This window comes from Pelodiscus sinensis, chromosome 1 (assembly GCF_052426305.1).
Source record: "Pelodiscus sinensis isolate ZL-2025 chromosome 1, ASM5242630v1, whole genome shotgun sequence".
In the NCBI taxonomy this organism is placed as follows: Eukaryota; Metazoa; Chordata; order Testudines; family Trionychidae; genus Pelodiscus; species Pelodiscus sinensis.
Window position 1 is genome coordinate 303,969,197 of NC_143052.1, and position 144,179 is coordinate 304,113,375.

The 144,179-nt window shown below is 45.2% G+C and overlaps 2 protein-coding genes and 1 long non-coding RNA gene across 3 annotated transcripts; 1 reads left to right on the forward strand and 2 right to left on the reverse strand.

Moving 5' to 3' along the window:
- Positions 1-34,894: 34,894 nt before the first annotated feature.
- LOC149525789 (macrophage metalloelastase-like) lies at positions 34,895-40,070 on the forward strand. Its single transcript, XM_089777582.1, has 5 exons — positions 34,895-35,384; positions 36,940-37,161; positions 37,263-37,413; positions 39,314-39,439; positions 39,886-40,070. The coding sequence occupies exons 1-5, from the start codon at positions 35,277-35,279 to the stop codon at positions 40,068-40,070; spliced, it is 792 nt and encodes a 263-aa protein (XP_089633708.1). The 5' UTR covers positions 34,895-35,276.
- A 7,276-nt stretch (positions 40,071-47,346) lies between these two features.
- Positions 47,347-64,456, reverse strand: LOC149525790 (uncharacterized). Its single transcript, XR_016348531.1, has 4 exons — positions 64,105-64,456; positions 63,846-63,896; positions 59,988-60,053; positions 47,347-57,892 (listed from the first exon to the last, which is right to left on the reverse strand). It is a non-coding gene; the product is annotated as an uncharacterized LOC149525790 (long non-coding RNA).
- Positions 64,457-68,898: 4,442 nt separating this feature from the next.
- Positions 68,899-105,656, reverse strand: LOC142824844 (maestro heat-like repeat-containing protein family member 2B). Its single transcript, XM_089777619.1, has 23 exons — positions 105,123-105,656; positions 104,362-104,431; positions 104,134-104,247; positions 103,284-103,357; positions 102,443-102,565; positions 99,852-99,996; positions 99,348-99,388; positions 98,882-99,023; positions 95,748-95,800; positions 86,774-86,893; positions 86,392-86,514; positions 85,080-85,232; positions 83,443-83,565; positions 82,949-83,028; positions 82,426-82,489; positions 82,117-82,212; positions 81,163-81,267; positions 76,335-76,458; positions 74,834-74,943; positions 72,605-72,757; positions 71,272-71,426; positions 69,572-69,734; positions 68,899-69,128 (listed from the first exon to the last, which is right to left on the reverse strand). The coding sequence occupies exons 2-23, from the start codon at positions 104,402-104,404 to the stop codon at positions 68,928-68,930; spliced, it is 2,505 nt and encodes an 834-aa protein (XP_089633745.1). The 5' UTR covers positions 104,405-104,431; positions 105,123-105,656; the 3' UTR covers positions 68,899-68,927.
- Positions 105,657-144,179: the final 38,523 nt, after the last annotated feature.

Below are 144,179 nucleotides of genomic sequence, written 5' to 3' on the forward strand. Positions count from 1 at the left end.
TGATTCCACAGCCTGCATACTCACTCAAGTAACCCCTTGTCTTCATTTGTGTAAAACTTGCTATGCCCTCCACAATCACCCCAGCTAGCAGCACTTCAGAAGAAGCTGAGCAATTCACAAATTTTTTAATCAGAATAAGGGCCCTGCACTGCCCCCTTATCTAATTTTGTTTATTATTGTTGTTATTATTATGATGATTATTGTTATTGTTGTTGTTATTATTATTAGCATCTTGCCCTTTTTTATCCACTCCAGGCAGAATTTGTAAATACAATTATAAAATACCCAACTCCTGCAGTAAATCTTCTGCAGCTTTTAGGGAAAATTAGCTCAGGAGTTAGCTCTACATTGACAGTAGCACACTTGAAGGTCTCTTTTATGGGGTCCATCAAAGTTGAAATTCACAGATGATACTAAATATGGAGGAGTTGTAGGTATGAGTTGTGACAGAGAAATAATAAAGAGGGGCACAGAGAAATTAGAAACCTGAGCAGAACAAGACTGATTTCAGAGAACTGCAAACTAGCGCACCTAGAGAGGGGGTCAATATAACTGACATAATGAGAGGGAGAAAAGTGGGAAACAACAAGTGACCTGGAGTGACAGTGAAAAAAAAAGACAGCCATCTGGGCTGGGTTTGTTACATACAGGAATCTTGTCATAAAGCAGGAAGTTTCTCATTGTTCATCTGAGGTGTGACTGCTTCTGGCTTATTTCACTTTTTTGGCACCACATTCCCCAGAAAAGATCAACAGCTTGGAAGTAATTCAGGAGAAAATTTTAAAAAGTGCAGGGAGGCCAGCAGAACTGACTTTTAAATAGAGACCTGCAACTTCTATGGGATCTGACCTCATGCATCAGGGTGAGGTTGGGTGGGTGTAGGGGAGCCTGCCTTGACAGTAAATGGCCATGTCTCCCTTTAACACGTGCGGATCTCTAACAAGCAAAACCCAGGCCTGTCTCAAGTCTGGTGAACATAAACATGCAGGCAAGGTCATGGGAGAAGCTGTGAGAGGAAGGAATGTTTTGCATAACAATGCAGATGAAGCGTGGTACCTGAGACCATGTCAAGAACACATGGCAAGCAATCTTGTACAGGTACTTCTGTTTCTGATAACCACAAATTACAGATGCAGCCATACAACTGTCAACTATGCACATAGCAGCAACATCCTGAGTGACAAGATGTACTCCAGATAGGGTATTGGGCATGTTACATATCCTACACAATACGTAATCAATTGGTAAGTATTATTAGAACAACCAAGTCTCGCTTTGCTATAAAATGGGCTTAGTAAGAACAATCAGTGGGAGGGAATGAGCAGGATTGACCCACAGATACTGCTGGTGGAAACCCAGTCACTAGGAGCTTTTAAAATTGGTTTGGCCCCAAAAAAAGAAAAAGGCACTGCTGGGAAATTGGATGATCCAACAAGCCTTTCACATCTGTCTCCTGTGAGTCTATAACTCTGAATTCAGGCAGCTGAAGGTGTGAACTGCCTGCTAAGGCCATAAAGCACTTTGGAATGTTCAAAGCCAATGGTTGGCTACACATTCCAGTGGTTGTGCTTTTAAAGGATGCAGCTGCAAACTGCTATCACTGCTCTAGTGGGGAGAGGCTCTGCCTCTTTCCATTCATTTTTAAATGTAAGGAGGATTTTCAATTGAAAATCATAATTGATAACTTATGAATACATGAGCCCCACACTATTCAAGCGAGTCAGAAATGAACTGCTTGTCTTGGCTTCCTGGTACTTGAAACTAAAATGCCTTCTGTGTTGACCCTTAATAGAGAAATGGACTTTGCTGGATGCGAGTATTAATAAAGGAAAAAGGGGTTTGGATTATTTAAGAACCCTTCAAAGCTATATCCCAATCATATGTCATTATAATTAAGAAGTGTTGTCTTGGATTTAGAGCAGAGAGTCAGTTCACATGGGTTTTATTCACCATTCTTCTACTAACTCACTATGTGGTGTTGAGCAAGTTATTTAATTCCCCATGACACAGCCCATCAGTAAATAGGGAAGTTTATCACTCTCCCAAAGGTGCTGTAAAACCTAATTCATGAGTAAGTAGGTAAGTGCTTTGAGGTTTTTGGATGAAGATGCTAAAGGAGGACAAAATACTGCTATAAGAGATTATAGATACCCCTACAGTGCACTTTTATAATATACAGCCCATGTACTCCAGTGTGTACAAAAGGACAGTGCTCCTCTGAGTGTCTCTTTATTATATCATCCTGACCTGTAACAGAATTTTGCATGATGAGTTTTGCATGAAGACAGAAGGGTAAATACTGATTACACTGAAGGTGGGCTGAGCCAAGTTCTGTATTGAATTACTTCCATGAAGTCAAACAGAATTTGGAGTGGAAACATGGAAAACAGATGTGATTTGATGAAACTGCCCTACCTCATCCTGCTGAAGTTTTTCTAGCAGAACAGTCACAACGACAGCCAGTTTGGTCTCAGCAATCTTGACAATCTGAAGGGCAATAGTGGCCTTATCTTGATTGTCCGTATGGTCCAGGAGTAAAACAACCTCGCTGTAAACAACTGAAATTAAAGGAAAGGATTCTGCTGGTTATCATTGATATTGGGATTCGGTGCTTGTGTCTTTAATTCACTATCTAGTAAAGACTCTGTAGGAGACCAGACATGGTGATAAGTGGACCTGGGAGTCATGCAAATCCTTTTCTTCCCTCATGGTGACCATGTCTGTTTGCAGAACTATTGTGGGGGGACGGATTATAATAAGGAAAAGCTGCTCCTTTTAAATAAGATCCCCACATAAAATCATCTTTTCCACCTTTACTATTAATTTAGGCATTTTGCTAGCACACAGAATAATTTATAGCCAAGATTTTTAAAACTGGGTGCCTAAACTAAAACTCCTAAATCCATATTAACACGCCTACATCCTGATTCAGCAACTTAATCACATGCCTAACTCTATGCCAACAAATAAATCTAAAGTTAAACACGTGCATGCTGAAGTGTTTTGCTAAGCCAGGGTGTCATTTCCAAAAGTGCTGAGCACCCAGAATTACCTATGGATAGTGCAAAGAACTTCTAGGGGTTCAGTATCTCTTGAAAATCAAGCCACTTTTTAAAGACCCCACTGTATGAATTTAGAAGTCAAACTTTATGCACTCTGTTTTGAAAAAAAGGCTTCAGTTTTATTTTATGGTAATTTAAATACTTGCAGAGAAGACACACGGACTAGGTATTTGTCCAGTTGCCTCTAGAGACCCTAAAAGATTTTCCCCCAATGCACAACATAAGAACATAAGAACGGCCGTACTGGGTCAGACCAAAGGTCCATCTAGCCCAGTATCCTGTCTGCTGTGTTGACATACCCTTCAAGAGTGACAATTTTTAGTCCAAGACAAGTTTTGGTTTCAGCATAGGGTTGCTAGGTGAAACGTAATGGTTTGTGACATACAGAAGATTAAAGTACATGATCTAATGACCTACCACCCTTAAACTCTATGAAACTGTGAAATAGTTGATGTATTAATAAAATCAGGATTTTATCTCCTATGTGTGTCTCAGCAGAAATTCTCCTGGGAGACTTAATATTTAACAAGAAATATGAAATGCCATATTTATCTGTCTCCATTGTAACAGCATTCCAAGGCATGGAGGAGGAATTGATCAGAATTTACCCTTCCCATGAAAGATTGCTCAAGATTAGGCGATTACCCATCCTTACCCTTCGATTCCAACACCCAGATGCAGATGGAATCAGAACTGTAACTTACATTGCCCATACAGTTGCAATAGTAATGGTGTAGGATTAAGAGCACTAGTGTTGCTAAGAAACGCTTGGTTATCCTCCATTTAATATGCTAGCTATCCACTTAATATCTTAAGTAGACAGCAGGTACATCTAGACTGCAGAGTTTGTCCAGGATACCAGAGATATCCCAGAAAAGCTCTGCCACGTCCAAGGAATGCGTCTGCTTTTCCAAAAAAATATTGGAAAAGCAGACATGTTTTTTCAGCATCTTTGTAAACCTCGTTCTACGAGGAAGAAGGGATGTTCTGAAAGAGGCTTTTTTTCTGACATTTGGCCCAGTGTAGATGGGCCAACTGTCAGAAAAGCCTCTTTCAGAAGAAAAGTGATCCAACTTTGTAGTCTAGACACAGTCAGCTAGAAGAGAAGTCCTTCTGTGTTTTCTCTTCTAATTTCTCCCATCTCTGATGCTTTGCACCACCAGATTTTGGCTCCAAGGATGCAGAAGCCATAAAATAAGGACCCATATTAAACATAAAACAACTGGAGAAAGGAAAGAAGACCTTCCCCATAACATCCAAGAGTGACACAGGTTGTCAGGAAAGTTTCCAGGTTCAGAGGCTGTAGGCCAGTCCTTCAACTCAAGTCAATTAAAAGGGAAGTCAGCAGAGGCTCACTGGATTTACAGCAGCTAATGATCTGGTCATATAAATGGAGAATATTACACGTTTCTATGCACCCATGCTCTTGAATGTGTATGTGTGGATACAGGTTGGATATAAAAAATACAATAGTGACCCTTACCTCTATCAATTACCTCCTGTTCACTCACAAATGTATTCATGGTTTAGTCTTTCCTCAACACCTTCTCTCAATCCTTTCTCCAACTAGCTCCAGTACTGAGAGATAGATGGCCTCTCAGTCTGTCAACCAGAACTTCCAGTTGAAATTACACAAGCACTATTGTGACATCCTTGTGACCAAAGCAAATTCCATAAACTGTTGATGACCAGGTAGGCACACAGGGACTCTGTCACTGTGCTGGAGAGAACTATGGTTAAGATGACCTGTCACCTGTCCATGACTTTTACTAAAAATGGCCCTAAATAAATTTTAGGTGCTGAGGATAGGCAGCGCTCCAGCAGACTCCACTGCTCTGAGAGCAGGCTGGGGTGCCACTACTACTTCCACTCCAGGTGGGGGAACTGCCCAGGGTACCCTGACTGCTCTCCAACCAATGCTCCAGCACAGCATCTGGCCCCAGGGATGCCCTGAGATGTACCACGCCAACTACTGTGGAAATCACAAAGGTCCCAGAAAGTCCCAGAATCCATGATTTCTGTGACAGAAATGTAGCCGTGTTAGTCTCGTGTAGCTGAAACAAAAACCAGGACTATGTAGAACTTTAAAGACTAACAAGATGGTTTATTAGGTGATGAGCTTTCTTGGGCCAGACCCATTTCCTCAGATCAAATAGTGGAAGAAAATTGGCACAACCATATATACCAAAGGATACAATCAAAAAAATGAACACATGAAATTTGATTTGTCCTTTTCATATGTGTACATTTTTTTGATTGTATCCTTTGGTATATATGGTTGTGTCAATTTTCTTCCACTCTTTGATCTGAGGAAGTGGGTCTGGCCCACGGAAGCTCATCACCTAATAGACCATCTTGTTAGTCTTTAAAGTGCTACATAGTCCTGTTTTTTGTTTCATGATTTCTGTGACCTCCATGAATGATTCACAGCCTTATTCATAATCACTTTCACCCAAATAGGCCTCTACCTACAGGTTCACAACCATCTCCTCCCTGTTGGTCAGAATCAATTCTTAAATGCCTATGCCCTGGGTTACTTCCTTCAGTTTCTGAAACAAAGCATTGTCCCCATGACATTCCAAGAACTTATTGGATAGTTTGTGTTTTCCCATATTACTTTTCCCACTGATGTCTAGGTAGGTAAAGTCCCTCATTACTATTAGGGCCTGTGTTCTGGATATTTGTTTTATTTGTTCTAGAAATGCCTCATCTCCCTCCTCCACCTGGTTTGGATGTGTTTTCCCCACTTCGTCTTTACCCAGAGACTTTCAGCTGGTCTGCCTCTTGCCTCTTTCTGGAACTCAGAACAAGTGTACAAGACAACACCACCTCCCTTTTATTCCTACATGCTCTTCCTGAACAAGATGTACCCCTCTATGCCAATACTGCACTTATGAGATTTATCCCATCAAGTATCTGAGATGCCACTTAAGCTCAGTTATGACTCGTCTATTAGTACTCCCAATTCTGACTGCTTAGTCCTGTTATTCCTTGAATTTGTGAGTAGACGTCTAAAGCAGTGATACTCAAAATGGTCCATGAAACCACTTTGAGAAAACTGCTAACTGGCAACTGGTGTGTTTATTTACTGGTGCCGCAGCCACAAAGCCTCGTGGCTCCCATTGGATCCGATTTGCTGTTTGCAGCCAAAGGGAGCCATGGGAAGCAGCAGCCACAGCTCCTTTTGCTATGACTGGCTAACCAGAGCCAAAGGGACCTGCAAGGCTCCGTGGCCTCACTGCTGGTAAATAAACACACCGGCGCGGCCGGTTAGCAACTTTCTCAAAGTGGTTTCACGGATCACTTTGAGAAACACTGATCTAAGGTATTGATCAAATTCCCCCCAGGGATTTCCCTCTTGTTGCTCCTGTAATTCTACTCTAATTTTCCATATCTGATTCTCCCCAAAGAACTAGTCCTCTATTAAAGATACCTTTTGAACCTAGTTGCCTTTTGTCACCTGCCCCTACTCAACTTAGTTTAAAGCCCTTCTAATAAGATTGGTGAGTCACTGCATTAAGATGTCCTTCCCTTTTGTGGTCAGATCCACCCCATCTCTTCCCAGCAAACCTCCTTCCTGCAACAGTATGCCATGACTGAGGAAGTCAAAACCTCCCATCCATCCATCCATCCATATCACACTATTGTGTGGACATGCTTACCATTTAGTGTAAAGAGCAGAAAAAACACTCAGTGCAGGAAACAAGGAGACTCAAACTGAAGCTGTCAAGTTCACATGCTTCCATTTTCAGTAACTGATCCATCTGGATCTCTCAAGTTAGTGGGGATGTCCAAGGCAGAAAAATATTTCTGTAGATCAGCATGTGATTATTTGCATTGCGGTACTGCCTCATAGTCCCAGTCATAGGCCAGAATCTCATTGCCTTAGGACCTGTACAAACTCAGAATAAGATGGTCCTTAACTGTCATTAAGTAATATTTATTCACAGCACAACAGAGAAGATAATTAAGCAAGAAGATAAGCCTACTTTGACCAGGTACCAACATGAAACTAGTGTAATACTACTACATATTTAGGAAACTTTCTCCCTGATTCAGGGTCTGTCGTGGCTAAGCCCCAGTTCCATACCATTGTGCAAACTGGGGTCTTATACAACTGCGCTAGATAGAAAGTGTACAGCAGTACAGTTCAAGAGTACTCCATATTTAATACATGCACAGGAGGCCACTTCCTCAAGAAGCTAAGAGCATGGTCAGCACAGAGAGACTTCCTGTCTCTGCTAGTTTTACGCATCCCTCACTGTCTACACCTGCTCCATAAGTTCAGGCCTTTCAAAAACACCGCATCATGTACAGGTAACTGTAACAATGCTTGTTCGTTGTATCTGTTCACATGAGGGCAAGGCATCCAATATCAGTCCACTATGGGTGGATCAGCAATAGGAATAATGTTTGTGCATGTGACAAAGAACCCCAGGACCACAGAACAGATTAAGGACACCAATGTGTGTGGCAAAGTCATCACAAACACCGTGCAGACGTCAGGGAGCTCATAAGTTAGCATATAACCTTAATTCAGATCTTGGTGCAATAGTATATCCTCAAAAGGAAACTTTCCTTATTAATTGGTTGTATTTTACTTATCAGTTGGTTGTATTTTACAAGATAAAAAGCTGAATCGTTGGTTGAATGTTAGTTTATTTGCCCCAGGGCCAGATTTTTACAAAAACAAGTCATGTGCACATACACAACTAAGAGTTCTGCAGCAACGCACACTGTCCTGCAGCAATTAGTAGTGGGATCCTGCCCTTAGCAAGTCCTGGGCTTACAATTCACAGGCTTATCTCACTAATGAGTATCAATTGATCAGCCTGTACTGAATATGGCTTGACAATTTGCCATCACTCAAAACACATTACAATCAGAGAGGATGATAAATATACCATTTATTCACCATTATGTACAAAGTCCAACATGTCCAAGGAGGCAAGAAAACAAAACTGGTGAATACAGAAAAAACATTACAGCCTCTCTCCGAGTTACAGACCAAACACTTGGCTGTAACTCGATCAGTTTGTAACTTGGACCCCATTGAGTTACACGTGACCGCGCTGTTTGTAAGCGTGGGTCACATTCGTAACTCAGGGACCGCCTTTACGACTGCTCCATGGGAGCTTTGGTCGTAAGTGCGAACGGTCGTAACTCGACCATTCGCAACTCGGGGAGCAGCTGTACTGCAAAAAATAGACTGATAGCAAGAAGCTTTTGTACAATGTGCAGTAAGATGCACACCTTAATCCCACTCAGTGTTTGACTGACTCTAATTCAACCTAAGTTTTGTCAGAGTAGGGTATGAGGCCCAGATCCTCAAAGGTATTTAGACTAATTTCCATTGAAACCAATGGGAGCCAGGAACCTCAATACCTGGGAGGATCTGAGCAAGGATGGCAGAATTTGATGCAACAACAATATGCATTTCTAGAGAGATTTTCTTTTTTAAATAATTTTACTAACTCTCTGATTCAAATATAAGCCATTATTAGCAAATAATTATATTTTTTCTATCCCTATTAGAGCACAGACAAATAGGAGAGTGGAAATAACATGATTTATTTAAAAGATTTTAACCAGGTTCTTTCATGGAAAAAAATTAAAGATCCAGCACTGTACAGATCACTCTACTGAGATGTGAGCCAAATGACTTAAAGCAGAATTCCAATCTTACTTCTCTTTTTTGAAAGTTTTCTCACAAACTCCTCAAAATATCTGCCTCTACCTAGTGGTGTGGGTTTGCATAACTTTTGTTCTTTATATTCCCTGTTGTAGAAATACATCAAATTATACTCCGCATGATTCTATGATTCTATCTGTAGGGACAGGGACAGGGACAGGGACAGGGATAATCCTGGGAAGAGGCTCTTTTTTCCTTCACTACTCTATAGAGGTTCTTATACTGCTTGTTGTCAGCAAGACATGAGAAGTCATTCTTCCGCTCTACTCTGCGCTGGTTAGGCCTCAGTTGGAGTATTGTGTCCAGTTCTGGGCACCATATTTCAAGAAAGATGTGGAGAAACTGGAGAGGGTCCAGAGAAGAGCAACAAGAATGATTAAGCAATGGGCTTAAACTGCAGCAAGGGAGATTTAGGTTGGACATTAGGAAAAAGTTCCTAACTATCAGGGTAGTCAAACACTAGGGCTGTGTCTAGAATGCATCCTTTTTCCGTAAAAGGGATGCAAATTAGACACATCACAATTGCAAATGAAGTGGGGATTTAAATCCCCCCCACTTCATTTGCATAAACATGGCTGCCGCTTTTTTCCGGCTCGGAGCTTTGCCGGAAAAAAGTGCCAGTCTAGATGCGGATCTTTCGGAAAATAAAGCCTTTTCCAAAAGATCCGTTATACCTCTTAAAAAAAGGAATAAGGGATCTTTCGGAAAAGGCTTTATTTTCCGAAAGATCCCCGTCTAGACTGGCGCTTTTTCCGGCACAGCTCCGAGCCAGAAAAAAGCGGCAGCCATGTTTATGCAAATGAAGCAGGGGGGATTTAAATCCCCGCTTCATTTGCAATTGCGATGTGTCTAATTTGCATCCCTTTTACGGAAAAAGGATGCAGTCTAGACACAGCCTGGAAGAAATTGCCCAGGGAGGTTGTGGAATCCCCATCTCTGGAGATATATAATAGTAGGTTAAATGAATGTCTATCAGGGATGGTCTAGACAGTATTTGGTCTTTCCATGAGGGTAGGGGCCTGGATTCGATGACCTCTCAAGGTCCCTTCATCCATAAACATTTTTACAGACAAAGGGAACGTGATGCAATTGACCTGACCTTGGGATCCCCTCCCGGAGGCCCTATGGTCCGACCATACCCTGCCTAGAGAGACAATAGAAAAGTCCTCCAGGCAGACTGGAGTGGCTGTGGGAGAAGCAACCAATCAGGGCCAGGAAAGTCCTATAAAAGCAGCTGAAAGACCAGTATCAGTCAGTGTCTCTGGAGGCCACAAGGTATGCAGAACCAGGAGACAGGCTGCCTGAGAGAGTGGCAGCACTGCAGACAGCTCCTTGTGAAGAGCTATTGGCGAGTGCTGGACTGTGATGGGACTTTGAAAGAAAGCCAGCCCTGAGGTAAGGGCAAAAATGCTGTATTTTGGTGGGGTAGCTCTGGGGACACCACTCTCTTTGAGTGGGGAACAAACTTGAAAGGACATAAGAGAGCTACCCAAGATAGGCGCCGATTAGATGTGTACCCTGGAAGGGGTTTTGATGAGCACACACAATGAGTGAGACTCGGCCAGAGACTGTGTCACCGAAGTCAGACAAGAGAGTGCAGGCACATGTGCTTAGCCAGAAGGGGTACTCAAGAGAGGTGAATGCTGCTCTGTTACAGAGAGCAGTCCAATATGCACATAAGGGGTGTGGCGCTCCCTGCCTCCGAGCTACCCAAAGTGTGTGGTGCTCCAGCAGCAATTTATAGGGTCTTGGGCTCTGGCTGCTGCTGCATTAGCAGCAGCCCTTATTGGAAAACTTGAGAGCCCCAAGCCCTCTCTATCCCTTCCCCCAAATCCCACTCCTGCTTCACCCCACTGGGTACTGAGACTAGGGCCAGGACACTCTGCTTCCCGGCCACCACCATAGTGAAGTAGAGCAACCCAGCTGGGAGATGGTGGAGCACAGTAGGCTGTTGGTTGTTCCAGTTCCCACCACTGTGGTGTGTGCTTAGGGGCATGACCCCCTCTGACCGCCCTGTGCTAGATTTCCCCAGATAATTCCCTGGGCACCATGGGTCCCATCCATCAGATGGTTGAGACATCCACTGTGGGGCCTGGACAGCTCGCATGGGCCAATACAAACTGCCTCCTGTGTTGCATCATTTAATGAAGCATCTCTTGTAAACAGGCAAGACTAGGAAGAGCTGACAATTACGCTTACCATTGTTCCCAACTGGATGGACTGGACGCCATTCACAGCGATGGTGTCCCATCCCTCTGCTCAGGAAAGATGATAACCCTAAGCTGACTCAATGCAATGGTAGCCACGTCAGCTGACAGAACAGTAGCACAAACGAGTGGCAGGGGAAACTCAGAACAATATTTTTTTTTAAAAAAAGAGAAAATTGAAAGTTTCAGCAACAAGACAAAAAACAGGAGAAAATGACTCAAGTGGAGAATTAGGTGGGAGTGAGGGAGTGAGGGTCCGTCTACACTACAGCGCTAATTCGAACTAACTTAGTTCGAATTAGTTAATTCGAACTAAGGTAATTCGAACTAACACATCTAGAACTAAAAACTAGTTTGAATTAGCGTTTTGCAAATTCGAACTAGCATGTCCATATTGAGTGGACCCTGAACAGGGCTTCAGGATGGCCGGAAGCAGTGCCGGCAGGGCATCAGAGGAGGACTTAGAGCATGGAGCTGCTGTCTCAGGCTAGCCGAGGGCTGCGCTTAAAGGGACCCGACCCCCACCCCGGACAGACAGTTCTCAGGGGTGCCCTGCTTGAAAACCAGTCCTGGCTTGGAGTGCCCGGAGTGCCCACACTGGGCACATCACACCACTCGGCCATCAGACCGGCTGCACTTGCCGCAGGCTACCATCTGGGGAGAGGGAGCAATTGGGGGGCTGCAGGAGAGCTTCCACCCCCAGAAGTCCGCAGAGCCAGCCCAGTCCTCCCCATCGGGGGCTCGTACCCCATTCCTCCCTCACCTCCTTCCACTTACCCCTCCCTAGCCCCCCTTCCTGATGTACAAAATAAAGATAACGTTTCTTCCAACATGGACTCCGTCTTTATTGAACAAAACTGGGGGAGACTGGGAAAAGGAGGTGGGAGAGGGGAAGAGAAAGGCTGGGAGAGGGGAGGGCAAGTAACATGATCAGGGGTTGGGAACAGGACCCAGATGAAGAAAGGCTACAGAGACTGGGACTGTTCAGCTTAGAAAAGAGCAGATGGAGCGGGGACAGGATAGAGGTCTCTAAAAGCAGGGGTTGGGTGGAGAGGATGCATTCAGAAAAGTTCTTCCTGAGTTCCCCTAAAGAAGGACTAGAGGACACCAAAGGAAAGGAATGGGTAGCAGGCTTGAAACTCGTAAGAGAAAGTTGTTGTTCTTGACAAAGCAAAGAGTTAACCTGTGGAACTCCTTGCTGCAGGAGGCTGTGACGGCTACAACTAGAACAGAGTTTAAAGGGAAGTGAGTTCAAGTCATGGAGGTTGGGTCCATGCAGTAGTCTTAGCCAGGGGGTAGGAGTGGTGTCCCTGCCCAAAGTTTGTGGAAGACTGGAGAGGGATGGAACGAGACAAATGGCTTGGTCACTGTCTTCGGTCCATCCCCTCCAGGGTCCCTAGGGTTGGCCGCTGTCGGCAGACAGGCTACTGGGCTAGATGGACCTTTGGTCTGACCCAGGACGGCCATTGTAAGCTCAGGGCTCAGGGTCGGGGGTCTCAGTGGACCCCCTTGATTATCATGCACACCTGCTTCTGGGTGGCCAGGCTGGCAGCTCTCCTGCCCTAGCTGGCCACTTTCCTGTGCCTAGTGGGGAGATCGTGGACGAGATCCACGATGTCCGCACTAGCCCAGGAAGGTGCCCGCCTCTTGCGGTCCAGGGCAAGCTCCCGGGAGCCGCCAGCCTGGTCCCGGGAAGAGGGGGTGGGCTGGGGGACATCGGGTGGGTGGCTCTGTGCCATGCCAGGTACAGGGTCTTCCAGCTGGGTGCTGGCAGGCTTGCACCTGGCACGGGCACTGTAGCCAGCCTGTGCCCCTTTAAAGGGTCCGGGGCCGGGAGGGGGGCATAGAGTTTCCCTGATGTTCGCCAGAGTGGCCACCAGGGAAAGCTGGGGAGGGCTAGCCTCCCACTAGTTCGAATTAAGGGGCTACACAGCCCTTAATTCGAACTAGTAAGTTCGAACTAGGCTTAATCCTCGTAAAATGAGGTTTTCCTAGTTCGAACTAAGCGCTCCGCTAGTTCGATTCAAATTCGAACTAGCGGAGCGCTAGTGTAGCGGCTATGAATGTTAGTTCGAACTAACATTGTAGTGTAGACATACCCTGAGGGAGTCTTTCTTAGTATACCTGCGGGGCAGGAAACCCTATTCAGACCTAAAGGGCAGACACCAAGTCTAAGGGCCTTATCCCCAGAACCTCAGAGGCATTTAGGCTCTTAGGGTATGTCTGCACTGCAGTGTTTTTCCAGAATAACTGCCGTTAGTCCAGAAAAAAAGACTTGCGTCCATACTGCTATTGCATTCTTTTGACAAAAAGTTGAAAGAACGGAGGGGTTCTTTCACGAGGAAGACGTCTTTGTCTGAAAGAGCAGAAGAGGGAGTTCTTTTGAAAGAAGAGGCCTCCAGGAAATAGCACAGGTGCCCTGGTGGCCACCCCGTCCAAACTAATCAGAACTCTATAGTCCCTGTCTCCGGCCAGCTGTTAAAGCTGCAGGCACCTGGGACAACACTTGTGGCAGGGGGCTGGCCCAGAGAGCTCAGCCAGAGGCCAAAGAGGTTTGTGCCATTGTGGTCCGGGGCAGAGATCCTGGCCTTCCTGTAGGTGTGGGGTGAGCAGGAGACCCTGCAGGATCTCGGCTCCCAGCGGCACAACGCCGACATATACGGTCGGATGGCCGAGGCTCTGGCCACAAGAGGCCACCACTTCCAGAACCTCATACAAGTATGGAGCAAAGTGAAGGAGCTCTGCCAGCGCTATGCGAGGGCAAGGGAGCACAGCTCTCTCTCTAGGGCAGGACCCCACTCCTAGCCCTACTACGCTGAGCTCCACTACATCCTGGGGGGTGGTTCAGCCCCTTCCTCACCCCTGGTGGTGGACTTGAGGCTGGAGACGCTCATCTTTGCCAACCCAGGGCTCCCAGGCCAGGAGGAGGAGGAATCCGACGACGAGCTGGAGGAGGAGGAGGAGACGGCCAGCACAGTCACCCTCACCCTCAAGCCCGTACCCCAGGGCCCGGATGTCTTAAACGCATTCTCTGAGCACGGGGAGGAATCATCAGGTGAGTGCTCTGTTTTTCACACACACAGGGCAGGGAAGGCGGGCGCAGAGGGGATGGGATGCAATCATCGCTTGGTCATCTTGGCCTGGATATTGTGCTACGCTCCGTGCACGTGGAACTACATGCAGTGCCAGTCTGCAACATGCAGCCCCAGGAGGCAGCCCCAAAGCACCTCCAGGGAGGGCTGGCCCGAGCCCTTTGGCACCCTGGGCCCAGGCATGCGGCGCCACCCCCAGGCGCAGGGTGCATGTGTGGGCCCGCCCCCCAGGGTGCTCGGCGCATGCACGAGCTGGTCACGGCCATTGGCGCGCAGCCCGGGGCCTGCCCCCAGGGTGCACAGTACATGCGCTGCCCAGCCTGGCCCGGCCAGCGCTGCTGGCACGCACGCCGGGCCGTGCAGGGCCCCGCAGCCATGGGTGGAAGGGTGCTGTTGGCCAGTGTCGCGGGGCCGGCGCTGCGGGATCCGGGCACGTGGCTCCTAATGGCAGCTGTAAGGGACGCCATGCACCCCTTACAGCTGCCATCAGGCGCCCCTCATCGGTTGGCGCCTTGGGCAGCTGCCCGGCTCACCCATGTCTCCATCTGGCCCTGTCCCCAGGGTCCTGTTCACGGGCTCTGGGGAGGCCACACACACATCTGACCCCTGGGGGAGATGGGGAGATGCCCTCCCACCACTAACCACTGCTGGAAGCAGGCTGGGGACAAGGGCACACACATGGCTGCACACAGACTTAGGAGTGCCGCACACGACGCACGGGAATGCCTGCATACTTGAGGCACCACCCACTTCCACAGACAGCGCTGGCAGGTGTGCGTGCAGCCCCCATGGAAGAGCAGACTGCTCCAGGCCCCTCTCCTGCCCATGGCATCCCACTGTGGCCGACCACTTCCCTTGCCCTGCCTGTCTGTGGGATGAGGATGGGGGGGAGCAAGAAGCATGGTCCCCTGGGCACCTCAGGGCCTCTGTGAGGCAGGGCCGATGTCCAGGCCACACATAGCCTTGCTCCAGGAACATTCCTGCCCTCTAGCCTGAGGACTCTTGTTCTCAGCTCACAGAGGAGGGCACAGACTCAGGGACAGTGTCTGCATGGATGACTGACCGCCTCTTCCTCTTTATTCTCCACAGCCGGACTAGCGTCACTAATGGGCGATCTCCTCCAGCTGAGGCAGCCGCCTGACCCTGGGGGAGCCACAAGTGCAGGAGGGTCCAGGGGGACCTGATGAGGCAGCACATGGTCATCCTCCAAGGCATGCAACAGATCCTGGCCCAGAAGGACCAGGAGGATGCTCAGGGGCTGTGTCTACATTTGCAACATTTTGCGCAAAAACTTGCCGCCTGTCTATACTGGCCGCGAGTTCTTGCGCAAGAACTATGATGGCCATCGGAGCTTTCTTGCGCAAAAGAGCGTCTACACCGGCACGGATGCTTTTGCGCAAAAGCACATCTCTTGCACAAAAGTACATGCCAGTGTAGACGCTCTCTTGCACAAATACTTTAACGCAAAAACTCTTGCGTTAAAAGTATTTGTGCAAAATCTTGCCAATGTAGATGTAGACAGGGTGTGTCTAGACTACAGGGTTCTTTCAAAAAAAGTGGCCTTTTTTTGAAAAATCTTCCTCTGCATCTAAACTGCTGCCATGTTCTTTTGAAAGTAAATCGAAAGACCATGGCTGGTTTTTTAACTATGGAAAAACCTCGTTTTACGAGGAATAACGCCTTTTTTCAAAAGTGCTCTTTCAAAAAAAGGCATTATGTATTGCAAACTGTGCTTTTTCGAAAGAGAGCATCCAGACTGTCTCGGTGCTCTCTTTTGAAAAAGTGGCTTGCTTTTTCAAAAGTACCGGTTGTAGTCTAGATGCTCTTTCGAAAGAGGCTTGCAGTCTAGATGGGACCCAAATATGGGCTCAGATGGTGCAGCAGAGCCAAAACATGTGTGCTACCATATATGAAATGATGGCACACCCAGCAACTGTCCCTGTCCCTGTCCCTGTCCCTGGACTCCCTCAGAGACCTGATGGGCAGAATCCCCTGGGATGCTAACATGAAGGGGAAAGGAGTCCAGGACAGCTGGCAGTATTTTAAAGAAGCCTTATTGAAGGCACAGAAAGTAACCATCCCGACACGTAGCAAGAGAGGCAAACATGGAAGGAGACCGGATTGGCTTACAGGGGAGATCCTTGGTAAACTTAAGCCCAAAAAGGAAGCTTACAAAAAGTGGAAACTTGGACAAATGACCAGGGAGAGCTATAAATGTATAGCTCAAGAATGCCGGGGGGTTATCAGGAAGGCGAAAGCGGAAATGGAATTTCGATTGGCTAAGGATGTGAAGGATAACAAGAAAGGTTTCTACAGGCATGTTAATAATAAGAAAGTGATCAGACAGGGTGTGCGGCCTCTACTGGATGAAGGAGGTAACCTAGTGACAGATGATGTGGGGAAAGCTGAAGTACTCAATGCTTTCTTTGCCTCTGTATTCACGGACAAGGTGGGCTCCTGGACTAATGCGCTAAATGACACAAGATGGGATGAAGATGGACAGCCCTTGGTGGGTAAAGAACAGGTTAGGAACTATTTAGAAAAGCTAAACGTACACAAATCCATGGGTCCAGACTTAATGCATCCGAGGGTACCGAAGGAGTTGGCAAATGTCATTGAGGAGCCTTTGGCCATTATCTTTGAAAAGTCGTGGAGGTTGGGAGAAATCCCGGATGATTGGAAAAAGGCAAATGTAGTGCCCATCTTCAAAAAAGGGAAGAAGGACGATCCAGGGAACTATAGGCCGGTCAGTCTTACCTCGGTTCCTGGAAAAATCATGGAAGGGATCGTTAAGGAATCCATTTGGAGATACTTGGAAGAGAGGAAACTGATTAGGAATAGTCAGCATGGATTCACAAAGGGCAAGTCATGCCTGACCAATCTGATTAGCTTCTATGATGAGGTAACTGGCTCTGTGGACGTGGGAAAGTCAGTGGATGTGATATACTTGACTTTAGCAAGGCTTTTGATACCGTCTCCCACAATATTCTTGCCAGCAAGTTAAGGGAATGTGGATTGGATAAATGAACGGTAAGATGGATAGAAAGATGGCTAGAAGGCCGGGCTCAGCGGGTAGTGATCAATGGCTCAATGTCAGGATGGTGGTTGGTTTCTAGCGGAGTGCCCCAAGGTTTGGTTCTAGGACCGGTTTTTTTCAATATCTTTATTAATGACCTGGATGAGGGGATGGATTGCACCCTCAGCAAGTTTGCAGATGATACTAAACTAGCGGGAGAAGTAGATACGCTTGAGGGCAGAGAGAGGGTCCAGAGTGACTTAAACAAATTGGAGGATTGGGCCACAAGAAATCTGATGAGGTTCAACAAGACGGAAGAATCCAAAGCATAGTTACAAGCTGGGGACCAACCAGTTAAGTAGTAGTTCTGCAGAAAAGGACCTGGGGGTTACAGTGGATAAGAAGCTGGATATGAGTCAACAGTGTTCCCTTGTAGCCAAAAAGGCTAATGGCATATTAGGTTGCAATAAGAGGAGCATTGCCAGCAGATCCAGAGATGTCATTATTCCCCTTTATTCGGCTTTGGTGAGGCCACATCTGGAGTATTGTGTCCAATTCTGGGCCCCCCACTACAAAAAGGATGTGGACGCATTGGAGAGAGTCCAGCAGAGGGCAACCAAAATGATTAGGGGGCTGGAGCATATGACTTATGAGGAGAGGATGAGGGAGTTGGGTCAGTTTAGTCTGCAGAAGATAGGAGTGAGGGGGGATTTGATAGCAGCCTTCAACTTCCTGAAGGGAGGTTCCAAAGAGGCTGGAGAGAGGCTGTTCTCAGTAGTGACAGATGGCAGAACAAGGAGCAATGGTCTCAAGCTGTGGTGGGAGAGGTCCAGGTTGGATATTAGGAAAAACTATTTCACTAGGAGGGCAGTGAAGCCTGGAAGGGTATGTCTACACTAGAACGTTAATTCGAACTAAGCTAATTCGAACTAACGGATCTAGACTAAAAAACTAGTTCGAATTAGCATTTTGCTAATTCGAACTAGCATGTCCACATTAAGTGGACCCTGAAGCAGGCTTAAGGATGGCCGGAAGCAGTGCTGGCAGGGCATCAGAGGAGGAATTAGAGTGTGGAGATTCTTTCTCAGGCTAGCCGAGGGCTGTGCTTAAAGGGTCCCTACCCCCACCCCGGACAGACAGTTCTCAGGAGTGCCCCGCTTGCAGAGCAGTCCTGGCTTGGATTGCGTGGACTACTGTCAGCCGACGGTCAGGGCAGTGAGTCCCTTATGACCGGCTGAAGTTCTTTTTAAATTGTGCTTGGTTCTGTTACAGCAACTGAAGGAGTCAGGTTAAAGCTTAAACAGTTACTATTTTATTGTTACAGAGTAAACTTAGTTGTTAAATGCTACTACTGTGTTACAGATAACACAGACACTACAAAGGACAGGACAGAAATTACACTAATAAGTCACTTACAGGTACCATGAAACCCTTTGGTTCTCTGAGCTCTTATTAAATGCATGCAAAATAGACACATAGCAGGTATATATTCTCACCCCTGCGTTCCAGACTTGGCATGGCCAGCGTCTTTCTCTCAATCCCTCGGGAAGAAGTAGGGCGAGGTTGGGCGTCCCACAGACCTCGGGAGACAATCAATACCTGCCAGCAGGTATAGATGATTGGAGCTCAAATGGGGTGGGCTGCTGAACCTCTTTTATACCCCTTGAGTCATGAAGGCTTCTTCCTAGGCTCAAGTGGCCAATTAGGAAAAATGGCTTTGAATGCCAAGTTTCCCACGAAGGGTGCAAAGCATAATTTACACCTGGGAAAATGCAGACAATGGGCACCTCTGGTATGTGATGGGCAAAGATTCCTCTCCTGGGACAGTGCAGGCGTGTCAATTACTGGTACTAGCCATCAGGGCGACGGGAGGTCCCGGGTCGTCAGCTAGCCCATTTACTGTCTGGTTTCTGTTTATGGTAGAGTCAGGGACAGGCAGCACACCTGCGTTCCCAGGGCATCAAAGGCTGACTGCCTTGCTCTTGCTCTCTGGGGGGGGGGGGGGAAACAAGATGGGGTTTGTGGAAAAACAAGATGGGGTTTGTGTCTCGCTACATTCCACCCCCTTGACACGCCTCACTATGTCCCAGAACGCAAAGATGGCGGTGATGCCAGCACCCTTTGCCCTCCTTGGAGGAAGCTAAAATCGCCCTATCAGCAGGGTCTGATCAGATAATTTGGATCAAGGGATTGATTAGGATCGCTTCCCAACGCCATATACCAGATTTGTGCAGAGGAGGTAGCAGTGTACACAAAATGCCTAACAATACATAGTCCTAGGTGTTGGGCTAGACAATCTAGCCATGAGGCTTTACATTTTTAGTTACAGCATGTCTTATCCCATACCGTTTGTTGCCACTTCCCTTGCCTCCCCCCTTAACCTCCCCCCAGAGTTATTTAGAGGATTGCGGTAGTCGCTGTCATCGAACCATACATCGGAAGATGTCACTTTGTTTCACCAGTCATTTGGGCTGAGAGGGACAAACTCGATTCCCAGTCCAGTAGAGGAGTCAAGTAAGGTGTTCTGGTACAGCAGTAGCAGTTGGGATGAGGAAGAAGACCATGGCGAGTTGGAGTGCCATGTCTCATTTCAATAGTCTGTAACTAACAACAGTGGTTGCAAGCGCTACAACAGCAAGCGGTGTATATATATATACAAAAGTTCATGGTGGTTTCCCGGATCCACACCAGCATTGGGAGGGATCCATCCCACTGGAGCACTGTTCAGGGTCATTGCCTCAGTTTCCTGTGATAAAACATAAGGTTCGCCAGTCTTGGATACAATCCAAGCCTCAGTAATGGTTATTGGTGTTAGCCCAGCATCTGCAGTGGTCCAGACTCCTTTTCCCTTGTAGGAGTGCAGTAAATGGGTTTGTGTTCCCAAACTGGGGTGTTGGGACCAGGGCTATTAAGTGGTTTAGTCCCATGACTGTAAACAACCCTGTTGCCACTGGGGTTGAGTAAGCAAAACCAATTCCTGAAACAATTTTTACTCCAGTTAAAACATACTCCCACCCTTGCTTACTGCTGGGCGGTGGACCAATATACTCTACTTGCCAGGTTGCCCATAGCATTTTTCCATCTCTTAGCCTGGCAAATCATTGCCTTTCTGTTATATGTTTTTGAGTTCAGCACATAGGGTGCAAGCTTGTACCAGATTTCTGGCTTGTTTGTGGGTGATAGGCCACCCCCTGGCATGTGCCTGCCGCACCAGCTTATCGCTCTCTGTGTGTCCCAAGGTTTCATGTAGCCAAATGTACAGGCGTTCCCAATCCACCTGGACAGCAAAAATTTGTACTGCTGCATCTGCTAGGTTATTTAGCTGTGCAGCTAGAGTATTATTCTTTTGGACACATGACTTATGCTTAAGGCATGTGGGGTTGCATGCTGGTATATCCATTTCCAATATTCCAATCTCCAAACAGGTTTTCCTATTTCCCAGTTATTATTCTTCCAATTAGTTATCCACTGGGTGGCTCCAGTCCATACAGCATAGGAGTTAATGTAGATGGTACTGGCCCCTGCCTCACAAGCTAATTGATTGCTGCCAGCTCTGCAAGCTGAGCTGTTCCTTCTATGTTTGTGGACAGGGGTGCAGTGGATGTGTCTGCTGAAACAGCAACAGCCTTCCCTGTCCACTTTCCTTTGAAATAGCCAGGCAGCCTGTATTCACATATAATGTTGAATTTAAAAGCAAGCCAAAAGTGTTATCAACTCAGCCTTGAAAGAGACAGTTAAGTTTTAAAGCTTGAGTTTTTAAACTAATAAGTTGGTTTCTAGAAAGTTAAATGTCCTTAAAAGTTGAATGCCCAACACAAGCACTAACTAATTTGTGCCTTGTCTGTTTGCAATTTTAAGCAAGAGGACATTATCCAAAACAAAATAAAACTAGTTCATTTGAAACCCACAAAATAGGGTTACAATATATAGAGCTCATTCTTTATGCAGTTAACCAATTAAGTTTCAGTAGAATCCTTAATTTTCCTTTGCAGATTTAACAAAGGTGTCCATAGACAAAATGTTTACATTTGATTGTTTCTTTGCCTACATGATTTGCACAGTGCTTAAGGAAGAGGCTGCAAAGAAACAAGGTGTCATTTTAAAACAAGATTTCCCTTTACATATTACAACCACCACTTAGTTCCTTCCACACTCCCATGGAGTCCACCTTTATCTTCACATTCCCTCAAATCACTTGCTTTGTCCTTTCAAAGAAAATGTTTCTCATTCCTAGTAACTTTCCAATGTTTGCTCTACTTTCCTTATTCCTTCAACTATGCCCATAGGGCTCCAAACTTTTTGCTTTCCCCTTCTTATGGTCCATCCTAATTCCTGCTAAATGACTTTTTACAATGACACATGTTTGTCTACTATTAATTTGGTAAGGAGGGTGAGCTTGTTTACTAAGCCTCATACCTCCTGGTCCTTTTCTTAAACATATTCCTGAGGGAAGAAAAAAAAATAAATCTGAGAGTTGCTTTAACTCTCAGCACCCATCCTTAAGGGAATCTAGCTCTGTCTGGGTACTGAGGGACATGCATTTCTACCTCTCCACTTCTGCAGCAGAGGGTTTTACATTTTTGCAGTTTTTACTCATTCTATAGTGTACATGGCATGTTACAGGAAAGTGTGCAATCTTTGTTTACAACACTACTTAGCCACATTCAACTTTGCATAGAGTGTAACTCTTTCTTTATGCTTACAGTTTTTTTGTACCTTCATTAAACAACTTGGACTAAAATGGTCTTACTGAAAATAAACCAAACCAATTTGTTTTAAACCTACAAACAAACAAGATTACTGGACCTTAAAACTTCATTTATTTACACTATATATATCTACACAGAGTTACACATACATTCTCTCTGAACCTTTCTTACACTACTTCTACATAGCTGTACAACAATTACATTCCCTTTTTATTCATTGGGGTAGTTCAGTTCCAATAGAACCCTCTCCCTTTAGAGTTCTTTTAGCAGTCTCTCTAATCAAATGTTCAGATTTGAGTCAAATTTGCCTGGGTTATTTACAGACATTCCTTTGGAAAAAGGGCCCATTTTTCCTTCAGAATGACTGTAAAGAAACCACAGTTTTCTATCTACACCATTTTAGCATTTGCACAACTGCTCAATTCTCTCCATTCTCTGCAGAGTTTAAATTCTCAGTTTCTCTTTTCTTAAAACACTTTCTTATCTCTAAAATAAAAACTGGCCTTGTTTCAGATATTACACTTGTAAGTATGTTTAAGGATTTAGATTTCCAGTACTTACAGCCTTTTTCTCAGTTCTCCACAAGGCTTTCAATCTTATCTGTTACCTGCCTGCTTGTCTGGGCCTGATCCTGTTTTCCTTTTCTGCCTGCTTGCCTGGGCCTGATCCTGTTTTCCATTTCTGCCTGCTTGTCTGGGCCTGATCCTGTTTTTCTTGCTAAATGGAAAGTGGCTCCTTTCCACAGACTCAGGCTTTGTCCCATTCTTTAGCTTGCAGGCAGTTCTATACTTACAGAAGTGCACCCACAACTCCTCAGGATTTCCCCAATCCTCTTCTAACATTTCTCTATCCAATTTTGGGTTGCCCCAACCACCCTGGGCAAACCCTTTCTCTATACCACTAAAATCCATGTCTATCATGACAGGCTTCATGTTGCTGTATGTGAACCAGTAGCACAATCCTGCCGACTACGCCAATTCTGTCAGCCGACGATCAGGGCAGTGAGTCCCTTATGACCGGCTGAAGTTCTTTTTAAATTGTGCTTGGTTCTGTTACAGCAACTGAAGGAGTCAGGTTAAAGCTTAAACAGTTACTATTTTATTGTTACAGGGTAAACTTAGTTGTTAAATGCTACTACTGTGTTACAGATAACACAGACACTACAAAGGACAGGACAGAAATTACACTAATAAGTCACTTACAGGTACCATGAAACCCTTTGGTTCTCTGAGCTCTTATTAAATGCATGCAAAATAGACACATAGCAGGTATATATTCTCACCCCTGCGTTCCAGACTTGGCATGGCCAGCGTCTTTCTCTCAATCCCTCGGGAAGAAGTAGGGCGAGGTTGGGCGTCCCACAGACCTCGGGAGACAATCAATACCTGCCAGCAGGTATAGATGATTGGAGCTCAAATGGGGTGGGCTGCTGAACCTCTTTTATACCCCTTGGGTCATGAAGGCTTCTTCCTAGGCTCAAGTGGCCAATTAGGAAAAATGGCTTTGAATGCCAAGTTTCCCACGAAGGGTGCAAAGCATAATTTACACCTGGGAAAATGCAGACAATGGGCACCTCTGGAATGTGATGGGCGAAGATTCCTCTCCTGGGACAGTGCAGGTGTGTCAATTACTGGTACTAGCCATCAGGGCGACGGGAGGTCCCGGGTCGTCAGCTAGCCCATTTACTGTCTGGTTTCTGTTTATGGTAGAGTCAGGGACAGGCAGCACACCTGCGTTCCCAGGGCATCAAAGCCTGACTGCCTTTCTCTTGCTCTCTGGGGGGGGGGGGGGGAACAAGATGGGGTTTGTGGAAAAACAAGATGGGGTTTGTGTCTGGCTACAACTACCCACACTGAGCACATCACAGCACTCGGCCATCAGACCGGCTGCACTTGCCGCAGGCTGCCATCTGGGGAGAGGGAGCAATTGGGGGGCCTCAGGAGAGCTTCCACCCCCAGAAGCCCGCAGAGCCAGCCCAGTCCTCCCCATCGGGGGCTCGTGCCCCATTCCTCCCTCACCTCCTTCCAGTTACCCCTCCCTAGCCCCTCTTCTTGATGTACAAAATAAAGGACACGTGTCTTCCAAAATGGAATCTGTCTTTATTGAACAAAAGTGGGGGAGACCAGGAAAAGGAGGTGGGAGAGGGGAAGAGAGAGGGTGGGAGAGTGGAGGGCAACTACAATGATTAAGGGTTTGGAAAAGTCCCATATGAAGAGAGGCTAAAGAGACTGGAACTTTTCAGCTTAGAAAAGAGGAGAGGGAGGGGGGACAGAATAGAGGTCTCTAAAAGCAGGAGTGATGTGGAGAGGGTGCATACAGAAAAGTTCTTCATTAGTTCCCATACTAGAAGGACTAGAGGACACCAAAGGAAAGGAATGGGTAGCAGGCTTCAAACTAGTAACTCAAAGTTGTTTTTCACAAAGCAAAGAGTCAACCTGTGGAACTCCTTGCTGCAGGAGGCTCTGAAGGCTAGAACTAGAACAGAGTTTAAAGAGAAGTGAGATAAAGTGATGGAGGTTGGGTCCATGGAGTGGTATTAGCCAGGGGGTAGGAGTGGTGTCCCTGCCCCAAGTTTGTGGAAGGCTGGAGATGGATGGCAGGAGAAAAATGGCTTGGTCATTGTTTCGGTCCATCTCCTCCAGGGTCCCTAGTGTTGGCCACTGTCGGCAGACAGGCTATTGGGCTAGATGGACCTTTGGTCTGATCTAGTACGGCCATTGTGGGCTCAGGGTCAGGGGTCTCAGTGGACCACCTTGATTTTCATGCACACCTGCTCCTGGGTGGCCAGGCTGGCAGCTCTCGTGCCCTAGACGGCCACTGTCCTGTGCCTAGTGCGGAGATCGTGGACGAGGTCCACGATGTCCGCACTAGCCCAGGCAGGTGCCCGCCTCTTGCGGTCCCGGGCAAGCTCCCGGGAGCCGCCAGCCTGGTCCTGGGAAGAGGGGGAGGGCTGGGGGGCTCGATCCGTGCCAGGTGCAGGGTCTGCTAGCTGGGTGCTGGCAGGCTTGCACCTGGCACGGGCACCGTAGCCAGCCCATACCCCTTTAAAGAGTCCGGGGCCGGGAGGGGGGCAGACAAGTTTCCCTGGTGTTGGCCAGAGTGGCCAGCAGGGAAAGCTGGGGAGGGCTAGCCTCCCACTATTTCGAATTAAGGGGATACACAGCCCTTAATTGGAACTAGCTAGTTCGAGCTAGGCTTAATCCTCGTAAAATGAGGGTTTCCTAGTTCGAACTAAGCGCTCCGCTAGTTCGATTTAAATTCGAACTAACGGAGCGCTAGTGTAGCGCCTATGAAAGTTAGTTCAAACTAACGTCCGTTAGTTTGAACTAACTTTGTAGTGTAGACATACCCTTAGAGTTCTTTGACGAGGTTAACAAACATGCGGGCAAGGGGGATCCAGTAGATATAGTATACTTGGATTTTCAGAAAGCCTTTGACAAGGTCCCTCACCAAAGGCTCTTGTGTAAATTACAAGGCCATGGGATAAGAGGGAAGGTCCTTTCTTGGATTGCAAACTAGTTAAAAGACAGGAAACAAAGGGTAGGAATAAATGGTAAATTTTCAGATTGGAGAGGGGTATCTAGTGGTGTACCCCAAGGGTCAGTCCTGGGACCAATCCTTTTCAACTTATTCATAAATGGTCTGGAGAAAGGGGTAAGGAGTGAGGTAGTAAAGTTTGCAGATGATACAAAACTTTCTAGGATAGTCAAGACAGAAGCAGACTGTGAAGGACTCCAAGAAGATCTCACCAAACTGAGTGATTGGGCAACAAAATGGCAAATGAAATGTAATGTGGATAAGTGTAAAGTAATGCACATTGGGAAAAATAACCCCAACTATACGTACAGTATGATGGGGGCTAATTTGGCTACGACAAAGAAAGCCTTTCTTGATCGGTACAGGTATGCCTCGTGAAACCAGGTTTACCTGTGCCCATCAAGAAAGGCTTCTTTGTCGGCGCGGCGCGTCTAGACTGCCCCGATCTGCCGACAAACAGCTGATCGGCAGAGCGGGGCAGCCATTTAAATTTAAATGAAGCCGCGATTATTTTAATCGTGGCTTCATTTCCCTCTGCCGATCTGGCTAATCTACATGCCTCCGTCAACAGAGGCATGTAGTCTAGACACACCCTATGATATATGGTTTTGTCTGCCGGATTGCTTTTGCCCACAGAAACAGAAGCCACAAAGGACATTAGAATGTATACCTCTTCCCAGCAACCCACATTCCACCCATGTTGAAGATAAAGAACTTTGCCCTATGAGACCCAAGATACCATCATTCATTTGCCTGAGGCAGAGATGAGGAAAGAAAAATCTCCCATAGCCAATATGAAGACACAGAGGGTATGTCTAGACTACATGGCTGTTTGGCGGCACAGCATGGTAGTCTGGACACTCCGCGGTTGACAATGGAAGCCTTTGTCGACCACTCCCGTAAACCTCATTCCACGAGGCATAATGGAGCGGTCGACAAAGGCTTCCATTGTCGATTGCGGAGCGTCCAGACTACTGTGCTGTGCAACCAAACAGCTGATGGGCACAGCACGGCAGCCATTTTGATGTAAATGAAGCAGCGATTATTTAAATTGCTGCCTCATTTTCCTATTTCTAGTAAACTCATCAACATGGCTCCGTCGACGAAGACATGTAGTCAAGACATACCCAGACTCTGAACACGCTGGTGTTATTATGGAGTAATTATGTGAACTGTGTGGCATGGCTCCAGGTGTATAGTTTACTGAGATAACTGACATTACAATCTGACCCAAATGTGTTAATTTTTGTAACTGATTCCACAGAAAGACCAACTATTGAAACGTCCCTTTCATTGACGTCTTTTCCATTAAAATTAGAACTGTTCATAGAACGATAGCTTCACAATTGTGAATTATAGCCCAGTTCATTGTTATGTAGCCAAAGAAACATCCCTGTTACTGAAGTGTTGCTGGAAGTGGTTTAATTGCAAGTGTAGACAAGATCTGTATTCTTGTGTGTATGTTAATTAATTCTGTTAGCATCCAATTAAACATTCGGGTTTATTTTCAGCTCACTTCCATTGTTGCTTAAGCTGATTCTCTAGCAATCTTAAAACATCATGTAGGAGAGGTACCCTATAATATCTATTATTTGTGTTACTCTAGTGCCTAGAAACCAGTCACCCTGCAGGACTCCACTCTGCTACGTGTAATACACAAAGATTGAGCTTGCCCCAAAGACCTTACCACATAAAAGGAAAGTTATAGAAGAACTCCCTTGTTGTTATGGCAATTAGCCATTTTGGTTGTATATGGATGCTTCTGCTCTGATTTTCTGAAATTTCATCTCCTTTTTTTTGTGACTACTTGATTTCTTTAGGGCCTGATAGTGTGGCCCTTGGCCATGCTCGTGAGCAGTTACATACTCAGTACCATTGAAGTTAGTCAGACAGTCATGAATTACTGATAGAAATAGCCGTGTTAGTCTGGTGTAGCTGAAGCAAAATACAGGACTATGTAGCACTTTAAAGACTAACAAGATGGTTTATTAGATGATGAGCTTTCGTGGGCCAGACCCACTTTTTTTTTTTTTTTTTTTAATCTGAGGAAGTGTGTCTGGCCCACGAAAGCTCATCATCTAATAAACCATCTTGTTAGTCTTTAAAGTGCTACATAGTCCTGAGTATGAATTACTGTTTACTGTTATAGGGGCAAGTTGCACAACTACTCCCCAACTACAGTAGTTTAAAACTATGGCTCTAGGTAGTATTCCCTGGCCTACCCTTATAGAGAACAATGTGCCATCCAGAACTTCAGTGAAGAGAAGAGTCACTCTGAGTCGAGTTCATTTGGAGGGTTTTCTTCTTCATGCTCCTCTGCTCTCTCGAGAAATTCGGGAGTGAGATCTAGGAATCTTTCATTGGATGCTGATCAAATTAATGAAGCCGAATTTAGTTTTAGCTCCTCAATTTTCTAAAAATAAAAGCCCCATAGAATTTTTCAGAATAAATTTCACAACATGGTTGCCAATCAGGATAGTAGGATTAAAAGAATCAATTAAAATGGTGTAACCAGATCTCCGAATGAAAAATCCTGCAGCCACATACTAAAAGTTCCATAGCACTCTCAATATTCACCTTAGCAAGCCACACACTTTGTCTCTTAATAGACAAGCCCATATCCTCTAGGGTAGGAGTTAGGCCCCTACAGAACTTTCAGGCTTTGGGCCTCTGTGGCTGATTCTGACTATTCCGTATTTGCCAGAGTCTGTCATTTATTTTTGCATTATTATTAATGGTATTGCGGTCATGCCTACAGCCCCAGCCTTAGCCCCCACTGTACTAAGCACTGTATAAACACAGAATCAAAAGGATGCTCATGACCCAAATAACATACTGTCTTTATTTTAGACGAACAGATTTATTTGGACATATGTTTTCGTGGGCAAAAACACACATCTGATGAAGTGGGTCTTTGCCCACGAAAGTGTATGCCCAAATAAATGTTAGTTTGTGAGGTGCCACAAGATTCCTTGTTGTTTCTGCAGATACAGACTAACATAGTTACCCCTCTGAATCTTTATTTTGTAATTTATTTTTAATTACATTGGTGAAATTCCTAATGTGACTCTATAAAGACTAAGAAAATGCTTGCAACTTTTAAAATATGCCAGTTACTTGCTGTTTGATGCACAAAGCTATTTTTAAAAAATTCCAGTATGTAATAGGTACTTTCCAGGCAGAAAAGAAAGAATCATCCCTGCTCCAAACAGCTAACAGTCTAAGCTTAGGTTATTGGACAAATAGACATTGAATTATAGGTTCTTTACCATTCCTGCCAATCCTTTTTTGTGTGGCTATTCTTTCTGCTTCCAAATCAAATTTAATACAACAAAAATTGCTTTCCAGAAAAAAAAAATCTTATATAACGCTGGTATGGGTCGGTCACCATGAAATAAAGAGATTAGATGTCTATGTAGATCAGGGTCTTGCCTTGATCTGGCCCCAAGACTCAGGGTTCCCATCTTCCTTTTTTTTTTTTTTTTTTTTTGCTTCTCTCTTGTGTGTAGTTCCCAGCTGGCTTTTCTGTGGGTCAATGGCCCCAACCCAACTGTAGATGATCAAGGAAGTACAAAATGAAATAGATAAAATATTAGGTCTAGGTATAACGTAGGTAACATTTTCAGGAATGTACATCCTGTTGTGGTTTATTGCTTAATTTGATTATTGCAAAAAGATACTGCTGTATTTAGGCATTTTGTTTTATAGACAAAACTCACTTGCACTGCCATACCTCCATTAACAACAAATGACTGCAAATACGATAAGAAGATTGTGAATCCATAGGGTGAAAGACATTCTGCCCTATTGCTTAATTAGTGAGGGCTCAAGTGTTTCTCCAGTGTCATAGTAACAGGAGTGGTCTCAGAGAAGATTTTGGGGCCTTATTGCAATAGAATGTGCAGAAAGAGGATTTAGGGGAGGCTAGAGGATTTAGGGGAGAAGGTGGCCTCCTTACTAGCCCCCAAACTAGGCAAAGGACAAGCACACTGGCCCATATTCTCAAGATATTTAGGCACCTAATTCCCATTGAAATCCAAGGGGAGTTTGGCACTTAAATATCTTACACAAGCAGGGATAGTGTCTCCAAGCCTTCTTGAGGGAAGGTGACTACTAAACACCTTTCTAGAAGATGAGGCATGTAATGTAGTAAATAATGATGGTGAGAGACCAGCATTGCACAACATCTTGGCTGCATCTAGACTGGAAAGTTTTTCCACAAAACCATGTGCTTTTATGCAAAAACTTGCCAGCTGTCTACACTGGCCGCTTGATTTTGCGCAAAAGCACTGACGTCCTACAGTCCGAAATCAGTGCTTCTTGCACAAATGCTTTGATGTTCCCATTTGGGCAAAAGCCCTTTTCCGGAAATGTTTTTGCGCAAAAGGGCCAGTGTAGACAGCTAAAAACTGTTTTGAGCAATAAAGCCCCGATGGTAAAAATGGCGATCGGGGCTTTCTTGCACAAATCCGCATCTAGATTGGTATGGATGCTTTTCCTCAAAAAGTGCTTTTGTGGAAAAGCGTCCGTGCCAATCTAGACGCTCTTTTCCACAAATGCTTTTAACGGAAAAACTTTTCCGTTAAAAGCATTTGCGGAAAATCATGCCAGTCTAGACGTAGCCCTTCAGCAAAGGGTTCAAATCAGTCTTGAGCTTAATTTAGTTAGAGCACAATGACACTCTCTGGTTCTGCTGGCAAAACAGACTATAAAGTTGACACCCTGTTACTTGTCACCTACAGAATCGAACAACAGTAGAACCTCAGAGTTACGGGCACAGTCTGGGAATGGAGATTATAACTGAAATATTCGTACTACTGAACAAAACAATATGGTTGTTCTTTCAAAAATGTACAACTGAGCACAGACAAGTATAACTTTGAAAATTTACTAGACAGAAGAAAAATGCTGCTTTTAATCATCTTAATGCACATGAACAAGCACAGAAACAATTTCCTTACCTTCTCATTTTCTTTAATTTCCCCCCTTTATTGTTTTAGTCCTAAACATTTTTCATGGTACTAGACTGTATTTTTTGGGGGGGGGGGTGGTTTTTTGGGTGTTTTTTTTGTCCCTTCTGCTGCCTGATTGAACAGTTTCAGTTCCAAATGAGGTCTGGGGTTTGACTGGTAAGTTTGTAATTCTGGTGTTTGTAACTCTGAGGTTCTACTGTATTTCTAATTGTTAGATAGCTAGAAATGGGCATATCTGCTGAAAGAATGTGAGTTTGAGAAGACAGCTGTCCTTTCCCTCCCTGAGAATCCTTTGGTGTACAGTGAAAGTCAGTGTTAAGTTAATTTTTTTTCCCCAACATTACTATGAGGTGGTTTACACTAGAATATTAGACCAGTTTAACTACTTCAGACAGAGGTGTGAAGAATCCACACTTCTGAGTGGAGTGAGGTGACAGAACTAGCTACTGCCTCATGGGAGGGCGGATCACCTACTTTGGCACGGTAATCCCTTTGGTTGGCATAAGTAGTATCTACACTTACCTGCTACAACGGGTCTCCTGCAGTGGTGCCACTATAGTTTAAATGTAGACAAACGATTTAAAAGTGCCTCCACACTCATCTGTTCTGTCAATCTGTCCAGTCAAAGCAATAGTCACTTCCTTACTTCCCAAAATACATTTTTACCATCTTTAACACCAGGTACCACTGCAAAACCAATGCAGATATGGGAGAGTCTAATGTGGCTGCCCTGGCTCATCCACTTCTAATGGAGCAGTTAATTAAGTTTCCTGTGCATGTGCTTAGCTTTTCCTTCCCAGCTCCAATAAAGACAATGAGCTTCTGTGGGTGTAACTGAACACACATATTGAAAACAATGGTATTGAATAAGTGTAGCAGAGTTATCATCAGACCTGCAAAGTCTTTATTACTGGAGACAATGAGCAAACTAGAAAGAACATAACCTGAGTTCCTATTCCAGGATAGAATTTGTATGGATGGCAATTAGGAAACAATATATGTACTCATAATTGGCATAAAACCGACATGAAAAACTTTTATTATTAACAACAGCATCCCAGTAATGCCTAGAGACCCCAGATAAGATCAGAGACTCATTCAAATAGGAATTGTGCAAGTATGGAAACTACACCTCGCCTGAGGAACTTTCAATCTAAATAGATCAGCGGAAGTGAGGGAGAAAAGAAGCAATCTGATCCCTATTTTACAAATGAGGAACTGAGGCAGAGTCATTTAAGTAACTTAGTCTAGGTCACACAGGAACTTTGTAGCAAACCCAGGCATCAAACCCGGAAGGCCAGGAACAATGATTTAACCACATGCTCAGACTTCTTAGGTAGATTCACCATACTGAAAAAATGACCCCTCCCACGTCATTTATTTTAAACATAGATTTTGTTCAGTTCCATAAAATCTATGTGGGTTCTTGAAAGTCATGAGCTTCCAAAGGCTACTTCTACACTGTTCGTTTTTTGCAGAAAAGGAAATGCAAGTGAAGTGCTCATTAGCAAATCTTGCACTCTCATTTGCACATTCTCTTCCGATCCTTTTTGTGGAAGAGGTTTTTGAAAAAAAAACAAAAAACCCCACAGTGAATAGGAATAAGGGTTCTTGCGCAAAAGGTTTTTTTTTTTTCCAAAAAATGTCCCCATTTACACTGCATTTTTTCCATAAAAACCTCTTCCGCATATGCAAATGAGAGCGTAAGATTTGCTAATGCACACTTCATTTGCATTTCCACTTCTGCAAAAAACGAATAGTGTAGACGTAGCCAAAAGGAAGCTTAAAAACCTGTTAAAAAGGGAAGAATCCTACGCACTGGGGTTATAATAGTGGAGATGTTTGCAACAAAGGGAGACAGTTTACATAGAAGCTGAAGTTAACCTATGGAATTCACTCTTGCAAGAAATAAGTCTGATCACAGACTTCTCCCCACTTGCAGCAAGAAATGCAAACTCATTTATTTGACTGAGCTGCTTGTGACAGATGCAATAATCACAAACAACAAAAAACCCATAAGCCAACTAAACATTTTCTCCTAAAAAAAAGAAAGAAACATTTTGCATACCGTGATAAGGATTAGAAAAACAAACAGAGTAATGAATAAGTGGCACCCAGTGTGAAGTTAATGCATGGGAAATCTTGTGGGGGTTGCCTCTGCTGAAATAAACTTGGTTAAGAATAGTTAGAGAGCACAAAAGCAAAAGTGAGTAAAAAAATTAACAGAATAAGTTCTTCATTTCAGCCTATGGAGGAAGTTCTGAAAATGAAGTAGTGCAGCTTCATTTGGCACCTAGTGTGTATAAGACCTGCTCCAAAGCTTACTGAAGACAATGGAAGTTTTTCTGTTTACTTCAGTGAACTTTGGAGCAGGCCTATAAAATGGATGAGCCTCATTTCAGGAAAGATCATAAGCATTCAATGAGTCTACTCTACCATTACTTAATTGTACGGGGTCCTAACTTACCACTTACCAGGCCCAAATATGGAAGGAAGACCAAACTGAAGGACACAAAAATATTATTCATGTAGAACACTTAAAATGTTGTGAGATTACTGTAATCAGCTCTACATCTAATCTCCCTCTTATGACTCTGCATTTGTAATCTTCGTCATCTCCAGCAATAAAAGTGGAAGGACAGAAAATTTGCCATTTGATGGGTATAAAGGCGAGATTGGAAGGTGAATGACAATTTGGCTCCATGTAAAACTTCCAGCAGGCTCAGAATGTAGGAGCAGACTCTGAATATAATCTTCATAAATGGTCAATTTTTCATAAATAAAAATGTGAACTGTAGCTTTTCCTGGTGAATTTTATAAATGCAGATATGAAAAATATATTTGTCAGACTGAATACTCAGACAGCATAGCAAAAAGGATTGAATGTCTTAGCTATCAAAAGTCTTGTAATAACAGATGTACAGTATAATAAAGTTCACAAGTGGGCTAACAGAAACGTTTCTCATGATTTCATGACTTTTTATGGTAATTCTTTCTTCTGAGCATCAGCCAATACACTCGAGTCACTCTTGAACTCTTCATTAAGGACAGGGTCAAGTGTTGCCTAAAATACATGTATTCAGAACTTGTCTCAGTTCTCTCATCCAACACAATGACCAGTGAATATTCAACAGTGAATCACTAGATTCTACTTCACTTTTTCACATAACTGAAGAAGATTAAAAACACTGAATGACAAAATATAGAATGTATTGTATCAGAAATTATACATAGTTCCTAGTTCAATGGGGAAATGCTGATAGGCACTTTTGCCTACAGCACTAAAATTCCCTGCTCAGTCAGTGGGACTATTCAACAAGCATTGTTTCTCATAGAATGATTACTTACCAGCATAAAGACCCTAGGTATGAAGCTTTAGATGGCAAGGTCATGAGCTTTTTTAATATAGTATTAAGATGCTTCATTGTGTGGAAAATAAATATTACAAAATAAATATCACAGAACAGCTTTTAGTCTAACATGCTATCGCTTTCAATAACTTTCATCTCCGAGGTTGAAATTTCCCAATTTGGGGCCAGACTTTCTACTGCCCTAGGTTTCCATTAAGTACAGCAGAGTGAGGGGTGCTAGTGAGCTGGTTGTGGCTCCCTGATTCTCTGGTTCAGCTTTGGCCCTTGCCCCTGTAAGAGAATCCTAGATGCTGCTCTAATTAGTGTGGGCTAGTCATGGGCTTCATTGACCTTGGAATTTTTCTGATTTGTATGAGGAACAAGATCATTTCCCTGAATGACATTTCCTCAGAATGACAGAGCACAACGTGGCTTACATCTGTCTTTTAAGTATCACCCATTTTCAGCTGTGCCAAAGCACAGCTCAGCCACAGGCATCTTTGTATTAGCTTCAGTCAGAATACAATGGGGCCCTAGGGGCCCTCTTCTGCAGTTAAATACACGCTTAACTTTATGCATGTGAGTAGTTCCATGGTGAAATACAACAGATACCTCTTACGCAGTCACAGTGCCGGATACTGCTGGGAGGAGGGCTATTTCTCCTTGTGCTGCAGCTTAGCTCCATTGTCACTAAGCTGTGCACCCAAAATGCAACAGTACGCTGATATTCGGCTGAAGTACCCTATGAAATAAATTCATCCATTGCTTGCTGTAGCATTCCATGGAGCGCAAATGAGGCCTGCTGCTCACTGAAATCCACCATAACTGAGTATGGCTCCTTACTCTTCCGTAGAAGCATCTGGGATTTTTTTCCACATAGGATAATTCTAGCTCCTTTATTTTATACTAAATAATCCTTTTTAAAGACTGATTCATCAGAGCTCATCAGATTTGAGGTCAAAAAACTTTAAGGGACTCCATAATCTTTCCACATATAGAAGTGGCCAGATTCAGAGCTTAGTTAAATCTGGACAAACCTTACTAGCATCACTAAATTTCCTCTGGATTTTCAGAATTTGTACTAGAATGCTTAAATAGAAACTTTCACACGGGCAGGTATTACAAAGCATGTAGTTTTCAGTGATTTCGCTCGCACGGCACTTACACTTATGTAGTCACGTCCTCTGCAGTCAATCAACACATGTAGACTAGATATCAAGCCAGAAGTGTGCTGCAATGTGCATTAATGGCACCAAGGTAATGTTGGAAAGCTGAGATTGGTCAGCAAGCAAATGTGTTGCCTGAGGTTAAGAAAACTAACATCCCTCTGCCCCTGTGGTTTTTGCACCTGAATCATATGAAAGGGAGATAAAGAGAGTTGACTGCCTGTTCTGTCAGTGTGACATCAGCTGTGCTGTCATCAAAAAGTTAATGTTTCTTCATTTACATTTTGGAATAAAGACACCTTAAAAGCATTACAGCAAATAACAAAACCACAGAGGAAGCCTAAAAATGACTCATGAAACCTGTTACCACACACACACACCAGTCCAGGCCTATATAAGCTTTATAGCTGTGACCATCAGACACAGAAGACCTCAGATTTTCCTTTTTCAGCAGTGACCATCTGATAACACCATGAAATACATCCTTCTCTGCATTGCACCGTTCTTGCCTGGAATTCTTGGTCTCCCAGGTTCGCTTAAACCAGAGCCATGGAACTCCAACAACCAGAAGCGTATAGAGGTATGTCATGAATGGGCTATCTGTCAGGCTGTTCAACTAACCCGCAAATATACTGCTTTTCCATTGTAAGTCTACATCTTATATTTCTTTCCAGAGAGCAGGTGACATTGTATTTTATTTCAGTGGTATGTAGTTGTTACAAGTCAGTTGACAAAAAATAGAAGGTATAAAGTAAAATTTTGAAAGCCCCCTATGTGAAATTGCAAAAGTGAATTAGGACCAGGTATTAAAGATATAAAATTACCCAAAGATGAGAGAGAGAGCGAGAGAGAGAGAGAGATCATGGCTATTTTTAGTAAAAGTCAGGAAAAGCTTCCATCAATTTTTCTTTTTTGCCCATGTCCTCTCTGTGACTTTTACAAAAATGTCCATGAAAAAATCTTATCCTTAATATTATTTATAAATGACAGGGTGGTATGATTCTCATGACCACTAAGGGTCTTTTATAATACCAGATGGGTAATATAAAGGGACTTTACAATGAATGTAAATTTACACCCATTTTAAGATCCCTTTACACTACCAAAATGGTGTACAAAAGGCACTGGTGTAAATGAGAAGTAGGAGCCTAAGTTCTTAGGCCTGAAAAGGTCCAGGCATAAGCAATTACTCAAATCCAGAACTAACTAACCCTTGCACAACACTCTTTTGTGTATTTCATAAAAGACAGAATAGAGCACTGCAGCATTTTGATATGAAGTAAGATTAAGTACAGAGTTCTCAAAGGAGAAAGGTAGTGACAATTTTAACACAAATCCACATTGTTATTTTAGAATCATAGAATACTACAACTGGAAGGGACCCCGAGAGGTCATTGAGTCCAGTCCCCTGCCCTCACGGCAGGGCCCAGTACCATCTAGACCATCCCTGAGAGATGTCTATCTAACCTGCTCTTAAATATCTCCAGAGATGGAGATTCCACAACCTCCCTAGGCAATTTATTCCAGTGTTTAACCACCCTGACAGTTAGGAAGTTTTCCTAATGTCTAACCTAAACTTTCCTTGCTGCAGTTTAAGCCCATTGTGTCTTCTCCTAGGCTACGTCTACACTGGCCCCTTTTCCGAAAGGGGCATGGTAATTTCAGAGATCGTAATAGGGAAATCCGCGGGGGATTTAAATATCCCCCGCGGCATTTAAATCAAAATGTCTGCCGCTTTTTTCCGGCTTTTAGAAAAGCCGGAAAAGAGCGTCTACACTGGCCCCGATCCTCCGGAAAAAGCGCCCTTTTCCGGAGGATCTTATTCCTACTTCGAAGTAGGAATATTTAAATCCCCCGTGGATTTCCCTATTACGATCTCAAAAATTACCATGCCCCTACCGGAAAAGGGGCCAATGTAGACGAGCCCCTAGTGTTCATTTATATTGGAAAAGTGGTCTCATATCTGTCTGAACTGTTTCCCTTTTATGACAGAGTACTGTGATTTTCTAGGGATCTAGTAATTGAAGTATAGTCAAGGATCTGGATCTTATACTTGCCGACAAATTGATTCTTTAAGGTATAAGAGAACACAACTGGAGATGAACCCTGAATCTAAAGTTTCTTTTTATTTTCAGGATTATCTGCACAGGTTCTTTCCATCTATTAATAAAGTAGGTGGTTGGGACTTAGAAGAGAAAATTAAAGAGATGCAGAAATTTTTCCACCTGACTGTAACAGGAAAATTAAATTCACAAACAGAAGAAATGATGGCACGGCCAAGGTGTGGAGTCCCCGATGTATTAGATTACAGCACATTTCCAGGAACTCCAAGATGGAGGAAGAATGTATTGACTTACAGCTTGGTTATATGCCACTTTTGTGCATTTTGTTTTGTTTTAATGCTGGCATATTATTCCATGCCTTAAATGACAATAATTTCTTTTCTTTTGCTGCTGAAAGGATTCTGAATTATACACCTGATCTGCCTCGTTCTATGGTGGTGAAAGCGATCAAAAAGGCATTTCAGGTGTGGAGTGATGTGACTCCACTGAGATTTCAAAACGTTGCCAGGGGAGAAGCGGATATCCTAATTCGTTTTGCACATGGTGGTGAGGCTACTGCTATGTTTTTAAGAATCCATGAATTACATTTATTTAAAGTTGAAGCTATACTTTAAAAGCTTACATGTTTTCATACCCAAAGGCTGAAGAGAGAACAATTATTTTCATTCTGAGTTCATCCGATCTTTATCATGTCCTGCAGTTTTATATTTGTGTATCAGTTTAACTAATCAACCATCACAAAATCCCTTGGAAGTTCAAACTGTAAAATGAGGAAAATAGTGTCAACGTATATGTGATTGTAAAAGTACTCCTCTGCTAAGATCATTATTCCTATATATGAGCAAACAAGGAGTCTTCACACTTGTGAACGGTTTAAACACCTTGGTCATATGCCTCAAAACATTTTTTTTGCCTCATTAGAGACAAACACAAATACAACAGAGCTTCTTTCCACTGTAGTCCAACGCAAGGGGGACTATTTTGGATTACAGTTTTATTTTAGGCTTCTAAGAAGTCTGAAAGGGGGAGAATGTGTGTGTATACGCACACATGCACATACTTTAGTTCCTCTCTCACTACAACTACAGGGCACCCCTCTTTCACAAAAGCCTATGCAACTGAAGCACCGATTAGCATATTGTCATGCTTCATTTGCATAATTCATTAGTGGCCATTTTTGCGCAAGAGTCTTTGTGCAAAAAAGAGCCATCTACACAGCTCCTTTTTGCACAAAAACACACTCTTGCGCAAGAGCTATTCTTTCTGAAAAAATTGAGAAGAATGGCTCTTGTGAAAGAGGGTGTTTTTGCCCAAAAAGGAGCTGTGTAGAGGGCTACTTTTTGTGCAAAAGCCTCTTGTGCAAAAATGTCCCCTGATTAATTATGCAAATGAAGCAGGGAAATATGCTAATCTGCACTTTGTTTGCATAGGCTTTTGTGCTAAAGAGATGCAGTGTAGACATACAAGTGTTAGTCCTCCTCTTAAGTGCTGTTTACACTAGATTTTTATTTTGATAAAGCTATGTCCCTCGGTCGGTCGGCTGTGTGAAAAATCCTGACCCTTGAGAGTCATCTATACTAGCCAGTGTAGACTAGTGCTAGGTCAAGAGGAGACTTCTCCCATTGACCTAGCTACCCCTTCTTGGGGAGGTGATGTACCTCCACCAAGGAGAGAACTCCTATTACTGTGGGCGCTACTTATGCTGAAGTGCTACAGTGGTGCAGCTGTAGCATTCTGAGTGTAGCCAAACCCTTAAAGATTCATTCCCAAACATCCAATAGTACAATAATGTTGTAGGCAGAAGAGGAGAGTCAACCTTTTCCATCCAACCTCCACTCCAGCTGAAGATCCAGACACCTCAGCCACTCTTACGGGAGATTCTAACAGAAGACACATTAAATTAGTTTACCAAATGAGAGGCTCAGTTTTTCAAAGCAGTGGTTCCCTAAAATCATTCACTTGAAGTAGCACAGGTAGTGCAGGTAGCATAATCTATCCTTATTATTGCCCAATGCTCTCAATTCTAGGACCTTGCCTTCAGATGCTTATAACTTTGCAAAACTTAAGCCAGACATTTTCTCACTTGGTTTCAGCCTCAGGCTGAAATTTTGGAAAGTTTCAGAGAAGATGATTCAGCCATTACTGAGAAAATGCCCTCCATAAGACAGAAGTCCATGGGAAAAAATAGTTTGCAATCATGGAATTAAAAACCGTACCATAATGTGCACACACATGGGAGCTGAGTTCATTGAACAGGCAATCTTAAGTGTGACATTTCCTACCTTTTGAATGTTTGACTTTGCAACCTTAACATTATTTTAGTCTCATTTTAATATATTAATATCTACAATGAATAAAAGCAAATTCTAAACTTCAAGATATGTAACTGTGTTTAAAATGAATCATTGTGTTAATTGATGACATATTAATTTCCTTTCCTATGCAGCACACGGCGACCAATCTCCCTTTGATGGAAGGGGAGGAGTACTGGCTCATGCCTTTGCACCAAGCCCAGGGATAGGAGGAGATGCTCATTTTGATGAAGCTGAGAAATGGTCACAAAATCATATAGGTAAAGTATTTCCTGTGCCCGTCGCAACAAATTCAGCATTTTCTTCCTATAACTGTTTGTCCCTCTCTCTTATATATAATGTAACATACTTACCTTTGCCTGCCAGAGCATATATATAAGGTCTGTATTCTGTGGAGCTCAAATCACTTTACAAAAGTGGGAGAGCAATATTATCCTGGTGTTTTTGTAAGTTAGACACAACTTTAAGTGATTGTCAAAAGTGATCTCCATTAACAAAAGGAGAGTCAGGAATAGATTGCAGGTTTCCTGACTTCCCATTCATGGCCTCTGAAAAATTCTTACTAAAACATGGGAGAGCAGATAAACTTAAATTAAACCTATAGGATTTCATCACAATGAAAAGATGTGAATTCTTCTGCTTGTGATTCTCCGTTCCATTGTATGTTAACAATTCTTTTCCTCTTTTTATTATATGAAAACTTTAGGAACAAATTTGTTCCTTGTTGCTGCTCATGAATTTGGCCATTCTTTGGGACTGGGTCATTCAAATGTTCAAGGTGCTCTGACGTACCCTATTTATCGCTACTTGGATCCAAACACCTTCGTCCTTCCAGATGACGACAGACAAGGAATTCAGCGATTATATGGTAATTTCAGTGTCAGATGTTAATTTTGATATAAAAAAATACCAAAAAGGGACAGATTTTGTCATACTTTAAGTACCTTACTCAGACAGCCAAACTGATTTGAATGGTCTACTCTCTGAGCAAGGTACTACTCAGTGAGAGTACCTAAACTTAGATCAAGCCAACATGATATACTTTATCCCTTCCGCCTATTCTTTCTGGAGTCTAAGAGCAAGCTGTCCATATCGCAAAACCACCTAATGGAGTTATAGACCGGGACTGACAAAGGGTCCCCTACACACCAGTGCTTTGCAGAAATCAATGATGGCATGCTGCTAACCTAACTGCCAGTGAGTAGTACCTTGCTCTACCAAAGAGGATATTGAAAGCAGTATGGCTGCTTGCTGAATGTGAGATTGTGCAATGTGGCTGTGTCTAGACTGGCCAGTTTTTCCGCAAAAACAGCTGCTTTTGCGGAAAAACTTGCTAGCTGTCTACACTGGCTGCTTGAATTTCTGCAAGAACACTGACGATCTCATGTAAGATTGTCATTGTTCTTGCGGAAATACTATGCTGCTCCAGTTTGGGCAAAAGCCCTCTTGCGCAAATCATTTGCGCAAGAGGGCCAGTGTAGACAGCACAGTACTGTTTTGCACAAAAAAGCCCTGATGGCTAAAATGGCGATCGGGGCTTTTTTGCGCAAAAGCGCGTCTAGATTGGCACAGATGCTTTTCCGCAAAAAGTGCTTTTGCGGAAAAGCGTCCATGCCAATCTAGATGCTCTTTTCTGAAAATGCTTTTAACAGAAAACTTTTCCATTAAAAGCATTTCCGGAAATCATGCCAGTCTAGACGTAGCCTGTAAGTATGGCAGAATCTGGCCCTCACATCACTGTTCTCGGAGTCAGGACCTACTCATTCTAAGTTACAGTGGCAAAACTATGCTCTAAAACTATGGCACTTGTGTGTGAACATTTGCTTCCATCAGACACTTCACAAAGGGACAGCAATCATGGTACATATTTCTCTGAATTTTGTCTCAAACAAATACCTTATTATTTCCGTATTTCTATTCCACAGGCAGAAAAAGAGAAAACTTCTAAAGAACCATGGTGTTTTTAAAGAGAATGAAGAAGTCAGCAAGTGTACTTTTCTTTCACACCAGAAATGTTTCATTTTATTTCTTTAAATGGCAAATGTTTGAAGATCAATTTCTGCTCCTATACATTTAGGCTACGTCTAGACAGCAGTTCTATTTTGGGATATCAAAAGTATCCACAAATAGCTATTTCGCATCTTTAAATGCACCCATTACTTCGGAATATATTCCGGTGTCCCTGTAGCCCTCGTTCCATGAAGGTTAAGGGACTTGCTGGAATAGCGCTTTATTCTGAAATTTCAAAATAATCTATTTCAAAATTAGATTGAAATAAGATATGCAATTTGCGTAGCTCAAATTGCGTAGCTTATTTTGACCTACGGGTGCAGTGGAGATGCACCTTTACTGAGATTTGAAAACCTCTTTAAATGTATTCAGTAGTTTCTATGAAAATAAAAATTCTCCCAGCACTATTCTGCCATCCTACATTCCTGTCTGTCAAACGCTGGTGGTTTGCATTTCACTGGGGGCTCGGTGACTACTATATGGTCAATGCATGCAGGACAAAAATTGTCAGGTGGGTGCTTGAAGTGCATCTAACATCACGACTTAGGCTCTCTGTTCCCAGCCCATTCCCTTCTCCTCCTTACTGCATATACATACCCAGACTCTGAGTACCCTCCACAAGGCCCAGAGAAAGCATGTAAGGCAGTGAGTGGTTCACAAAGTGTGGTCTGCAACCATCTTGCAGGTAAGCTGCAGGCTCTGGGTTCACACACCCCTATACTGGGGAGCCTACACTGGTGCTCCAGCTCTGCAGCTCCCCTCTTGGGGGAGGATCCTCATGGGCCAGATCTAGCTCATGGGGACAGGAAGCAGCTCCATGCACTCCCACTCCTCCTCCTCTGAGCAGGGGGATTGGCAGTCCAAGAAACTGTTCACCTGAAAGCTTTCCCTGCTGCTTCCATTGGCCAGATTCATGGTGCCTGAGAGCGACAGGAGGTACAGAGCCAGGTAAGTGTCGTCCCCTCCGCCCCACCTTCATATCCAAACTTCACACTCCCATTCCCGTCAGGCACCATTACTTTTTACCCTGCAAGGTAAAGTAAGGGCTGGCAGAGCCTTGAGAAGATTGGATGGGTGGCTCACGGACTGGTGGTGTTATCGAGTTAACATCAAGTCAACTCAGGGATGGTCTAGACAGTATGTGGACTGAAAGTAGGAGAAGTAGCAATCAGCTTAATCTGCAGCAAGGGAGATTTAGGTTCAATATTAGGAGAAACTTTCTAAGTAACTATAAAAACAGTTAAGCTACGGAGTAGGCTTCAAAGGGAGGTTCTGGAATCTCCATCACTGGAGGTTTTTAAGAACCAGTTAGACAAAAGTGTGTAGGAATACTTGGTCCTGCCTCAGCACAGGGAGCTGGACTAGGGGGTCTTTCTAGGTCACTTCCACCCTGCATTTCTATGATTCTCTGTAGAGCTTAACTGGTGATCATCACAGCAAAACTGACCCTCCAGCCTTCACCCAGCTCCCGTCCAACGTGAATTATTAACAAATGAGCTGGTCCCTGATATAGAGAAGTCATAAGACCAGTGAGCCTAGCAGCCCTGTCAGTGATATCTCAGGACAGCCATTCCCTCATAGAACAGTGGGGGAAGCTAGGGGATCCAATCGTTCCTCCCTGATAAAGGTCTGCAAAGCACAAACAGGGACTTAGCTTAAAAAAGCAGAGATGCCTTCCCTCAATCACTATTACAGGCACCTATCCTAAGTCTGTAAGTAAACACATGGGCTACGTCTACATTGGCCCCTTTTCTGGAAGGGGCATGTTAATTTCAGAGGTCGTAATAGGGAAATCCGAGGGGGATTTAAATATCCCCCGCGGCATTTAAATAAAAATGTCCGCTGCTTTTTTCCAGCTTTTAGAAAAGACGGAAAAGAGCGTCTACACTGGCCCCGATCCTCCGGAAAAAGCACCCTTTTTTGAATAAGTAGGAATAAGATCCTCCGGAAAAGGGTGCTTTTTCCGGAGGATCGGGGCCAGTGTAGACGCTCTTTTCCGGCTTTTCTAAAAGCCGGAAAAAAGCGGCGGACATTTTTATTTAAATGCCGCGGGGGATATTTAAATCCCCCGCGGATTTCCCTATTACGACCTCTGAAATTAACATGCCCCTTCCGGAAAAGGGGCCAATGTAGACGAGCCCATGCAGTTCTCAGATAGCCTTCTGACCCAGAAAGAGGCTAGACAAGAGGGAGGGTAACACACCTGAACAGTCAATGCCACTTACAGCCCAGAATTCATCAGCAACACTGAATTCCCAGAAAGACAAAGTGAAGATGATAAAAAAAACCAGACCCCATATCACTAGCTATAGGGTTTAGATCTAGCTTGGTGTGTATCACAGAAGAGTGGTTAGAGACCCCCAAGAGGCACTGGACTGAGGGTCTTCTACCATCTTAGTGGAGAAAGGGCAAGGGAGAAACCCTGCATACTGGTTACTTACAGTGGATCTTCTGGAAACCTCAACTTCTCTGAGGGTATGTCTTCGCAGCAAAGTTATTTTGAAAAAACAGCCATTATTTCAAAATAACTTCACTAGCATCTACACAGCCAAACTGCTATTTTGAAATTCATTTGAAATAGCGGAGCACTTATTCCAAATTTGGTAAACCTCATTCCATGAGGAATAAAGCCAAATTCAAAATAGCTATTTCATAATAAGTGCTGTGTAGACACATCGAAATAGGGGGCCTCCAGCCTTCCCAGGGTGCCCTGGTGGCCACTCCAGTCTCAACCAAGATCACTCCTCTCCTTCCTCCCTCCCCGGAGCCTTTAGGGGTTGACTCTGGCCACAGTGTCTGTGCCAGTTCCAAGCCTGCCAGGCCAGAGCCAGCAGTCACTACCCCTGACCCAGTGGCCCCAAAACATGAGCCAGCAAAGACTGGCAGCCAGCCCTCCACCACTCGCCAGGAGCAGTCTGCCAGCTCCCAGGAGCCTGACAGGGGCTGGAGAAGGCGGGCGCCTTCCTGGTCCAGGGTGGAGATCATGGACCTTATTCAGGTTTGGGGGGATTGCCCCCAATGTCCATGATCTCTGCACTAGAGAGAGGAATGCGGCCATCAATGGCAGGATAGCTGCCAGCCTGGCCCTAAAGGCCACATGTGAACCCAGGAGCAAGTTTGCATGAAAATCAAGTTGGTCTGGAGAGCCCCCCCAACCCTGAGCCTTGACCTTCTCCTCCCCTTTCTTCCTCCCCCCAAGTTTTCCCCCTTCCCTCTCCCCCCCTCTCTTCTCCCCTCTCCCGCCTCCTTTCCCCAGTCTCACCAGAGTTTCATTCTCCCCCCTCTCCCCCGGGGTTTTGTTAAATAAAGATAGTTTGTGTTCATGAAAATACGTGTATTTTATTTGACATCAGGAAGGGGGCAGAGGGAGAGGTAAGTGGAAGGACGTGAGGGAGGAATGAGGCACAAGCCCCCAGTGGAGCAGACCAGAGAGGCTCTGAGGGCTCCTCAGGATGGAAGCTCTCCCGCAGGGCCTCCTGGATACTGACAGCCCCCTGATGGACCTCTCAGATGGCAGCCTGCAGAAAGTTCAGACAGGTCCGCAGCAACGCGTCCACGAAAAGCACCAGAGTGCCCAGGGGCAGCTCTGGCTTCATGTCGCAGAGTGCTGTGATGTCCTGAGTGAAGGCAACCAGAGCACACAGAGACAAAATGGTTTCCTGTCCCTCATGGAGGTAGGCAAGCAAGCAGGGAAACCTGAGAACTGGCTGTCCAGGGGGGTGCCTTTAAGCATAGGCCTCAGACAGCCTCAGGCAGCAGCCACACAAAGTAACTCCTGACCTGATGCCCTGCCGGACCTGGTTCTGTCCGGCCTTAAATGCGATTCACCGTACACTCAGTGTGGACGCGCTATTTCGAAATAGCAAAACGCTATTTCAAAATGCATTTTGTGTGTAGACGCGCTATTTCGAAATAGCAAAACGCTATTTCAAAATGCATTTTGTGTGTAGACGCGCTATTTCGAAATAAGATAGTTTGAAATAATGCTGTAGTGTAGACATACTCTGAAAGAAGAAATCAGGCCCCTGAGTAATTGAAACAGATACTTCAAAGAGTTTAATTGGAAACATGTGCACAGTAAATACAAACACTATATTATTTACAGGGGAGGGTTATTTACAGGTGACTGTTTGTGAGACACAGCATGGCCAGCACCTGAGAAATAAACTTAAAGAGTCATCAGCATTTGTACAATGCCCCTTAATAAATATAATAATATGGGTTGGGATTAAGCTGCTGGATATGGAATGGAAAACAATCTCCAAAACAGGAAACACCACAAGATTAGGGGAACTCCTATTACCTAATATAGTGAATTATCAGAAAGTGTCAGTTCAACAGGGGGTCTCCATTGATCCCCTTCCCATATTCAGCCATCACAGGAAGATTCTCTCCCCACTGAGAACCACAGACAATGATATCCCAGACCCCCTCAGCCTTTTACCCTCCTTTGCTAACTGTTGTCTGGTGACTCCTCATAGGCCCAGAACCCAGGAGGGCAAGAGTAAAGTGCTGAGAGAGACTAGAAACCTAACTATTCAGGAAACTTTTTCTATAAGGTGGAGGATCATAGCCTCTAAATTTGGTGGACGAATGATATGTGCACAGTAAATACAAACACTATATTATTTACAGGGGAGGGTTATTTACAGGTGACTGTTTGTGAGACACAGCATGGCCAGCACCTGAGAAATAAACTTAAAGAGTCATCAGCATTTGTACAATGCCCCTTAATAAATATAATAACATGGGTTGGGATTAAGCTGCTGGATATGGAATGGAAAACAATCTCCAAAACAGGAAACACCACAAGATTAGGGGAACTCCTATTACCTAATATAGTGAATTATCAGAAAGTGTCAATTCAACAGGGGAAAACACTGATCCCCTTCCCATATTCAGCCATCACAGGAAGATTCTCTCCCCATTGAGAACCACAGACAATGATATCCCAGACCCCCTCAGCCTTTTACCCTCCTTTGCTAACTGTTGTCTGGTGACTCCTCATAGGCCCAGAACCCAGGAGGGCAAGAGTAAAGTGCTGAGAGAGACTAGAAACCTAACTATTCAGGAAACTTTTTCTATGAGGTGGAGGATCATAGCCTCTAAATTTGGAGGACGAATGATATCTGCTGAGTACCTTCTTTGAAGGGCAGAGTGTTCTGAACTCCCAATAACATCAGAGGGAGTTTGAGGACACTCAGCAACTTATGGGACTGGACAATACAAGCACAGTTAAAGGCCCTGGATATCTAAAGGAAATCACCAAAATCCACAGTTAGATGCTTAAATGCCAATTAAAGCCACCCTTAGTGAATTCCCCCGGCATGTGTAATCCCCTAAGTAGTATAAGGGCCCTACCATCAATCAAACGTTAGCCCTGCCCCCTGCCCCCGGAAGTCCCGCCCCCTGACCGCCAGAATTCCCTTCTCCCCTGTCACCGGAAGTCCGGCCACTGGATGGTAGTACATCCGGGTCAAGAGGGACAGCTGACCGGGTGTCATGTGACCCCCGTTAGGCCCGTCCCCTGTCACCGGAAGTCCCGCCCTTTGGGGTAATTCATCCGGGGTCAAGAGGGGCAGGTGACCGGAAGTAAGGAGTGTCATGTGACCCCTCTAAGGACTCGCCCCGCCTCCCTCAACCAATCAGGAAGGGGTTTTCCCCTGTAGGACCGCCCCGCGAACCGCTTTAACCAAGCGGGGGGGCAGTTCTGGGACCCGATGACCCGCCCAGCAGTGGGTCGTGTGACCCCTCTAAGAACTTGTCCCGCCTCCCTCTACCAATCAGGAGGGGGTTTTTCCCTGTAGGACCGCCCCGCGAACCCCTTTGACCAAACGGGGGGCAGTTTTGGGACCGGATGACCCGCCCAGCAGTGGGTTGTGTGACCCCTCTAAGAACTCGCCCCACCTCCCTCTACCAATCAGGAGGGGTTTTTTCCCTGTAGGACCGCCCCACGAATCGCTTTGACCAATCCGGGGAGTGCAGTTCCGGGACCCGTTGACCAGACCTGAGGCGGGTCGTGTGACCCCTCTAAGAGCTTCCCGTGACACCCTTTGCCAATCAGAGCATAGCACTTCCCCGTAAGTTCTAGCGCCACACAAAAGAGGCCATCTTGTTCCAAGAGCGCGTGTTTCAGAGAGCGTGCAAACGCTGAGCGGAAACATGGCTTCTTTCACCAACTTTGTTGTGGTGCCGAGAAGAAAGCGCTACATCAGCGACAGTTCCGAGGAGGAAGGAGAAGTTGAAGGGAGCCCTTTGGCCCAGCCGCTGATGGATACACCAATATCTGACGCCGAAACCCAACCGCTCACGATGCAGCCAGACAAGCTAGATGGCCTGGAGGAAGAAGGTGCCCATGGCTCTCAGGAGTCGGACAAGACGCTTGGAAAAGAAGCCAAATAGGTAAATGAAAGATCGAAGTTGGGGCATCATGGGGTTAGGAAACCGGGATTTTGTAAACTTTAAAAAAAAAATGACCAGAGCGTCTTACATTATTTCTTTCTGGCAATCTTTTGACAGCTTGACGATGCCTTTCTAGCTGACCGTCAGACCCGGGACAGCATTGCATCGGACGAGGAAGACGAACCGGGCCCACCTTGTTTTTGCTCAACACTGATACAAAGCATTGAAGAGAACGCCAAGGATGACGGCCATGAAGAATTCAGGAGGTGGCTGTGCATTGACCTAGTTGAGCCAGTGCCACATCATAAGCGTAAAAAAGTTATGCGCTCTATTGTACGCGTTGGTGTTTATACCGTCCTTAGTCACTGTCTTAGGGAAAAGCTTTTTGAGGATTGTGAGGGTTGTGTCATAAATGCGCCAGCCCAGCAGTACCATGACTGTTTGACTTGGACTCCAGAGGGTATAAACTGCAAGCTCCGGGGCCTATGTGCTGAACTGTGTTTGGAAAGCTTATTAAATACTGTTATTGCCGTAGGTCCGTGGTCCCCAACACGGTGCCCGCGGGCGCCATGGCGCCCGCAGGGGCATTTGCATGCACCTGCCAGGTGCTTGGGGTTGACCTGGCCCTGGGTACATAGCGTGTGGCGCTTGCGCGGGGGGGGGCGCGCTGGCCCCGGGCGCGCGGTGCTTGAGGGTGGGGGTGCCGGCCCCGGGCGCGCGGTGCTTGGCGGAGATGAGCATTATTATGGGGTTCTGGATGTGAAAAAGTTGTTCGGAGCGAAAAATTATTGTGAGTTTTGCCACACAGTGTACAGTCATGACCACTCTTGCAGGTATTGTTGCCGCCTCTGCTTGAGCGGAACGTGCTCAGACAGCGTGGGCGTGCCGCTGCGGTGTCCTAGCTGTAGACTATTTTGTCGAGCCAAAGAGTGCTTAGTCAGACACATAGACTGCGCATCGAAAAAACAAGTTGAATGCCTGTCTAAAACTTTGTGTGATGTGTGTCAGTCTTACATGGACAAGCGGCACCGCTGTAAAGGGCGACGCTGTAAGCAGTGTAAGGGCTTGCTTGTTGGCAACATTGACAATCATTTCTGTTTTATGGACAGCCTTAGAAAGCCCGAAGCCTCAGAAAAGTATATTTTTTATGATTTCGAATGCACGCAGGAGACGGGGTTGCACACTCCCAATTACATTTTTGCTCTGGCCCTAAAGCCAGAAAAATCCTGGGAATTTAAGGGTAGCAAGTGTCTTTCTATGTTCATTAAGACCTTTATTGGCAAAGAGTTCCGTGACTACACATTCATAGCGCACAATTCCAAAGGTTACGATGCGTACTTTGTCGTGAGACAGCTACTGAAGGAAAAGATGTGCCTAGAGCTGATCACTCAGGGTAGTAAACTAATGTGTGTGAAAGTTAAGGCCCTGGACATTCGTTTTATAGACTCTTTAAACTTCTTGCCCATGAAGCTTAGCAAGCTACTGCAGGCGATGGGGTTTGAAGGGTGCAAAGGGTATTTTCCACATTTTTTTCACACCAAAATTACGTGGGGCCTATGCCTGGTGTGGGACACTATGGTGTAGACAGTATGATGCCCAGGGAAAAAGCAGAGTTTCTCGACTGGTATCGGGACCACAGCTATGAGACGTTTGACTTGCAGAAAGAGCTCGCGTATTACTGTCAACAGGATGTTAACATTTTGAGACAGGCTTGTATTCTATATAGAAAAGAGATTATGAACATGACAGAGATGGGGGATGTAGCAGAGAGAGGCCCTGGTAAATTCACTGAGATAAACCTGTATATCGATCCTTTCCAGTACATCACGCTGGCCTCCATCTGCATGGCGATGTACAGGTTTATGCTTTTGGAGCCTAACACGGTAGCTGTTCTCCCTCCAGACAATTACCACCGGCAGAAAAAGAGATATTCGACCCCATCTATTCAGTGGCTGCTGTATACCTCTTACAAAGAAAATATACAAATACGGCATGCTTTACAGGGTGGGGCACTACAGGTAGGCCCCTACTTTTTAGACGGTTATGCCAATGTTGACGGGGTACGCACGGCCTTTGAGTTTAACGGGTGTTTTTTCCATGGCTGTGTCACCTGTTATTGTGAAAAAGCACAAAACCCTATGACAGGGACAACTTTTGGGTTTCTTTATTACAAGACGCAGCTTAAGACTGACTATCTAAAACGACTTGGTTTTGTAGTGAGGACTCTCTGGGAGCACGAGTGGGAGGTGATGAAAGAAACAGACAGGGAGCTTGCAGGCTTTTTAAACCGAGCCCAGTTACCCCAGCCTCTCAGGCCTAGGGATGCTCTTTTCGGGGGGAGGACAAACGCTATCCGCCTATATTACAAGCCTAACCCCGGGGAAGAAATCCACTATTATGATTTTACCCTTTCGTAAACAAAACCAAAGAATACCCTATTGGACACCCCGATATAGTTTATGACAACTTTGGACCCCTTGCAAATTATTTTGGAATTGCAAAAGTTAAGGTGTACCCCCCGCGAGGCCTCTTTTTCCCATTGTTACCTGTCAGAGTGGGTGGCAAGCTTATGTTCCCGCTATGCCAAACATGTGCGGAAACCGAGCAGCGGGAGACGTGCACCCATACTGATGAGGAGAGAGCTATCCTGGGGACATGGTGCACGGTGGAATTGACTGTGGCCATAGCAAAGGGGTATACAGTGGCTAAAATCTGTGAAATCTGGCATTTCAGTGACAAATCTGACAAACTCTTGTCAGAGTATATCAAATTACACCTCCGTCAGGAACAAGAGGCTTCAGGGTATCCCGGCTGGTGCACAGACGAACAAAAACAAAATAAGTACGTTAACGATTTTTACCAAAAAGAAGGCGTGCGTTTACGCCAACACGAGATCAGGTCGAACCCAGCTAAACGCCAAATTGCTAAACTGTTTTTAAATTCTCTGTGGGGTAAATTCGGCCAAAGAACAAACCTACCCAACACCAGCATCGTAAGAGACCCTGATGAACTCTTTCGGTACCTGTTTTCCCCCAATTACGAGGTTTCATCCTGCGAGTTTATCGACAATGAAACAGCATGCGTGTCTTGGAAGCACGCAAAAGACCGGTACTCTGTCTCTGGCAATACCAATGTTTTCATAGCCTGTTTCACCACCGCTTATGCCCACTTAGAATTATACAGTCTCCTAGATGGGTTGCAAGAGCGGTGCCTATACCATGACACTGACTCAGTGATATTTGTGAAAAGGGAAGGTGACTGGAATCCCCCTCTGGGGGATTATTTAGGGGACCTCACGAGCGAGATCCCGTCAGATCAACACATCACTGAGTTTGTGTCAGCAGGCCCGAAAACCTACGGGTATAAGCTGTCGGGAGGAAAGGCCTGTATGAAAGTCAAAGGAATTACCCTAAACGTAGCAAACTGTGAAAAGATCAACTTTGACAGTTTGAAAGATCTAGTCCTGGACTATTGCACGGGTCTGCAAGAAAACACCTCAAAAAAGATAGAGGTGCAACAGCCCTCGATTGTAAGAAACAAAAATCAGTGGCAAATAGAGACAAAAACCCTTAAAAAACACAAAGGTGTTTATAACAAGAGGGTCCTAGGAGAAGGGTTTAAAACCCGGCCCTTCGGCTTTTGAAAAATGGATACGAGGTGGAAACACCCCTTTTCTGCAATTCTCGCAGGGCCTAGCAACTGTGGGAAAAGTTACTTTATAAAAAACGTATTGGATAATGCCAAACACACACTGTCTGTTATGCCTGAGAATATTTTGTGGTGTTACAGTTGTTGGCAACCTCTGTATAAAGAACTGCTCTGTAAATATCCCTTTACTAATTTTGTGGAGGGTCTGCCTAATGCTTTTGACGATGACCATTTGTTTCCTACTAATAAAGTGAATCTGATTATCGTGGATGATCTGATGAACTCTGCTTGTGAAAGCGATGAAATTGAGAAAGCCTTTACCAAGTACGTGCACCACAGGAAATTGAGCATTATGTATATCGTTCAGAACGTATTTTGTCAGGGGAAAAAGAGCCGTACGATTAACCTAAACACTAAGTACATGGTTCTGTTCAAAAACCCCAGGGATAAACTGCAAATCGCTACGCTTGCTCGGCAAATTTACCCCGGCAAGGCTCAATTCTTTCTAGAAGCTTTTGAGGATGCTACCAAAAGACCTTATGGCTACCTGGTGGTGGATTTAAATGCGTCCACGCCAGAAGCTTATAGACTAAGAACTGGTCTTTTCCCTCCAGACTGGCCGGTGGCTTCTACTTTGAAAAGAACAACCGCCGGGTATAAAAAGAGATGATTTATCGGCAGACCCTTTTTAACAGCTGGGGGTTGCCGACCGAAAACATGTCTAGCTGCGTGAAGAGAAACCTGGCTCTTTTAAAATTACTTAGCAAATCACCCCCGCAGCAAAGGAAGGCTATACTGTGTTCGGCCTCTGACGATTTAGTAGCGGCCATCTCAGAACTAGCACTCAATACCTTAAAAGGAAACGTGCCTTTGACGCAGAATCAAGTGAGCGTGCTGAAAAAGAAACGCACGCTTATAAAAACATTGTCTAATAAAAGGGTCTCGCTTAAAAGAAAGAAGCATCTGGTGAAGCAGTCTGGGGGGTTTATCGGCCCTTTGTTAAGTTTTGCTGTCCCTCTGATAACGGGGCTTTTGAATAACCGATAATGGAGTATGCAGAAAAAATGTACCTGGTGCCCAGCCATCAGCTGGAGCAATTAAGGGCTCCCCCTCCAGTGGAGGAAAATATCAGAACAACTGCAACTCGCTTACTGGATGCTGAAATGAAGTCTGTTCTTCAAAGGACTGACTTAGCCGAATACGAAAAGGCTAAACTCTACAGCGCTGTGCTTCAGAGATACCTAACGTACGTGAAGCAAAGTGATGCAGATAAAAGGAAAATAAGTCTGTTTCTACCAGAACAGAGTGACACCGCCAAACCTCCAGAAACAGAAAACACCTCAGACTCTGTGGTTCAGGAGGTGTTGGATAACGTGAATAAGCGTTATAAGAAAAACGCCTCAGTGTTGCTAAATAAGCTGGGCCAGGATAAAACTATCGCTTCCTGGAATGATAAAGGTGCATTTGTGTACAAAGGCTCGGTGGTGAATGGTTCTAACATGCTTGACTTAGTCAGAGCCGTCACCCAGACGCGTTCTGTCCCTAGCAGACATGTACCTAAAGGATGGGATGTGTTTATCAATGCCATGGCAGAACTAAACGTTCCATCTTCCATCATGGGCAGTGCAGACAACAGAGTTCTTTTGGAACGCCTGAAGGCCTCAGCCACTGACGCTGGGATGGATCGAGAAACACCAACTCCTTTTTTGCCTTCTAAAAAACAAAAATTGGCTAAACTGTCTGACTGGCTCAGTGTGTGAAGTTTGTCATGTTCTAAAAATAATTTTTGAACTTGATCACATTTTGCTTTAAATAAAACACTTCTCTATATATAGAATATCTATTTAATATATATATATTATGTCTAGGTATTTTTTCTGAATTGTTCATTGTTTTTAAGAAGAAAAATTAAGAAAAACAACCATCAGTTGCCTTTAAACACCTCACCTGGGGTGCTTTACTGCGTGTCAATTTAATTTTCACATCCACCCCGTTCAACAAAAGTTTTTCTTGAAAAAACAGGTCGCTGTGTAGATGACCCAACAACTCCATTGTCCTGCTCTGGGACGTCAGCCTTGCACACCTCACAAATCCTAGATTCTCACCATCCAGCTGTTTTTTCGTGTTGTCCAGGAGTGTCTTTGTAAAACAGTCAGGCGGAAAATTGCTTACTAGGCGGTCTCCCAATGTAACATCCAATTGACTGAAAATAGAGGCCACTGGGTAATTCACCAGGCCTACCGCGGCATCCCTGGGGAGTGCAGTCCCATCGCCTTTTACTATCTTGCAACAAAGGTAGAGTAGGATGTTGTTTAAATCCATATAATCTATGCCATTCCCTGCTATAAAAAAGTCGATGGGGGCAGTTTCTGTCACGGCTGACAGAGGCGGCACCTCGATGTAGATGCTTTTCTCAATGCTGGTCTGAGTAGGGGCTATCTGAAACAAGTCTAGTTCAGATTTGGTGCACTCTTCCGACCCGCAGTGAACGAAAGCCATGTTGACTAAAATATATCTCTTTTACCAGGTACAGAGCGTGTCCTCTTTCTCCCTGGCTTCCTCTTGGACTTTTGCTTATGGCCTGTCCTGCGTGTCAAGGCTCTTCTTTTAAAGGGTTTCGGGGGTCCTGTGCGTCGCGGATATGACGCATTTCTCTTTCTCTTCCTCCTTTTAATATACATCAGCCCTGACCCTTCCTGTTTAGCCGGATTCCCCACCTTCTCCAAGACAGCCTGGGAAACGTGGCCTACCACATCTCTGGCTATGTTTTGAGCGGCTGTTTTTATGTGGGGTTTAATAATCTCTAGCCCTCTTCGCAAAAGCGGTACAGCTTTTCAAAAAAGGCTACGGAATATACCGCCCACGCCGGCCCCGTACATCACAGGGGCTCCATGATATCCAGGAAGGGCATATCCAGCCTGGGCTTTGTAATAGTTGCTGTAGACTTTGGAGTCACCGTAATTTTTTACGATCGCCATAATAGTGTTTTGCTTTTTAGAAACCTCGCTCTTTCCGGGAACGCAGGTGCAGCTTCACAATCACCTTGCCAAAGCAAAATGAAACGCATCTGTTTTGATCCGTCTTTATTTCAATGGTGATGGTGTCGATGTGGTGTTGACTGATGGGTACGTAATGAGGCTTATCGTAGGTGATGGTAACAAACTCATTGTTATTTCCTCTGACAGGGACGCAGCGTAACAGGGGGACAGAAAAGTCCCCCACAAACTGGTGTTCTACAATATCCGTGTATAGATACAAGGAGTTGAAACCCCCTGTGATGTCTGCTGAGAAGGGACTCTTCTGGACACTGTGCCCGGGGGCCAAACCCAGAATGTTAGCTAGCTCCCCGAGGGTAGAAAACGTAGCAGTAGCATCGGTGGATTTAAGTCTACATTTTCTACTCACAGGGTCATAATTCATGATAACATCAGGCGGTCCAGAATGACGTGCCACAATGCTATTCATATGTTCCAATAATTCGGGTATAGTTGAGTAATAACCTCGCCGTAGGATATAACTCCATGGTTTATCTCCAAAGGTGATTTGGAAAGGGGTGTCCTCAGTAATGTTGTTCCAGCTGTTTGGATATTGTATTTCCGCTAACCCCACTTCCTAGGCCCCCGGGAGATCCAACGACTTTATTAGCTGTATTGTAAAGGCCGAGCTGGTGTTTTGGGGAAAAACCCCAGAGCTGGCGTTGCTGGGCAGAGTGATGTAGAAGCCCCCGTCCTCCATTTCTCTCCTTGCAGGTGGGATTGTTTTTATTCTCGCTTAAACGTTACAGAGTTGAGAAGCTTCTACCCAACTGTTAAATTTGTTGGGCCACCCCAGCCATTTCACCAATAGCTGCTTTTTTCTTCCTTTCCCTTTCTCTGCTAGAACTTTTTCAATCCTGTAAATCCTGTCTTGTTTGGGGTTCACCTTTTGTAATTCTTCAGGGTAAAACGACCCCGTCACTGTCTCACCCTCGTAATCTTTTAATCGGTAGACAGGTCTCTCACCCCTGGTTAAGGCTTCATCCACTATGAATATCTCATCGGTAAATGTTTGTTCATAACCATTTTTAAAGGCACCTTTGGTTTTAGAGAGTCTCACGTGGTCCCCTTTTCTAAAAGGAACAACAGCCTGTTTTATTTTAACATCATCTCCATAAACAGTTTTCCAGACCTTCAGAGAATTTGCGGGGTTCACATCAGCAGGTCTGGTCCGTATAGTTCTGTGAAAGCTCCAGCTGTAACTCTTTATAAACTCAGATAATATGTCAATGTAGCGAAAGGTATTGTGGGCTGTAAAATATCTCCACATCCTAGATTTTAAAGTTCTGTTAAATCGCTCCACAACCCCCGCTTTGACTTCATTGTTAGGAACAAAATGGTGGACACCATGCCGCTTTAACAATCCACTTAAAGGTTTGTTTAAAAATTCTTTTCCCCGATCCGTTTGTAATTTTTGAGGCACGCGACCTTCGCTGAAAATAGCTTTAAAGGCCTTGGCTACCTCCTTGCCCGTCTTGTCCTTTAGGCCTAAGGCCCAGGCATATTTTGATAAAATGTCTATCACTGTTAAAATATACTTAAAACTGCTGTTGCGTTTGGAGAACCCGTGCATATCCACCAAATCTGCTTGCCATTGTGCATCCATGTCTGAGACAATGGTCTTGTCTCTTTTAAAATGTATTTGAGCAGGCTTGTGCAAAGAGTAAGCGTCTTGGTCCGAAAGCCATGATGTTACCTGTCTTCTGTTCAAAGTTTTACTGTGCTTTTTGACTGCTTGAAACAGAGGGTTCACCCCACCAAAGCTGCCAGCTTCCCTGGGGGTGTAATATATTTTCTCTAACAGAGCAATCTGCGTAGACATGACTGTTATTTGTGTTAGTAAAAGATGCTGTAAGTATGGAAGGAACACATTCACACCAGCACATTTCATACAAGTTTTATTAAGCATCTGGATTAACACACCCTTTTACAGCCATCTGCAAATGGGCACCATGACACCCCCACCACTATCGCTATTAGGGAGTCCGAGTTAATTCATTCTTGCACGTTTGTTCTCGAGATCCATGTGTCAGATATGAGCAAAAAAAGCGGGCACAAGATAGATTTACTCCCACAGGATTACCGATGTGCAATTTCTCAAAGGTTTCTAGAAAGTCATCGTCGACCTGGCAAGAGATTGTCAAAAAAGAGAATAAGCTACAGCTGCTGGTTTTTAGATTCACAAAACACCCATGATGCCCCCCACCTCGATTTTTTCATTTACCTGTTTGACTTCTTTTCCGTTCACCTTGTCCGACTCCTGGGAGAGATGGGCAGCATCCTCCACAGGGACAGATAACGAGAGGCCGTCTAGCTCGTCAGGCTGCCGTGGGAGGAGTTGGGTTTCGGGATCAGATTCTGGTGTATCCAATAGCAGAGGGGGCAAAGGGCCCCTTTTCGCCTCTCCCTCGTCCTCGGAACTGTTGCTGATGTGGCACTTTCTTCTCATGTGGTGGAAGGCCCTCGTCACCAAAACAAACTCCAAACTTCTGGTGGGGGTGGTGAAGGAGTCCATGTTTCCGCTCAGCGTTTGCACACTCTCTGAAACATGCGCTCTTGGAACAAGATGGCCTCTTTTGTGTGGCGCTAGAACTTATGGGGAAGTGCTATGCTCTGATTGACAGAGGGTGTCACGGGAAGCTCTTAGAGGGGTCACACGACCAGCTTCTGGTCTGGTCAACGGGTCCCGGAACTGCACCCCCCGAATGGTCAAAGCGATTTGTGGGGCGGTCCTACAGGGAAAAAAACCCTCCTGATTGGTAGAGGGAGGCAGGGTGAGTTCTTAGAGGGGTCACACAACCCACTGCTGGGCGGGTCATCCGGTCCCAGAACTGCCCCCTGATTGGTCAAAGCAGTTCACGAGGCGGTCCTACAGGGAAAAACCCCCTCCTGATTGGTGGAGGGAGGCGGGGCGAGTTCTTAGAGGGATCACACGACCCACTTCTGGGCGGGTCATCCGGTCCCGGAACTTCCCCCCGATTGGTCAAAGCGGTTCGCGGGGCGGTCCTACGGGGAAAGCCCTTCCTGATTGGTAGAGGGAGGCGGGGCAAGTCCTTAGAGGGGTCACATGACACCCCTTACTTCCGGTCACCTGCCCCTCTTGACCCCGGATGTATTACCCCCAAGGGCGGGACTTCCGGTGACAGGGGACGGGCCTAACGGGGGTCACATGACATCCTTTTTTTGCTTCCGGTCACCTGTCCCTCTCGACCCGGATGTACTACCCTCCAGGGGCGGGACTGCCGGTGACAAGGGAGAAGGAACTTCCGGGGAGTCGGGGGGGGGGGGACTTCCAGGGTCAGGTGGCGGGGCTAATGTTTGATTGATGGTAGGGCCCTTATACTACTCTCCTACCCCATAGCAGAGCTGGCCGCATACCACCAATGTCTAGCTTCCCACCGAAGTATATGAGGTGCAAGCTGGAAACAAGCTGGCACAGACAGAGCACATTGTCCTCCAGCAATCCCTCTCTTGTTCCCATTCAAGGTAGCAGGAGCTCTTTGATCTAGTTGTCTGTGCTTCATTCCCCGAGCACTCATCCAGGTCAGATGTCTCTTAGGACCTGAGTTGCCACCAGCTGGACAATGGGACTTGGGTCATTCTGTAGGACCTGGAGAGCTGGAATTACAGAGAATATGACTCACTTTTCATATAGTCACCTATGCCTGCAGTAGCTGGAGATTTAGTACCAGTGAGTACCAAGCTACAGAAGCTCTCTGTCCAAACAAAGCTTTAGGTTCCTCCATTGGGATCCTTCCAAGCTCCAAACTGAGATGGAGGAGGGGGGAGAGGGGAGACCCTGACCCTACCAGAAACTCATCCAATTGGAAGGTGCTCCATTGACTCAATAGCTTCTGCTTTTAAGTTATTTTACATCTCCTGACAGAAATAAATCTGATGGTGTGGAGTTTGGGGTAGCAAAAAGTGGCTCCCAGGGAGCCGATGGAGCCCAAAGAGTGGATCACACAGGTTGGGAAGAGGCATTGCCAGGATAGCCAGGAGATGCACTGACTTATATCACACTGGCTGCAGTTTCCTCCAGGTACGTCTACACCGCAAAGTTAATTCAAAATAACAGCTGTTATTTTGAATTAACTTTAATAGCATCTATACATGCAAACCGCTATTTCGAAATTAATTCGAAATAGCAGAGCGCTTAATTCAAATTTGGTAAACCTCATTCTACGAGGAGTAACACCAAATTTGAAATAGCTATTTCAAATTAAGTGCTGTGTAGACAATTAATTCAAAATAGGGGGCCTCCAGCCCTTCCCAGGGAGCCCTGGTGGCCACTCTGGGCACAACCAGGAAAACTTGCTCTCCTCTCCCTCTGGCCCCAGAGCCATTAAAGGGATAGACCCTGGCCCGTGCCAGATCCAAGCCTACCAGCCAAGAGCCAGCAGTGGCCACCGGGGCCCCTGAGCCAGTAGCCACAAAACGTGAGCCAGCAAGGCACTGGCAGCCAACCCTCCACTGCTCCTCAGGAGCAGTCTGCCAGCACCCAGGAGCCTGACAGGGGCTGGAGAAGGCGGGTGCCTTCCTGGTCCAGGGTGGAGATCATGGACCTTATTCAGGTTTGGGAGGGATGCCCCAGCATCCATGATCTCCGCACTAGACAGAGGAACACGGCCGTCAATGGCAGGATAGCTGCCAGCCTGGCCACCAAAGGCCACATGCGAACCCAGGAGCAGGTTTGCATGACAATCAAGTTGGTGCGGTGAGACCCCCAACCTTGGGCCCTGATCTTCCCTTCTCCTTTCTTCCCTTTGCTTCTCCCTTCCAACTTCCTCCTCCCAGGTTTCACCCTCCCCTCTCCCACCCACTCTATTCCTCTCTCCCACCTCCTTTTCCCAGTCTCCCCAGAGGTTCACCCTGTTGTTCAATAAACCCAGTTTCTATTTTTGAACATACATGTCTTTTATTTGACATCAGGAAGGGAGGCTAGGGAGGAGTAAGTAGATGGACGTGAGGGAGGAATGGGGCACGAGCCCCCGGTGGGGAGGACCGGGGTGGTTCTGAGGGCTCCTCGGGGTGGACACTCTCCTGCAGGGCCTCCTGGATCCTGACAGCCCCCCGATGGACTCCCCGGACGGTAGCCTGCAGCAAGTGCAGCTGGGCTGATGGCAACAACCCTACGAGACGCACCGGTGTGCCCAGGGGCAGCTCTGGCTCCATGTGGCCGAGTGCTGTGGTGTCCCGAGTGCAGGCACTCAGGGCACTCCAAGACAGGACTGCTTTGTTGTCCCTCATCGGGGTAGACAAGCGAGCGGGGAACCCTGAGAACTGTCTGTTCGGGGTGGGGGTAGGGTCCCGTGAAGCACGGAGCTCAGTTAGCCTGAGGCAGCAGCCCCACACACTATGTCCTAACCTGATGCCCTGCCAGCACTGGTTCCGGCCAGCCTGAACTTCGGTTCAGGGTCCACTCAGTGTGGACGCGCTATTTCAAAATAACAAAATGCTATTTTGAAATAGGTTTTGTGTATAGATGCATAATTCGAATTAGCTTAATTCAAATGAACAATTTCGAATTAAGTTAACTTGAATTAACGCTGTAGTGTAGACGTACCTCTTTCAGAGCAGACTAAAGCTGAATCTGTCCTTTGATGTGTGGCTGATGCACTTCACACCTGTGGTATCAGTTACTGCTTGCTTGTCAGCTAAATTTCTTTATAACTCACTAATGAATAGGATTTCACCTGTATTTGTTACTTACAGGTCAACAGATGTTCCATGTCCAGCCATTTCATATTTTTGGTGTCCGTATGTTCCAGGATGATGCCTAAATAAGCAGTGTAAAATAAACATCAATAAAAAACCTTCTCTTGTTAAGTGCAAGGTGATAACATTGGCCCTTTGGCTTCTATTGTGGGTCTAAGGTGAGCTGTAGGCAAGAACATACTAGAAAAGTTTAGCGTCCACACTGAAGAGAATAAGAGAAAAAAATTAAGAATGTTTACATAAAACCTCATTTGCTTTAAACAATCTATGTTCCTCTTGCCACTGCTGTCAGTTATTGGAGATATACTAGGATAGTGTATTAATCTAGTGGTGTGAACAAAGGGGCTGGGGCCAGGAATAAGTGCGTACTAAGCAAGGATCTCACCTGGATAAATTAATTAGGCCACAATGCTTGCCTGGCTTGCATGGGTGTGCTAAGGAAAGGATGGCACAGGGCCAAAGGGGAGGAATCTAGTGCTTCCTGGGCAAGGCAATCAGGAACCTGCAACAGCAGGCACTGTGTGGCGGTGGCCTGCCTACCTCCCAGTGATGAAGCACCAGTAAGGAACAGTGAACAACACTGAGCTTAGGTCTATAGTTTGAGTCCACACTAACTCTGACTACTAAAAATAGAGTGCAGGTAAGATGACAGAAGCAGTCGGAGGAGCTAGCCACCTTGAGAACAGACTTTTGGGTTTGGATGGGATCTTCCTTGGAATAGTTAACCCCTCCTGCTACTCCTGCCACAGCTACTCTATTTTTAGCACACTAGTTTGATCGGAGAATAAACATACCCTACGTGACAGTGTGCCAGCCTCTGCTACTAAATGACTGCGCCATCTCAAAGCATTCTATTGCAAATTACAAATTCCTCCTAACACCACACTGGAGAAGTAGGAGAACATTAACATCTCCATTTATGCATGAGAAGTCACAGCACGGAGAGATTAATAGTAGCTCAGTGCTGCACACAGGGACTTTTTCTGTCTACCTCAAAGGGAATACCAAAAGGGACACGGCACACTTTCTCTCACCAGCTAACTTGGCTGCAACATTGGCATGATTTTGCGCAAAAGCAGCTGCCTGTCTACACTGGCGGGGAGTTCTTGCGCAAGAACACTGACATTCTAATGTATAAAATCAGTGCTTCTTGCTCAAAAACTATGATGCTCCCGCTCAGGAAAAAGCCCTCCTGTGCAACTGTTCTTGCGCAAGAGGGCAGTGTAGACAGGCCACATTAATTTCTTGTGCAAGAAAGCCCAATGGCTAAAATGGCCATCGGAGCTTTCTTGCGCAAGAGAGCGTCTACACTGGCACGGATGATTTTGCACAAAAGCGCCTCTTAGCGCAACAGCACATGCCAGTGTAGACGCTCTCTTGTGCAAATATTCTAACGCAAAAACTCTTGCGTTAAAAGTATGGGTATGTCTACACTACAAAGTTAATTCGAACTAACAGCCGTTAGTTCAAATTAACTTTAATAGCGGCTATACATATAAACTGCTAGTTCGAATTTCAATCGAACTAGCGTAGCGCTTAATTCGAACTAGGTAAACCTCATTCTACGAGGACTAACGCCTCGTTCGAATTAGGTAGTTCAAATTAAGGGCTGTGTAGCCACTAAATTCAAACTAGTGGGAGGCTAACCTTAATCGGGTTGCCCTGATGGCCACTCTGGGCCAAGCCAGGGAAACTTTTCTGCCCCTCTCCTAGCCCCAGAGCCCTTAAAGGGGCACGGTCTGGCTACAGTGCCTGTGCCAGTTGCAAGCCTGCCAGCACCCAGCCAGCAGACCCTGCACCTGGCATGGCATGAGCCAGCCACCCGCTGCCACCCAGCCCTCCGCCTCTTCCCAGGACCAGGCTGGCGGCTCCTAGGAGCCTGCCCAGGGCCACAAGAGGCAGGTGCCCACCTGGTCTAGTGCGGAGATCGTGGACATTATCGAGGTTTGGGGGGGAGGCCTCCAGCGTCCATGACCTCCACACTAGGCACAGGAATGCAGCCGTCTAGGGCAGGATAGCTGCAGCCTGGCCACCAAAGGCCACATCCAAAACCAGGAGCAGGTTTGCATGAAAATCAAGTTGTTCCAGTGAGACCCCCGACCCTGAGCCCTGCGCTTAGAACATAAGAACATAAGAATGGCCGTACTGAGTCAGACCAAAGGTCCATCTAGTCCAGTAGCCTGTCTGCCGACAGCGGCCAACACCAGGTACCCCAGAGGGGATGGACCGAAGACAATGACCAAGCGATTTGTCTCGTGCCATCCATCTTCAGCCTTCCACAAACAGAGTCCAGGGACACCATTCCTACCCCCTGGCTAATAGCACTCCACGGAACCAACCTCCATGAATTTATCTAACTTCTCTTTAAACTCTGTTATAGTTCTAGGCTTCACAGCCTCCTGTGGCAAGGAGTTCCACAGGTTGACTATAAGAAGAACTTTGTGTGAAGAAGAACTTTCTTTTATTAGTTTTAAACCTGATGTCCATTCATTTCATTTGGTGTCCTCTAGTCCTTATATTATGGGAACTAATGAAGAACTTTTCTTTATGCACCCTCTCCATACCACTCATGATTTTAAAGACCTCTATCATATCACCCCTCAGTCTCCTCTTTTCTAAGCTGAAAAGTCCCAGTCTCTTTAGCCTCTCTTCATATGGGACCTGTTCCAAACCCCTAATCATTGTACTTGCCCTTTTCTGAACCCTTTCCAAGGCCATATCTTTTTTGAGGTGAGAAGACCACATCTGTACACAGTTCTGAAGATATGGCGTACCATAGTTTTATACTTCCCCTCCTCCTTCTTCCCCTGGCTTCCCCCTTCCAGCTCCCTCCTCCCAGGTTTCCACCTCCCCTCTCCCACCCTCTTTCTTCCCCTCTCCCACCTCCTTTTCCCAGTCCCCCAGAGGTTAACTCACCCCTCCCGCGTCCCCAGTTTTGTTAAATAAAGAGAGTTTCTATTTTTGAACACGTGTCCTTTATTTTTTACATCAGGAAGAGGGGGCTCGGGAAGGGTAAGTGGAAGGAGGTGAGGGAGGAATGGGGCACGAGCCCCCGATGGGGAGGACTGGGGTGGCTCTGCGGGCTCCTCGGGGTGGAAGCTTTCCTGTAGGGCCTCCTGGATCCTGACAGCCCCCTGATTGACCTCCCCCGGATGGCAGCCTGCGGCAAGTGCAGCCGGGCTGATGGTCGAGTGCTGTAATGTGCCGAGTGTGGGCATTCAGGGCACTCCAAGACAGGACTGCTTTGTTGTCCCCATCGAGTTAGACAAGCAAGCGGGGAATCCTGAGAACTGTCTGTCCGGGGTGGGGGTCGGGTCCTTTTAAGCACAGCCCTCGGCTAGCCTGAGGAAGCAGCTCCAAACCTTAAGTCCTAACCTGATGCCCTGACGGCACTGGTTCTGGCCAGCCTTAACTTCGGTTCAGGGTCCACTCAATGTGGACATGCTATTTCGAATTAGCAAAATGCTAATTCGAATTAGTTTTTAGGTCTAGATGCACTCATTCAAATTAGCTTATTTTGAATTAACTAATTCGAATTAAGTTAATTTGAATTAGTGCTGTAGGTTAGACATAACTTATTTGCGCAAAATCTTGCCAATGTAGACGTAGCCTATCTATATCTTTCTCACTCTCTCTTAACCAGCAATTAGAATAGGCAGCTAGGCCAGGCTAGTATAGGCCCCAAAAATAACAAAGAGAAAATGATTAAGAAAGGTGTAATGAAGTTCCTTGTGAGATTTCCTTACAAAGGACACATTCTACTATCTAAAATGAATTCCTATGAACTGAACTGTACAACTCCTCAGAGAAAGGTAAACAACAGATAACAGCCTAATGGTGGAACTGCTCATACCTGAGGCTCTGTATGATCTCCACTGTTATTAGTCCAGATCTTTGCAGAACACTGGAAGACAAAAGGAACCACTTATGGGGCAGACTGTGCACTTCAAAAGCTTAGCTGCTATGACCATACAACTATAAAACGTACGCATGGAAGCTCTGTGTTTCTCACCCAGGACACCCCGCACAAAGCTATACCTGAAAGTTCCCTGTCAGTCACTCTATTTGTTGCCGATCCCTGAGGATGAAATGCTGTCTCCTAGATCTCTTACCTCACCAGCAAACACACCCCCTCGTGGTGAGTCTGCGGATTTTCAAGAAGCATCCAAGTTCTCTGCTTCCAGAGTGTTCTTATCAGCTTCTCATTCACAGCCTTGAAAAGCACAGCCTCTAATGCTTCAATAGAAAGCCTGGGGGAAAAGAGGCACAGAACTGTAGTAACCAATAGAAAGGCACAGCCTAAGCAGTCAGGAAACCCCAGTTACTTGTCAGGGCTGTTGTTCATTGACAGTTCATCCATTGACAGTATCCTGGGGACCACTGTTTTTGGAAGGACTTAATCCCAGGAGGTATTTCAGTCTCATACATCTCATATTACTAGTGTTGCTATGGACAACATTTTGCAGTCACTTTCTCCTATCTGCAAGGCGTATGGGCACTAGCACAGTACAGTAATATGGAAAAAATTCACAATCAGACCCCAAAAGCTGGGACACAGAGAGATTAGTGATCACTAATGGATATTTTGGGGCCTTATCTCCAGCGAGATGTGACAGGGTGCTGAGAGCTTGTACTTGGGGTCAGCACTCTGGTAACTACTACTACTAATTAGCTTCCCCAGAGAAAGCCTAATTGGATAGAAATGTACCTGATTGCCTGGCTAGAGTGGGGCTATAGAATCAACAAACCTATTATCCCATTAATAAGGAATCTGCCTAAAGGGACACACAGAGGAGTGTTTGAGGGAAACAGAGAGCAAAAGAGACAAATGCTAGGAGAGCCTTTCAAAGGGAGTTCTCTGAATGGAAACACTTTCCCTCCATCTGGAGGAGGGACTAGAAAGCTGAGATATAATGTAACGGTGCTATGCATGGACAGGTGGATTAAAACACTGGAAATAGTCTACACATCGGTAGGTACAGACAAGAAAGTCTCAACACGGGCTGTGTTCACGGAACACCTGTGTTTGTGGAAGACCTTCCCACCCTGTCCCAGCTGGGGGGGCTCATCCAGGATTTCCTTTTATCTATGCAAACTGAGAACGTGGCTGAGAAGATGTAGAAGTCTGGGTACTGGAGAGAACACTGCAAAAGGGTTCTAGAGCAGCAAAGAGAGGTGTAGGACATGGGTTCTCAACCTCTCTTTCTGAGGTCCCCTCCAATATGGTCCCTTCCAGTTCTAGGAGATAGGCAATCTCCATTAATTTAATTTAATACTCCACAGCCCGGTTCCAAGCCTCTGTCATGCTAGGCACTGGGGCTTAGGACTTCCAGCTCCAGTCTGTAACCCCACAGGACATTGGGGCTCAGGATTTACTGCAAGGTGCTGGGCCTCAATGCTCCAGCCCATCTGGGCTCAGAGCTTCAGCTTTCTGCCCTGAGATGCCGCTAGTCTAATGCCAGCCCTGCTTCTTAGCCCTTGAAATAAACCCAGTTGAAAATTGCAGGAGTAGAAGGCCCTGCAGACCTTCCAACAATCCCACCATGCAGAAAACCAGTCCTTGTTTGCCTGCTAGGCTTAGCAGCAAAAGAACCAGCAGGAATTTATATGGGAACAAGCCCAGGGATGGCAACGACTCCTCCGAAGTTTGGAGAGTTTATGACAGGAAATGGAAACCAGCCACAGAAGGTAGCGTTCTGCAAAGTGGGGCCTGAAAATAACCCTGATGTAGTTTTGGCTACCCTTAAAAGAGCAGCAGGTGGACCTGCGAGACACAGAGCAATGTGTGCCCTTCAACTGACACCACACAGCAGTGCGGATGGGAGGAGCTGCTGGTGCAGGACACTGGTTCCCAGGCATGACAGGGCCATGCGCCTCTCTGTTGGTCACAATGGCTCTTGGGAGCAGAGCCCTGTGGATGTGCAGAACCCAATGTCTATCTGCAGATCTCCGTGTCCAGGGGTAGATGTTTGTATTCGCGCAGGGCTCTAACCATTTTTTGCCTGTATTCTAACTCATTATCACTGACATCTCTGTTCTTTGATAATATACCAGTTCTTGTTTTCCCTATAAATACATCTAAGTGTTGTATGTTTTCCAGAGCTGAGTTCTAAAGTATAAGTGTAAGCAGGGGCTGAACTACTGCTTGCAATCAGCCAGTGAAAAGGAGAGACTACACCACATTTTGGGGGTGGGCATGCTCACTCAAATTGTTTAGCCCTGTAAGATAATTAACTGTTGATATGTAAATACAGGCCTGTATGATAATTAACTGCTTCATGCTGGGATGGGGAAGGAATCTGGGGTGTGGTTATATAAATCCAATTCAGCCAGGGCTCATGGAGGACTGGTTGTCAGAATGGAATGTGATGTATTGTAACTAATTTGGCTGTTGTGGGGTCACAAACCATGCTACCCCTAAATGTAGGAACTGTAAAATATGACACCAGTGCTTGCAGGAGAGACACCATCATTGTAAGGGGTCTCAGATAAACAAGCCTCCCCCTTCCAGAGCTGAGTGAACTGAGTTGGGGACAAAGGGCTTGAGCCAGCCTGCTTCATGCCTGCCAGGTGTCAGCTGTAAGGCTGGTTCAACCTGTCTCTCCCCCCCCCGCCCCCCGCCTTCTAAGGGTAGACCTAAAGCAGACTCCATTAGGAGTCTTTTTGTTATTCCAGTGGAAGCTAGAAACTTTTTGCCAGCCTAGGTGGTAGCTAAAGAGTTGAAATCACTAAGAGCTGAAGTCACTGGTTTGGCCTGGAGCCAGACCAATTGCGGTCAGCAGAGGGGCTGGTGGGAGAGACCAGAGGGTGGCCAGCAGGGCAGCTGGAGAGGAGCAGTGGCAGGCAGCCAGCAGAGCGGCTGGTGGAGCAGCAGACCACAAGAGCAGCACGAAGGTGGCATGGCCTCAGGCTCAATGGGTGGAGTCATCAGGGTGATGTGTCTGGGACTGTACTGACAGAGCTGTAAGTGGGACGTTTGAAGTGGGGTATGGAGAAAGTTTGGGTAAGTGAATGGGACCCTTAAATTGTTGGACTAGTGAGCCTGAGGGGCAAAGGACATTGCTCAATCCATTTGAGCTGGGATGGTTACTCGTGGGTTGGTTATGAACTCTGGCTGTGGTATTTTCCCAAGCTAATGCCATGTGACCTCTCTCTCTCTCTTTCATTAAAAGTTTCTTTTCTACACTCAGACTCTGTGCTTGCAAGTGGGGAAGCATTGCCTCTCAGAGGCGTCCAGAGGTGTGTGAATTTCCCAAGCTACTGAGTGGGGGCTCAAGACTGTTGTGTGTGAGATGGATGAAAAGGGAGTGTGTTTGTGTGTGTGTGGGGGGGGGGTTATTTGTTGTGTGCTGAGCTTGTGTTTCTCTGTTTGGTTTAGTTTGGTGTCTGTCTGTGTCTGTCTGTCTGTCTGTCTGTTTGTCTGTCTGTTTGTTTGTTTGTTTGTTTGAAGGAGCTTCTAAAAGGTTTGAAATCTAGAAGCCTATGTTAATTGGCTGAGCCTCAGTCGGGGGAGGGGCTACCAGAGCTATATAAGCCTGTGAGTCCGCGAACAGGGAGCTTGGAGAGGGACTTTGGAGTGGGAGTTTAGAGGGCACTAGTGACTTCTGATCTTCTTTAAACCTAACTTTTATAATAATCTATATTCCAGAGATTTAATAAGCCCAGTTTTTACTTAAATTTATTCATAAAAAAATGGAGACAGAAGCCCAGCAGCAGAGTGGAGGCTATCCTGTTTATTACGTCGAGTGTAACATGTATGATTACCTGCCCTGTGGGCGAATGGCGTATGTGTGCACCTGTTGCAAGGAGCTCCTGGCCCTCAGAGACCGAGTTCAGGCTTTGGAGGCCAGGGTGGCTGAACTGGAGGAGCTAACAGAGGTAGAGAGCTATGTTGATGAGACTTTCCAGGACACTGTAGTACTGTCCCACCTCCAGTCTGAGAGTCCCAGTGCTCTTAAGGAGGATGAAAGTCTCAAGGGAACAGAGAATTTAATGGGAGCAGAGGGAAACCATCCCGTAGTTGGGACCCTCCTTCCCGAGGATGTTGCGGTATCCTCTCGCACCAACGATACCTCTGAGGGGGAGGGAATGCCAGATGTTAGGAAGAGGCAGGTGTTAGTAGTGAGTGATTCGATCGTTAGAAACATAGATAGTTGGGTTTGTGATGACCGGGAGAACTGTATGGTCACTTGACTGCCTGGTGCAAAGGTTGCGGATCTCTCGAGGTATCTAGATAGACTTATGTCTAGTGCTGGGGAGGAGCCGGTGGTCGTGGTACATGTAGGTATCAATGACATAGGGAAGGGTAGGAGAGATGTCCTGGAGGCCAAATTTAGGTTGCTAGGAAAGAGACTGAAATCCAGGACCTCTATGGTGGCATTCTTGGAAATGCTTCCAGTTCCACGCGCAGGACCAGGTAGGCAGGCAAAGCTTCAGAGTCTCAATGCGTGGATGAGACGATGGTGTAGGGAAGAGGGGTTTGGATTTATCAGGAACTGGGGACACTTTTGGGAGAGGGGGAGCCTATACAGGAAGGATGGGCTCCACCTAAACCAGGGTGGAACCAGACTACTGGCACTAAACATTAAAAGGCCGTAGAGCAGTTTTTAAACTAAGAGATGGGGGAACGCTGATTGGTGCGGAGATGCACGTACATCGCAGGGAGACTTCTCTTAGAGGAGAATCCATTGATAGAGATTCTCTAAGCTGTAGTCAGAAAGAGAGGACAAAGAGACTGAGGCCTGAGGAGGCCTAGATAGTAGTGTTTGTGTTGCCAGAGGTTGGTGGTTTCAGGGAACTGACCTATAGCAAGCACAAACAAGATTTTCTCATATTAAAAGCAGGTGATGGTAAGGTGCCTCATAACCCTGAGAACTACTGGGGAGTGTCACACAAATGGACTGAGATTCTCTTTGTTTTGCTCCCTTTCTTCTAATTACCTGCAAGGGTTGCCCTCACATAGTTGTTGTCCTTTTCTGAATAACCTCCTTCGGCTGCTCATCCTGGGCAAAGGCATCTTTTGTCCTAGAGTTTGGCTGATCTGCTGCAGGAGAACAGTAAACAACTCCGGGAACAGCTCCTGCACAGTTTTGCTCAGCTGCAATGCTGACACCACTTCAAAGATGGCACATGTTGCCTGAAAGGAGAGCATGGTAAAAGAAGAGGTCTCTTCCTAACACTATCACACTCTCTCCCCTTCTGATACCTGCTGGACTAAATTCTCACTCCTGTCACTAACTTGATGAATGACCGAGAGCAATTCACTCCATGTGTGCCTTAGCGTCCCATAGCTGTAAAAATGTGTACGACCTATCAAAGCATGTTGTGAGTTGTACAAAACATCTGCAAAGCACTGTAAGAAATCTGATTCAAAGACTTTCTAATTGCCAGATAGTATTAAGTGAATCAGCCACATGCTCTAAATCTGTCATCTGTTGTTCCACAGAAAGCACAGCTGGAATCCAGGAAACAGTACTTCAGAAAAGAAGTGCCCATATGACAATATTATACCACTCATCTAGCTTTCCATCAGCATGTTTGTCACAAGGCAGAGAAATACATGTCTGTCGTCTAACTTACTATGAGAGGTTCAGCAGCTGCTAAATGCAGGTCGGTTTCTGTCTCTGAGGTCATCCTTCCTTCTTGACTTGTTGGAGTCTTTATTTTTTCTATTAGGACCTTCAGGACTTGAGGGGCGAGCAAGGGATCTGTCCCCAGAGATCTCCACAGCTCAGTGGTGTCACTGCAATTTAACATAAGTTATATGTGACCCCTGGAGACTTTTGTGGCTCTGACTATATGCATCATATTCAAGTAAAGAACAAATTTTCTCCTTGACTATGATCAGGGCTCACCAACCGCGCTGTCCGGCGATCTGTGCATGCACAGATCGTTCTGCGCATGCACAGGTCGCCCGAACCTGGCTCTTCCAGGTTACAATCTACACGCCATGGGTGAGTAGATTGTATTATTTGTCAAGCCCTCCCTATGATGAGCAAGTTCAGAGTGCTGTCCTCCTTATATGGTCCTCATGTTTTACATATTGAGTTTCTAGTTACAGAACTAAGTTAAGTTACATTTCAGGTTACATTTCTACAGTGCATGACTGTTTTGGGATCCTGGAGGTATCCTGAAATAGCTACCCCACATTTACACAAGCAGCCCGTTATTTTGAAATATTTTTCAAAATAATGGGCACACTATTTTGCCATCCCAATAAACTTTGTTGCATGAGGGATAAGGGATGGCTTGAAATAGCACATTATTTCGACATTTGGTGCTGTGTAGAAGCGCCACATTTCAAAATAGGCTATGCAAAATATGATACGCAATTTGCGGAGTGCAAATTGTGCATCTTATTTCAAGTTTAGGGTGCTGTATAGACACAACCCTAGTCTTACTGCACCATAACCATTAATGCTAGACTTCAGAAGGAAAGGACACAGAGCTCTAATCACAGTTCCTGTTTTCCTACTTCTCAGTAGATATGGAATCATGAGCATATGATGCCCAAAGATCAGGGCCTGGGAGACAAGTTGAAGAAAGAAAAATGATCTTCCTACTAACTGGATGTACAACTATGAGAACAAATATTTGTGGCTAGCCCATGACCTCTTCACAAATGGCATTCCCTGGCCTCTATTTGCCAGAATGGGCATGTTCTGTTCACTCCCTATGGGGCACCTGGCATTGGCCACTGTCTGAAGACAGGATCCTGGGCTAGATGGACATTTGGTCTGACCCACTACAGCCGTTCTTATGTTCTTAGATTCCAGCACTGATGACTGATAATTCAGCTAGGGATGTTTGAATGAAATGATAGATATGCTTACCGCCCTGTCTTTAAGTACCAAGAATGACAACTCCATTCCAGCAGCCATGCCCTTGCTGATACCAAAAGCCTGGTGCCCTATCCTTGCTAATCAGCCAGGAATTTGGATTTGAAGCTTTCATGCTACCAGAAAATGAACAGTCACTGGCAATTTCCAGGGTGATGTTAGTTCAGGGGTCTGGAGAGGCAAAAATCCACTCCAGTGATGCCAGTAAAGGGAAGTCTTTAGGATGCCAAAGCAACTATTAATTAATGGAAACAGAATGACACTTAATTTCTCCCTGCACCCACCTTGACATGGTCTTGGACCTTTCTGCAGAAAGACCCAAGCTATTAACCTTTAGGAATGATCTCAAACTGTCTGTGGCTTAAATGAAGCCTTACATCTTCCAGTGAAGCCGTGGGATCCATGGTTACCAAAATGAACACTGTAAGGAGCAGTATATACCTGTCCATCGGCAGATGTTTGATGAGGAGGCTGAAGATCACTGCCTCTAGGTGATGGTGAGCAAGAATGGACACTGACTCCACCAGGAACTGCCTCAAGCTACCCTGCTCGATGGTAGGCATATGTATATATATTATACTCAGGATATCTGGCACCTGGACAGAATAAAACCAGAAAAAATGTCCTTTTTCCATTCTCTCCATTCATTCTGCAGAACCAAAACGTTTATTTAGTCGTTTAGCAATTTGCTGTTCTTGTAGAAAATCCTCCCTTCAAAAAACAAGTATTTAGACATGGCTGCATAGATTTAACCCACAAAAATTATACATATCACTGCCCATACCTGGCTGTAACACCGGGTTAAAACATGCTGAGGCCCTAAGCTATGTCAAGTTAAAGAGGCCTCACTGCATTTCCAAAACAACATGTATTATTCTAACAGAAATGACAATGAAAATAGAAATAATAAAGTTATCTATCTATCTATCTATCTATCTATCTGTACATAGGCAAAGAGGCAAGTAAAAACTAGCAATTTTGGGGTATTTTTAGAGACCCCTCATTATCAGAGGCCCTAAGATGTAGTTCACTTAGCTTGTCTCTTGGGGCCGGATATTCTCTTTTTGCATTTTACTCGGAGTCTAATTTTTCCAAGCCTTTCATGGCTGGAAACTGTGACAACAAGATAGACAAATAATCAAGCATCTTCCTTTTCACTTGGGGTACGGCTACACTAGCTTGTTAGTTCGAGCTAGGTAGGGTAATGAGGGCAAGCAGAGTTGCAAATGAAGCCCAGGATTTAAATATCCCGGGCTTCATTTGCATGTTCCCGGGTGCTGCCATTTTAAAACCCCCTTAATCCGAACACAGTGCCTGCGGCTACACAAGGCATGGAGTAGGTAGTTCTAATTAAAGATCCTAATTCCATGAGGGGTAACGGTAGTTCGAATTAGGATCTTTAATTTGAACTACCTAGTCCATGCCGCATGTAGCCGCGGGCACGGAGTTCGGACTAAGGGGGATTTAAAAATGGTGGCGCCAGGGAACATGCAAAGGAAGCCCGGGATATTTAAATCTCGGGCTTCATTTGCAACTCCGCTTGCCCTCATTACCCTACCCAGCTCGAACTAACGAGCTAGTGCAGATGTATCGTTAGATTATCTCTGTCTTCTGCTGTTGATTCCCTCATTGCCTGACTCAGGATAGGAACACAGATGGAATTACCTTCCAATCCCAGGGGGAGAAACAGCAAGACTTGTATTCACTGCAAATGATGGCAAAGACCTGAAAGCCTGCAGGTTAGCCAGAAAAACCTCTCCAGCTTCTATTTTACCTCATCCAGCATGGCACTTCCACACTCCTTCAGGATGATTTTCATCCACAGACCGGCTGCTGTGGCACAGGAGGGGCTAGCAGACAGCATACCATCCAGTATGGCCTCAATAAAATCTGTGGCTTGGTCAGAGGGAAAGTACTTACTAACCACCTGTGGACAGATCAAAAACAGGAAAGATTGCAATGATAGTCGGCTCCAGTACTTTTAAGAAAGGAGGCCTAAGAGCTGTATAGGAAAATAATGTATTCATCAGCAAATTGCTAATTGGGCTCATATCTGGCAAGGCAGTTGCAATTAAAATTTTCTCTGTAATCTTTCTAGCTACCACATCTCTATTCTACACTAATAATATCAGGTTAGATCTTAGGTTATACAGTTAGCACAACATTGTATGGGACAAACAGGATGTAAATTTCCAGTTTATATTCTATGATGTACATGACATCTTTTCACAAAATATAAAAATATGCAAAGAGATGCATGCACACAAATATAGGTTCAGGTAAACACACAAGGTGACAAGACTGGTTTCTCAGCTTGATGTCCCGCTCACATATTTTCCCCCTGGATGGATGGATGGATGTGCGCGCGCACATGCATGGGCATGTTCATGCAACTGTCTGGAATCTGTTTTTTACATGGCATTCATAGCATATATCTATGAAAAGCATGTTACTGATTACCCACGAATGCCTCACTCCCATAGCTCGCTCCAAGTGTGGAAAGACATCACAAAAGCATAAAACAATCATAGAATCATAGAATACTAGGACTGGAAGGGACCTTGAGAGGTCATCGAGTCCAATCCCCTGCCCTCATGGCAGGACCAAATACTGTCTAGACCATCCCTGATAGACATTTATCTAACCTACTCCTAAATATCTCCAGAGATGGAGATTCCACAACCTCCCTGGGCAATTTATTCCAGTGTTTGACTACCCTGACAATTAGGAACTTTTTCCTAATGTCCAATCTAAATCTCCCTTGCTGCAGTTTAAGCCCATTGCTTCTTGTTCTATCCCCATAGGCCAAGATGAACAAGTTTTCTCCCTCCTCCTTATGGCACCCTTTTAGATATCTGAAAACTGCTATCCCCCTCGATCTTCTCTTTTCTAAACTAAACAAACCTAATTCCTTCAGCCTTCCCTCATAGGTCATGTTCTCTAGACCTTTAATCATTCTCGTTGCTCTTCTCTGGACCCTCTCCAATTTCTCCACATCTTTCTTGAAATGCGGTGCTCAGAACTGAACACAATACTCCAATTGAGGCCTAACCAGTGCAGAGTAGAGCGGAAGAATGACTTCTCATGTCTTGCTCACAACACCCCTGTTAATGCATCCCAGAATCATGTTTGCTTTCTTTGCAATGGCATCACACTGCTGACTCATATTCAACTTGTGGTCCACTATAACCCCTAGATCTCTTTCTGCCGTACTCCTTCCCAGACAGTCGCTTCCCATTCTGTATTTATGAAACTGATTGTTCCTTCCTAAGTGGAGAACTTGGCATTTGTCTTAAACTTCATCCTATTTACCTCAGACCATTTCTCCAATTTGTCCAAGTCATTTTGAATTATGACCCTATCCTGCAGATTAGTCGCAACCCCTCCCAGCTTGGTATCGTCTGCAAACTTAATAAGCGTACTTTCTATACCAATATCTAAATCGTTGATGAAGATATTGAACAAAGCCAGTCCCAAAACAGACCCCTGTGGAACCCCACTTGTTATGCCTTTCCAGCAGGATTGTGAACCATTAATAACTACTCTCTGAGTATGGTTATCCAGCCAGTTATGCACCCACCTTATAGTAGCCCCATCTAAGTTGTATTTACCTAGTTTATTGATAAGAATATCATGCGAGACTGTATCAAATGCCTTACTAAAGTCTAGGTATAGCACATCCACCACTTCTCCCTTATCCACAAGACTCGTTATCCTATCAAAGAAAACTATCAGATTGGTTTGACATGATTTGTTCTTTACAAATCCAGGCTGGCTGTTCCCTATCACCTTGCCACTTTCCAAGTGTTTACAGACGATTTCCTTAATTACTTGCTCCATTATCTTCCCAGGCACAGAAGTTAAACTAACTGGTCTGTAGTTTCCTGGGTTGTTCTTATTTCCCTTTTTATAGATGGGCACTATATTTGCCCTTTTCCAGTCCTCTGGACAAGGGAAAATGAATGGTGCACAACCATTAGGACAGTCACCTAGTGTCTGTTACCTTAGCCATTTTGCAAGAGGTTTGAAACAGAGCCTCAGGGTCTGGAGTTGTTAGTGCCTCACGGAGACATCTCAGCTCCTCGTCTGCTGATCCCAGGTTTGTGCACTGACCTAGGATAGAGAAAAGGAGAAAAAGTATGGCAACATTTAATAAAACTGAACCTCTGATCCATAGATAATCATACAGGAGGATCTATGGGGTATGTTATTACCAGCTGTGTGTGAAATTTTGGCCCCACTAAAGCCAATGACGAAATTCTTGTTGACTTTAATGGAGTCAGAATTTTACCGTCAGGCTATGTCTAGACTACATCCCTTTTTCGGAAAAGGGATGTAAATTAGATGTATCGCAATTCCTAATGAAGCGGGGATTTAAATCTCCCCCGCTTCATTAGCATAAAAATGGCTGCAGCTTTTTTCGGCACGGAGCTTTGCCGGAGAAAAGCGCCAGTCTAGATGCTGATCTTGCGGAAAATTAAGCCTTTTCCGAAAGATCCCTTATCCCTCCGAAAAAGGGATGTAGTCTAGACGTAGCCCCTATGTCTGAAAGTTAACAGTAATGGCATGTGATTCATTCTGATTCATACAGGGTTAAACAGGCACTGTATTCTGTGTGGAGCCTTTTTCTCTGTATATCTGGTTTCAGTAGCCACTCTGCTCTCAGTATTTAAATCTAATCTCATAGTCAAGCAGAACTCATGTAGATTGATCTGAGGTTCTGATTTGGAGGAGAATTCCTCCACTGAACTCTCATTGTAAAAGAGATGGGGCTGACCAAAAGCTTAGGTAGGAAACCCAGGCTCTTCGCTCACTTCTAAATCATGAACTGTCTCTTTAAAGGAAAGCTGTCCTGCTCTGTCATCTCCCTCTCCCCACCCTACTCTGCAGAGGGGGGGCATATGGGCATATGGCGGGGGAGAGAGTGTGTGTGAGACAATGTGTGTGTGTGTGTGTGTGTATGTGAGAGAGAGAGAGAGAGAGAGGGACATGCTGGCTGCCAGAGAAATCTTAGAAACAGTGCACTGCCTCTTTAGATAGGCACTCCGTTACTCACCTGGAGCAGCACTATTGTATGTGTCCCTCTCCCCAAACTCTGCTCTGCAGAGATGATGACAGGGGCAAAGGGGTCACCCTGACTTCTGCACGCCTCCCTGCTCACCTCCCCTCCACACACCACTAGCAGCAGATAGGATGGAGCAAGTCGGAGAGGGGCAGCTGAACACATGCTGCTGGCATGCTTGCTAATCAGCTGAGCGCTCCAGACAGAAATTCTGGGGAGAAGGGCAGATCTGGCCTGTGTGCTATATTTTGCCCACCCTCTAATATTTGCAGATTATTTATTATTTGTGCAGTTCTCTTCCAGCAATGTACTTACAAGGCCCCAATTATTCTGTTATATAAGTGTCGCTAACAAGACAGAAAGAATTACAGATGGAAAAAAGGGTCATTACAACAATGAAAGAAAGTGAAGGGTTACTTACACCTGCTCATGGTCTCCTCACCTTGTATATTGAGAAGACAGTTGATACAGTCAACCACCAACTGACGCGATGTTGTTACTGAAGCACAGGTATATGGTGCTAATAGCCCAATCAGATATCCAAACTGATGAAAAGTTTCCTGAGGCTAATTTAAAAAGAATGAAGAATGAAAGTTCTCCGGCTATACTGGACATTATTTGCCTTCCTTATTGTGAACTCCATTACTGTACCTGGGTACGGCACATTGGAAAACATAATCCTTATTGTACATGCAAATTGATGGGGTCTAAATTAGCTGTAGCACTCAAGAAAAATCTCAGAGTCATTGTGGATAGTCCTCTAAAAACATCTGTTCAACACGCAGCTGCACTTAAAAATGCTAATGGTATGTTAGGAACCACTAGGAAAAGGGATGAATAATAATATGATAAATAATAAGAAATTAGCAGTAGGGATATATTACCGACCACCTGACCAGGACAGCGATACTGACATTGAAATGCTGAGGGAGATTAGAGAGGCTACCAAAATAAAGAACTCTATAATAATGGGGGATTTTAATTACCGCCATATTGACTGGATACATGTCACCTCAGGAAGAGAAGCAGAGATAAAATTTCTCAATGGCTTAAATGACTGCTTCTTGGAACCCACAAGGGGAGAGGCAATTCTCGATTTAGTCCTGAGTGGAGTGCAGGATCAGGTCCAGGATATAACCGTTACCGGACCGCTTGGGAATAGTGACCATAATATAATAACATTCAACATTCCTGTGGTGGGAAGAACACCTCAGCAGTCCAGCACCCTGGCATTTAATTTCAAAAAGGGGAATTACACAAAAATGAGGAGGTTAGTGAAACAGAAATTAAAAGGCACAGTGACTAGAGCAAAGTCCCTGAAAGCTGCATGAAAACTTTTTAAAGACACCATAACAGGGGCCCAACTTAAATGTATACCCCAAATTAAAAAACATAGCAAGAGACCTAAAAAAGAGTCACCGCGGCTTAACCACCATGTAAAAGAAGCAGTGAGGGACAAAAAGGTATCTTTTCAGAAGTGGAAGTCCAGTCCTAGTGAGATAAATAGAAAGGAACATAAACACTGTCAAATCAAGTGTAAAAATGTAATAAGAAAAGCAAAAAAAGATTTTGAGGAACAGCTAGCCAAAAACTCAAAAAGAAATAACAAAATGTTTTTTAAGTACATTAGAAGCAGGAAGCCTGCTAAAAAAACTGAGGGTCCTCTAGATGATTGAGCTATAAAAGAAGCAATCAAGGACGATAAAGCCATTGCGAAGAAACTAAATGATTTCTTTGCTTCAGTCTTCACGGCTGAGGACGTTGGGGAGATTCCTGAATCTGCACCGTCCTTTGTGGGTGATGAATCTGAGGAACTGTCCCGGATTGAAGTGTCTTTAGAGGAGGTTTTGGAACAAATAGAAAAACTTAATGTTAACAAATCTCCGGGACCAGATGGCATTCATCCAAGGGTTCTAAAAGAACTCAAATGGGAAATTGGTGAGCTATTATCTGTAGTTTGTAACCTATCCTTTAAATCGGCTTCCGTACCTAATGACTGGAAGGTAGCTAACGTGACACCAATATTTAAAAAGGGCTCTAGAGGCGATCCTGGAAATTACACACCGGTAAGTCTAACTTCAGTACCGGGCAAATTAGTAGAAACAATAGTAAAGAATAAAATTGTGAAGCATGTAGAAGAGCATAATTTATTGGACAAAAGTCAACATGGTTTCTGTAAAAGGAAATCCTGTCTTACTAATCTGTTAGAGTTCTTTGAAGGGGTCAACAAACATGCAGACAAGGGGGATCCAGTAGATATAGTATACTTGGATTTTCAGAAAGCCTTTGACAAGGTCCCTCACCAAAGGCTCTTGTGTAAATTACATGGCCAAGGGATAAGAGGGAAGGTCCTTTCTTGGATTGCGAACTGGTTAAATGACAGGAAACAAAGGGTAGGAATAAATGGTAAATTTTCAGATTGGAGAGGGGTAACTAGTGGTGTACCCCAAGGGTCAGTCCTGGGACCAATCCTTTTCAACTTATTTATAAATGATCTGGAGAAAGGGGTAAGCAGTGAGGTGGTAAAGTTTGCAGATGATACAAAACTGTTTAGGATAGTCAAGACAGAAGCAGACTGTGAGGGACTCCAAAAAGATCTCACCAAACTGAGTGATTGGGCAACAAAATGGCAAATGAAATTTAATGTGGATAAATGTAAAGTAATGCACATCGGGAAAAATAACCCCAACTATACATACAGTATGATGGGGGCTAATTTGGCTACGACAAATCAGGAAAGGGATCTTGGAGTTATTGTGGACAGTTCTCTGAAAACTTCCACGCAGTGTGCAGCAGCGGTCAAAAAGGAAAATAGAATGCTGGGAATTATTAAGAAAGGGATAGAAAATAAGACCCAGAATATCTTACTACCCCTGTATAAAACTATGGTATGCCCACATCTTGAATACTGTGTACAGATGTGGTCTCCTCACCTCAAAAAAGATATTTTGGCCTTGGAAAGGGTTCAGAAAAGGGCAACTAAAATGATTAGGGGTTTGGAACAGGTCCCATATGAGGAGAGGTTAAAGCGACTGGGACTTTTCAGTTTAGAAAAGAGGAGACTGAGGGGGGATATGATAGAGGTCTATAAAATCATGAGTGGTGTGGAGAGGGCCGATAAAGAAAAGTTATTTATTAGTTCCCTAAATAGAAGAACTAGAGGACACCAAATGAAATTAATGGGTAGCAGGTTTAAAACTAATAAAAGAAGTTCTTCTTCACACAGCGTGTAGTCAACCTGTGGAACTCCTTGCCAGATCAGGCTGTGAAGGCTAGGACTATAATAGAGTTTAAAGAGAAGCTAGATAATTTCATGGAGGCTAGGTGCATGAAAGGCTATTAGCCAAGGGATAAAATGGTGTCCTTGGCCTCTGTTTGTCAGAGGCTGGAGAGGGATGGCAGGAGACAAATCGCTTGATCACTGTCTTCGGTCCACCCTCTCTGGGGCACCTGGTGCTGGCCACTGTCGGTAGTCAGGATACTGGGCTAGATGGACCTTTGGTCTGACCCAGTACGGCCGTTTTTATGTTCTTATGTTCTTATGTTCTTATCATGCCACTGTTTCAAATCCATGGTACACCCACACCTTGAATACTGCAAGCAATTGTAGTCCTCCAACTTATATAAAGTTAGGTTATAATTGGAAAAAGTTCAGAGAAAAGCAACAAAAATGATATGGGATATGGGATAACTCGTACAAGGAGAAGTTAAAAGGACTGGGACCATTCATCTTAGAAAAGAGATGCTTACAGGGGGGTATGATAGAGCCATATAAGATGATCAGAGATGCATGATATGGGTGTCCCTATATCTCTGACTGCCTGGGGCTGGGACTGGACAACAGGGGAGAGATCACTCAACAATTGCCTTGTTCTGTTTGTTCCCTCTGATGCATATAACACCCACCACTGCCAGAAGACAGGATACATGAACCATTTGTCTGGGGGATCCAGAATGGCCATTCATGTTTTATGTTCTTATCTGATTAAATAGAAATAGAAATTCAACTTTAACAGCCTGAGAGTATAAGAAGGCATCTATGACACTGACACAGCCAACCTATGTGTGACCCACAATAACTTAACAAGCGGCACTGCAATTGTATCAAGACAAGTCACTTATATGTTATTTCAAAGGGTGTGTCTAGACTACTGAGTTTTGTCGACAAAACTATACCTGCGTCTACACTACCGCTGAGTTCTGTCGACATAACGTCGACAGAACTCAGCAGTTTTGTCGACGCTGGTAAACCTCATTTTACGAGGCATAACACCTTCTGTCGACAGATTTCTGTCGACAGAAGGTGTTATTGCATGTAGGGTTGTGTCTAGACTACAGGGTTTTGTTGACAAAGCAGATGGTATCACCCATTTACCAGTGTATGCATAGGAAATAGAAAATTAACTTCAAAACAAAGCACGACAGGAGATCTGCATGACCTATTCTTTCTCAGGGAGAGATCCTGCTTCGACAATTTCTGTGAGGAGGCTTGCCAACCGGCTAGAATAACTATAAAAGACAAGTTATGGAACTGATCTTCTCTCTCCAGTCTGCTTAAACTTTGAACAGGGGACGTGTAAGCCATAGGACATAGATCTTCCAAATAATTATTTGGAATAGTCTGGGAAATGCATGGAAAAACTAACAGCCTTTGCATCTAAACTGACTCTGGATGTTGACCGGTTAGCATGATTCCAGAGAGACTTTTACAAGCCAGCCGTTTATTCCACCATGGTTGTGATCCTGAACTATGAAAAGTGAAAGTCATTTTAACAAATATCTATCACTTAACCATTTGTAACTCTCTTCTTTTTCCTTTTAACAACAAATCTGATATTCGGTTATTAAGGATTGGCTGATATTTAGGGAAGACCTGTGATTCATATTAACCTAAGGATAAGTGTCTAGTCCTTTGTGATTGGTGATTATATTAGACTTAGTTGTCTAGATGGGAACCAAGGTCTGGAATGCCTAAAGGGTACTATTGTTTGGTATTTTGTTAACCAGAGTAGAAGCTCTTTTCTTACTGGTTTGGTGAATCTAATTATAAAATCACTCGTCTGGGGAACTGCCTGCCCTGTTTCTTACAGTCTGGCCTGAGTGCTGTCACAGCACTCTTATGGAAACCTTTCTCTTATGGAAGCAGAGGGATCTTAGTCACTTTGAGGCCCCAGCTGCAGGCCTAGTAGAATTTCTCATGCATTCACGTTGAATATCAGATTTGATTTAAGTGGGGAAGTCAGCTCAAGGAAGAGTAGAACTATACTCACTGTGCTATTAACTATCTCCTGATAGGCAGTTAGCAGCCAGACACTGGCCTGCAAGGCCCTTCCTCTCTCCCACTCCTTCTCTGAACTGAGCCAGGTCTCTAGTAGCTGTTGGCAAAGCAGGAGAATGGACAAAGTTAGTACCAGAAAATCCCTCCCAAACATTTCTTTTAAATAGGTTTGATTGTCACTAAAATCCCTCTCCAAAGCATTTAACTTCCATATAGCAAAAGATTTATATGTCTCCAAAAAGAGACCCTTGTATATACAAGTCCCAGGGACCAGATTCACCTCTGGTGTACGTAACTCCATCAAAGCCAAAGGAGTTACATGAGAGATGAGTCTGGCTCTGTGTATGTGAGGGCTTCTGTAGACTGTCTGATGGCAGCTGTCTAGCACATTGCATGCAGTTTGGGGTCCGGTGCTGTGTTCTCTTTCCTGGACAGCTTCTCCCATGCTGAGTGGCAAATGACAGAGAGGAGCAGAGAAGTCTCCCCAGCCCAGCTCCTTTTATAACTTTATTTTCATACCAACGTTGCACCTAAGTCCCCTCCCCTCAGCTCTTCAAACTATTCTGTTTATGTCTGAAGAGCAGGAAGTCTTTGGTGAATGAGTTTCCATACACAGAGCTTAACTCAATACTAATTCATTCCTTTTACAAGAGGTGATCAGTTCTCACTGGTCCTCTTGAATTTGGTTACTGCACTGATGATTTTCTTTCCTGTCCATGTAGTGTTAACTATACTGGAAAAACTAGATCTCAGTCCACCACTGGCATAAAATGGAACAGCTCCCATGGATTTCAATGGGACACATTCCCACTTACTTCAGGAAAAAATTGATGCTTTCTCCCTAAAATTCACCCGCTGCGGAAAATTCCTCCACAACAGAAGCTTGAGCATCATCCCTGCTATAACACAAGAAACAATTATCACCCTGGTCCTATGGGCTACTCACATGAAACATTTCCTGGAACCAGTCTGGGGTTGGTTCTTCCTCAAGCAGGATCTTCATTAGCTCACTAAGGGCTTCTAAGGAGCACTCATACATCAACTGAAACCAGAAGAGAAGGAGTGAGGTGGAGGTGAATTTAGCCATGACTTTGCAGGGAGGCCATGTGAGGCTGCTATCACCCAGTGCTTGCTGGGCAGAGATCTCAGTGGAGTCTGCCAGAGGGGAATTGGTGTCATATACCTCTATGTGCAGAGTATCCTCTAGTTTCTTGCCTTCCTCTTTCATCTTCTCCAAGGGAGGAAGGGGAAATACACTTTTAAAACACAGATCAAGGATCTCACGGTTTTCCTCCAGGGTCAGAGATGGTTTGAGTTTGCTGTCAGAAGACAGAAAGAGAAGTCACGTGTTAGATTCAATACCATAGCCAAGTAAAACATGGGTTAAATGAATAAAGATTATCCCAATCTAGAACCCCAAATGCAAACAGCCCTTCACTTTGCAGCTGTGCACCTCTTTGTACCTCTGTTAATTATTTGCTCATCTAGAAGTAAAGCTAAAACTTCAATTCCCTTTTTAGAGAAATCCACCAGCTTCCTTCCCCCTGCCAGCTAGCCAGACACCTCCATCCCCACCTGAACTCTTCTCCGTAGTATGGCATGCCCCACAACCTCCACTCTTGTGCCTTTCAAGCACAAATCTCCAAACAGACATGACGCATTCAAACCCTCAAAACAAAAACACCATGTGAGCATCAGCCTGCTCCCAACCTGACACTCATGAATTAACAAATGAGAAGACATCACAGTGCCAAGAAATATGGCATAGAATATCCTACCACAGTTGTCCAATCGCAAACATTGCCTCGTAACGAACTGGAGACACCAGGGAATCCAATGGTTCCTTTTTAATGAAGTCCTGAAATGCATGAACAGAGACATAAAAATAGGAAGTGGGTTTGAAAGGCAGAGAAGCCTCCCCCTCACCTTCTGAAACAGGGCTTTATGCCAGACCTGTAAGAAACAGACACTGTTTCAGTGGCTCTCTGCCTCAGAAATGGACCGTAGAGACATCTGCTATACACAGGTCAGCAAGCTGTATCCTGGCAACTCATCAGACACTATCCATTCCTTCCAGTTACAGCCCACAATATGCCAGCATCCCGGCCAAGCACAGTGGACCCAGCATTCTGGGTGCCAGGCAGGTAAATCATGACACTGCAGTAGTATAGCTACAGCCAATGGAAAGAATAACATCTACCCGGACAATCAGTCTCATTACATAATAACAAAATCCCTTGTAGCTCAGGCTTCAAAGTTCCTAATCACTCACCATCATGTAATCAAGGAGCTCCAGTTTGTAAGAGAATTCAAATGCCTGGGAGTCTCCAGTCTTCAAAACTGCACAGCTAATCTCTGTTGCATTCTGGATGAGGGTTGATTTCAGGTCCATGTCCTACATTTCCAGGAAAAACAAGAGGATGTGGGTGAGAAACTGAGAGAATCAGATTCCAGAAGAGTAGAAATTAGATCTAGTCTCAGGAGAAGTGTCTGCAGACCCCAGAAGACAGAGAACCTCAGCTCTACACCCATCTCAGAAAAAGAAAAGGCCCAGGTTGATCAAGTAAACCCAGGTCCATTTACACAGAGTAGTCATGACTCCTGCTTGATGTGGGAGGGAAAACAAATTTTATGCAATTTAAACAAGAAACTTGTGCATAGTAAATGCACAAGATACGAGGGCAGATTATTTAGAATTTAACTTGTTCGCAACATTGATCCCCAACACCTGAAAAACAAAATGTAAAACCGCTACTAGCAATTTCTATTGTGCCACATTATGCACATTCTACAAATATCCTGGTTAATGAACATGAAGTAGAGAGAAATCACTATTACTGACTCTTCCAAAAAAGTAGGAAATGTGCCCAGTCTGGGTGTGTTGCAGTGGACAATATCAGGGGCCATAGTTCTTAATATTTGTATTTGTGAACTACTGGAAAATGTCAACTTGGTTCATTTGTGATCAACTTTTTTTGACAATGAGAGTCTCAGTTAGGCTAAGTCTAGACTGCAAAGTCTGAAAAAGATACGCAAAGTATAAATCTTTCTCTGCTTTTCTTTCAAAAAAGGCTTTTTCGAAATTTGGAAAAACCTGCTCTTTCAAGCCATCCCTTCCTTCCTCATAAATCAAGGTTTACAGGGATGGTGAAAGAACGCATCCACTTTTCCAAAAAGTGGATGCGGTATTGCTTTTCTGGGATACCTCTGGGATCCCGGAAAAGTACTGCAGCCTAGACATAGCCTTAGACAGAGTAGAATGGAATGGCAAAGTGATGTGGAGAGATTAGAACTATGCACTGAGACCAGAATCAGGGCTGGCAAGTGGACAGCCATATATCTAAGGAGCAGAAATAATGAGCAGGCAGACAAATAGGAAGACAGATATGGGGAAAGGGAAGTAGATAGTCCAAGAAACAGTGATAGCAAATAAACTAAATACAAGCACTATTCCAAAAAGTCCCTTAACCCTCGTGGAACAAGGTTCACAGGGATGTTGGGATAGTGAGCCCGTTAGATTTCAAAATAACGGGCGCACTCAAAAGATGCGGAATAGCTATTTCAGGATACTTCTGATACCCTGAAATAGGTTCACAGTGTAAACATATCCTTAGAGTGTTATACTGCACAGCCTGAGTGTGACTGCATCTGAAATACTATGTAACTGTGACCTAGAGAATTTCAGAAGAACACAGAAAAACTAGAGAAAATACAAACAACAGCAACAAATAAGATATTTGTTACAGCTCACACTCCATCCATGAAGGTTTTAGATTTGATGCACATGACAAACGGTTGTTCAAAGGAGATTTTTAGAAAAATAAGCCCTCTCTTAGTAAACTCAGGTCCAGTGGAGGCACTGATCTAACTTCAGAGTAATATCCCCAACACTTATGCAAAAACTCTTACTTGGCAACCGGTTCTATAATGGTGTAGGATGTTCTCTGTGATGTCTGCCTCCACCCGAGACAGAAGTTGCTCTTTTGGAGCATGCATAGCCACTTTGCTGTATGTCAGCATCAGCGTGCTGCGGGTCTTGGCTCTTTTCCCATGATGGTAGTCCTGGACAATTGGAAATGTCACAAGAGACAATTACTTCTGATTCATTTTGCCTTGTCATTCTGATCTGTTGCTGACTGAGGAATTGCTTTTGGCAGCGATAATAGCTTGTACTTGAAAAATGTATTTAAGCCAAACCATAACTGCGTGAGGCACAGAGGTATTGGTGTCTCAAACATACTGATTGGATAATTCTGACACAGAGAGCCCAAAGTTTTGACCCTACCCCAGTGAAATAAATGGGAGATTTGTCATTGACACTGATAGGCACAGAATTAGGTGCTAAATGATATGCCTAGATCTGCACAGTGAGTAAACAGCAAATCTGGCAATGGTGGCCAAGAGACCTAATATGCTGTTTTATCCTCTGGATAAATGGTTCTCAACCAAAGGTACGCAGAAGTTTTCGAGGGGGACAGATCAGATCATTTCGATATTTGCCTAGTTTTAGAGCAGGCTACCTAAAAAGCACTAGCAAAGTTACAAACTAAAATTTCATACACACAATGACCTATTTACACTGCTCTATATACTGCACATTGAAATGTAAGGAACATATTTATATTTAAATTAATTTATTTATGAAATGGCGTATGGCATATGAAAATGGGAAATTAAGCAATTTTTCAGTAATAGTGTGTTGTGACACTTTTTTGTATTTTTATGCCTGATTTTCTAAGAAAGAAGGTTTAAAATGAGGTGAAACTTGGGGCACACTAGACAAATCAGATTTCTAAAATGGGTATATTAGTGCGGAAAGTTTTAGAACCGCTGCTCTAGAGCACAGGGTCCATAACAGTTGTCCAGAGAGCAGGTTGGTTAGTCACATGTTGCTTGCAACACCTCCTCCTTTACAGCTACTAACCTGGATTTAAAAAACAGCTACAAATACATTCAACACTTTTCCATATAATTAACTGGTATAGTTCCTACACACTGTGCATAGGAGAGGCATTCAAGCCATGAAACATCACATGCTAAAAATCAGTTGAGAGAGCCACGGATCCAGACTGTGCTCCTCTCTGCTTAAATGTAAGCATCACACAGAGCACATCCATTGGGGGACAGGGTTAGCTGACCAATGAGACTCTACCGGGGGCAGGAGATACTGTCTCTAGTTTAGAGGGAGAGGAAGTTTGAGAGAACCCCCTGGCTCCTTTACCTTCAGGCAACCCATAAACCCAGAAATCGTAAGTTTGTTCATTGCTGCCCCAAACTCCTGAAGTGTGTTCAAGATGAGGTCCAAGTGGCTCTCGGCAGAGAATGAAAGGATGGAAATGACTCCCTGTTACTCAAGAAAAATATTGGTTAGTGAATCTGACCAGGTGCCCAATAGACCCCACAAGTCAATTCCTTTCACCCAAAGTAGTGTAAAGTGCCAATTAGGCCTGAGACCCATGGGAGGGGGAGCAAAGGGTGAGTGAAATAGCAACAAAGAGGACATGAAGCAAAATGGCATCTGTCCCGGGAAAACTGAGAGCTGAGTTGCCCAGGGGACATTCAGAGGGTACATGATAAGGTAGGGAGAGGGGCAGGGTCCTTACCAGTCTATCAGGGACTTCCATGTAATCTGTTTTCTTCAGAAACTTCTGAATCTGTGATTTAATATGGACCGGGTCCTGACAAACTGCCAAGCAAATTCCTAGTGCCTTATACAGGAAACACTGAAAGAAAGAGGCCAGCATTGAGATATCAAGAATACCACATGCTTGTCAGTATAGAACCAACCCAGCAACACACACTGACACAGGAAAAAACAACCGAGCCAAGACCAAGCATCCCTGCTGCAGGCACATCCCATCATCTTCCGCCACCCAGTTAGGGAACAATTCAGTACCAATAGCTGCTCCAAGCAAATGCCAGCAGGGGAAGAGCAGGGAACAAGCAAACACAAATTTTATACACAAAAAAACCAATGAAGCAGAGAGAAGTCTCATGCAGCCCTCCAACAAGAATTCCAAGAGCAATTAACTAGAAACTAAACCTTAACAGAGAACAAACCTTCTCTTTGGAGGGGCTGGCATAGCCGGCCATCTGCTGGCTCAACTCAAAGCTTAGCTGGCTGCTCCAGGCATTGTCATTTATCTGCTCCAGAGATGTTCTGAGGAACTGTGTGTAAAACAAGAGCTGGTTTATTGAAAGAATTTTTGGTTGGGGCTTGAGAGTTTTTTCCCTTCCTTGTTCTCTGTTGTAACCATTCCAATATTCAGGTGTCATAGGAAGATTATTTCCCTATTGAGAACTATGAGCATTGACAACCCAGACTTCCTCTGCCGGTTGTTCTTTAACCTTTGCCTTATGATTCTGCTCAGTCCCCAAACTCAGATGCACAGCAAATTGGAGAATGAGATCTGACCATTGATTTTATAGCAGACAGAGGATAGGTCTAGTGAACTTTGATCAATGGGCCATCATTAACAAAGAGCCAAGCACCTTCTCTGAAGTGCTACAGACTCTTCATAACACTTTCTGCGGGTATGCAGGGTTGTGAGGTATCTCACTACCACCTGCCCTTGGCATGAGGAAGCATTCTCTATGCCTGCCAGGTGTCAGCTCCTGACTCTGCCAGACACAGGAAATGCAAGCACACCCTTCTCACCCGGACCCAGCTTTGCTGTCCTGCAGATAAGCAATAGGCATGCTTCAATCATCACACCCTCTACATATTCCCAGAAGGTCCAGCCCCTGTTCCACTGGACACTCCCAGAATTCACAGGTTTACTACTTACCACCTTACTATTTTCACCTCAGCATCACTGATCCATTTAACACACCGCTCTTAGGTGCATATACAGTGAAAATAAGTAGAGTTTCATTCACAAAGAATGGAAATTTGAGAAGCAGCAAGCAGAATTAATGTAAACAAAGATTACGTAAAAGTAAAATCACCACACACTTCCTAAAGGTTAAACTTAGATAACCAAACATTCCTCTGTCTCACAAAGGATAGCTCTCCCAGCTTGAAGCACCCAGACCAAATGTGATCCTCCTAAGTCAAGCAAGTTGGCAGCTTATTCCCTAGATGAAGGATAACTGGTACAGGATACCTCTGGACCTCCCAAAATAGTTTCAAGCATCTCACTAGTAAACAGGTATCCCCTATTGTTTGGTTTTCTTGGATAGAGTCGCCTCTGGAGACTTTGCAATCACTTAATTAGAATTTTCTCAGTCGATTAACATCCATTGTGAATAATTACTCAGTCTACATATAGCCAGACAAAGTTGCTTTTCACCTTCTGGTGACCAGCCTCAACTCATAGACCTCAAAAGCATAAATTTTCAGTATACATCCAGAAGTAGTATTCCCTCTAAGGCTACGTCTAGACTGCAAGCCTCTTTCGAAAGAGAACATCTAGACTGCAACCACTTATTTCAAAAAAGCGAGCCGTTTTTTTGAAAGAGAGCACCCAGGCAATCTGGATGCTCTCTTTCGAAAAAGCTCCATTTGCATTCAATAAAGCCTTTTTTCGAAAAAGCCCCATTTGCATTCAATAACACCTCTTTTCAAAAAAAAGCCTTATTCCTTGTAAAATGAGGTTTACCGTGGTCGAAAAAACGGCTGCATTCTTTCAATTTAATTTCAAAAGAATGCAGTGACAGTCTATATGCAGAGGAAGTTTTTCAAGAAAAGGCCACTTTTATCGAAAAAACCCTGTAGTCTAGACACACCCTGAGATTTCCGATCCATGAACGGAATGAGTTTTGTCTTGTGCGCTGCTGTGGCACCTACCAGTTATTAACATACATATATATACTGTATATATATATGCAGTCTTTTTCTTTCTTCAGACTGCCATCATATTCTCTCAAATCATAACTTTTTAAAAAGTGTGCAGAAAAGAAATGTCTGTTCTTTTTAAAGTTTGCAAAACATTATGGTGATACTTAAAATAGTGTGCATTCTAACCTACTTGAAAAAGCACATTTGTACAATTTAAAAAAAACCTCTTAAAACCCCCAAAGTAGTTGAAATTTTAAAAATTCAGGTTTTTTCAAAGAGCTGTAGTTGTGAAGACTCTTTAAAATGTGAAGCAAGTGCAACTAAGAGACGTGGTGATAGCTGCACGTATTTTCAGAAAATCATAAAAAATAGCTCTGCTACACATGAATTGCCTTATTTGGGTCAATCATGAATTAAGTTGGATGCCCAGTGATGATATTTAAATGTATTCATTGGTTATTGTGTTGCTCATACAAAGCATTTAATATAGTGAGGACATCATTCATAGCATATTCTGAAAGGCACTTCACTTTGGTCTAATGAGTGAGTGGCAGCTGGTTACCATAATTTATGTCTTCAATTTGACCTGTAAAGCCATCAAACCAGGAAGAAGGAACAGAGCCTGAGGGACTCTTGATCCCTACCAAGAGAAGCCAATCCCTCAGGGCCCAACAGAACTGACGAAACTGGGTTTCTGTGCCCAAAGTATCCAGTACAAGCCAATTCAGGAGCCAAGCTTGAGTAGCTCAGCAGAGCCCATACGTCTCAACATGAGGAAATTAAACCCAAGATGCTTGCCAGATCCCACTGCAGTATCCAAACTCCACTGAAGGGATAGCAGAGGACTGAAGTATTTGTGATGTTACTTGTTTGTGATGAAGGTGATCGGTCCTGCCTCAGCTTATTACTGGAAAGTTAGGAGGGCGGCCAAAGCCACCCAAACAGTCGCTGCTGGCAGCCACCACTGGCCACGCGGCTCGAGCCCCGGCCGTCCAAGCAGCTACCCCTGGCCATCTGGCCCCACCAACGGGGCCATGGTGGCCTGTCCACTCCAGCTGGAACTGGAGCAGCGAAAGCCTCACCATGCCCTGGCTCCAGCCGGAGCAAACAGGGGCAGGGCAGCCTGCTTGCCATCATGCAGCCCTGCTAAACTGCCTCTGTCACCACTCACCTTCCGATCCAGCAGGACAGTGAGAGGAGAGTGCTGCTGCGTGGCTCTGCAGGCGAGGTGTGTGGGCTTAAAATTTGTTGTGCGTGGCCATGCAGACACGCAGCTTGTAAGGCCTGTCCAGAAGGCCTTATATATTATCCATCCAGACATTTTGCAATGATTATGATGATCAGTGTGGCCAGCAGAGGCTTTACATGATACTCTTTGATGAACTGAAATGTAGAGATCAGCTCTAGAGGATCCTGGCAATTCTATGCACCCCGCAACCTCTGTCAGTTTCCAAAGTCATACCCTCAACTCCCATTGAAGTCAGCAGGAGATCCAAATTTTGAACAGCAGCCAGGTTATACTGGAAACCTCACAAGAGAGCCTTCATGGAGACATATATAGGTCCCTGCTGACCTACCGTCCATCCAGTTCCTTCATGCCAGCCTACTCTGACAGTGGGGAGGGGTGGGATTTGGAAAGGACATGACCACACATCTCGAACAGCAGTTACAAAAAGGTAGGTAACTGGTTTGTTTCTTTTTCGAGGGCTTGCTCACGTCTATTCCGATAGATGACACCCAAGCAGTTCCCATGGAGGAGGGAGCCAGAATTAATTGAAACATCACATCACCCCTTACCTGTTGGGTGATGGTGTGGTGTGACATGACGGTGCAAATAGAGGAACACGTTGCTGCCCTGCAAATATCCTCAATGGGAATCTGTAGGAGGAACGCTGCCAAAGATGCCTGTGCTCTGGTGGAGTGAGCTGATGGCGCTGGAATTTTGGCAAAGTAATAACAGGAAATATCCACAATGAAATATACTGGGATGAGATGAGAAGTCCCTTCATTCCTTCAGCCATGACAATAAAGAGCTGTGGTGATTTACAAAATGGCTTTGTGCATTCAGCGTAGAAGGCTAGGGTAGGGTCTGTCTGACACATGGTTGGCATGATGTTTTGGGAAGAAAACCAAGAGGAAAATGTCCTGGTTTAGATGGAAGAGGGAGACAACCTTGGGTAGGAACACCAGATGCGGACAGAGCTGCACTTTGTCCTTACAAATGACAGTGTATGGAAACTCATAGGTAAAGGCCCGGAGCTCTGAGACCTAACTAGCCAAGGTTATAGCCACCACAAAGACCACCTTCCAAGAGAGGCAAGCTAGAGGGCAGATTGCTAGGAGCTCAGACAGCAGTCCCATAAGTCTAGAGAGGACCAGGTTAAGGTCCCACTGTGAAATGGGGATGTCTGACCTGGGGATACAGCCTCTCCAAACCCTTAAGGAAACATCCCAGCATAGCATTGCTGAACAGAGATCTTTCCCCAGCCCCAGGATGGAAGGCAAATAACCACTACGTGGACGTTAATGGATGACAGTGTCAGTCCCTGGCACTGGTTAAGGTATAAAAAGTAGTCAAGCACAAGGGAGATGGAGGTTTCTTGTAGGGGGATGTACTTTTCGAGGGACCAAACTGAAAATCACTTCCAGATTGTTAGGTATGTTGCCCAAGGGGAGGGTTGCCTCCTGCCCAACAGAACCTTTCTAATGGAGTCTGAGCACTGTAGCTCGAGTTGGTTTAACCATGGAGTTTCTGCACCATGAAATGGAGGTGCCCCGGGTGAGGGTGCTGTAACTGGTGATGGTCCTCGGTGATGAAATCAGGATATGGAGCAGAAGGATTATCGGTCTGTCTACAAATTGGTTCACCAGGCTGCTGAGCCTATGCTGCTGCAGCTACACTGCTGCTATGAGGATGAGTTCCGCCTTGTCCTGCCAGATCTTGAGGAGAACCTTGTGTACTAGAGGAAAGAGCAGAGACATGTACACCAGGTGACTGGACCACGATATCTTGATTGCATCTGCTACTGATCCACAACTGTGGGTCTGGAAGGAACAGAACTGGATGCACTTATTGTTGCTCCTTGTGGCAACCAGGCCCATTTAGGGATAACACCAATTTTGGAAGACAGAAAGGACAATACAATGTACAACAACTACAGCAAGAGATGCCTTGCAAAACATGAAATCAAATTCTCCAAAGACCATCACTGGCGGTAGGAAGGACCTGGACGGCTGATCAGTTCAGGAGGGATCAACATACATTGCTCACCCTGAAAGCGCCACTCTAGAAGTTTCCAAATCTGATCCAACAGTACTGCTAGTAAAAAAAAAAAAATCTATGTCTATACTGGCATGATTTTCCGGAAATGCTTTTAACAGAAAAGTTTTCCGTTAAAAGCATCTTTGGAAAAGAACGTCTAGATTGGCACGGACGCTTTTCCACAAAATCACTTTTTGTGGAAAAGTGTCTGTGGCAAATCTAGACACGCTTTTCCGCAAAAAAGCCCCAATCACCATTTTCGCGATTGGGGCTTTTTTGCGGAAAACAAATCTCTGCTGTCTACACTGGCCCTTTTGCGCAAAAGTTTTTCGGAAAAAGACTTTTGCCCGAACGGGAGCAGCATAGTATTTCCGCAAAAGACCTGACAATCTTACATGAGATCGTCAGTGCTTTTGCGGAAATTCAAGCGGCCAGTGTAGACAGCGGGCAAGTTTTTCCGCAAAAGCAGATGATTTTGCGGAAAAACTTGCCAGTCTAGACACAGCCCTAGTGATTATGTGCATGGAACATGCACACATGTATTGGAATGGACAGGAGCAAGCACTTGAAGAAGAATGGAAAATTCTGGTGAGTAATCCAGAATTTCCCCAGACCGTCTCAGGCTTATCTGTCACTAAGGGTATGTCTACACTACAGCGCTAATTCGAACTAAGCTAATTCGAACTAGCGCATCTAGAACTAAAAACTAGTTCGAATTAGCATTTTGCTAATTCGAACTAGCGCGTCCACACTGATTTGACGCAGGGGGGCATTTAAGGGCAGCTGAAACTGGTTCTGGCAGGGCATCAGGTCAGTAGTTGTTTTCTGTGGCTGCTGTCTGAGGCTATCTGAGGCTCGAGCTTAAAGGGACCCCCCTGGACAGCCGGTTCTCAGCTTTTCCTGCTTCCTTGCCAACCTCGCTGAGGGACAGCAAAGCGTTGGTCTATGTGCCCGTCTGTGTCGGTGCTTCCCTTCGGGGGGGCCGCCGCAGGTGGCAACATGGAGCCACAGCTCGCCCTGCACCTTCTGGTGCACTTTCTGGACTTGCTGCTGCAAGCCTGCCACCAATGGCTCGAGGCTGCCTGGCACCACATGGTGCACATCAGCCCCCTGCCTCTCCGCCTGGCCGCCCTGGGGGCCGTGGAGGAGCTGCGGCGGCACCCCGGCACCGGCGTGCCCCGCCGTGTCTGGCGTCTGGACACCAGCACCGACTGGTGGGACCGCATCGTCCTGGAGCGCTGGGAGGACCGACAGTGGACCCAGAACTTCAGGATGGGAGAGGGGAGGGGGAACCTGGGAAAAGGGAGCTGGAAGGGGAGGGAAGGGAGGAAGGGAAAGGAAAGCTCAGTGGTGGGAGTCCGGCTGCCTCTCCCGTCTCGCCACACTGCGGGAAATGGTTGTGGAAGGGGGGCAGGAGGGACAGGGGTGTGGAGGAAGCAGGAGCGGGAGCATGAGGGGGAGCAGGGGGAGCAGGGGGAGAAGGGGGAACAGGGGGAGCAGGAGGAGCAGGGGGAGGAGGAAATAGGAAGCGGTCGAGCAGGCTCTGGAGGTGGCCTCGCAGGGCACGGCCCTGCTCCTCCAAGGCCTCCAGACTCCTCCGGTGCAGCCTCAGGTCCTCCTGGACCCAGTGGTCCCGGGTGCAGAGCTGGTTGTCCATGAACTGGAGGTGCCGCCTTTGGTACTCCTCCTCGTTCCTGGCTCTCCAGGGGCCCAGGTGTGTGAAACCCAGCTCCCCTCTGCAAGGCCAGGGCCCCTGCAGGATCCCCAGCTGCTGCTCCTTGGTGGTCAAGGCCCAGGCGCACGATCCCGAGGCTCCCTCTCGCCCCAGCCCCCCGTACACATGAGGGGAACACGATGGTACTCACATGTGGACGCCTCCCCGGCCTCGGACGACACAGGCGAACGGCTCTGTGGGGTGCCTCGGGGGTCCCGGGTTCTGGGCAGGCTGGCGGCAGGCTCCTGGCTCTCAGAGCTCTCTGCCTCCTCCTCCGTCTCCTGGAGCGGGCCCTCTGCCCCGGGGTCTATCACGTCCCGGGGGGCAGGGACGGCATGAGCCCCAGGAGGTGGTCCAGGGCATGGAAGTGGGGGCAGGCCTCCGGGTCGGCCCCTGGCTGGCAGGCCCGGGAGTAGGACTGCCACAGGTCCTTAATTTTGCACCGGACCTGCTCCCGGCTGCGCTGGTGGCCCCTGGCAGCCAGGCTGGCAGCCATGCAGCTGTAGACGGCCGCATTCCTGTGGCTAGTGCGGAGATCGTGGACATTGGAGGCTTCCCCCCAAACCTCGATGAGGTCCACGATCTCTGCACTTGACCAAGCGGGCGCCCACCTTTTGCGCCCCCGGGCAGGCTCCTGGGACCCGCCAGGCTGGTCCTGGGGAGCAGTGGAGGGCTGGGTGTCCTCGGGTGGCTGGCTCATGGTGTGGCAGGTGCAGGGTCTGCTGGCACGGGTGCTGGCAGCCTTGCAACTGGCACAAACTGTGTAGCCAGTCCGTGGCCCTTTAAGGGCTCCGGGGCCGGGAGGGGGGCAATAGAGTTTCCCTGGTGTTAACCAGAGTGGCCACCAGGGAAACCTGGGAAGCCTTAGCCTCCCACTAGTTCGAATTAAGGGTCTACACGGCCCTTAATTCGAACTAGCTAGTTCGAACTAGGCTTAATCCTCGTAAAATGAGATTTACCTAGTTCAAACTAGCGGAGAGCTAGTGTAGCACCTATTAAAGTTAGTTCGAAATAACATCCGTTAGTTCGAATTAACTTTGTAGTGTAGACATACCCTAAGTTCTTTCATTTCATTTTCAGCACTTGCCACAAAAATGTTCCTTGTCTCGATTTACACGAGACTGTAAAGAGCTCTAACTAGAAAAAGATACATGAGAAAGTCACCAAACCTTGTCTTGTCTTTGCTGCTTTTTAGGTTTTCACATAATAGATTTTCTTTTGAATGTCAAAAAGTAAGAAAGACTCCTTTACAAGTACCCCAGTGATGCAATACGATCATTAGCATGCTGGTTTTCAGGTTAAGTTCTGTGTCATTCCCAGTGGTACTATGAAGCTATTTATAATTAGAGCAGTCTGAAAAATGGTAAGTCTGTTTCGCAAAACAGGTGGGATTTTTTGTTTGTTTGTTTTCTTGATTTTCAATGCCACAAACAAAAAGTGAAAAACTAAAACCATTTTTCAGTTCTTTGTTTTCTCCTTTTCTTACCCCTCATCACCATCCCTTTTTTCCCTCTTCCATTTTCTGATTGAAAAGAGGATAAAAAAAGAAATAAACAGGAAAACAACTGAAAAAAAAACCCATCCGTTTAAAAAAACCTAAATATTTTCTGTTTGGGTTGGGGTTGTTTTGTTTTTGGTCGAAATAAAAAGTTTCCATGAAAATGTTTTTGAAAAAAAAAAAAGTTTTTCATCAAACAAACATTGCAAATAAAATGATTTGTCCCACTCTGCTAATAATGAATAATTTATAATTAATTCTTTCCCAGCTGATACATTTGGGTGCGGGGATGTATGCTAATACATCTGAAAGTCATCCTGTACCTGAAGCAGCATGTGCTCCCACTGTTCATGGTTCAGAGAATTCTCTGTGTTTCCTATAAAGCAGGAGGCAAAACAACAGTGTAATTTACAACAGCAAGAATAGCTGTCCCCAATATACCCTCTGCAGTCAATCTTCTTAAAACTACCTGAGCTTTCAATGATAAAAGGGACCGATGCCAATGTAACATACCTTTTTATTCAGAGTCAGTCAACCCACGAGGAGCGAGATGCTGGACACTCCATAGGATACTTTGGGGTTGCCACCCCAGCTCCTACTTTGGGAGAGCCCATGGTGGCCACCTCAGTTGTCCTATGGATGGGTCCAAGAGAGACCCAGCAGCCTGCTCTGCCCTGCCCCACCCTGCCACACTGCCCTCTCCCAGCCTGCTGTGTGCATTGTATCTGTGGCAGTAGGAAGCAAGGTGCCCCGGCTCCAAGGCAATGCGCTTCCCATGGCCACGGCGATGCTGGGAGAGGGCTGTGGGGCAAGGCGCAGAAAAGCGGGCTGCCGAGCCATTGTCACTCCTGTTGCTTTGGTGATTTTGAAGGCAGGAGCCCATCCTACTGCCATCCTGCACCAGGACCCCCCAGTAATCCCTCAGCTCAGAAGAGGGGGCTTCAGCAGCAGGGCAGAGCAGGGGCAGGAAGGGATAGGGTAGGGCAAAACAGGGGCAGAGTTTGGAGAAAAGGTGAAGCAGAGGCAAGGTAGGGCCTGGGGCTGGTGGGCTGCCCTAAGCCTCGCCCCTGGGGAGTGCCCCAAGCCCTACAACCCCTGACAGCCCTGCTCCTAATTACTTTTGACTTCAATGGGAGCTGAGGGCACTGGACGTCTCATCAAACTATTTAGCACTAGGGACATTAAATATCGTTTAATCGACTAATTGACTAGTTGATGAATTTTCCATCGACTAGTTGATTAGTCAATAAGCGGGGGAGCCGCAGCAGGGTTAGCTCTCAGTCCCGGCAGCTAACCCTGCTGCGGCTCTACCTTTAAAGTGAATTAAGAGCTGACAGGCTCTTAATACATATAAAAGGCTGAAGCGCGAGCCGGGATACCTGACTGCTGGCTCACGCTAGCTCTCCCCTGCTGAGCTTCTGATTTTTTAATGTATTAAGAGATGGCAGGCTCTTAATACATTTAAAAAGCAGAGTCGCAGCATCTGGGATGGAGCACAAGTCAGGAATAAGCTGATTTCCGGCTCGCATCCAGTACCCGCTACTACCCTGTCTCCTGCGGAGATGGTGCTTGGGGGAAACCAGCTTTTAAGCCGGCTCTCCCCAGCACTGGCTCCTGCTCCCCCCACTTGCTGTCGCTGCTAGATGCAGCAAGAGGGGGGGAAGCAACTGGTCAAGGAACTAGTCATGTATCCGATAAGCTTTTGCTTATCAGATAGTCAACTAGTTACTTACATTCCTATTTAGAACATCAGAAAACTGGACTTAAATATGCATGCACATTTTTCCTGCATAATACAAGATTCTGACTTGATCCTAAACTTGTGTAGCTTTACTGAAGTCAGTGGAATTATACTGATTTACATCGACTAAGAATCTGGCCCTGTTTCTGAACAGCCGGCTCTAACTTACCCTTCTTTAATGTCTGCAGAACATAGTGCTGTGGACTCTGTACAGAAACAGCAGCCAGGGAAGATACAGCTCTTTTTTTTTTAATAGCAAGCCCACTTGAAAATTGTAGGGTCCAATATATATCAGAAACACATTGGGATTGTGCGTCACTTAGGGTATACCTACACTAACCACTGGATCAACAGGCAGCGATTGATCCAGAAAGGGTCAATTTATTGCCTCTAGTATATATGCGATATATTGACCACCAAGTACTCTCCTATCAACTCCAGAATTCCACCAGAATGAGGACAGTAGGTAGAGTTGACAGGAAAGCATCTGGTAAGTAGATCTAAGTGTATCGATTTCAGATACATTATTCACATAACTGAAGTTGTGCAACTTAGCTTGCTGGCTCACAGTTACATAGTGCAGAGACTATATTGTCCTAGCTTTGTCACTATAACCATATTGACATAACCCCGTAGTATAGACACAACCAATGCTAAATTTTTTCCCACTGATGTCAATAGTTTCATACGACTGTAAAATTGGTGAAAGACATCAGGCCTACAATACGTAGATTACACATTATATGTAGGGCACCCACTTGGTCAACGTAGCTTTGTTGTGACAGGCATGGATTCTATTGCTAATATATGGATTAAGTTTCCTTACAGAAAGAAAAACTGTGGATTTTTAAATTGAACTAATCTTGACAATAAACATAGGCTGAGTCTAGACTGGCAAGTTTTTCTGCAAAATCATCTGCTCTTGAGGAAAAACTTGCCAGCTGTCTACACTGGCCGCTTGAATTTCCCCAAGAACACTGATGATCTCATGTAAGATTATCAGTGTTCTTGTGGAAATGCTATGCTGCTCCTGTTCAGGCAAAAGCCCTCTTGCGCAAATGCTTTTGCGCAAGAGGGCCAATGTAGACAATGCGGTATTGTTTTGCAGAAAGAAGCCCCGATCACGAAAATGGCGATCGGGGCTTTCATGCGCAAAACCGCGTCTGGATTGGCATGGACGCTTATCTACAAAAAGTGCTTTTGCGGAAAAGCACCCGTGCCAATCTAGACGCTCTTTTCCGCAAATGCTTTTAATGGAAAAATGTTTCCATTTAAAGCATTTGCGGAAAATCATGCCAGTCTAGACGTAGCCCTAGGCTTTAATTTTTCAGAAAAATTCAGTTTGCAAAAATCAGACTGTACTTGTGACCACAAAAACAGTGCATAAGAGTTTCACAAACCTCCAGTTTCATGTGTATTGAGCTTCCTAAATAACCACCTAGCTAAGATCAGGAAGATACTGCTGTAAAATGGTCATTCAACTGAAACCTTCCTGGCCTGATTCCATCCTAAGTGGTTGGCCCCCGGTTTGACACTGGAGTTAGCTCACTGGTTCACAATTGTAGAAAAAGTGAGGTGTCTAGAGCCCCAGTTTCAATTCCACACTATTCCCACGGACTGCAACATGCATGGCACCACACATGTCAATAGGAATCTGCATTTTCTGCTTTCTCTTCTATCCTCCATGGACCACGTCACTCCCAACTAGCACTTTACCTTCAAGGTGCTGCAGCAGAGCTGGAATCTTTACTCCCCACATCTCACCCACTGCTGCATGGATATTTTGGTGCAAGGCTTTTAGCAGCTGCAAGACAGAATATCCGTGTCCTTCTCTTTCGTAAGGAGATGAGGCTACAACCTGTCAACGAGGGAGAAAGCACAGGCTAAGTTCTGCAGCAAGATACCAGCTTGTTCCTGAAGGAGGAAATATTTCAGATTCTCTCACTGTGGAGACTACACATTGTAGAGCTGCTGCTTCTACTGCAGTGACTTCCTAAAGAAGAAAATATTCTAACTAGCATGAGGGTGTAGAACAGTGTGTCTCTGTCTGATCGGGGAGGGTGGAGAGAGACCCAATCATACACATTCTTCAGCCTAAAGCATTTAGCTGGAAAACTGATTTTTATACTTAACTGTTCCACTTCACATTTCTCAGAAAACCTGTCCTCCATGGTCTACTTACCAGGAGTCGTGCCAGCAATCCCTGAGGTGTAGGGAGTTTCCCTGGGAAAAGAAATAGAAGATCATTAATTATGCCAGACTTCGGAGAATCCCGCTGATGTTGTTCACCTAGCCATTTCCAATATGCCCACCAATGTTGCATGCAGCTGATAATATTTGCATTTCCATAGTGTTTTCAGGCGGAGCATCTCAAAAGTGTTTTGCAAACATGAGTTAATTCCTCCTCATAGCACCTCTAAGAAACTGGCATTAACTAGTCCTCAATTTCACAAGTGGGAAAGCTGAGAGAGAGCAAGTGATTTCCCCAATGTTATATCAGAATTTTGGTGGTGATCTGGAACCAGAACCCCCAATTTCTAGCTCCCTCCCATTGCCATGTTTTAATCCCAAGACCATCCTGCATTCCTTTTAGTCTCTTGACTGAAGATGAGAGAATTGGAACAGGCTGAATCTGGTCATTTCATAGTGGCTGGTGAGAATAAATGAAAGAGTTTCTGTTATAAACCTTGTCCACTGTAGTCCAGGCAAGCAGCTTCTCCTCCTTCTTGCATCTTTTTCTCAGCCATTTCCTGGAGGCATCTGCAGAGAGGCTTCAAAGTGCCAGTGTACTGAGTTGGCACCACATATGTTAGAAGCCTTGGCCATAACACCTGCACAGAAGAGCAAGACAGTTCAACACTTGGCTATTTTCATTCCCCCACCTCCTACTGGCTGAATCCTTCTGTCATGCACCTTCTCCTTTTAGTCATCACTGACCCTTCCCTATCTCGTTACCTTATCTCGATCTCACTTTCTCCTCCCCTCCGCCATCATCTCACTCTACCTGTCCCAGTAATCCCTCTCTCTACATTTTAAGTACACTGCCTTGTTTGGAGAGCATTAGCAAACTGGTTCTCATCCGGAGATGAATCATCTTTCCCTGTATTATAAAGCTACTTAGACAGCACCATAAATTCATCCTGCACTTTTCAGACATACAGAAGGCACAATCACGGCCCCAATAACTGTTTAAATACAGGATCACCAAGTCTACATTTCCAAGGGATTCATGGGGACTCTAAGGAGACGTTGCACTCAGGCAATCGTGGTAATTAAAAGAAGACCACTGTATTATGGTTCCTTCCAGTGAAGTTCCTTTTTATCTTGTCTGTACTGTGAATCGCTTCCTCCATGATACAGAGGTCCCATCATCTCTGACATGAACTTGACATGCTGTACCTCCATTATCCTGACTGGCAAGAAGCTTCCTTATGGAGAGGTACAGTAGATATACGGAAGAATGTCTTTATTTCACGAAGCAGTAGCAACATGTCACTTACTTGGGTCATTCCAGTGACTGATATGTCCAGGCCTTGCAGGATGTGAATGCACATAGTTTGGATAGTGCTTTCTTCCTGAACATCCTGGGAGGGAAGTTTTGTCCCCTGCTATGAGATAGATACATAGAATTTACTAGCTAGTGGGAAAACACTGGCTGTAGAAGCGGTGTCTATTTCTTACAAAGCCTTTCTGAATATTGACCTAGGAGAGCTTTTCCATTGCATTAGGAGTGCACAAATCATAAAATCATGGATTAAGGATGGAAGGGACCTCAGGAGGTCATATAGTCCAACCCCCTGCTCAAAGCAGGGCCAGCCCCAACTAAATTATTCCAGCCATGGCTTTGCCAAGCCTGGCATTAAAAACCTCGAATGATGGAGATTCTTAAGGGAAGAGAATAACAGAAACACCTAACTGGTGGGTCAGAACCCAGGCTTAGGAAAACCCCAGCACAAGGGGACACAAAGAAGATGGAGAGAGGCTGTTCTCAGTAGTGACAGATGACAGAACAAGAAGCAGTGGTCTCAAGTTGTGTGTGTGGGGGGGTGGATCTTAGGAAAAACGATTTCACGAGGAGGGTGGTGAAGCACCGGAATGGGTTACTGAGGGAGGTGGTGAGATCTCCATCCCTAGAGGTTTTTCAGTCCCAGCTTGACAAAGCCCTGGCTGAGATGATTTAGTTGGAATTGGTTCTGCTTTTAGCAGGGGGTTGGACTCGATGACTTCCTGAATTCTCTTCAAGCCCTATCGTTCTATGATTCTATAAAAGAGTTCCCTGAACAGTATTCATTTTTTGAAAAATTTTCAAAAAAGAACATTTCTTCTTTTTATCTCTGAGGAGAGCCACTCAGACTCTGCCCAGTGGAAATAAATATGCAGAACCTAGAGGGAGCCATTCTGTTTGTTCTGATGCCCCAAGCAGCTTGATCATTCTGTGCATAGTGAATGTGAGTCTATCTATAGGCTAAATTCTGTTCTTCCTTACACCAGACTAAATATTGATCAGCTCTACTGATTTCAGTTTAAATAAGAGCAAATGTGGCCTGATGAGAAAGAGTTGCCTCCTACTTTCTTTGAGATGGGTAGCATGAAAAAGAGGCAGTTGGTGAGTACTGCCATAAGCTCCCACTTCGTAGCTAAAGGGCCAGGCAGAGCTAAGATCCCCAACAACTTACTGTAAAGTTAATGTATATCATGGATCCCATCGTGGAACTCTGTGTCTGGAGTCCATGACTCTGCCCATAGCTGGAAATACCCATTGAAAAGATTTTGAACTAGTACACATAGAACTGAGTATGAAGTGTGCAGCAAACTTTTCCAGGTTCTAGACATCTTGATGTAGGCTGCATAACTTCAGTGTTTTGCTAATAGTTGATGTATGCTTCAGCAGCCACAGGATTGGGCACCAGTGTGTTCTTTGGAGAGTCTATTTATAAAAAAGATGTGCTTCCTTATACAAGAGCATTTCACTGAAAGATTGTGTTGTCAGAATTTTCACTGACTTGCCCGAGGTCTAAGGAATGTAGGTCGCACTGTCAGATGTAAATATCCAGAATCAGATTCTGGTCTCTGTTACACTTGTGTAAATCCAAAATAATGCCGCTGAAGTCAGGGGCATTACCCTGGCTTTACACGAATATCACTGATCAGATTCTAGCTCTAATCCTTCAGTCCAGCTGCATCCTTGAGCATCCAAAGCTCCCACTGAAGTCAAGGGGAACAATCAGCATGCCAGAATGGCAGAACTGAGTCCTAAGTGTTAAGAACTCTCCTTACCAGATTTCTGGTGGACACATCGAACTCTCTGAAAACGTATGCAACCATATCCCCTGCTGCACAATTCTCCACGCTTCCTGAACTGAGCAGCTTCTTGACGAAATGGAGAGCTGCCATCTTCACCTGCAAGGGTAGAGATTATGCACGAGTTATTATTATCCCTTCTGCATGCAATATGAGACAGGATATGAGAGTCCTTTTGCTTTTGCTTTTATCTCTTTGGAATGGTGGCTGAAGTACAAATGATTAACACATCCGTTATGTAAATTCCTTGCAACACTGGCTACAGAAGTACCATGCAAATGCCAGTTTTCACTTTCAGGTGACACTGTAATTAGGAAAAAGGCAGCATTTTCTCCTATAAATGTAAACAAACTTGTTTGTCTTAGTGTCTGGCTGAACAAGAAGTAGGTCTGAATGGACTTGTAGACTCTAAAGTTTTACATTGCTTTGTTACAGTTAACAAAAAATATCTACATTTGTAAGTTGCATTTTCACGCTAAAGAGATTGCTCTACATCACTTGTATGAGATGAATTGAAAAATATTATTTCTTTTGTCATTTTTACAATGCAAATGTTTGTTATAAAAATAATATAAAGTGCATAGTACACACTTGTCATTGTGTTGTAATTGAAATCAATATATTTGAAAATGTAAAAAACCACAAAAATATGTAATAAATTTCAATTTTTAATCCCATTAATTTTTAGTTAACTGTGATTAATTGAAACCCTATTAATAATCTCAGCCTAAAAATGTGTCTCATTGCCAGACTCTCCACTGAGTGAAATACTTCCGAGATATTAACAGCAATACCACTATTCCACACACAATCTTACCTTAGCACTCTGATCACTGAGAGCAGATTTCACTGCCTTCACAATGCGAAACTTTCTAACTCTTGTCTCAGGCACTGAAAGATAAGGAGAAGTGTGCAATATAGTATATCTTTGTTCCAAACACTCATGCTCCACATTAGAATGTGTCCTGGGCCCTATTTAAGAGTACTACCAAGCTTCACTCTTATACAGAATCAGCGGGGAAAATATAGGACCAGACTCTGATCTCACTTTCACCAGTCTAAGTCTGAAGTATTTCCACTTCTGTAAATAGCGCCATCATACTATCCTGATGGAAATATTGTAAGAGAGTTAGACAAATGGATGTCAGTGAAGTTAGTCTGTGTTTACCACCAGTAGAGCAGATTGGATAGACACCTATCAGGGATGATCTAGACAGTGCTTGGTCCTGCCATGAGAGCAGGGGACTGGACTTGATGACCTCTCAAGGTCCCTTCCAGTTCTAATAATCTATGACTATATGATTCTATGTGTTACAGCAGGGGCAGATGACCATTTTGCAGGGCCCCGGGAAGCATAATTCCACGGGCCCCACCCCTTTGCCACGGTGCATGCACAGTGACGCCATGCGCAGGCGCGGGGATTTTGAAGCGCAGGACCCGGGGCGGCCGCCCCGCTCGCCCTGCCCTATATCCGCCCCTGTGTTACAGATCCTCTGTGCCCCATTTGCAGAGATCATGAGTATGTTATAGCCCTACCATGCCTGCAAAGCCTTGGTTCTTTAGATCAACCTATAGCAGCTCATGCTTTTAGCTCTGGATGTCCCCAACTCAACCCCTAGCACGATGGCGATGATCGCAGCAGTCACAGTTACTCCTGTGTTACTTACAGTCAGCACCAATAATATCTGTGAGCAGATTCAGGGATTCCACACGAACAGTCTCCTTCTTAATCTTCAGCTGCGAGTGCAGAAATGCTATGAGGTCATCAGGAGAAGAACGGGCTGCAAAGGAAGAAATCACATCCTCACTAACAACTGAAAGCTCATTCTTACCACACCTACAAAAGAAGGAAGTTACAAGGAAACCACTGTGTAATTTGGAGTCTCTTCCCCTACCTAGCAGTAGGATACAATAGAACAGCTCCATATGATTTTCCATGATGAGCTGCTGAGTTTGAGAACAGATCTGTGGGAAGAAGAGAAGTGATCAAAGGAAAACTAATCAGAACAAGCAACTGAAAAGAAGATGCTCAATTAATTTCTAAGCACTCACTTCCTACCTTTCCAAATAGAGCTCTGAACCCAAAATAAATGGTACTGACTGCACAACAAGAATCAGAAACAATGACCGATACATTGGATAACAGAAGTTCCTGCTTTCAAAGTGTTTTTAGCAGCAGAGCTAATTGAATCAAGACTTGACCCTTGGTAACTGGTTCAAATGGTTAATTATTCCACCATAAAAATGTAGGCCTTATTTCCAGTCTGAATTTGTCCAGCTTCATTTTCTAGTTATTGGCTCACGTTATGCCTTTCTCTGCTAGATTATTACATATGTTTCCCCACATAGATATTATAGACTGCAATTAAGTCACCCTGTCACAGGCTAGGTCCTCCCCATTTGGATGGGATCAGTTTTTACTATATAACTCTAACTCCCTCTAATAACTGGCTTATGCTAAAATTGCTTTACAAACTGAGCTGGATTTTAGCTAATAAAATGAGACCACTATCTGCTTATTCTTAAGCCAGCAGAAACCAATAAGGCATGAGAAGGTCTTCGGGCTCTTCACTAGCATTCAAAAGATGTTTATTCTTAATATGCTTCAGATCTGCTGTGCTTAAGCTCAAGTGATACAAGAAGAAGTTCCCCTCACCCGGTTGTGCAGAGCACTGCAGATGGCTTGAAATTTCCTTTTAGGTAGAAGGATCTTATATTCACCAGAGACTTCCAAGAGCTGCCTCAGACTCTACAACAGAAGGTGAAAGTAAGAAGGTGGGCATACAAAGGAGCAATATGCAATGACTGAAGCAGGTTCATGGAATTCATAGATTCCAAGGCCAAAAGGGATGATTGTCATCAACTAGTCAGGCCTTCTGTATGACACAGGCCTTAGAAATTGCCAAAATAATTCCTAAAGCAGAACTTTCAGAAAAAAATCCAATCTTGATTTTAAAATGATCACCTTGACTCTTGGAAAATGGTTTGAATGGCTAATATCCCACCACTGAAAAGGTAGACCTTATTTCCCATCTGAATGGATCCTGTTTCAGTTTGTAGCCACTGGATCATGTCATGCCTTTCTCTGCTAGGTCATTACATATATTTCCCCATGCAGATATTATAGACTGTAATTAAGTTACCTGTCACAGGGTAGGTCCACCCTGTTTGGATGGTATCAGGTTGTGGAGGACTTAAAGAACTAAGGCAGCCCAAGTGGCCTAGTCTCCCCAACCACCATAGCAGGCCTGGTTCTTAGAGCAGCATTGCCTAATAGTCAGGGTCAGTGCAGCAGCCCTTTGATGAGGCTCTTCAGCTCAATGACCCAAGCCCTTCTAGGTACGACCGTGCAACCTAGTGCTCAACCACCCTTTGGGGCAAACCAGTGTTGCCTAGTGGCCAGCCCTTCTCCACCAGGCTCTACCTACTCCACAGGGTCCCAGCCCAGGACCTTGTCTTTCAGCTCAATGGGGTTTCTTCCAAAACATGCAGAGTCAAAGGCTAATACCTCAACTCAATAATGCTTAGTTCACATAGATTACTTCCCACCAATCTTCTGCAGCAGGTCATCTCAGTAACTCCGTGGTCTCTCCTCCATCTGTGGCATTGGATGGTTGTGGGGGGGGGGGTCAACTGGAACCACAGGCTGGCTGGTTTCTGCATCCTAGGGCACTGGCAGTCCCTCCACAAAAGCCTGCAAAGCACCTCTACTCCCTTCAGCTGTCAGCCTAGACAGAACTGAGCTGCTCTCTTTTATATCCTGGTTCCAGTTGGAGCATTCCCAGCAAGTATGAAGGGGCATAGCCCACAGATCATGATTAGCCCCCGCTGAACCATGCATGGTGGGTATCCTCTGTCACAAACACTCCCCCTTAAGAGGGTGTCCATTGGTGGACCTTCCTCTTCATCGTCTCCTTCCACTTGGGAGAAGTCCGTGTTTGCATGAGCCTTCCCTGGCCCAATATAACATACAGAAGTCATAGGGTTGGAGTGGGAAGTACTACCTCATGATTCAGGCACTGGTGTCCTTCATGTTATTAATCCATCTGAGGGGTGCATGGTTGGTGACCAGTTGAAAGGGCTTCCCCAGTACATAATATCCCAGGGTATGTCTACACTACAGCGCTAATTTGAACTAACTTAGATCGAATTAGTTAATTCGAACTAAGCTAATTCGAACTAACGGATCCAGACTAAAAAACTAGTTCGAATTAGCGTTTTGCTAATTCGAACTAGCATGGCCACATTAAGTGGACCCTGAACCGGGGTTAAGGATGGCCGGAAGCAATGCCGGCAGGGCATCAGATGAGGACTTAGAGCGTGGAGCTGCTGGCTCAGGCTAGCCGAGGGCTGTGCTTAAAGGGACCCGAACCCCACCCCGGACAGAGAGTTCTCAGGGGTGCCCCGCTTGTAAAGCAGTCCTGGCTTGGAGTGCCCTGAGTGCCCACACTGGGCACATCACAGTACTAGGCCATCAGCCCGGCTGTACTTGCCGCAGGCTGCTATCTGGGGAGAGGGAGCAATTGGGGGGCTGCAGGAGAGCTTCCACCCCCAGAAGCCCGCAGAGCCAGCCCAGTCCTCCCCATCGGGGGCTCATACCCCATTCCTCCCTCACCTCCTTCCACTTACCCTTCCCTAGCCCCCCTTCCTGATGTACAAAATAAAGAAAACGTGTGGTCAAAAATAGAATCTCTCTTTATTGAACAAAACTCGGGAAGACTGGGAAAAGGAGGTGGGAGAGGGGAAGAGAGAGGGTGGGAGAGGGGAGGGCAACTACAATGATCAGAGGTTTGGAACAGGTCCCATATGAAGAGAGGCTAAAGAGACTGGGAAACTTCTCAGCTTAGAAAAGAGGAGACTGAGGGGGGATAAGATAGAGGTCTATAAAAGCATGAGTGGGGTGGAGAGGGTGCATCAAGAAAAGTTCTCCATTAGTTCCTATAATAGAAGGACTAGAGGACACCAAAGGAAAGGAATGGGTAGCAGGCTTCAAACTAGAAACAGAAAGTTGCTCTTCACAAAGCAAAGAGTCAACCTGTGGAACTCCTTTCTGCAGGAGGCTGTGAAGGCTACAACTAGAACAGAGTTTAAAGAGAAGTGAGATAAAGTGATGGAGGTTGGGTCTATGGAGTGCTATTAGCCAGGGGGTAGGAGTGGTGTCCCTGCCCAAAGTTTGTGGAAGGCTGGAGAGAGATGGCACGAGACAAATGGCTTGGTCACTGTCTTCGGTCCATCCCCTCCAGGGTCCCTAGGGTTGGCCGCTGTCGGCAGACAGGCTATTGGGCTAGATGGACCTTTGGTCTGAGCCAGTACGGCCATTGTAAGCTCAGGGCTCAGGGTCGGGGGTCTCAGTGGACCACCTTCATTTTCATGCACACCTGCTCCTCGGTGGCCAGGCTGGCAGCTCTCCTGCCCTAGACGGCCATTTTCCTGAGCCTATTGCGGAGGTCGTGGACGAGGTCCACGATGTCCGCACTAGACCAGGCCGGTGCCCGCCTCTTGCGGTCCTGGGCAGGCTCCCAAGAGCTGCCAGCCTGGTCCCAGGAAGAGAGGGAGGGCTGGTTGGCAGCTGGTGGCTGGCTCGAGCCGTGCCAGGTGCAGGGTCTGCCTGCTGGGTGCTGGCAGGCTTGCACCTGGCACGGGCACCGTAGCCAGCCCGTGCCCCTTTAAGGGATCCGGGTCTGGGAGGGGGGCATAGAGTTTCCCTGGTGTTGGCCAGAGTGGCCACCAGGGAAAGCTGGGGAGGGCTAGCCTCCCACTAGTTCGAATTAAGTGGCTACACAACCCTTAATTCGAACTAGTAAGTTCGAACAAGGCTTAGTCCTCGTACAATGAGGTTTACCTAGTTCGAACTAAGCGCTCCGCTAGTTCGAATTAAGTTCGAACTAGCGGAGTGCTAGTGTAGTGCCTATCAAAGTTAATTTGAACTAACATCCTTTAGTTCGAATTAACTTTGTAGTGTAGACATACCCCCAGGGTGTAGATCACCCACTTGATGGCCAGGGCCTCCCTTGCTATAGTAGGGCAGCAGGTCTCTCAGGAGAACAGCTTGCAGCTGAGATAAAGGATCTGGTGCTCCTTCCCACCTACTTCTTGAGATAGTACCACTCCTGGTCCTACCTCCGAGACCTCCATTTGAAGGATAGAAGGCTTTGTGAAGTTGAATGGGATAGGACCAGCTCTTGGTTCAGCTGCTTTCACAGGGCCTGGAAGGCTTCCTAACAGTTTTCTAATTACTGGACTTTCTGTGATTGGGTGTTCTTCATCAGGTCCAATAATAGGGTGGCCAGTGTGATGAAGTTGGGTACTAAGCAGCAGTAATAGCCACTGTGTCTGAAGTATTGTGGCACCTGTTTCTTTGTCATGGAGGTGGGGCAGTCACACAAGCCTTAGACCTTATTTATCAAGGAGCTATAGTTTTCCCCTTCCTACTGTGTTCACTAAGATGGCACTTGGCTGGATTCACAGTGAGTCCTGCATCTATTGGGGCTTACAATACCTTGCTAAGATGTCAGAGGTGTTCCCCCCAGCTGGTGCTGTGGATGACAATATTCTTAATGCACACGGCTGTATATTGCATATATGTTTGCAATATTTGGTTCATGAGCTGCTGAAAAGTGGCTGAGGCTCTGTGCAGCCCAAATGGCATCCTGCTGAATTGCTATAAGCCAGGCAGGGTGTGGAAGGCACTCTTCTCACAGGAAGCCGGTATCAGGGGTATCTACCAATATCTGTTGGTCAGTTCTAGTGTGGAAATGAACTTTGCATTTCCCACTGTATTCCTACTTGAGATTTCCCCATGTATGCATCCCAGTATCACTTCAGCTTTTTTGGCCACAGCATCGCATTTGTAGGTCATGTTCAGCTGATTATTCACCAAGTTTCCCAAAATATTTTTCAGAGTTACTGCTTCTCAGGAAGCATCCCTCAACATGTATGTATCACCTAGATGAATATATTTACATTCAGCCATATTTAAATGCACATTTATTGTTAGCACCCAGTTTACCAAATGATCTATATCACTCTGAATCAGTGAGTTGTCCTTTCCATTATTTACCACTCCCCAATTTTTGTTTCATCTGCCAATTTTATCAATGATGATTTTATGTTCTCTTCCAGGCTATTGATAATGAGATGACAGTCTAACTCCTTCCTGTACCTACACACTTTTCTTCTTTGCTGCTTGAAGCTTCCAGGATATCTCTGATGAAATCTACATATTTTACTACATTTAGGCTCTTGTGTAGTCCTCTGATACTTTTAGTCAAGTCCATGAGGCATTGATTCCCTCAAAGTCATGGGCTTTCCAATCCCAAAAGCAACCACATATTCTGGACCAGAAAGCCAACATAGATTGGGAGTAAACCATGGGGGAAGTGGGGAGGGGGGAAGGGCAGCAGGGTTGTGGCCCTGGATTTGCTGCTTGGCTTGTACTGAGCCAGCTCACATAGACTGAGCATGCTCAATCATACTACTGAAGCCAACTCCCCTCACTCCATCCTCTCACTATCAGCAGGCAGGAATTACCTTGGTCATGTGATACTGAGGGTAGATGAAATAAGAGAGACAAGGTGGGTGAAAAAATATCTTTAATTATATTATCTCACCCACCTTGTCTCTCTAATATCCTTGAACCAACACAGCTACAACAGCCCTGTACACAACGGTAGATGAAATAGACAGTGATTTTATATCTATCTAGTTATATAATCTAAAGCAATGCACTTCAGGCCTTCTTAGTATTAATTTTCAGCTACTGGCAGTTTACCTAATACTGCCCAGAGACAACACACAGCAGCCCCTGCTCTGTGGAGTTTATTTATAATCTAAAAGAGAGACACAGAGTTGATAGGATGTACCAATAAATCACAAGGAGGGAGTATCTTATGGGGGGGAGGGGCAGGTGTTTTGTTTCTTACCTCCTTAGCATCTCCAGGAAACAGAAGATACTTTTCATGAGAGGCTTTTACCTACAAAACTTGTCACCTGGGTCACCATGTCTATAAAATCAAGACTTGTGTGTTTATCTATTATCTAACAAGTCACTATGTAGACCAGGAAACGCCACTGTAGTAGCTAGTGCAGTTCACCTATGCGCACACATTGATAGTTATTTTAATAAGTATCTCACCTTGGTGGCATGAAAAACATTAACATCCTCTTTATATTGCTTAAGGAGCCATGGGATCTGTTTGAACACCTTATCTTGATACTCTTCTTTATGCAGGAGGAGGCTCATCATGGGACCAAGGGCTTTGATGATGGCCTGCTTGAGCTACACAGAGACACAGAATATATGTTCCTACAAATTCATTCAATATCATGCAATGGGCCCATCTTTTCTACTTCTGACGAGTGCAATTTCCCTTTTCCACTGTTGAAACAGCCCTATCTCAATATTTCCTGGTAAAGAATTAAGACTCATGGGCTACGTCTACACTGGCATGATTTTCCAAAAATGCTTTTAACGGAAAAGTTTTCTGTTAAAAGCATTTTCGGAAAAGCACGTCTAGATTGGCAGGATGCTTTTCTGCAAAAGCACTTTTTGCGGAAAAGCGTCCGTGGCCAATCTAGACACGCTTTTCTGCAAAAAAGCCCCATTCGCCATTTTCGCGATCGGGACTTTTTTTGGGGAAAACACTACTGTGCTGTCTACACTGGCCCTTTTGCGCAAAAGTCTTTCGGAAAAGCACTTTTGCCTGAACGGGAGCAGCATAGTCTTTCCGGAAAACCACTGACGATCTTACATGAGATCGTCAGTGCTTTTCCGGAAATTCAAGCAGCCAGTGTACACAGCTGGCAAGTTTTTCCAGTCTAGACACAGCTATGGTGTTGGTTTCAGAATTATATTCTACTGCACCTCACAACTTTCCCAAGTGGGATATTTCCCCAGATTAGTATGCACACTAAACCAACTCATTCCTGCTGTAACTCTCATGGAACTGAATAGACATCTGCCAGGAATGAATTTAGCCCATTCTCCTGTATTCATCTGCATGTCAGGTGACAAAACTGGAATCTATGTACACTATGTACAGACAGAATTTCCAGGAGCTTGTGACATTATAATCTTTTTTAAATGTTTTACATCATACTCTGTTCCATCCCAAAGAACCTGCCATTGAACTCCATCATCACAAAGAGTGCCATACACAGAGAATTTAACAATACAATTTCTCATCAAGGTTTAGAAAGCCTACAATTCTCACCTCCAAATCTTCACATGTGGTCCATTTGCTTGTCACATGACGATAGAGGGGAAGAATTTGATCACAGAATTGAGATTTACCCATTCTGGGAAATGGGCACTTTTCCCAGTTACTAAAATATACATTTACTGCCCTTGACCATTTTTCCAGAACTGCATGGAAGGAAAAAAGACAGGCAATATGAAAAGGATGCAATAGTAATAAGGATACGTTGCTTCATCAGTGAAGACACCCAGGCTTGTAGTTTATTACAATTCCATGCCCAATTCAGGAACAGCTGATGAAATCCAATAAGAGTTTTGAATTATTTCTCTTCCCTCCTTTCCATTTCTTGTTTCTCAAAAGGCTTTCTTCTCTTTTGCCTCTCTCCATCTCTTTTTAATTCCCATCATTTGAAAACATATTTTTTCTCCCTTGTTACCTCTTAATTAGAGCTGATTGAAAGGGTAGTTTAAATTAAATTAAAAGTGTTTACTCTTGTTTTTTTCAAAATTTCAAATTACAAAGATCATTCACATGTTTCAAAAATCAACAAATTTCAGCCACCTTTTTAGCTGCACAAAAACACTGAACACATCCTGATTAAAACTGTCATTGACATTTTTCAGTTTAATATTCCATCAAATTGGAAACAAATATGAAACATATAATAAAAAAACCAAAATATTTTGACCAGCTGTTTTCTGAATGATTCATGTCCTCTGCAGTTATTGCTTATTTAGCCCTAAAACTGTATGATTTCCTATTGGGTTACAGTTTGTCTGAAAGATGTTCAGTGCCCCTAACTCCTATTAGCTATACTGAGATTTGACAGCATTTTGCCCTAAAATTAGATGCACCCGCTGCCCTTGAAAGGAAAATTAAGGCTCAATCCCATGTTCTATGAAGCTGATGGCAAAATTCCCATTTATCTCAAAGGTGCAGGATTAGTCCCTTAGGCCTGATCTACACTAAAGGGGAAAGTTGACTTAAGGTACGCAACTCCAGCTATGTTAATTATGTAGCTGGAGTTGACGTATCTTAAATCGTGTTTTCAGACTGTCCACACAGTGGAAGGTTGACAGGAGTGTTATTCCTCATGAGAAGTAGGACTACCGGTGCCAACGGGAGCACCCACTCTGTTCGAATTAGTGGGTCTTCACTAGACCTGCTAATTTGGACCCTGGTGATCAACTGCAGCAGCGTTGATCTTCTGCATAGTGTAGACGTGGCCTTACTTGAGCATCAACCAAAACGCAAAGGAAGAGAGAAGTGGAGAAGATCAGAGGACAGAGAAAGAGGGTGAAAGGAGATGATAATTAAGAAACTAAAGAGGAGGAATGGGTGGAGGGGTGGAAAACGGGAAATTTTTAAATGTAATTCAAACTGTTGCCTGCACATTTTCCCCCAGGAGTTTCCTGGCACATGGGCAGCATCAGCTTTTGTTTATTTTTAAAATATCCACAAGTCATAAAGGGCCTGAACTTACAAATGCTCAGCACCTCCAGCAAAGTAAGGAGCACTCTCAACTCCACTGAGTGCCACAGGAGCATGAGGACTCAGCCCCTGGTACAATCCAGTTCAGAGCCTGTTTGTAAATGATCAGTCACTTAACTCTGTACCAAGGCCCCTAAATATCCATTTTGGACATCTACAATAAGTGCTGGCACTTACCACCACAAAATGCTTGCCTCAGCCTGCTCTCGTCGACTAACATCCGCATGGAGCTCATGCTGTACATGGTCATTCCCACAAAAGGAATGCACTTGAGTGCTGAAAAGAAGGACCAGAAGAAAAGGAAGACAGACAATTGACTGTTATCTGCCTTCTTACTATCGCATTTAGAAACACCGCTGGGTCGGATGCTATGGGCTCCTAGGTCATTTTGTGCTGCGTATACAAATGATAAGGCAGAAGTAAAAAATCAGTGGGGGATTTACCCTGAGGAGGAGCATTCTCCACCAATGTGCAGCTGTGCCGGATGCCCAATCCTCTCCCAGAGTAGGAGAGAGAGCACTGGGGAGGGATGAGAAATGGAATGGAGAAGAGCTCCACTAGACCTGATTTTCCTCAATCCTGTCCTTTAAGAACTTCAAATGGGGCATAAGAGCTTGCACCTTGGTGTGGATAGCTCATGGTCTAGCAACTGGAACCAGCCACAGCAGTTCATCTCATGCCCCCCCAAATAGCACTCTGTGTAGCTGTACAGAGCGTGAACCTCTGTCCTTAAATGGAAGACAATAACTTTGAAACAAAAGATGGAAGTTGACATACTATGGGCTGATGATAGGTTGCCCAGTGTAATCAAAGTGAACTCGTCAGGCAGCTCCAGTGGTTTCAGATGACATTGAAGCTCATTAACCACCTCACTGAAATAGCAGCGTGCCAGAGCCACTAATGTGTTGCTCGCTGCCACTTTTAGTTCATTTGTTGCTTCCTTAAAAAATACAAAAAGAGAGAGAATGAAGTGATTAAAGCCAACTACACCAGCCAATGCTGCTCAAATGAATCAAATTTTTATTTCTGTTTTCCACCCAACTTTCTGTGAACAGAATCATTAGTCATAAATAATCATTGAATCGTTTGGCTAAACACTTGTCAGCCTTTCAGTTGTTTGCAAGCTGCTTAGACTATTCGCTATTAGCTATTTGTGGTGGATGATTGGCTATCATAGTGACATGATATTTTTCCCTCAGAGGAGGTGGGCAGCTTCACGATATTCAGAGAATTTTCCTGAATAAACTATACCCTAAATCCAAATACTGCTTCTTTTGGAAATAGCTCAGATTCTGTTTTAAGGTTTCATCCTGCTGCTTAACACCATAGTATCAGAGCACCTTCCACAGAAAATCAGTATCAATAATGAAATCCCTAGTAGACTTCACAAAAAACTTGCTTGTTAAGAAACGGTAGGCCTCTCTGCATCTGATATATGTCACAATATCCTGACCTTACAAAGCACTTAAGCACATGTGTAACTTGAACAAGATGAAACTAGTCACATGCTGCTTAGGACCTGGGATTTCTGGAGGATGGTGTGGGGATCTATGGGCCCCTAGCAGTCATTAATCCTGGAGTTTCAGTATATAGTTTACAAAAAATGTTTTAATTAGTTTAAGCTTTCATTCCTGTCATTAGCATATAGGGAAAACTAACTTACCTGAGTATCAGAGGGGTAGCCGTGTTAGTCTGAATCTGCAAAAGCAGTAAAGTGGGTCTTTGACCACAAAAGCTTATGCTCCAACACTTCCGTTAGTCTAACTTACCTGAGTCTCTCTCATGTGGTTTGAGGCAAGTGTTATTATTTTGCTCAGTAGCCTTCTCTCTAGGACCTGGGCATCCTGCTGTAATACTTTCTCCAGGATACAGTAAATGTCTACTCTGTTTTTCTGGGGACAAAACATAAAAGAACAATTGGGGAAAATGTTTCCTTGATGACAATATAGTAATGCTATAAGCTAATATAGTAACGCAATATAGTAACACTTACGCTAATAAGCTTCTGCCCAAAAGAGTTTACAATCTAAACATGAAACAACTAGCCCAGGCTAAAAGAGCAGATCAATAGCCAGGAAAATAATTCAGGTCTTTTGATTCACTATCTGGAGTCCTCTCCACTAGACCACACTGATTCCACAGCCTGCATACTCACTCAAGTAACCCCTTGTCTTCATTTGTGTAAAACTTGCTATGCCCTCCACAATCACCCCAGCTAGCAGCACTTCAGAAGAAGCTGAGCAATTCACAAATTTTTTAATCAGAATAAGGGCCCTGCACTGCCCCCTTATCTAATTTTGTTTATTATTGTTGTTATTATTATTATTATTGTTATTGTTGTTGTTATTATTATTAGCATCTTGCCCTTTTTTATCCACTCCAGGCAGAATTTGTAAATACAATTATAAAATACCCAACTCCTGCAGTAAATCTTCTGCAGCTTTTAGGGAAAATTAGCTCAGGAGTTAGCTCTACATTGACAGTAGCACACTTGAAGGTCTCTTTTATGGGGTCCATCAAAGTTGAAATTCACAGATGATACTAAATATGGAGGAGTTGTAGGTATGAGTTGTGACAGAGAAATAATAAAGAGGGGCACAGAGAAATTAGAAACCTGAGCAGAACAAGACTGATTTCAGAGAACTGCAAACTAGCGCACCTAGAGAGGGGGTCAATATAACTGACATAATGAGAGGGAGAAAAGTGGGAAACAACAAGTGACCTGGAGTGACAGTGAAAAAAAAAGACAGCCATCTGGGCTGGGTTTGTTACATACAGGAATCTTGTCATAAAGCAGGAAGTTTCTCATTGTTCATCTGAGGTGTGACTGCTTCTGGCTTATTTCACTTTTTTGGCACCACATTCCCCAGAAAAGATCAACAGCTTGGAAGTAATTCAGGAGAAAATTTTAAAAAGTGCAGGGAGGCCAGCAGAACTGACTTTTAAATAGAGACCTGCAACCTCTATGGGATCTGACCTCATGCATCAGGGTGAGGTTGGGTGGGTGTAGGGGAGCCTGCCTTGACAGTAAATGGCCATGTCTCCCTTTAACACGTGCGGATCTCTAACAAGCAAAACCCAGGCCTGTCTCAAGTCTGGTGAACATAAACATGCAGGCAAGGTCATGGGAGAAGCTGTGAGAGGAAGGAATGTTTTGCATAACAATGCAGATGAAGCGTGGTACCTGAGACCATGTCAAGAACACATGGCAAGCAATCTTGTACAGGTACTTCTGTTTCTGATAACCACAAATTACAGATGCAGCCATACAACTGTCAACTATGCACATAGCAGCAACATCCTGAGTGACAAGATGTACTCCAGATAGGGTATTGGGCATGTTACATATCCTACACAATACGTAATCAATTGGTAAGTATTATTAGAACAACCAAGTCTCGCTTTGCTATAAAATGGGCTTAGTAAGAACAATCAGTGGGAGGGAATGAGCAGGATTGACCCACAGATACTGCTCGATGTAACTAGAAGTAAATAGGCCCTTCACACCGGTGAGCCAGTGCATGGTGTTCCAATGCATGGGAAGAAAAGGAACCCTGACCTCCTGCCTGCTACTGTAGGTAGCATATGGGTGAAGTGTAAGTGAACTAGTCTTTATTATTGTATTATAGTAGCTCTTTTATTAATTGCTTTTGCATTGCTTTGCACTATATTATTGCTTTAGAATGTATGGCATTTAAGGTTTAAATTGTGTAGTAATTGTTTTTAAGGCTTGTAAAACTTAAACAACTGTAATAACTGCTTAAAGCTTGCAATAAATAAGAAAGTGGTTAAGTACCCCTGGAGTGTCCCGGTTTCTCTTGGATGTAAAATAAATCGAATCACATCACACTGGGAAAACAACTGGACTCCCGTGGGCTCAGATCAGGTCAGCTCTCCTCCACAGAGTCAGCACAACCATGACTGCCTACTCCAGCCAGCCACCACCTCCTTGCTGCATAGCATGCACTGTGGAGTGAGGATGCTTAGGAGTCAGTGTTTCCTACCCTGCAGCACATACATTGCACAGCAGAGAGCAGTATCAGAGACATAAAATTTAGACTTTAACATCAGGAAAAATGCCCCAGCTATAAGACATCTATCAGGTTATTACATAGTCTTCATTGGAAAGTGGTGGAAACCCAGTCACTAGGAGCTTTTAAAATTGGTTTGGCCCCAAAAAATGAAAAAGGCACTGCTGGGAAATTGGATGATCCAACAAGCCTTTCACATCTGTCTCCTGTGAGTCTATAACTCTGAATTCAGGCAGCTGAAGGTGTGAACTGCCTGCTAAGGTCATAAAGCACTTTGGAATGTTCAAAGCCAATGGTTGGCTACACATTCCAGTGGTTGTGCTTTTAAAGGATGCAGCTGCAAACTGCTATCACTGCTCTAGTGGGGAGAGGCTCTGCCTCTTTCCATTCATTTGTAAATGTAAGGAGGATTTTCAATTGAAAATCATAATTGATAACTTATGAATACATGAGCCCCACACTATTCAAGCGAGTCAGAAATGAACTGCTTGTCTTGGCTTCCTGGTACTTGAAACTAAAATGCCTTCTGTGTTGACCCTTAATAGAGAAATGGACTTTGCTGGATGCGAGTATTAATAAAGGAAAAAGGGGTTTGGATTATTTAAGAACCCTTCAAAGCTATATCCCAATCATATGTCATTATAATTAAGAAGCGTTGTCTTGGATTTAGAGCAGAGAGTCAGTTCACATGGGTTTTATTCACCATTCTTCTACTAACTCACTATGTGGTGTTGAGCAAGTTATTTAATTCCCCATGACACAGCCCATCAGTAAATAGGGAAGTTTATCACTCTCCCAAAGGTGCTGTAAAACCTAATTCATGAGTAAGTAGGTAAGTGCTTTGAGGTTTTTGGATGAAGATGCTAAAGGAGGACAAAATACTGCTATAAGAGATTATAGATACCCCTACAGTGCACTTTTATAATATACAGCCCATGTACTCCAGTGTGTACAAAAGGACAGTGCTCCTCTGAGTGTCTCTTTATTATATCATCCTGACCTGTAACAGAATTTTGCATGATGAGTTTTGCATGAAGACAGAAGGGTAAATACTGATTACACTGAAGGTGGGCTGAGCCAAGTTCTGTATTGAATTACTTCCATGAAGTCAAACAGAATTTGGAGTGGAAACATGGAAAACAGATGTGATTTGATGAAACTGCCCTACCTCATCCTGCTGAAGTTTTTCTAGCAGAACAGTCACAACGACAGCCAGTTTGGTCTCAGCAATCTTGACAATCTGAAGGGCAATAGTGGCCTTATCTTGATTGTCCATATGGTCCAGGAGTAAAACAACCTCGCTGTAAACAGCTGAAATTAAAGGAAAGGATTCTGCTGGTTATCATTGATATTGGGATTCGGTGCTTGTGTCTTTAATTCACTATCTAGTAAAGACTCTGTAGGAGACCAGACATGGTGATAAGTGGACCTGGGAGTCATGCAAATCCTTTTCTTCCCTCATGGTGACCATGTCTGTTTGCAGAACTATTGTGGGGGGACGGATTATAAGAAGGAAAAGCTGCTCCTTTTAAATAAGATCCCCACATAAAATCATCTTTTCCACCTTTACTATTAATTTAGGCATTTTGCTAGCACACAGAATAATTTATAGCCAAGATTTTTAAAACTGGGTGCCTAAACTAAAACTCCTAAATCCATATTAACACGCCTACATCCTGATTCAGCAACTTAATCACATGCCTAACTCTATGCCAACAAATAAATCTAAAGTTAAACACGTGCATGCTGAAGTGTTTTGCTAAGCCAGGGTGTCATTTCCAAAAGTGCTGAGCACCCAGAATTACCTATGGATAGTGCAAAGAACTTCTAGGGGTTCAGTATCTCTTGAAAATCAAGCCACTTTTTAAAGACCCCACTGTATGAATTTAGAAGTCAAACTTTATGCACTCTGTTTTGAAAAAAAGGCTTCAGTTTTATTTTATGGTAATTTAAATACTTGCAGAGAAGACACACGGACTAGGTATTTGTCCAGTTGCCTCTAGAGACCCTAAAAGATTTTCCCCCAATGCACAACATAAGAACATAAGAACGGCCGTACTGGGTCAGACCAAAGGTCCATCTAGCCCAGTATCCTGTCTGCTGTGTTGACATACCCTTCAGGAGTGACAATTTTTAGTCCAAGACAAGTTTTGGTTTCAGCATAGGGTTGCTAGGTGAAACGTAATGGTTTGTGACATACAGAAGATTAAAGTACATGATCTAATGACCTACCACCCTTAAACTCTATGAAACTGTGAAATAGTTGATGTATTAATAAAATCAGGATTTTATCTCCTATGTGTGTCTCAGCAGAAATTCTCCTGGAGACTTAATATTTAACAAGAAATCTGAAATGCCATATTTATCTGTCTCCATTATAACAGCATTCCAAGGCATGGAGGAGGAATTGATCAGAATTTACCCTTCCCATGAAAGATTGCTCAAGATTAGGCGATTACCCATCCTTACCCTTCGATTCCAACACCCAGATGCAGATGGAATCAGAACTGTAACTTACCTTGCCCATACAGTTGCAATAGTAATGGTGTAGGATTAAGAGCACTAGTGTTGCTAAGAAACGCTTGGTTATCCTCCATTTAATATGCTAGCTATCCACTTAATATCTTAAGTAGACAGCAGGTACATCTAGACTGCAGAGTTTGTCCAGGATACCAGAGATATCCCAGAAAAGCTCTGCCACGTCCAAGGAATGCGTCTGCTTTTCCAAAAAAATATTGGAAAAGCAGACATGTTTTTTCAGCATCTTTGTAAACCTCGTTCTACGAGGAAGAAGGGATGTTCTGAAAGAGGCTTTTTTTCTGACATTTGGCCCAGTGTAGATGGGCCAACTGTCAGAAAAGCCTCTTTCAGAAGAAAAGTGATAGAACTTTGTAGTCTAGACACAGTCAGCTAGAAGAGAAGTCCTTCTGTGTTTTCTCTTCTAATTTCTCCCATCTCTGATGCTTTGCACCACTAGATTTTGGCTCCAAGGATGCAGTAGCCATAAAATAAGGACCCATATTAAACATAAAACAACTGGAGAAAGGAAAGAAGACCTTCCCCATAACATCCAAGAGTGACACAGATTGTCAGGAAAGTTTCCAGGTTCAGAGGCTGTAGGCCAGTCCTTCAACTCAAGTCAATTAAAAGGGAAGTCAGCAGAGGCTCACTGGATTTACAGCAGCTAATGATCTGGTCATATAAATGGAGAATATTACACGTTTCTATGCACCCATGCTCTTGAATGTGTATGTGTGGATACAGGTTGGATATAAAAAATACAATAGTGACCCTTACCTCTATCAATTACCTCCTGTTCACTCACAAATGTATTCATGGTTTAGTCTTTCCTCAACACCTTCTCTCAATCCTTTCTCCAACTAGCTCCAGTACTGAGAGATAGATGGCCTCTCAGTCTGTCAACCAGAACTTCCAGTTGAAATTACACAAGCACTATTGTGACATCCTTGTGACCAAAGCAAATTCCATAAACTGTTGATGACCAGGTAGGCACACAGGGACTCTGTCACTGTGCTGGAGAGAACTATGGTTAAGATGACCTGTCACCTGTCCATGACTTTTACTAAAAATGGCCCTAAATAAATTTTAGGTGCTGAGGATAGGCAGCGCTCCAGCAGACTCCACTGCTCTGAGAGCAGGCTGGGGTGCCACTACTACTTCCACTCCAGGTGGGGGAACTGCCCAGGGTACCCTGACTGCTCTCCAACCAATGCTCCAGCACAGCATCTGGCCCCAGGGATGCCCTGAGATGTACCACGCCAACTACTGTGGAAATCACAAAGGTCCCAGAAAGTCCCAGAATCCATGATTTCTGTGACAGAAATGTAGCCGTGTTAGTCTCGTGTAGCTGAAACAAAAACCAGGACTATGTAGAACTTTCAAGACTAACAAGATGGTTTACTAGATGATGAGCTTTCTTGGGCCAGACCCACTTCCTCAGATCAAATAGTGGAAGAAAATTGGCACAACCATATATACCAAAGGATACAATCAAAAAAATGAACACATGAAATTTGATTTGTCCTTTTCATATGTGTACATTTTTTTGATTGTATCCTTTGGTATATATGGTTGTGTCAATTTTCTTCCACTCTTTGATCTGAGGAAGTGGGTCTGGCCCACGGAAGCTCATCACCTAATAGACCATCTTGTTAGTCTTTAAAGTGCTACATAGTCCTGGTTTTTGTTTCATGATTTCTGTGACCTCCATGAATGATTCACAGCCTTATTCATAATCACTTTCACCCAAATAGGCCTCTACCTACAGGTTCACAACCATCTCCTCCCTGTTGGTCAGAATCAATTCTTAAATGCCTATGCCCTGGGTTACTTCCTTCAGTTTCTGAAACAAAGCATTGTCCCCATGACATTCCAAGAACTTATTGGATATTTTGTGTTTTCCCATATTACTTTTCCCACTGATGTCTAGGTAGGTAAAGTCCCTCATTACTATTAGGGCCTGTGTTCTTGATATTTGTTTTATTTGTTCTAGAAATGCCTCATCTCCCTCCTCCTCCTGGTTTGGATGTGTTTTCCCCACTTCGTCTTTACCCAGAGACTTTCAACTGGTCTGCCTCTTGCCTCTTTCTGGAACTCAGAACAAGTGTACAATACACCACCACCGCCCTTTTATTCCTACATGCTCTTCCTGAACAAGATGTACCCCTCTATGCCAATACTGCAGCCAAAGGGAGCCATGGGAAGCAGCAGCCACAGCTCCTTTTGCTATGACTGGCTAAATTGAGCCAAAGGGACCTGCAAGGCTCCGTGGCCTCAGTGCTGGTAAATAAACACACCGGCGCGGCCGGTTAGCAACTTTCTCAAAGTGGTTTCACGGACCACTTTGAGAAACACTGATCTAAGGTATTGATCAAATTCCCCCCAGGGATTTCCCTCTTGTTGCTCCTGTAATTCTACTCTAATTTTCCATATCTGATTCTCCCCAAAGAACTAGTCCTCTATTAAAGATACCTTTTGAACCTAGTTGCCTTTTGTCACCTGCCCCTACTCAACTTAGTTTAAAGCCCTTCTAATAAGATTGGTGAGTCACTGCATTAAGATGTCCTTCCCTTTTGTGGTCAGATCCACCCCATCTCTTCCCAGCAAACTTCCTTCCTGCAACAGTATGCCATGACTGAGGAAGTCAAAACCTCCCATCCATCCATCCATCCTCATCACACTATTGTGTGGACATGCTTACCATTTAGTGTAAAGAGCAGAAAAAAACACTCAGTGCAGGAAACAAGGAGACTCAAACTGAAGCTGTCAAGTTCACATGCTTCCATTTTCAGTAACTGATCCATCTGGATCTCTCAAGTTAGTGGGGATGTCTAAGGCAGAAAAATATTTCTGTAGATCAGCATGTGATTATTTGTATTGCGGTACTGCCTCATAGTCCCAGTCATAGGCCAGAATCTCATTGCCTTACGACCTGTACAAACTCAGAATAAGATGGTCCTTAACTGTCATTAAGTAATATTTATTCACAGCACAACAGAGAAGATAATTAAGCAAGAAGATAAGCCTACTTTGACCAGGTACCAACATGAAACTAGTGTAATACTACTACATATTTAGGAAACTTTCTCCCTGATTCAGGGTCTGTCGTGGCTAAGCCCCAGTTCCATACCATTGTGCAAACTGGGGTCTTATACAACTGCGCTAGATAGAAAGTGTACAGCAGTACAGTTCAAGAGTACTCCATATTTAATACATGCACAGGAGGCCACTTCCTCAAGAAGCTAAGGGCATGGTCAGCACAGAGAGACTTCCTGTCTCTGCTAGTTTTACGCATCCCTCACTGTCTACACCTGCTCCATAAGTTCAGGCCTTTCAAAAACACCGCATCATGTACAGGTAACTGTAACAATGCTTGTTCGTTGTATCTGTTCACATGAGGGCAAGGCATCCAATATCAGTCCACTATGGGTGGATCAGCAATAGGAATAATGTTTGTGCATGTGACAAAGAACCCCAGGACCACAGAACAGATTAAGGACACCAATGTGTGTGGCAAAGTCATCACAAACACCGTGCAGACGTCAGGGAGCTCATAAGTTAGCATATAACCTTAATTCAGATCTTGGTGCAATAGTATATCCTCAAAAGGAAACTTTCCTTATTAATTGGTTGTATTTTACTTATCAGTTGGTTGTATTTTACAAGATAAAAAGCTGAATCGTTGGTTGAATGTTAGTTTATTTGCCCCAGGGCCAGATTTTTACAAAAACAAGTCATGTGCACATACACAACTAAGAGTTCTGCAGCAACGCACACTGTCCTGCAGCAATTAGTAGTGGGATCCTGCCCTTAGCAAGTCCTGGGCTTACAATTCACAGGCTTATCTCACTAATGAGTATCAATTGATCAGCCTGTACTGAATATGGCTTGACAATTTGCCATCACTCAAAACACATTACAATCAGAGAGGATGATAAATATACCATTTATTCACCATTATGTACAAAGTCCAACATGTCCAAGGAGGCAAGAAAACAAAACTGGTGAATACAGAAAAAACATTACAGCCTCTCTCCGAGTTACAGACCAAACACTTGGCTGTAACTCGATCAGTTTGTAACTTGGACCCCATTGAGTTACACGTGACCGCGCTGTTTGTAAGCGTGGGTCACATTCGTAACTCAGGGACCGCCTTTACGACTGCTCCATGGGAGCTTTGGTCGTAAGTGCGAACGGTCGTAACTCGACCATTCGCAACTCGGGGAGCAGCTGTACTGCAAAAAATAGACTGATAGCAAGAAGCTTTTGTACAATGTGCAGTAAGATGCACACCTTAATCCCGCTCAGTGTTTGACTGACTCTAATTCAACCTAAGTTTTGTCAGAGTAGGGTATGAGGCCCAGATCCTCAAAGGTATTTAGACTAATTTCCATTGAAACCAATGGGAGCCAGGAACCTCAATACCTGGGAGGATCTGAGCAAGGATGGCAGAATTTGATGCAACAACAATATGCATTTCTAGAGAGATTTTCTTTTTTAAATAATTTTACTAACTCTCTGATTCAAATATAAGCCATTATTAGCAAATAATTATATTTTTTCTATCCCTATTAGAGCACAGACAAATAGGAGAGTGGAAATAACATGATTTATTTAAAAGATTTTAACCAGGTTCTTTCATGGAAAAAAATTAAAGATCCAGCACTGTACAGATCACTCTACTGAGATGTGAGCCAAATGACTTAAAGCAGAATTCCAATATTACTTCTCTTTTTTGAAAGTTTTCTCACAAACTCCTCAAAATATCTGCCTCCACCTAGTGGTGTGGGTTTGCATAACTTTTGTTATTTATATTCCCTGTTGTAGAAATACATCAAATTATACTCCGCATGATTCTATGATTCTGTCTGTAGGGACAGGGACAGGGACAGGGACAGGGATAATCCTGGGAAGAGGCTCTTTTTTCCTTCACTACTCTATAGAGGTTCTTATACTGCTTGTTGTCAGCAAGACATGAGAAGTCATTCTCCCGCTCTTCTCTGCGCTGGTTAGGCCTCAGTTGGAGTATTGTGTCCAGTTCTGGGCACCATATTTCAAGAAAGATGTGGAGAAACTGGAGAGGGTCCAGAGAAGAGCAACAAGAATGATTAAGCAATGGGCTTAAACTGCAGCAAGGGAGATTTAGGTTGGACATTAGGAAAAAGTTCCTAACTATCAGGGTAGTCAAACACTAGGGCTGTGTCTAGAATGCATCCTTTTTCCGTAAAAGGGATGCAAATTAGACACATCACAATTGCAAATGAAGTGGGGATTTAAATCCCCCCCACTTCATTTGCATAAACATGGCTGCCGCTTTTTTCCGGCTCGGAGCTTTGCCGGAAAAAAGTGCCAGTCTAGATGCGGATCTTTCGGAAAATAAAGCCTTTTCCAAAAGATCCGTTATACCTCTTAAAAAAAGGAATAAGGGATCTTTCGGAAAAGGCTTTATTTTCCGAAAGATCCCCGTCTAGACTGGCGCTTTTTCCGGCAAAGCTCCGAGCCAGAAAAAAGCGGCAGCCATGTTTATGCAAATGAAGCAGGGGGGATTTAAATCCCCGCTTCATTTGCAATTGCGATGTGTCTAATTTGCATCCCTTTTACGGAAAAAGGATGCAGTCTAGACACAGCCTGGAAGAAATTGCCCAGGGAGGTTGTGGAATCCCCATCTCTGGAGATATATAAGAGTAGGTTAAATGAATGTCTATCAGGGATGGTCTAGACAGTATTTGGTCTTTCCATGAGGGTAGGGGCCTGGATTCGATGACCTCTCAAGGTCCCTTCATCCATAAACATTTTTACAGACAAAGGGAACGTGATGCAATTGACCTGACCTTGGGATCCCCTCCCGGAGGCCCTATGGTCCGACCATACCCTGCCTAGAGAGACAATAGAAAAGTCCTCCAGGCAGACTGGAGTGGCTGTGGGAGAAGCAACCAATCAGGGCCAGGAAAGTCCTATAAAAGCAGCTGAAAGACCAGTATCAGTCAGTGTCTCTGGAGGCCACAAGGTATGCAAAACCAGGAGACAGGCTGCCTGAGAGAGTGGCGGCACTGCAGACAGCTCCTTGTGAAGAGCTATTGGCGAGTGCTGGACTGTGATGGGACTTTGAAAGAAAGCCCTGAGGTAAGGGCAAAAATGCTGTATTTTGGTGGGGTAGCTCTGGGGACACCACTCTCTTTGAGTGGGGAACAAACTTGAAAGGACATAAGAGAGCTACCCAAGATAGGCGCCGATTAGATGTGTACCCTGGAAGGGGTTTTGATGAGCACACACAATGAGTGAGACTCGGCCAGAGACTGTGTCACCGAAGTCAGACAAGAGAGTGCAGGCACATGTGCTTAGCCAGAAGGGGTACTCAAGAGAGGTGAATGCTGCTCTGTTACAGAGAGCAGTCCAATATGCACATAAGGGGTGTGGCGCTCCCTGCCTCCGAGCTACCCAAAGTGTGTGGTGCTCCAGCAGCAATTTATAGGGTCTTGGGCTCTGGCTGCTGCTGCATTAGCAGCAGCCCTTATTGGAAAACTTGAGAGCCCCAAGCCCTCTCTATCCCTTCCCCCAAATCCCACTCCTGCTTCACCCCACTGGGTACTGAGACTAGGGCCAGGACACTCTGCTTCCCGGCCACCACCATAGTGAAGTAGAGCAACCCAGCTGGGAGATGGTGGAGCACAGTAGGCTGTTGGTTGTTCCAGTTCCCACCACTGTGGTGTGTGCTTAGGGGCATGACCCCCTCTGACCGCCCTGTGCTAGATTTCCCCAGATAATTCCCTGGGCACCATGGGTCCCATCCATCAGATGGTTGAGACAACCACTGTGGGGCCAATACAAACTGCCTCCTGTGTTGCATCATTTAATGAAGCATCTCTTGTAAACAGGCAAGACTAGGAAGAGCTGACAATTACGCTTACCATTGTTCCCAACTGGATGGACTGGACGCCATTCACAGCGATGGTGTCCCATCCCTCTGCTCAGGAAAGATGATAACCCTAAGCTGACTCAATGCAATGGTAGCCACGTCAGCTGACAGAACAGTAGCACAAAAGAGTGGCAGGGGAAACTCAGAACAATATTTTTTTTTTAAAAAAGAGAAAATTGAAAGTTTCAGCAACAACACAAAAAACAGGAGAAAATGACTCAAGTGGAGAATTAGGTGGGAGTGAGGGAGTGAGGGTCCGTCTACACTACAGCGCTAATTCGAACTAACTTAGTTCGAATTAGTTAATTCGAACTAAGGTAATTCGAACTAACACATCTAGAACTAAAAACTAGTTTGAATTAGCGTTTTGCTAATTCGAACTAGCATGTCCATATTGAGTGGGCCCTGAACAGGGCTTCAGGATGGCCGGAAGCAGTGCCGGCAGGGCATCAGAGGAGGACTTAGAGCGTGGAGCTGCTGTCTCAGGCTAGCCGAGGGCTGCGCTTAAAGGGACCCGACCCCCACCCCGGACAGACAGTTCTCAGGGGTGCCCTGCTTGAAAACCAGTCCTGGCTTGGAGTGCCCGGAGTGCCCACACTGGGCACATCACACCACTCGGCCATCAGACTGGCTGCACTTGCCGCAGGCTGCCATCTGGGGAGAGGGAGCAATTGGGGGGCTGCAGGAGAGCTTCCACCCCCAGAAGTCCGCAGAGCCAGCCCAGTCCTCCCCATCGGGGGCTCGTACCCCATTCCTCCCTCACCTCCTTCCACTTACCCCTCCCTAGCCCCCCTTCCTGATGTACAAAATAAAGATAACGTTTCTTCCAACATGGACTCCGTCTTTATTGAACAAAACTGGGGGAGACTGGGAAAAGGAGGTGGGAGAGGGGAAGAGAAAGGCTGGGAGAGGGGAGGGCAAGTAACATGATCAGGGGTTGGGAACAGGACCCAGATGAAGAAAGGCTACAGAGACTGGGACTGTTCAGCTTAGAAAAGAGCAGATGGAGCAGGGACAGGATAGAGGTCTCTAAAAGCAGGGGTTGGGTGGAGAGGATGCATTCAGAAAAGTTCTTCCTGAGTTCCCCTAAAGAAGGACTAGAGGACACCAAAGGAAAGGAATGGGTAGCAGGCTTGAAACTCGTAAGAGAAAGTTGTTGTTCTTGACAAAGCAAAGAGTTAACCTGTGGAACTCCTTGCTGCAGGAGGCTGTGACGGCTACAACTAGAACAGAGTTTAAAGGGAAGTGAGTTCAAGTCATGGAGGTTGGGTCCATGCAGTAGTCTTAGCCAGGGGGTAGGAGTGGTGTCCCTGCCCAAAGTTTGTGGAAGACTGGAGAGGGATGGAACGAGACAAATGGCTTGGTCACTGTCTTCGGTCCATCCCCTCCAGGGTCCCTAGGGTTGGCCGCTGTCGGCAGACAGGCTACTGGGCTAGATGGACCTTTGGTCTGACCCAGGACGGCCATTGTAAGCTCAGGGCTCAGGGTCGGGGGTCTCAGTGGACCCCCTTGATTATCATGCACACCTGCTCCTGGGTGGCCAGGCTGGCAGCTCTCCTGCCCTAGCTGGCCACTTTCCTGTGCCTAGTGGGGAGATCGTGGACGAGATCCACGATGTCCGCACTAGCCCAGGAAGGTGCCCGCCTCTTGCGGTCCAGGGCAAGCTCCCGGGAGCCGCCAGCCTGGTCCCGGGAAGAGGGGGTGGGCTGGGGGACATCGGGTGGGTGGCTCTGTGCCATGCCAGGTACAGGGTCTTCCAGCTGGGTGCTGGCAGGCTTGCACCTGGCACGGGCACCGTAGCCAGCCTGTGCCCCTTTAAAGGGTCCGGGGCCGGGAGGGGGGCAGACGAGTTTCCCTGGTGTTGGCCAGAGTGGCCACCAGGGAAAGCTGGGGAGGGCTAGCCTCCCACTAGTTCGAATTAAGGGGCTACACAGCCCTTAATTCGAACTAGTAAGTTCGAAGTAGGCTTAATCCTCGTAAAATGAGGTTTTCCTAGTTCGAACTAAGCGCTCCGCTAGTTCGATTCAAATTCGAACTAGCGGAGCGCTAGTGTAGCGGCTATGAATGTTAGTTCGAACTAACATTGTAGTGTAGACATACCCTGAGGGAGTCTTTCTTAGTATACCTGCGGGGCAGGAAACCCTATTCAGACCTAAAGGGCAGACACCAAGTCTAAGGGCCTTATGCCCAGAACCTCAGAGGTATTTAGGCTCTTAGGGTATGCCTGCACTGCAGTGTTTTTCCAGAATAACTGCCGTTAGTCCAGAAAAAAAGACTTGCATCCATACTGCTATTGCATTCTTTTGACAAAAAGTTGAAAGAACGGAGGGGTTCTTTCACGAGGAAGACGTCTTTGTCTGAAAGAGCAGAAGAGGGAGTTCTTTTGAAAGAAGAGGCCTCCAGGAAATAGCACAGGTGCCCTGGTGGCCACTCCGTCCAAACTAATCAGAACTCTATAGTCCCTGTCTCCGGCCAGCTCTTAAAGCTGCAGGCACCTGGGACAACACTTGTGGCAGGGGGCTGGCCCAGAGAGCTCAGCCAAAGGCCAAAGAGGTTTGTGCCATCGTGGTCCGGGGCAGAGATCCTGGCCTTCCTGTAGGTGTGGGGTGAGCAGGAGACCCTGCAGGATCTCGGCTCCCAGCGGCACAACGCCGACATATACGGTCGGATGGCCGAGGCTCTGGCCACAAGAGGCCACCACTTCCAGAACCTCATACAAGTATGGAGCAAAGTGAAGGAGCTCTGCCAGCGCTATGCGAGGGCAAGAGAGCACAGCTCTCTCTCTGGGGCAGGACCCTCCTAGCCCTACTACGCTGAGCTCCACTACATCCTGGGGGGTGGTTCAGCCCCTTCCTCACCCCTGGTGGTGGACTTGAGGCTGGAGACGCTCATCTTTGCCAACCCAGGGCTCCCAGGCCAGGAGGAGGAGGAATCCGACGACGAGCTGGAGGAGGAGGAGGAGACGGCCAGCACAGTCACCCTCACCCTCAAGCCCGTACCCCAGGGCCCGGATGTCTTACACGCATTCTCTGAGCACGGGGAGGAATCATCAGGTGAGTGCTCTGTTTTTCACACACACAGGGCAGGGAAGGCGGGCGCAGAGGGGATGGGATGCAATCATCGCTTGGTCATCTTGGCCTGGATATTGTGCTACGCTCCGTGCACGTGGAACTACATGCAGTGCCAGTCTGCAACATGCAGCCCCAGGAGGCAGCCCCAAAGCACCTCCAGGGAGGGCTGGCCCGAGCCCTTTGGCACCCTGGGCCCAGGCATGCGGCGCCACCCCCAGGCGCAGGGTGCATGTGTGGGCCCGCCCCCCAGGGTGCTCGGCGCATGCACGAGCTGGTCACGGCCATTGGCGCGCAGCCCGGGGCCTGCCCCCAGGGTGCACAGTACATGCGCTGCCCAGCCTGGCCCGGCCAGCGCTGCTGGCACGCACGCCGGGCCGTGCAGGGCCCCGCAGCCATGGGTGGAAGGGTGCTGTTGGCCAGCGCCGCGGGGCCGGCGCTGCGGGATCCGGGCACGTGGCTCCTAATGGCAGCTGTAAGGGACGCCATGCACCCCTTACAGCTGCCATCAGGCGCCCCTCATCGGTTGGCGCCTTGGGCAGCTGCCCGGCTCACCCATGTCTCCATCTGGCCCTGTCCCCAGGGTCCTGTTCACGGGCTCTGGGGAGGCCACACACACATCTGACCCCTGGGGGAGATGGGGAGATGCCCTCCCACCACTAACCACTGCTGGAAGCAGGCTGGGGACAAGGGCACACACATGGCTGCACACAGACTTAGGAGTGCCGCACACGACGCACGGGAATGCCTGCATACTTGAGGCACCACCCACTTCCACGGACAGCGCTGGCAGGTGTGCGTGCAGCCCCCATGGAAGAGCAGACTGCTCCAGGCCCCTCTCCAGCCCATGGCATCCCACTGTGGCCGACCACTTCCCTTGCCCTGCCTGTCTGTGGGATGAGGATGGGGGGGAGCAAGAAGCATGGTCCCCTGGGCACCTCAGGGCCTCTGTGAGGCAGGGCCGATGTCCAGGCCACACATAGCCTTGCTCCAGGAACATTCCTGCCCTCTAGCCTGAGGACTCTTGTTCTCAGCTCACAGAGGAGGGCACAGACTCAGGGACAGTGTCTGCATGGATGACTGACCGCCTCTTCCTCTTTATTCTCCACAGCCGGACTAGCGTCACTAATGGGCGATCTCCTCCAGCTGAGGCAGCCGCCTGACCCTGGGGGAGCCACAAGTGCAGGAGGGTCCAGGGGGACCTGATGAGGCAGCACATGGTCATCCTCCAAGGCATGCAACAGATCCTGGCCCAGAAGGACCAGGAGGATGCTCAGGGGCTGTGTCTACATTTGCAACATTTTGCGCAAAAACTTGCCGCCTGTCTATACTGGCCGCGAGTTCTTGCGCAAGAACTATGATGGCCATCGGAGCTTTCTTGCGCAAAAGAGCGTCTACACCGGCACGGATGCTTTTGCGCAAAAGCACATCTCTTGCACAAAAGTACATGCCAGTGTAGACGCTCTCTTGCACAAATACTTTAACGCAAAAACTCTTGCGTTAAAAGTATTTGTGCAAAATCTTGCCAATGTAGATGTAGACAGGGTGTGTCTAGACTACAGGGTTCTTTCAAAAAAAGTGGCCTTTTTTTGAAAAATCTTCCTCTGCATCTAAACTGCTGCCATGTTCTTTTGAAAGTAAATCGAAAGACCATGGCTGGTTTTTTAACTATGGAAAAACCTCGTTTTACGAGGAATAACGCCTTTTTTCAAAAGTGCTCTTTCAAAAAAAGGCACTATGTATTGCAAACTGTGCTTTTTCGAAAGAGAGCATCCAGACTGTCTCGGTGCTCTCTTTTGAAAAAGTGGCTTGCTTTTTCAAAAGTACCGGTTGTAGTCTAGATGCTCTTTCGAAAGAGGCTTGCAGTCTAGATGGGACCCAAATATGGGCTCAGATGGTGCAGCAGAGCCAAAACATGTGTGCTACCATATATGAAATGATGGCACACCCAGCAACTGTCCCTGTCCCTGTCCCTGTCCCTGTCCCTGGACTCCCTCAGAGACCTGATGGGCAGAATCCCCTGGGATGCTAACATGAAGGGGAAAGGAGTCCAGGACAGCTGGCAGTATTTTAAAGAAGCCTTATTGAAGGCACAGAAAGTAACCATCCCGACACGTAGCAAGAGAGGCAAACATGGTAGGAGACCGGATTGGCTTACAGGGGAGATCCTTGGTAAACTTAAGCCCAAAAAGGAAGCTTACAAAAAGTGGAAACTTGGACAAATGACCAGGGAGAGCTATAAATGTATAGCTCAAGAATGCCGGGGGGTTATCAGGAAGGCGAAAGCGGAAATGGAATTTCGATTGGCTAAGGATGTGAAGGATAACAAGAAAGGTTTCTACAGGCATGTTAATAATAAGAAAGTGATCAGACAGGGTGTGCGGCCTCTACTGGATGAAGGAGGTAACCTAGTGACAGATGATGTGGGGAAAGCTGAAGTACTCAATGCTTTCTTTGCCTCTGTATTCACGGACAAGGTGGGCTCCTGGACTAATGCGCTAAATGACACAAGATGGGATGAAGATGGACAGCCCTTGGTGGGTAAAGAACAGGTTAGGAACTATTTAGAAAAGCTAAACGTACACAAATCCATGGGTCCAGACTTAATGCATCCGAGGGTACCGAAGGAGTTGGCAAATGTCATTGAGGAGCCTTTGGCCATTATCTTTGAAAAGTCGTGGAGGTTGGGAGAAATCCCGGATGATTGGAAAAAGGCAAATGTAGTGCCCATCTTCAAAAAAGGGAAGAAGGACGATCCAGGGAACTATAGGCCGGTCAGTCTTACCTCGGTTCCTGGAAAAATCATGGAAGGGATCGTTAAGGAATCCATTTGGAGATACTTGGAAGAGAGGAAACTGATTAGGAATAGTCAGCATGGATTCACAAAGGGCAAGTCATGCCTGACCAATCTGATTAGCTTCTATGATGAGGTAACTGGCTCTGTGGACGTGGGAAAGTCAGTGGATGTGATATACTTGACTTTAGCAAGGCTTTTGATACCGTCTCCCACAATATTCTTGCCAGCAAGTTAAGGGAATGTGGATTGGATAAATGAACGGTAAGATGGATAGAAAGATGGCTAGAAGGCCGGGCTCAGCGGGTAGTGATCAATGGCTCAATGTCAGGATGGTGGTTGGTTTCTAGCGGAGTGCCCCAAGGTTTGGTTCTAGGACCGGTTTTGTTCAATATCTTTATTAATGACCTGGATGAGGGGATGGATTGCACCCTCAGCAAGTTTGCAGATGATACTAAACTAGCGGGAGAAGTAGATACGCTTGAGGGCAGAGAGAGGGTCCAGAGTGACTTAAACAAATTGGAGGATTGGGCCACAAGAAATCTGATGAGGTTCAACAAGACGGAAGAATCCAAAGCATAGTTACAAGCTGGGGACCAACCAGTTAAGTAGTAGTTCTGCAGAAAAGGACCTGGGGGTTACAGTGGATAAGAAGCTGGATATGAGTCAACAGTGTTCCCTTGTAGCCAAAAAGGCTAATGGCATATTAGGTTGCAATAAGAGGAGCATTGCCAGCAGATCCAGAGATGTCATTATTCCCCTTTATTCGGCTTTGGTGAGGCCACATCTGGAGTATTGTGTCCAATTCTGGGCCCCCCACTACAAAAAGGATGTGGACGCATTGGAGAGAGTCCAGCAGAGGGCAACCAAAATGATTAGGGGGCTGGAGCATATGACTTATGAGGAGAGGATGAGGGAGTTGGGTCAGTTTAGTCTGCAGAAGATAGGAGTGAGGGGGGATTTGATAGCAGCCTTCAACTTCCTGAAGGGAGGTTCCAAAGAGGCTGGAGAGAGGCTGTTCTCAGTAGTGACAGATGGCAGAACAAGGAGCAATGGTCTCAAGCTGTGGTGGGAGAGGTCCAGGTTGGATATTAGGAAAAACTATTTCACTAGGAGGGCAGTGAAGCCTGGAAGGGTATGTCTACACTAGAACGTTAATTCGAACTAAGCTAATTCGAACTAACGGATCTAGACTAAAAAACTAGTTCGAATTAGCATTTTGCTAATTCGAACTAGCATGTCCACATTAAGTGGACCCTGAAGCAGGCTTAAGGATGGCCGGAAGCAGTGCTGGCAGGGCATCAGAGGAGGAATTAGAGTGTGGAGATTCTTTCTCAGGCTAGCCGAGGGCTGTGCTTAAAGGGTCCCTACCCCCACCCCGGACAGACAGTTCTCAGGAGTGCCCCGCTTGCAGAGCAGTCCTGGCTTGGATTGCGTGGACTACTGTCAGCCGACGGTCAGGGCAGTGAGTCCCTTATGACCGGCTGAAGTTCTTTTTAAATTGTGCTTGGTTCTGTTACAGCAACTGAAGGAGTCAGGTTAAAGCTTAAACAGTTACTATTTTATTGTTACAGAGTAAACTTAGTTGTTAAATGCTACTACTGTGTTACAGATAACACAGACACTACAAAGGACAGGACAGAAATTACACTAATAAGTCACTTACAGGTACCATGAAACCCTTTGGTTCTCTGAGCTCTTAATAAATGCATGCAAAATAGACACATAGCAGGTATATATTCTCACCCCTGCGTTCCAGACTTGGCATGGCCAGCGTCTTTCTCTCAATCCCTCGGGAAGAAGTAGGGCGAGGTTGGGCGTCCCACAGACCTCGGGAGACAATCAATACCTGCCAGCAGGTATAGATGATTGGAGCTCAAATGGGGTGGGCTGCTGAACCTCTTTTATACCCCTTGGGTCATGAAGGCTTCTTCCTAGGCTCAAGTGGCCAATTAGGAAAAATGGCTTTGAATGCCAAGTTTCCCACGAAGGGTGCAAAGCATAATTTACACCTGGGAAAATGCAGACAATGGGCACCTCTGGTATGTGATGGGCAAAGATTCCTCTCCTGGGACAGTGCAGGCGTGTCAATTACTGGTACTAGCCATCAGGGCGACGGGAGGTCCCGGGTCGTCAGCTAGCCCATTTACTGTCTGGTTTCTGTTTATGGTAGAGTCAGGGACAGGCAGCACACCTGCGTTCCCAGGGCATCAAAGGCTGACTGCCTTGCTCTTGCTCTCTGGGGGGGGGGGGGGGGGGAAACAAGATGGGGTTTGTGGAAAAACAAGATGGGGTTTGTGTCTCGCTACATTCCACCCCCTTGACACGCCTCACTATGTCCCAGAACGCAAAGATGGCGGTGATGCCAGCACCCTTTGCCCTCCTTGGAGGAAGCTAAAATCGCCCTATCAGCAGGGTCTGATCAGATAATTTGGATCAAGGGATTGATTAGGATCGCTTCCCAACGCCATATACCAGATTTGTGCAGAGGAGGTAGCAGTGTACACAAAATGCCTAACAATACATAGTCCTAGGTGTTGGGCTAGACAATCTAGCCATGAGGCTTTACATTTTTAGTTACAGCATGTCTTATCCCATACCGTTTGTTGCCACTTCCCTTGCCTCCCCCCTTAACCTCCCCCCAGAGTTATTTAGAGGATTGCGGTAGTCGCTGTCATCGAACCATACCGGTCCCCATCGGAAGATGTCACTTTGTTTCACCAGTCATTTGGGCTGAGAGGGACAAACTCGATTCCCAGTCCAGTAGAGGAGTCAAGTAAGGTGTTCTGGTACAGCAGTAGCAGTTGGGATGAGGAAGAAGACCATGGCGAGTTGGAGTGCCATGTCTCATTTCAATAGTCTGTAACTAACAACAGTGGTTGCAAGCGCTACAACAGCAAGCGGTGTATATATATATACAAAAGTTCATGGTGGTTTCCCGGATCCACACCAGCATTGGGAGGGATCCATCCCACTGGAGCACTGTTCAGGGTCATTGCCTCAGTTTCCTGTGATAAAACATAAGGTTCGCCAGTCTTGGATACAATCCAAGCCTCAGTAATGGTTATTGGTGTTAGCCCAGCATCTGCAGTGGTCCAGACTCCTTTTCCCTTGTAGGAGTGCAGTAAATGGGTTTGTGTTCCCAAACTGGGGTGTTGGGACCAGGGCTATTAAGTGGTTTAGTCCCATGACTGTAAACAACCCTGTTGCCACTGGGGTTGAGTAAGCAAAACCAATTCCTGAAACAATTTTTACTCCAGTTAAAACATACTCCCACCCTTGCTTACTGCTGGGCGGTGGACCAATATACTCTACTTGCCAGGTTGCCCATAGCATTTTTCCATCTCTTAGCCTGGCAAATCATTGCCTTTCTGTTATATGTTTCTGAGTTCAGCACATAGGGTGCAAGCTTGTACCAGATTTCTGGCTTGTTTATGGGTGATAGGCCACCCCCTGGCATGTGCCTGCCGCACCAGCTTATCGCTCTCTGTGTGTCCCAAGGTTTCATGTAGCCAAATGTACAGGCGTTCCCAATCCACCTGGACAGCAAAAATTTGTACTGCTGCATCTGCTAGGTTATTTAGCTGTGCAGCTAGAGTATTATTCTTTTGGACACATGACTTATGCTTAAGGCATGTGGGGTTGCATGCTGGTATATCCATTTCCAATATTCCAATCTCCAAACAGGTTTTCCTATTTCCCAGTTATTATTCTTCCAATTAGTTATCCACTGGGTGGCTCCAGTCCATACAGCATAGGAGTTAATGTAGATGGTACTGGCCCCTGCCTCACAAGCTAATTGATTGCTGCCAGCTCTGCAAGCTGAGCTGTTCCTTCTATGTTTGTGGACAGGGGTGCAGTGGATGTGTCTGCTGAAACAGCAACAGCCTTCCCTGTCCACTTTCCTTTGAAATAGCCAGGCAGCCTGTATTCACATATAATGTTGAATTTAAAAGCAAGCCAAAAGTGTTATCAACTCAGCCTTGAAAGAGACAGTTAAGTTTTAAAGCTTGAGGTTTTAAACTAATAAGTTGGTTTCTAGAAAGTTAAATGTCCTTAAAAGTTGAATGCCCAACACAAGCACTAACTAATTTGTGCCTTGTCTGTTTGCAATTTTAAGCAAGAGGACATTATCCAAAACAAAATAAAACTAGTTCATTTGAAACCCACAAAATAGGGTTACAATATATAGAGCTCATTCTTTATGCAGTTAACCAATTAAGTTTCAGTAGAATCCTTAATTTTCCTTTGCAGATTTAACAAAGGTGTCCATAGACAAAATGTTTACATTTGATTGTTTCTTTGCCTACATGATTTGCACAGTGCTTAAGGAAGAGGCTGCAAAGAAACAAGGTGTCATTTTAAAACAAGATTTCCCTTTACATATTACAACCACCACTTAGTTCCTTCCACACTCCCATGGAGTCCACCTTTATCTTCACATTCCCTCAAATCACTTGCTTTGTCCTTTCAAAGAAAATGTTTCTCATTCCTAGTAACTTTCCAATGTTTGCTCTACTTTCCTTATTCCTTCAACTATGCCCATAGGGCTCCAAACTTTTTGCTTTCCCCTTCTTATGGTCCATCCTAATTCCTGCTAAATGACTTTTTACAATGACACATGTTTGTCTACTATTAATTTGGTAAGGAGGGTGAGCTTGTTTACTAAGCCTCATACCTCCTGGTCCTTTTCTTAAACATATTCCTGAGGGAAGAAAAAAAAATAAATCTGAGAGTTGCTTTAACTCTCAGCACCCATCCTTAAGGGAATCTAGCTCTGTCTGGGTACTGAGGGACATGCATTTCTACCTCTCCACTTCTGCAGCAGAGGGTTTTACATTTTTGCAGTTTTTACTCATTCTATAGTGTACATGGCATGTTACAGGAAAGTGTGCAATCTTTGTTTACAACACTACTTAGCCACATTCAACTTTGCATAGAGTGTAACTCTTTCTTTATGCTTACAGTTTTTTTGTACCTTCATTAAACAACTTGGACTAAAATAGTCTTACTGAAAATAAACCAAACCAATTTGTTTTAAACCTACAAACAAACAAGATTACTGGACCTTAAAACTTCATTTATTTACACTATATATATCTACACAGAGTTACACATACATTCTCTCTGAACCTTTCTTACACTACTTCTACATAGCTGTACAACAATTACATTCCCTTTTTATTCATTGGGGTAGTTCAGTTCCAATAGAACCCCCTCCCTTTAGAGTTCTTTTAGCAGTCTCTCTAATCAAATGTTCAGATTTGAGTCAAATTTGCCTGGGTTATTTACAGACATTCCTTTGGAAAAAGGGCCCATTTTTCCTTCAGAATGACTGTAAAGAAACCACAGTTTTCTATCTACACCATTTTAGCATTTGCACAACTGCTCAATTCTCTCCATTCTCTGCAGAGTTTAAATTCTCTGTTTCTCTTTTCTTAAAACACTTTCTTATCTCTAAAATAAAAACTGTCCTTGTTTCAGATATTACACTTGTAAGTATGTTTAAGGATTTAGATTTCCAGTACTTACAGCCTTTTTCTCAGTTCTCCACAAGGCTTTCAATCTTATCTGTTACCTGCCTGCTTGTCTGGCCCTGATCCTGTTTTCCTTTTCTGCCTGCTTGCCTGGGCCTGATCCTGTTTTCCATTTCTGCCTGCTTGTCTGGCCCTGATCCTGTTTTTCTTGCTAAATGGAAAGTGGCTCCTTTCCACAGACTCAGGCTTTGTCCCATTCTTTAGCTTGCAGGCAGTTCTATACTTACAGAAGTGCACCCACAACTCCTCAGGATTTCCCCAATCCTCTTCTAACATTTCTCTATCCAATTTTGGGTTGCCCCAACCACCCTGGGCAAACCCTTTCTCTATACCACTAAAATCCATGTCTATCATGACAGGCTTCATGTTGCTGTATGTGAACCAGTAGCACAATCCTGCCGACTACGCCAATTCTGTCAGCCGACGGTCAGGGCAGTGAGTCCCTTATGACCGGCTGAAGTTCTTTTTAAATTGTGCTTGGTTCTGTTACAGCAACTGAAGGAGTCAGGTTAAAGCTTAAACAGTTACTATTTTATTGTTACAGGGTAAACTTAGTTGTTAAATGCTACTACTGTGTTACAGATAACACAGACACTACAAAGGACAGGACAGAAATTACACTAATAAGTCACTTACAGGTACCATGAAACCCTTTGGTTCTCTGAGCTCTTATTAAATGCATGCAAAATAGACACATAGCAGGTATATATTCTCACCCCTGCGTTCCAGACTTGGCATGGCCAGCGTCTTTCTCTCAATCCCTCGGGAAGAAGTAGGGCGAGGTTGGGCGTCCCACAGACCTCGGGAGACAATCAATACCTGCCAGCAGGTATAGATGATTGGAGCTCAAATGGGGTGGGCTGCTGAACCTCTTTTATACCCCTTGAGTCATGAAGGCTTCTTCCTAGGCTCAAGTGGCCAATTAGGAAAAATGGCTTTGAATGCCAAGTTTCCCACGAAGGGTGCAAAGCATAATTTACACCTGGGAAAATGCAGACAATGGGCACCTCTGGTATGTGATAGGCGAAGATTCCTCTCCTGGGACAGTGCAGGCGTGTCAATTACTGGTACTAGCCATCAGGGCGACGGGAGGTCCCGGGTCGTCAGCTAGCCCATTTACTGTCTGGTTTCTGATTATGGTAGAGTCAGGGACAGGCAGCACACCTGCGTTCCCAGGGCATCAAAGGCTGACTGCCTTTCTCTTGCTCTCTGGGGGGGGGGGAAACAAGATGGGGTTTGTGGAAAAACAAGGTGGGGTTTGTGTCTGGTTACAACTACCCACACTGAGCACATCACAGCACTCGGCCATCAGACCGGCTGCACTTGCCGCAGGCTGCCATCTGGGGAGAGGGGGCAATTGGGGGGCCTCAGGAGAGCTTCCACCCCCAGAAGCCCGCAGAGCCAGCCCAGTCCTCCCCATCGGGGGCTCGTGCCCCATTCCTCCCTCACCTCCTTCCACTTACCCCTCCCTAGCCCCTCTTCTTGATGTACAAAATAAAGGACACGTGTCTTCCAAAATGGAATCTGTCTTTATTGAACAAAAGTGGGGGAGACCAGGAAAAGGAGGTGGGAGAGGGGAAGAGAGAGGGTGGGAGAGTGGAGGGCAACTACAATGATTAAGGGTTTGGAAAAGTCCCATATGAAGAGAGGCTAAAGAGACTGGAACTTTTCAGCTTAGAAAAGAGGAGAGGGAGGGGGGACAGAATAGAGGTCTCTAAAAGCAGGAGTGATGTGGAGAGGGTGCATACAGAAAAGTTCTTCATTAGTTCCCATACTAGAAGGACTAGAGGACACCAAAGGAAAGGAATGGGTAGCAGGCTTCAAACTAGTAACTCAAAGTTGTTCTTCACAAAGCAAAGAGTCAACCTGTGGAACTCCTTGCTGCAGGAGGCTGTGAAGGCTAGAACTAGAACAGAGTTTAAAGAGAAGTGAGATAAAGTGATGGAGGTTGGGTCCATGGAGTGGTATTAGCCAGGGGGTAGGAGTGGTGTCCCTGCCCCAAGTTTGTGGAAGGCTGGAGATGGATGGCAGGAGAAAAATGGCTTGGTCATTGTTTCGGTCCATCTCCTCCAGGGTCCCTAGTGTTGGCCACTGTCGGCAGACAGGCTATTGGGCTAGATGGACCTTTGGTCTGATCTAGTACGGCCATTGTGGGCTCAGGGTCAGGGGTCTCAGTGGACCACCTTGATTTTCATGCACACCTGCTCCTGGGTGGCCAGGCTGGCAGCTCTCGTGCCCTAGACGGCCACTGTCCTGTGCCTAGTGCGGAGATCGTGGACGAGGTCCACGATGTCCGCACTAGCCCAGGCAGGTGCCCGCCTCTTGCGGTCCCGGGCAAGCTCCCGGGAGCCGCCAGCCTGGTCCTGGGAAGAGGGGGAGGGCTGGGGGGCTCGATCCGTGCCAGGTGCAGGGTCTGCTAGCTGGGTGCTGGCAGGCTTGCACCTGGCACGGGCATTGTAGCCAGCCCATACCCCTTTAAAGAGTCCGGGGCCGGGAGGGGGGCAGACGAGTTTCCCTGGTGTTGGCCAGAGTGGCCAGCAGGGAAAGCTGGGGAGGGCTAGCCTCTCACTATTTCGAATTAAGGGGCTACACACCCCTTAATTGGAACTAGCTAGTTCGAGTTTATTAAAAGAATAAATTAAAATGGTGTAACCAGATCTCCGAATGAAAAATCCTGCAGCCATATACTAAAAGTTCCATAGCACTCTCAATATTCACCTTAGCAAGCCACACACTTTGTCTCTTAATAGACAAGCCCAGATCCTCTAGGGTAGGAGTTAGGCCCCTACAGAACTTTCAGGCTTTGGGCCTCTGTGGCTGATTCTGACTATTCCGTATTTGCCAGAGTCTGTCATTTATTTTTGCATTATTATTAATGGTATTGCGGTCATGCCTACAGCCCCAGCCTTAGCCCCCACTGTACTAAGCACTGTATAAACACAGAATCAAAAGGATGCTCATGACCCAAATAACATACTGTCTTTATTTTAGACGAACAGATTTATTTGGACATATGTTTTCGTGGGCAAAGACACACATCTGATGAAGTGGGTCTTTGCCCACGAAAGTGTATGCCCAAATAAATGTTAGTTTGTGAGGTGCCACAAGACTCCTTGTTGTTTCTGCAGATACAGACTAACATAGTTACCCCTCTGAATCTTTATTTTGTAATTTATTTTTAATTACATTGGTGAAATTCCTAATGTGACTCTATAAAGACTAAGAAAATGCTTGCAACTTTTAAAATATGCCAGTTACTTGCTGTTTGATGCACAAAGCTATTTTTAAAAAATTCCAGTATGTAATAGGTACTTTCCAGGCAGAAAAGAAAGAATCATCCCTGCTCCAAACAGCTAACAGTCTAAGCTTAGGTTATTGGACAAATAGACATTGAATTATAGATTCTTTACCATTCCTGCCAATCCTTTTTTGTGTGGCTATTCTTTCTGCTTCCAAATCAAATTTAATACAACAAAAATTGCTTTCCAGAAAAAAAAAATCTTATATAACGCTGGTATGGGTCTGTCACCATGAAATAAAGAGATTAGATGTCTATGTAGATCAGGGTCTTGCCTTGATCTGGCCCCAAGACTCAGGGTTCCCATCTTCCTTTTTTTTTTTTTTTTTTTTTTTTTGCTTCTCTCTTGTGTGTAGTTCCCAGCTGGCTTTTCTGTGGGTCAATGGCCCCAACCCAACTGTAGATGATCAAGGAAGTACAAAATGAAATAGATAAAATATTAAATCTAGGTATAACGTAGGTAACATTTTCAGGAATGCACATCCTGTTGTGGTTTATTGCTTAATTTGATTATTGCAAAAAGATACTGCTGTATTTAGGCATTTTGTTTTATAGACAAAACTCACTTGCACTGCCATACCTCCATTAACAACAAATGACTGCAAATACGATAAGAAGATTGTGAATCCATAGGGTTGAAAGACATTCTGCCCTATTGCTTAATTAGTGAGGGCTCAAGTTCTTCTCCAGTGTCATAGTAACAGGAGTGGTCTCAAAGAAGATTTTGGGGCCTTATTGCAATAGAATGTGCAGAAAGAGGATTTAGGGGAGGCTAGAGGATTTAGGGGAGAAGGTGGCCTCCTTACTAGCCCCCAAACTAGGCAAAGGACAAGCACACTGGCCCATATTCTCAAGATATTTAGGAACCTAATTCCCATTGAAATCCAAGGGGAGTTTGGCACTTAAATATCTTACACAAGCAGGGACAGTGCCTCCAAGCCTTCTTGAGGGAAGGTGACTACTAAACACCTTTCTAGAAGATGAGGCATGTAATGTAGTAAATAATGATGGTGAGAGACCAGCATTGCACAACATCTTGGCTGCATCTAGACTGGAAAGTTTTTCCATAAAACCATGCGCTTTTGTGCAAAAACTTGCCAGCTGTCTACACTGGCCGCTTGATTTTGCGCAAAAGCACTGACGTCCTACTGTCCGAAATCAGTGCTTCTTGTACAAATGCTTTGACGTTCCCATTCGGGCAAAAGCCCTTTTCCGGAAATGTTTTTGCGCAAAAGGGCCAGTGTAGGCAGCTAAAAACTGTTTTGAGCAATAAAGCCCCGATGGTAAAAATGGTGATCGGGGCTTTCTTGCACAAATCCGCATCTAGATTGGTACGGATGCTTTTCCGCAAAAAGTGCTTTTGTGGAAAAGCGTCCGTGCCAATCTAGACGCTCTTTTCCACAAATGCTTTTAACGGAAAAACTTTTCCGTTAAAAGCATTTGCAGAAAATCATGCCAGTCTAGACGTAGCCCTTCAGCAAAGGATTCAAATCAGTCTTGAGCTTAATTTAGTTAGAGCACAATGACACTCTCTGGTTCTGCTGGCAAAACAGACTATAAAGTTGACACCCTGTTACTTGTCACCTACAGAATCGAACAACAGTAGAACCTCAGAGTTACGGGCACAGTCTGGGAATGGAGATTATAACTGAAATATTCGTACTACTGAACAAAACAATATGGTTGTTCTTTCAAAAATGTACAACTGAGCACAGACCAGTATAACTTTGAAAATTTACTAGACAGAAGAAAAATGCTGCTTTTAATCATCTTAATGCACATGAACAAGCACAGAAACAATTTCCTTACCTTCTCATTTTCTTAAATTTCCCCCCTTTATTGTTTTAGTCCTAAACATTTTTCATGGTACTAGACTGTATTTTTTTTTGGGGGGGGTGGTTTTTTGGGGGGTTTTTTTTTGTCCCTTCTGCTGCCTGATTGAACAGTTTCAGTTCCAAATGAGGTCTGGGGTTTGACTGGTAAGTTTGTAATTCTGGTGTTTGTAACTCTGAGGTTCTACTGTATTTCTAATTGTTAGATAGCTAGAAATGGGCATATCTGCTGAAAGAATGTGAGTTTGAGAAGACAGCTGTCTGAAAGCAGCAGTCCTTTCCCTCCCTGAGAATCCTTTGGTGTACAGTGAAAGTCAGTGTTAAGTTAATTTTTTCCCCCCAACATTACTATGAGGTGGTTTACACTAGAATATTAGATCAGTTTCACTACTTCAGACAGAGGTGTGAAGAATCCACACTTCTGAGTGGAGTGAGGTGACAGAACTAGCTACTGCCTCATGGGAGGGAGGATCACCTACTTTGGCACGGTAATCCCTTTGGTTGGCATAAGTAGTATCTACACTTACCTGCTACAACGGGTCTCCTGCAGTGGTGCCACTATAGTTTAAATGTAGACAAACTATTTAAAAGTGCCTCCACACTCATCTGTTCTGTCAATCTGTCCAGTCAAAGCAATAGTCACTTCCTTACTTCCCAAAATACATTTTTACCATCTTTAACACCAGGTACCACTGCAAAACCAATACAGATATGGGAGAGTCTAATGTGGCTGCCCCGGCTCATCCACTTCTAATGGAGCAGTTAATTAAGTTTCCTGTGCACGTGCTTAGCTTTTCCTTCCCAGCTCCAATAAAGACAATGAGCTTCTGTGGGTGTAACTGAACACACATAATGAAAACAATGGTATTGAATAAGTGTAGCCGAGTTATCATCAGACCTGCAAAGTCTTTATTACTGGAGACAATGAGCAAACTAGAAAGAACATAACCTGAGTTCCTATTCCAGGATAGAATTTGTATGGATGGCAATTAGGAAATAATATATGTACTCATAATTGGCATAAAACCG

Excerpts from the sequence above, each read along its gene's own strand:
- LOC149525789 (XM_089777582.1), top strand. The coding sequence starts at position 35,277 with ATGAAATACATCCTTCTCTGCATTGCACCGTTCTTGCCTGGAATTCTT. Across the intron at positions 35,385-36,939 it reads ACAACCAGAAGCGTATAGAG|GATTATCTGCACAGGTTCTT; the intron begins GTATGTCATGAA and ends TTTTATTTTCAG. Across the intron at positions 37,414-39,313 it reads AATTCGTTTTGCACATGGTG|CACACGGCGACCAATCTCCC; the intron begins GTGAGGCTACTG and ends TTTCCTATGCAG.
- LOC142824844 (XM_089777619.1), bottom strand. The coding sequence starts at position 104,404 with ATGGAAAATCATATGGAGCTGTTCTATTGTATCCTACTGCTAG. Across the intron at positions 72,758-74,833 it reads CCTCTTGCAAAATGGCTAAG|GTGGTTAGTAAGTACTTTCC; the intron begins GTAACAGACACT and ends ATCTGTCCACAG. Across the intron at positions 71,427-72,604 it reads GAAGTGCCATGCTGGATGAG|GTGCCAGATATCCTGAGTAT; the intron begins GTAAAATAGAAG and ends TATTCTGTCCAG.